This window comes from Aquila chrysaetos, chromosome 24, assembly GCF_900496995.4.
Source record: "Aquila chrysaetos chrysaetos chromosome 24, bAquChr1.4, whole genome shotgun sequence".
Classification (NCBI taxonomy): domain Eukaryota; kingdom Metazoa; phylum Chordata; class Aves; order Accipitriformes; family Accipitridae; genus Aquila; species Aquila chrysaetos.
In genome coordinates, this window is record NC_044027.1 from 9,306,670 (window position 1) to 9,424,420 (window position 117,751).

The 117,751-nt window shown below is 48.0% G+C and overlaps 9 protein-coding genes across 29 annotated transcripts; 6 read left to right on the forward strand and 3 right to left on the reverse strand.

Annotated features, from left to right (window-relative positions):
* The first annotated feature begins 10,100 nt into the window (after positions 1–10,100).
* Positions 10,101–14,539, forward strand: POLE3 (DNA polymerase epsilon 3, accessory subunit). Of its 2 annotated transcripts, XM_030000868.2 has the most exons (5): positions 10,101–10,223; positions 10,315–10,390; positions 11,167–11,252; positions 12,008–12,126; positions 12,623–14,539. In XM_030000868.2, exons 2-5 carry the CDS (start codon positions 10,325–10,327, stop codon positions 12,781–12,783), a joined length of 432 nt encoding a protein of 143 aa, XP_029856728.1. In that variant the 5' UTR covers positions 10,101–10,223; positions 10,315–10,324; the 3' UTR covers positions 12,784–14,539. The 2 variants fall into 2 exon arrangements, with proteins under 2 accessions (XP_029856728.1, XP_029856727.1); XM_030000867.2 differs by having other exon boundaries at positions 10,137–10,390.
* Positions 14,540–15,495: 956 nt separating this feature from the next.
* On the forward strand, positions 15,496–24,270 carry ALAD (aminolevulinate dehydratase). Of its 4 annotated transcripts, none has more exons than XM_041119582.1 (12): positions 15,496–15,585; positions 19,145–19,292; positions 19,469–19,519; positions 20,272–20,368; positions 20,744–20,879; positions 21,360–21,443; positions 21,709–21,797; positions 22,115–22,170; positions 22,911–22,998; positions 23,579–23,665; positions 23,811–24,012; positions 24,133–24,270. In XM_041119582.1, the coding sequence occupies exons 2-12, from the start codon at positions 19,180–19,182 to the stop codon at positions 24,213–24,215; spliced, it is 1,086 nt and encodes a 361-aa protein (XP_040975516.1). In that variant the 5' UTR covers positions 15,496–15,585; positions 19,145–19,179; the 3' UTR covers positions 24,216–24,270. The 4 variants fall into 4 exon arrangements, with proteins under 4 accessions (XP_040975516.1, XP_040975517.1, XP_040975515.1 ...); XM_041119583.1 differs by having other exon boundaries at positions 15,518–15,579; positions 19,142–19,292; XM_041119581.1 differs by lacking the exon at positions 15,496–15,585 and adding an exon at positions 15,702–15,791.
* HDHD3 (haloacid dehalogenase like hydrolase domain containing 3) lies at positions 24,261–25,786 on the forward strand. Its single transcript, XM_030000859.2, has 2 exons — positions 24,261–24,287; positions 24,884–25,786. Exon 2 carries the CDS (start codon positions 24,915–24,917, stop codon positions 25,629–25,631), a length of 717 nt encoding a protein of 238 aa, XP_029856719.1. The 5' UTR covers positions 24,261–24,287; positions 24,884–24,914; the 3' UTR covers positions 25,632–25,786.
* Positions 25,787–26,824: 1,038 nt separating this feature from the next.
* On the reverse strand, positions 26,825–36,513 carry BSPRY (B-box and SPRY domain containing). Its single transcript, XM_030000855.2, has 6 exons — positions 36,394–36,513; positions 35,725–35,823; positions 34,888–35,118; positions 33,076–33,101; positions 31,656–31,780; positions 26,825–27,504 (listed from the first exon to the last, which is right to left on the reverse strand). Exons 1-6 carry the CDS (start codon positions 36,454–36,456, stop codon positions 26,978–26,980), a joined length of 1,071 nt encoding a protein of 356 aa, XP_029856715.1. The 5' UTR covers positions 36,457–36,513; the 3' UTR covers positions 26,825–26,977.
* A 31-nt stretch (positions 36,514–36,544) lies between these two features.
* Positions 36,545–48,635, forward strand: WDR31 (WD repeat domain 31). 4 transcript variants are annotated; one of them, XM_030000856.1, is made up of 11 exons: positions 36,545–36,613; positions 37,479–37,597; positions 39,017–39,150; positions 39,921–40,050; positions 40,504–40,578; positions 41,646–41,790; positions 41,873–41,973; positions 43,180–43,247; positions 43,754–43,895; positions 44,591–44,753; positions 46,230–48,635. In XM_030000856.1, exons 3-11 carry the CDS (start codon positions 39,104–39,106, stop codon positions 46,388–46,390), a joined length of 1,032 nt encoding a protein of 343 aa, XP_029856716.1. In that variant the 5' UTR covers positions 36,545–36,613; positions 37,479–37,597; positions 39,017–39,103; the 3' UTR covers positions 46,391–48,635. The 4 variants fall into 4 exon arrangements, with proteins under 4 accessions (XP_029856716.1, XP_029856717.1, XP_029856718.1 ...); XM_030000857.1 differs by lacking the exon at positions 37,479–37,597 and having other exon boundaries at positions 36,567–36,613; XM_030000858.2 differs by lacking the exons at positions 36,545–36,613; positions 37,479–37,597 and adding an exon at positions 37,631–37,912.
* Positions 48,275–56,749, reverse strand: PRPF4 (pre-mRNA processing factor 4). Its single transcript, XM_030000853.2, has 14 exons — positions 56,603–56,749; positions 55,632–55,809; positions 55,241–55,427; positions 54,938–55,025; positions 54,073–54,152; positions 53,712–53,805; positions 52,788–52,882; positions 52,413–52,471; positions 51,653–51,776; positions 50,380–50,469; positions 49,223–49,345; positions 48,958–49,065; positions 48,751–48,869; positions 48,275–48,569 (listed from the first exon to the last, which is right to left on the reverse strand). The coding sequence occupies exons 1-14, from the start codon at positions 56,672–56,674 to the stop codon at positions 48,376–48,378; spliced, it is 1,611 nt and encodes a 536-aa protein (XP_029856713.1). The 5' UTR covers positions 56,675–56,749; the 3' UTR covers positions 48,275–48,375.
* Positions 56,750–56,845: 96 nt separating this feature from the next.
* Positions 56,846–57,520, forward strand: CDC26 (cell division cycle 26). The gene is made up of 2 exons (XM_030000870.1): positions 56,846–57,055; positions 57,143–57,520. The coding sequence occupies exons 1-2, from the start codon at positions 56,975–56,977 to the stop codon at positions 57,326–57,328; spliced, it is 267 nt and encodes an 88-aa protein (XP_029856730.1). The 5' UTR covers positions 56,846–56,974; the 3' UTR covers positions 57,329–57,520.
* A 1,983-nt stretch (positions 57,521–59,503) lies between these two features.
* On the reverse strand, positions 59,504–88,641 carry SLC31A1 (solute carrier family 31 member 1). Of its 5 annotated transcripts, none has more exons than XM_030000866.1 (6): positions 88,584–88,641; positions 72,156–72,217; positions 67,471–67,627; positions 65,090–65,163; positions 64,527–64,695; positions 59,504–63,476 (listed from the first exon to the last, which is right to left on the reverse strand). In XM_030000866.1, exons 3-6 carry the CDS (start codon positions 67,581–67,583, stop codon positions 63,275–63,277), a joined length of 558 nt encoding a protein of 185 aa, XP_029856726.1. In that variant the 5' UTR covers positions 67,584–67,627; positions 72,156–72,217; positions 88,584–88,641; the 3' UTR covers positions 59,504–63,274. The 5 variants fall into 5 exon arrangements, with proteins under 5 accessions (XP_029856726.1, XP_029856723.1, XP_029856721.1 ...); XM_030000863.2 differs by lacking the exon at positions 88,584–88,641 and adding an exon at positions 88,000–88,349; XM_030000861.2 differs by lacking the exon at positions 88,584–88,641 and adding an exon at positions 73,809–74,799 and having other exon boundaries at positions 65,090–65,162; positions 67,473–67,627.
* Positions 88,642–88,731: 90 nt separating this feature from the next.
* On the forward strand, positions 88,732–117,139 carry FKBP15 (FKBP prolyl isomerase family member 15). Of its 10 annotated transcripts, none has more exons than XM_030000272.1 (30): positions 88,732–88,919; positions 90,408–90,517; positions 90,647–90,806; positions 92,140–92,209; positions 93,441–93,515; positions 94,636–94,734; positions 95,201–95,350; positions 96,362–96,430; positions 97,802–97,945; positions 98,389–98,534; positions 99,289–99,337; positions 100,015–100,134; positions 100,396–100,495; positions 101,266–101,369; positions 102,865–102,958; positions 103,789–103,898; positions 104,298–104,408; positions 105,042–105,136; positions 105,827–105,929; positions 107,784–107,816; positions 109,469–109,640; positions 110,154–110,290; positions 110,622–110,777; positions 111,456–111,608; positions 111,965–112,057; positions 112,511–112,621; positions 113,103–113,210; positions 113,419–114,185; positions 114,669–114,759; positions 115,236–117,139. In XM_030000272.1, exons 1-30 carry the CDS (start codon positions 88,861–88,863, stop codon positions 115,308–115,310), a joined length of 3,864 nt encoding a protein of 1,287 aa, XP_029856132.1. In that variant the 5' UTR covers positions 88,732–88,860; the 3' UTR covers positions 115,311–117,139. The 10 variants fall into 10 exon arrangements, with proteins under 10 accessions (XP_029856132.1, XP_029856134.1, XP_029856135.1 ...); XM_030000274.1 differs by lacking the exon at positions 90,647–90,806 and adding an exon at positions 90,831–90,921; XM_030000276.1 differs by lacking the exon at positions 90,647–90,806 and adding an exon at positions 90,834–90,921 and having other exon boundaries at positions 88,733–88,919.
* Positions 117,140–117,751: the final 612 nt, after the last annotated feature.

A 117,751-nucleotide genomic window follows, 5' to 3' on the forward strand; every position in this document is an offset into this window, starting at 1 on the left:
ATCAGACTGGGAAAAATTACCTGGCTTCCTAAATGGTAAGAGGATTGGAACAGAAAGGGTTTGGGCTATTTCTGGGCAATCCTGAGGCCAGATTTCTGGGAATAGCAAAGTCTGCCATGCAGGACAGACACACAAACCTCAGCACTTTCCCAGCAGTGGGATTGCTGCAGACCACTCTCCCCCAGGGTCTACAGCAAGCATCGAGTACAGGGCACAGCTGGGGTGCTCCTGTTCCCGACATCACCTCTGCAGCAAGCACAGCTGAATCATTCCCTGAAAAATGTCAGTGAGGAACCCAACAGAGATGCAGACTGGCTGATTACTAAATCCTTTTCCAATCTGGGACCCAAGAAAGGTTTCCCCTGCTGCAAGGGTATCTTTAGAAACACCGCACCTTCTCTGCTCACATCTCAGAGTCTGCACATCCTGTTGAGGCCCAAATCTGTGAGCCAGCTGCAGCACCCACAGCAACACCCACACCACGCCCCAGCACGGTCTTTGCTGCTGGCCTTGCCAAACTGAGGGTCCGTCTGCTCACACTACAGGCAGGTTTTCAAGGCAGATGCACTTGAGACACCACGCTCCTGCAAAAATGCACCTTCCAGCAGAGAGCGAACGCTGCACTGGAGATTAAACTAGCATTGACCCAATGTTAACAAATGCCTCGTGAGCTGCTCCGGCCCACTGCCCAATGCGCAAAGCCGTTCATCCCCTTCTGCAGTGTCTCCCACAGCCAGCACAGGATCCCAACACAGCACTCAGCTCAGCACTGCTGCTTTGCCAAGATATCAGAGTCTCTGTGATGTCCAGTTTTACCAGAACCTTGTCTTTGCATCTTTATAGGACTTGACGTGTTTGGCATTTTTCACCCATAGCTTTGGGTAACTTTGTTAGCTGATCCCTTTTCTAAATCTCTCTCTCTGCCCCTTCCCCCCAAAATTAACAGTCTGAACATGCAAAGGGACTAACCCACAGCAATTCTTGGCGTCTGCACTGGTAAGGCATTGCCGTAAGAACTCAGGATGCCTGTGGCTTAAAACACAGCAAGTGCTTCTAGGGCAGGCAAAGGATCTGTAACAAATTCCACATGAGCAGGAGCTGTTACAAACCTTCTCAGCTACTCACAAGGAATGCAGAGCACAAAACAGCCTGTGTGCACAACTACTTGTTCCTGTGCACATCTTTTAGCAGGGCCAAGCTTGCTGAACTCTGAAAACAGTTCATCTTGTCCCTCACCCCCTTCTATTGCTAAGGCTAAACTGTGACTGAAACTGTTCAGCCTAAGGCAGCTACGACTATGCTGTGGTTTGTATTAGAGCTACTCCATAATCAGCTCCTCTCCATGAGACAGTACACAGCAGAGAAACAGATGGGAGGGTGAGAAGCTCTTACTTTTATTTTCAGTTCTCGAAGGTTTTCACCTGTCTTGAAGACTCTGAGGCTGCAGAAACTGCCTGGCTGCTTCACTTGCCTGTGCTGTGGCTCATAAGGGAGACAGGTTAATTCAGAAGGGATCCCTTTGAAGCACAGCAATGCTTCCTGATCACTCCAGAAACATCCTGTAAAAAATGTCTCCTACAGGGGCTGGCAGAGCCTCACACTGTCACCCTTTATAGTGAAGAAACAGCAGCTATAGAGGATACTGGCAATCAAGAGCAAGGGGTGGGTTATCCTCAGGAACACAGCACAGTCTAATTCACTCTCAGAAGGCTGAGTGGAGATACTGACCCCATAGCACAAATGGGCCACAATAAACTATTTTCTTTCATCTTTTTTTTGTTTTTTCCTTTTGCCATTTCTAGCCTGCAGAATAACAGTAGCCTGGGCACACACCTAATTTAGGAACATTACACAAGCACCTCACAATTTTACCACGACAAGGCTTTGTCCTTGGCTTTGCATTTCTTTAAGGCAGTGGGACTTTCACAGGCAAGGTGTTTAACACATACCTGTCTTACAGGCTTTAACCTGAATAAAAGCAGAGCTAATTACAGCACTACATAAACTCACAGCACCATTCTTCCCCATGGACTCTGAACCCTCAATTACACTAGCGAAGAGCAGCACCATGAGAAGTTCCAGGTCTCTTACAGAACGTCTGATCTGAACATCCAGTTCTCCTTCAGCAGCAGCCCTAGGGCCCATTACATCTGCCCAAGTAGGCAACATATGTCAAGCAGAAATATATGCAAAAAAATAAATACACTGGAAGTACAGCAAAAACTTCAACAGCAAGTGGTGAGGTACAGCAATCCTGGACAAGGATTGCCTAGTGCCACAGGTCACTGGAGCAGCTGCTGCCACTTGAAACTCTTGTGTGGACATTGGGGCTGCCTGATCTCTGGGTTTGTGATGCTGAGTCTCTGCTCTCAGACCCTGCTGCCTTGCACACAGAGCTGGGATCCAGCACTCTGCTGTTGGAGCAGCTGTTAACCTCTGTATGTGTTACTTACTCTGACACTGCTTCAGTTCAGGTTTTTGATATTTTTGATGTTTATTTGGGACCAACTTAACAACCAAATTTCCACTGTCTGAACAGTAACCCTGCTTAGAAGCAGCTGTCTCAGGAAAATGAAACACTCAAAGCTAGCACATGGATAGGTACAATTAGACACTTCAAGAGGTACGCTTTTCTGAGCCTGCTGCTGTGGATTACTGGATTTTGACAAATGCTAAGCATTAATCCATTGCTGACTTGTTTTAATGCAATAAAAATAATACAATAATCAAGCTGGGTCTTTAAAAATTTTAGTGACATTTCTTGTAAAAGAGATAGGTTTCAATATAGGAAAAGATCTCTTGGGAATTATGATTTTGGCCTTAGTGTGGTCACATGGATCAAAGCAATTAAGTTATAACAGCTTAAAAAGTAATTGCCTGTCACCTGAGCTGAATTGTGTGCACAGTCTGAAGCTACATGAAATAGCTGAGCTGCTCTATGAGCTAGCTGACACCATGCCCCTGGATGCAGCTTTCCAGGGCTTCACCCAGGGTCTGGCACTACTCAACCTCTCAGTGAGCCAGTTTAGCTCACTAATTTCACAGAAAATTAACTATTTCTGGCATTGGCATAGCAAGCAGAATTGGCCAGGGCATATGATGGGGCAGACAGAGATCAAATGCTGGAAATGGCACAATGGAAAGGGGTAAGTTGCCCTTTTTGTTGGCAAAGATCTCCTTCATCATCTGGTGAAGCCCCACTTCTAGTCTGCACAAAGTAAAATAAAAGGTACCAAAGTTCTCCTACACTTCTGTGTTCAGATTAAGCCAACTTAGTTGAAGGCTGCTGCTGAAAGGACAGCTGTCTTCTTTCTCTCCCTGTAACTATATGATCCTGACGTGCCCCTTTTGTCCAAGCATGGGAGTGGGCACATAGAATCATAGGATCTCTCAAGTTGGAAGGCACCCATAAGGATCATCAAGTCCAACTCCCTGCTCCTGCAGGACTACCTAAAATTAAAGCATATGACTAAGAGCATTGTCCAGATGCTCCCTGAACTCTGACAGGCTTGGTGCTGCAACCACTTCCCTGGGGAGCCTGTTCCAGTGACCAACCACCATGTCAGTGAAGGACCTTTTCCTATATAGAATTCAAGAATATTTAAGAAAATAAAAGCAGACATACTGGGTCAGACAAAGGTCTGTGTAGTTCAGTATCCTGTTTCTGAAATGGTCAGAAGGTGATGCCCAGGGGAGAACACAAGAATAGAGCAGGCACATGAGACATTTTCCAAAAATAGTTGCCCAGCCCCTAACAATTCTCAGTTCAAGGACTTTCCACTACAATAGGGTCAACTCGACTTTACTGTACATTTTGTAGCCACAGAAGGAGTTGGAGCCCATTTGGGTGGTGGCACACCATCAGTTCAGCCTTAATGTGGCCACTTTAAGCCACCTCTGTGAATTAATTTGCATTCTGAATCAATTAGCAGAGCATAGCCCGATTATTGCATATATTGTTTCACAACCATTATATTATCTGTAGTCAAAGGCGTTTCCCTCCCTCCAAGCTGAAAGCACTCACCTTCACAATGTTATTAAAGAGCATGAGGTTCATCTGTCCAGGTGAGATAATGTCTGACCCTGCTGCAGAGTTCAGGCCTGGAAAAATAGGTCTTTCTGAACCGCAATACAAATAGAAGCAAGATTCATGGTGAAACAAATTCAAATGAACAGTATGAAAGGCAAATCAGAGGTTACCCTACAGGTTTCCTTCTCAAAGCACTTTCCAAAGTGAATTAACAAAGTTAGCATTAATGTAATAGTCGGTCCGTGCAGCTGAAAATAGCTCCTTAACTGGTACACATGATTTGTCCAAATATCTTTCTTAGGTCAGATAGGAAAGTCCACTCAATCAGTAGAATTTTGGGCTGGCAATTTTTTGATAGTCACAACTGCTGAATTAGTTCATGGTAAAAAAGGATCCCAGGAAAATATCTTGAGGCTGAAACTGCTGTATTTCGAGGCCTTAGTCAGAGATGATCTAACCTTAGAAGACCTGAAGTAGGAAGAGAAGTGCATGAGTGACATCTGCATGGTAGCACGCTCCACTGGGAACTCGGTTCCTCATTGCAGTGCCCATTTTGTCTTTAGGGAAAGGAAAGACAGAATGATTCCAGACATTAGAGCTAAGTTTGAGAACAGATGCAATTGAAAATTTAGAAAATATAATGACAAAGTAAAAGCTTATTTCCTTTTAAAAAGGATACCGTAAAGTGTTTAAAATTCATTTGTCCTCTATAACCAAAAAAAAAAAAAAAAAAAAAAAAAAAAAAAAGCAGAGCAGTCATGGACAGTCTCCCAGATGCACTGAAAGTAGTAAATGCAAATCCTTGGAACAACATCCCACACCACTGAAGCCACTCCAATTTGAGTTGTGTCCCTGCCTTCAGCTTTGTGAACATTCTGTCTCTTACTGTTTTATTACAAACACTGATAGCTAACAGGGCATGCACTTAACTCTGGCCTTGAGCACTTTACTGTCTGCTCTGACTCACCTTCAGTGATAACTTGCTCTCAATAGCAGCTCAGGGTGGATCCAGTTAGCACTAATGAGGGGGAAGAGGTGTGAGGTGATTCACAGGCCTGCAGGGGTTAGGAACACAACGATTTGCAGGCTCAAGACCTCACAGAGCCTTATGCCTACATTCAATCTTGCAACCCGAGCATTCCCAGCAGTCACAACGGGATTGTTTTCAGTGCCCAGAGTGAAGGTTTTGCAGATCAGAACATCAACTTGCATGCGTACCAGCTTCTGGCATGCTTCCTTCCCCATTTTTAGAAGAGGAAGAGGTTAATCTATTGCAGTAACAGCCTCTTTATTATAGGACTTGTATCGCACCTATAATACGGCTTCAAGAATCATGGAAATAATATAGGTGTTCCACAATGACTACTCTATACAGGAATAATCTGTACTTACTATTATTTCTTTGGCCATGATGATACTGAAGTATCATTTTCACAGAAGTAAAGTGAGATTCAAACCCATCTGTACTAACAGTGCATTCTGCACAGTACAAACACCACTTGGTAAGCTCTGTGTCTACTGCAGCTGGACCATAAATGTAACATTTTTGTGAAATTCTGAGAAAAACAAGCAGGCTACCATGGGAGTGCCCACCCTTACTGCAGGCTTAAAACTCACAGATAGGCCTTCAGTGTAGTTCTCCTGACATCAGTATCTTCTTCTGAGCTTTCTTGAATCAGAGAACGTAGAAGAGAGGGTGCAGCAGAGGTGGAAGGAGTCCTGTGACACTCGGAACATCCAATCTACCTCCTTGAAGAATGGCTGGGGGACATGTTTACTATTTTCAGTGTTGGAAGTTCATGTAAAAAAAGTAAAGCAAATGCAAGATGAACACCGAGGATCTGATAATTACAAACTATAGAGTGCACTGCCACAATGGCTCCATTTAACAATAGCCAGAATTCCTAGCTAAGCAAACACGAATTTACCAACTGCAATTTTTCCTACATGCAGACCACATTCTCAGGGCCTAAGTGCCAAAAAATGCACATCCCACGCCACAGTGTTTGCTGAGCCATGCATGGGACCTGCAGAGCCTCAACCAGTCCTTCTAAGAGCATGAAGGTTACTGCAACCACAATGGCCACTTTGGTGCTCACAGTTGCCATTAAAGGGCTCTTTCCAGCTACAGAAGAGGAGGGCACATGGTCAGACTCCTGTATATCTGGAGAAATCCTAGTAAGGAAAGTATAACCATTCATTCTTCTTAATTATCTGTCCACGGTGATCCAGTTCTTGTTGGCAAGCAGCAGTAAACCCTTTAAGGATAGGACTGCGAGATCTGTCTAGTATTGATGAATCACTTGGTTAAACAGGAGATCACACACTAGAAAAAAGTGATCAGTGAATATATAAAGCAAGCTCCAGGCAGTTGATATACAAACCTCACTTACAAGGACTTAAGTAAAGCAAGTTGCTGGGGTCTACAAGTGGAATAAAACCATTAGTGAATGAGGTGATACGTATGATGCAAATATATACATGAGGAAAAAAAACATGTTGGAAATTGAGCACCTAAATTTAACAAGCCATTTCCTGCCAGAGGAAATACTTTCCAGCCAAGGAAAGTAACACCTTCTCTCTTCTTGAAGTCAGCCATCCAAGTTGAGTTACTTTACAGAAGAGAGGCTTTATTTGAACTAGCTACTGAGATAAATTCTGGTGAAGTCACCCATTATACAGGTCAGACTAAGCAACCTATTGATCACTTCCAGCTTTAAAAATCTAAGTATCTGTGAACAGTGTTCAACTTGACTAGCTACCTCATGTGAAAACCAAAAACTGCCTTAACTAACTTGGAGTCCTAGTGAAGTTATCTCAAGAGTAAGAATGCTCTTTTCCCTTCTTAAGTGAAAATCAGAATTTAACCAGCACTTTACCTTCCCTTTCCAAAAAGGCTCTAAAAATTGAATCAGGGTTTCCTAAACAGATCCAAGGATGTTCCTCCTCAGTTCTCTTTAGTGTATCCCAGCACTGTGGATGTCGACAAGTAACCATATCACAAGTAGTTTCATCCCACTGGCTCACATCTGCAGTCATCTTCTTTGCAACCACCCCAGCAGGGAGAGCAGGAAGATGGTATCATCTATTTAAATACTCTGCAAAACAGAAAAATGGTGAAAATTAACTTAGTAGGAAAAAAACCCAAAACACTGAGGATGTATATGGTGTGAAATAAAGTTAACAGAACAAAACTGCAGAGGAATCAGGTTGCCCTCAGGTATGGGGACATCCTAGGTCATGGTAGGCTGACAACCTGGCTTTATGTCCTGTCGCTCCAGAGCTTTTGTATTAAAACAGCTTTCTAGTCTCATTTAGCTGTCATGTGTAAAACACAAAACATGTTAAACGTGACTTGCAGTAGTTAAGCTTACTCCTGCAAGTCACATTTTACATGGGTACAAAAAAATTGCTATTTGTAGCACAGGTATAAATGCAGCAACACATGAGCAGTGGCTTGGCTAAGCCAGCCTGCGTGGAAAAGCAAAAAACATGAGACAATATTGCCCTTCTGTACTTCATGAAAACACAAATGAATACTTTAAGAGATGTACTTCAACCCTCCAGATATTGTAATTAAAAATAAATATATGCACACACCAGTGACCAAAGCACCCAAGAAAGAAGAGAGCCTGTCACATCAGGAAGATAGAAACAACTTGACAGTAAGGGCCCAGTCTTTGCTGGCGAGCGGGGGAGCTTTGGGCCGTACCCCTGGCTTGGGGTCAGCATCATCCCTGTTTCTGCTCCATCCTACCCCCTTCACCAGACAGGAACCCAACACTGCCTCGCTCTGTTCTCAAATCATGTACAAAACAGCCTCGCCCTCTGGCAAAACAGAAAACAAAACAAGCTGCATCGGCTTCTGACGGCTCTCCTAACCACAGAGCACGGAGCTGAGAGCCCGTCCAGAGGCCGACATTAGCACCGTCTGTTATGGTTACAGATGGACCAGTTACAATCAGTCATTGCCTTCATTAAAAAGTAATGCAACACCCGCTGCAGCATCTCACCTCCGAGAGCCATAAAGCGACCATAGTGTTATCAACAGAATACATTAAAAGGAGCTAAAAATGAGAGTCGAGAGACACGATTTGTACACACAGTGATGGTTTTTATTAATCCAATCGCTATAACTGGAAAAGTCATCAAGCTCTCACACACACAAGCCTTTCTTCAGGTCTGACCTTTGTGTACTCAAAATATAGTATAAATTTTGGTATACTAGCCCCAGCATACTATTACGTCTAATACAAACACCGTTACCTACAAACTTGGCTCACAAACGTCTGTAAACTATCCCCATTACAATAATACTGCCCTTGCTACTGGAAAATAGATGCTCTCTATGGAAAAAAGCTGTATTGTCAACCACTATTCTCAATTTCAGGTATCACCCCCAACACAGTAACAGATTAATCTACTCCCTCCTCGCACTCTGAGCTTACTTAAATTCCCTTGTCAGGTTATCAATAGGGATAAAGTCTCATGACATATACAGAAGTTTGGGCCACGCATGGGGCACGGGTCTGTGGGGCGATGGTGACAGCTGAAGGCATGAACACACACTCACACAGCGCTGCAGGGAGAAGCCAAAAAACATGGTGGGGGGCAAAGTACCTGCCCCCACGGGCACCAACCCTCTGCCCTCAGGGGTCCCCATCATCTGGCTCCCCCCAGGATCTTACCCTCTGCCCTTGCTCCTACTCCCAGCCCCTGCACCCCCTCAGGCTCCCCCTGACCCCCCGGTATACCACTGCCTACACTTGCCCCCGCCCCAACACACGCTGCAGGCTCCCATTCCCAGCCACTACACACGCACCCCCCGGTTCCCACTAACTGTCCCTGCCCTCCCACCAACAGCCCAGGGTTCCTCTCACGGACACCCACCATCCCTGCTCCCCCTCACGGACACCCACCCCCCCGCTCCCCCTCACGGACACCCACCACCGCCGCGCTCCCCCTCACTGGACACCCCACCCCCTCCCCCCTCACGGACACCCACCATCCCCGCTCCCCCTCACGGACACCCACCGCCCCCGCTCCCCCTCACGGACACCCACCGCCCCCGCTCCCCCTCACGGACACCCACCGCCCCCGCGCTCCCCCTCACGGACACCCACCATCCCCGCTCCCCCTCACGGACACCCACCATCCCCGCTCCCCCTCACGGACACCACTGCCGCGCTCCCCCTCACGGACACCCACGCCCCGCTCCCCCTCACGGACACCCACCATCCCCCGCTCCCCTCACGGACACCCACTGCCCGCGCTCCCCCTCACGGACACCCACCATCCCCGCTCCCCCTCACGGACACCCACCGCCCCCGCGCTCCCCCTCACGGACACCCACCATCCCCGCTCCCCCTCACGGACACCCACCACCGCCGCGCTCCCCCTCACGGACACCCACCATCCCCGCTCCCCCCTCACGGACACCCACCGCCGCGCTCCCCCTCACGGACCCCACAAAGACCATCCCCCCGCTCCCCCTCACGGACACCCACCGCCGCGCTCCCCCTCACGGACACCCACCCCCCCCCCCCCGCGCTCCCCTCACGGACACCCACCCCCGCCGCGCTCCCCCTCACGGACACCCACCATCCCCGCTCCCCCTCACGGACACCCACCGCCGCGCTCCCCCTCACGGACACCCACCATCCCCGCTCCCCCTCACGGACACCCACCCCCCCGCGCTCCCCCTCACGGACACCCACCATCCCCGCTCCCCCCTCACGGACACCCACCGCCGCGCTCCCCCTCACGGACACCCACCATCCCCTCCCCCTCACGGACACCCACCCCCGCGCCCCCCTCACGGACACCCACCATCCCCGCTCCCCCTCACGGACAACCCCCCCCCCCCTCACGGACACCCACCCACCCTCCCCCTCACCCCCCTCCACCCCCCGCTCCCCCTCCACACCCACGCCCCCCCTCCCCTCACGGACACCCACCATCCCGCTCCCCCTCACGGACACCCACCCCCGCGCTCCCCCTCACGGACACCCACCCCCCCCCCCCCCCCCCCCCCCGCTCCCCCTCATGGCCCCTCCCGCCCCGCCGCCCGTCCCGTCACCAGGCAACGGCGGCCGCGGTGGCGGGCGGGAAGGGCCGCGCTGCACGCCGGGACGGGTCGGAGGGGAGGGGGCAGCGGCTGAGCGCGCGCTTCGGCGTGGCCGCCCCGGGCGAGGTACGGGCGGGCCGGGCTGCCCACACGCACCCCCCCCCGCCCCCGGCCCCTATCGCCGCCCGCGCCCGGTGACGCCCCGTTTGCCTTGCAGGAGGCCCAGGATGGCGGAGAGACCGGAGGACTTGAACCTGCCCAACGCCGTCATCACCCGCATCATCAAGGAGGCGGTGGGTGCCGGTCCCGGGGGAGCGGGGCCTCCCGCCGCGGCGGGGGGCGGGAGGGCGAGCCGGCTTTCCCCGGGCAGCCCCCGCAGAGGGTTCGTGGCTCCGCGGTTTTGCTGCCCGAAACGTGCCCGGGCCCCGGGAGGAGCCGCCCTGGGGAGCGCGGCGGAGCCGGCCGCCGCCCGCGCTGTGTCCCCGAGGGCTCCTGCGGGGAGATGGGCTCTCGGTGAGGGCCCCGGGGCCCGAGGGAGGGTCCGGGCCCCAAAACCCCCCAGTCACGACACAGTAATGTCCGAAAGTAGAAGTTCAAAGGCAGGGGAGCTCTCGCAGCGGGACTCGGCGAACCAGGTCCCCAAAGGCGTCAGAGCAGAAGCGATTCGCTGTCTGTATGAAAATCTAGAATAATTCCCAGTCGTTGACTTAATGATATGTTTGGTCTTGAGCTGTGAGACGTTGCTGAATGGATCTGGATACGGCAGAGTGACTGGTCTGTGTCAGGAGGTTGGTAGTCATCGGGTGAATGGCCCCAGAGAGCGTGGCCGGACCCGCCGCTGATGCAGAAGGTATTTTGCTTCTGTGTAGCTTGTTGCATTTGAGAGAAGGCAGCCAAATTGCGGTTGGCTTTCAGCTGGCATCAAAGTTTCTGTGATAGCATCTGAGATCAACCTTTAGTGTCCAGCTGTGCTGAGCCCTCTGAATGCCTTAACAGAACTGACACGTGAATTATGCAAGTTTAAGTCATTTATAGAAGCTGCTGATAAAACTTGCATTTTTTTTTTCAGCTTCCTGATGGAGTAAATATTTCCAAAGAAGCTCGGAGTGCAATATCTCGAGCGGCAAGTGTGTTTGTGCTTTATGCAACATCATGGTAAGAATTTGTTACATCAGATAACCAGTGCAGTTGATTTATAATTCACCTCTCTGCTGGCCATCCTGGAGTATTTGTTTCGGTATTGTCTGTTTATATACATAAAATGATCTTTAGTGTAGCCCAGTCTGCCAGACTGCAGCAGTCAGGTTTGGACTGCCCTTAACACCTGTGGGGAAAGCAGCTTGGCTCTCTACACAGAGATGCTCCAACCCCACCAGGGACAAGAGAGGTCCCAAACTGCCATTAGCCTTAGAATATGGCTTCGTGGCTTTTCCTGGCAAAGGCGAGAGCCCTTTGTTCGCTTTCCAGGCTACTCACCACATAGCGGCGTTAGGGCAAGCGTGAGCCAAACTAGTCAGCCTTGGAGCTGGCCACAGAGGACACAGTAATGTCTTTGGGGTGGCTCAGAATATGCTGTGCAGGCAGTCACTTCTCTGGTGTTAAGTACTCACACGGCTTTGTGGAATTGTCACCTTACAGCTAATGTTCAGACTTTCTCCTTCCCCCTGGTTGTAGAAAAGGTCCATGCAAGCAGAAAACTAATGTTGTGGGAAAGCAGTGCGACTAGACGAAAGCACAAACAGCCAATGTAAACAAGAAGGTGTCTTAAACTATTAGTAAGTGATTTAAAAAAAACCCAAATGTTTAGGAGATGGCTTTTTTTTTTTTTTAAGTTGCTTGTGACTTTAATAAACAAGACTAAATGGATACCAATACCAATTACCTCTATTTTCCTTCTTGTTTTTGACTAGTGCAAATAACTTTGCCATGAAGGGGAAGAGGAAAACGCTGAATGCCAGCGATGTTCTCTCTGCCATGGAGGAAATGGAATTTCAGCGATTTGTAGCCCCTTTGAAAGAATCACTGGAAGGTATCGTCCTCAGTTCATGTCGAGGGAGTCTAATTACCACCAAGTCCTGTTTTCCCTCGAACACTGGACAAGCAACACTTACTTGCCTGTCTTGTTTCTCTTCTCTTTGACCAGCATCCTACATTGCAGTTTGCCTGGGGAATAAATAATGTGCACCTTAACAGGACTGGGATAACATTATTTCACAACTGATGAGGATTGGGAAAGTCTCATCTTCTATCACTCCCCTATTATGTTTATCTAAGGAAAGTCTTAGGTGCTGCCTGTAAATGTGAACTCCTGCGTCCTTTTCAGCATTTTTCTGCTGAAACTTAACCTGATTTCCTATGGAGCTGGTCAGCACAGCTCAAATAATAGGGTGAGTTGCTGCTATGAGTTCACTGCTCCCCTTGTAAGCCTGGAGAGCAAGTGGATGTTGGACTTCAGCTCCTGTACTGTTCATGCCATGGAAACACTGGCTTGCAGTTTTTCAGTGTTCTCTCTTTTTCTTTTTTAGTTTACAGGCGTGAACAGAAAGGAAAGAAAGAAGCAAGGAAGGATAAAGACAAGAAGGCAGACTCAGAGGAGCAAGATAAGAGCCGAGAGGAAGAGAATGATGACGATGATGAAAGGATGGAGGAAGAAGAGCAAAATGATGAGGAAGAGGTGGACAACTGAGCTTGCTGACGAGATGTGTGCAGGGGCTGGGTTTTTTTCAGAGGGATATAAATGCTGTAAATCAACCTTGCTGTGTCCCCTCTTGTTTCCAGTAGAGCTTTGTACTGTTCCTCTGCAGCCCGTCCCTTTTTGGCTTTAACTTGTACATAAAGGACTTCTGCAAAAGCTTTTCTCGTGGAAGGACTACTCCTCCCTGTGCACAGGGGGCTTCGCACCCTCCCCAGGTCCTGAACAGACAGTAATGGGACTGGGCTTTTTATGCTGAGTTGGCTCTGAAATAGAGGAGAAAAGAAATGTCAGATGGTCAGTACAGCAGCTGGCCAGGAGAACTTGAGAGACTGTTGAATAAGCTTGTTAAGTCAGGGGTGGAATCAAATAGATCATTAACCCTTTGGGGCTTAGAATCTACATGATGATGTCAGGAGGCTTGGAAGCTGAACATTGACGCTTTTTATCCAAGTGACTTGTGTTTTTCCTTCATTTTCTTGCATTCTGGCTGTGCCTTCTCTTCCTGCTGTAACTGTGACAGTGATACTGTGTCTTTTAACCTTCCCAGTCTTATGCAGCAATACAGTACAACTGTACAAGGACCAGTGGTCCACTTGGCTGACTCTCGCCCAAATCAACCTGAATCAAAAAAACTTCACAGCACTTAGAGTGTAAACTAAATACCAAAAGTGCTTGTTTTGTGTCTTTAAAGCCCTGGGAGACCAAGAGGAATTTTATTAAAAATCGGAAGCAAAACGAACAGCTACAGTGTGTATTGGGGATGAAAAAAGGCGGCTGTATCAAGTGGTACATTTGTTGCAGCTCAGCAATGGGCACCAGTGGATCTGATGGTCTCACCTCCTTTCCCTCCTTTGCAGAGCTGCAGTTTCCTGCAGACAGGTTGGTGACTGCAGCAAGTTTAAATGTGGTAGAACAGAGTGGTGGATCTTGTTGGGTTTTTTTCCTTTTCCCAGCTGCAATGGACTAATGACATCCAAGATCCATCTTTAGCCTTTGACAGTCATTCCAGAGATGCAGCTAGCCTCCCAGTGTGATGGGCTCCAGGAAGGCAGTGAGGACGGGATGCTCCACCTAGGAGGGCCAGCCTCAGGCCTGTGGTTTTTGAAATAGGTCCTTCAAGAAAGATGGGTTGAAACAAGCTGTTTGTATTCCTAGTACCCATATAGGTTTGCTCTTTTATACTTGAATTCTTAGCTTTGATGCCTTTCTCTTCTCTGAGAAAGTATCTGTTAGAATAAGCTCCTTTTTGGGAAAAATGCTTTTTTATTTGACCGATCTTTTTGAAGACTAAAAAACCTGATATTTGAACTTAACTGAGGTGAAGGAAACTGGAGGAAAGTTTTAGGTATGTTGAAGTAAAATCTACAAGTTTTGCTGATGAGCAGTTTCGAAATAGCACTTGTGAGGAATAGTATGTCCTTTTCACAAAAAAATTGATGCAGAGCTAGCCACCTACAAGAGCAACCCTGCCTTTATGCTTTCACGGCACAATGGCTTCTCACACACAGAAGCCTGGCTCCTGAAAAGAAATGAATCAACAAAGATTTTCTGCTCTTTAGTTTCTACTGGCATGCAGTCAGTAACAGATGAAAAGACTGAGTTGATGTCTTCCCAAGATCTCCAATAACAAAAAAGGCCTTCCTTCTAGCTCTTTTTCCTCTTTTCTTTTTTCCTTTTCTAGTACGTATCTGGGGTGTATATTCTGGAAGGGAACAATATCTAAATAAAAGCCAGATTTTTTACAGAAGTGGAGTCTCTTATTTCTGTCAGTAATAAAATGAGGTGGTTGTGATTGCATAAGCACGCATCTGAGCGTGCAGTGAAGGCAGAAGCAAACTCACTATGAAATTGTTTAGGGAGAAGCTGACAGCAAAGGGGGGATGAAGACTGCTGCAAACTCGCCTTTGAGAGGAGCAAGGGAAGCGTGGAAACTCGGAAGAGAGGAGATTTCCAGTTATCTGTGAAGTGAGGTTTGGGTGCTGGTGTTTGTATACCTGGTGGAAGGAGCCTTCAGCTCGCCCTTGCTCCCGGTGAGAGGCGCTAGGCTGGGGGGAAAGAGAGGAGAGATACTGGGTTGGTGTTTATGTACTGCAGCAGGCTAAGGAAACGATGTTATCCTGTGGGAGCTACAGGCCACCATGAGAAAGTATCTATTAGAGTAAGCCCCTTTTGGGGAAAAATGCTTTATAATTTGACTGATCTTTCTGAAGACTAATAAACATGATCCGTGCATCTCCCATGCTCTGATGAGATGGAGAAAATAGCTTGTCCTGCATGTGTGCTGCCAGGCCTGCAGTGTGGCTCCAGCCTCCCTTGGCCTGGCAAGCCCCCGCAGCACCCCGAAGCCCTGCTCTGGGCCCTGCTAATACCCCAAAACCCTGTTCTGGACGCCCCCAGCACCCCAAAACCTGGCTACAGGTCCTCCTGCAGCACCCCAAAACCCTGTTCTGGACCCCCCCAGCACCCCAAAGCCCTGCTCCAGCCCCCCCAGCACCCCAAAACCTGGCTCCAGGTCCCCCCTGCAGCACCCCAAAGCCCTGTTCCATACCCACCCAGCCCTGCTCCAGACCCCATACCCCCTCAAAACCCTGCTCCGCCCGCCCCCTCCCAGCGCACACCCCCCCACACCACACCGCCTCCAGCCTTTTCCCGCGCTCCGCCGCGCGAGACTTCCCGCCGCCATCCCTGTGTGGGTGTGCCTATGCTAATCAGAGGGGTAGGGCGGGGTTATGTAAATCGCGAGGGCTCAGGGAAGAGTCACACGGCCGGAGCGGGACGCGGCGGCGGCGGCAGGTGAGTGCGGGGGCCGGGGCCGGGGCCGGGGCCGGGGACCGGGGGGGCCGGAGCTGGGGCCGGGGCGACCGCCTCGGCTCTGGCCCCACCGGTCCCCGACCCCGGCCTCTGGTAGGGCTGGCCGGAGATGGGGACGACTCCAGGGGCTGGGCCCGGCCGGGCAAGGAGGCACCACTTGGGTGCCGGCAGGGTGCAGGCAGCCTTCGATAAGGCAGCAAGGGTAGCCCGGTTTTTGCTCGGTAACCCGCGGTTACCGTGGCAAACGTGGCGAAATCACCGAGCAGCACATGATGCTGCGGGCTGGAGTCAGTCCTGAGCTCCCGCTCATCATGCCGTGTAACTACAGCCCCCCCTGCCCCGAGCATCCCCATTTCCAGATCCCACCTAGAAGATGAAATCTTTTATAACATCTTGACCTTTGTTAGTGACTGTTAATTAACCCGCAGCTCCGTTGTCTCCCCCGGGGAGCTCCGCTGTCCTAGTATGCTCTAGTCCATCCCTGCTCACACTTGGGATTTCCAGAGCTTGTGCATCTCCAGGACTTCAGTTAAATAGCTGTGCACCGCAGGATGAGGCTGCGTGCGTTTCCATATCCCAAAATGCTGGAAAGCAACTTCCTCGTATCTCGCCAGGGAACAGGCAGCTGCTGGCTCGCAAGTGCTGTCAGCAGCTGGAGCAGACCTTTGCAGCTCACCGTTGGCATACGTTGGGTCTGGCTTCAGCCTGTCCGCTAAGTTTGTTTAATTTGTGCTAGTACAAACAGGAGGGTGGTGTGTGCGTGGTTCTCTCATTTTGCAGTCACTTCTCTCCCCTCGAATACAGCGAGGCACTCGGATCACCACGGCAGGCCCGGGCTGGGTGAAGGTGTGGGTTCAGGTGTTGCGGGTTTGGGCTGGTTCTCGAGCAGTCCTGCCATGGAGGAGCAAAGGTGAAACCACGCTGCTGTGGAGCTGTTTGCTTGGGAAGGAGCTGCAGGGCTGTTAAACTCCTCCTTACTGATGCTCTGGTGTGCATGAAACAGATATTGCTTTCGAAAGACAGATTTGGGCCCTTAATGTCAGAGAAAGAGGCCCGTGTGCTCTGCTGGGATCCCTAAGGGGATCTCGGGGGGAAACAGCCCTGTTCTAGGGCACAGCATGTGTGGTGCAACGGTCCCTTATGGCACTCTTCCAATCCTTGCTCTGCATCCCTGCCATCCTTCCCCAGCTGTTGGGAAGCTGTGGGGCGCATGGCAGCTCTGTGGCTGTAAGACCCTGGTGCCTTCATCCGATCGGGTGCCCTGCCTGGGCAAGGGGAGCCTGCAGCCCTTGGCTGGTGGCAGCTTCTCCTGCACATGGGGCTCGTAAGGAGGGCCCTGGCTCCCCTGCCCTCACAGTAGACAGGTGCTCTGCTGGGGCCCCCCTGTCCTGTTATCTCCGGGCTGTTATCTCCGCTCTGCAATTCCACTGGGTGCCCACCTCCTTGCCCGGAGAGAGCAGTTTCTGGAGCTGTGGCCTCTATCTGTCTCATACAGAGTCAGGTGCCTCTGGTCCCACCCAGTCCCCGCTCCCCTTCCTCCTGTGGGATTAACTGTTTAAAGCATTTTTTGGATTCTCGAGGTGGGTTTTGTTCACTGAGCCCTTTGTTCTCGATTGCTGCCTGCCTGGAGCCCTGCCTGGAGCCCTGCCTGAGCAGCCGAGCCACTGCGCTGGAGCTGCCAACTCCAGTTCACCCAAGGGCTGTCGCCTTCCCTGCGAGTAAGGACTGGAGCGGCAGCTTTCCAGGGCTAAAAATTACTTGCCAAGTGAGGCCGTGACACTGCCAGCATGCCCGTCAGCTGGTCTGCATCCCCCACAAGCACCATCTGATATTTTTATACATTTTTTTTTTATACATGTTAGGCTGTAAGTAACTGAGAGGTGCCTTTTCCCCCATCCCCAAGCAGAGGTGATTGCTGGGGGTATGAAAGACTCGGTTCAAGCCCTGGACTGAATTTGATGCCCCTACATTACAAGTGCCCTATGCACTGGGGTGGCCTGATACAGACTGAGAATTTGGCTCAGCATTAGAATATATGAAGGGTCTTGAGTGTGTAAAATAGGTGAACACCTCAGATTAAAGGTTTTCCAGAAGAATAGGGCCATGTCCTGCCCAGCTCTGTTGCTGGCTGGTGTAAAACTTTCTGCCCTGGACTGTGTGAGCCATGTCTGCTCTCTGGAGAGAGCTGGGGGCAGTGAGGTTTGTTGCTGGGGAATGCTTCCTGGAATGGGACTGGGACCGTGGGGCTGCTCCCTTGAGACGGGTCCCATCCTTGTGTCCTCTGCTGGCACCCCCGGACAGAGCAGGAAGCCCTGCCCTGTCCGGGGGTGCCAGCAGAGGAATCCCGCTTGCTCTTTCGGAAGCCTGTCTCCAGCTCTCCTCCTGCCTTGCCTCCCTTGGGTTTCAACTCTCAAAACAAAATCTGTCGTCTCCCTAAGGGACTTACGCTGTTTGTCTCCCAGGGAACTCCCGGCTCTTCTGCGCGGGGTATTTGTAGGATGTGTCCCTGTGTGTGCAGCCAGCAGAAGTCCTTGAAGCCACTCTGTACAAACAGTCTGTTGCTGAAGTTGTGTTTCCCAGGGCTGTAACAGCTGCTCTCTTTTGTGCTGCAGCCAAATGCCTTGTCTGGGGGCAGCTGCCTTCCCCTGGCTCCCTCCAACCACATGTTGGTGAGATTTCAGTGCTAGTGGAAATTTAAATCTTAATGGTCTAATTGCAGAATTACTAGATCTAACTGTTACAGAAAAATAAAATATTGCTACAGGAAAAGTTTCAACAATAACGTAACTAACATTTGATTTATGTATGTTGAGTAATTGCTCTTTGTTACCCCTGAAATCAGTTTTGCCCAACTCCCTTAGAAACTCCTAAGTTTTCCTTATCCAGCAGTAATCGGCCACCGGAGTTGTGTGACCACAGGGCTTAAAGCCCTGGTGTCTTCAGGATGATCCAGCACCTCTCTCCCCTCCAGCGGCCATACTCTTCTGTAACTGTACCTGTACACTGTAGCCGCAAATACTTCATGCTACGCAGAGCAGCTTTTGACTGCTCTGTATACAAAAGCTGTATCACACAATTATACAGTGTTAAGGAAAAATAAGACTAATTAAGCAATGACCGTCTCATCATTAGAAAACTGCTGGTACAGTTACACAAGCTAAAGCAGACAGAGCCTGCGGAGTGTGGTAGGGCTGAACCGTGTGAATGTGGTTCTGCTGTGGGAGGATGCTGTTGGCTGTAAATTGGTGGTTTCACACACAGAATTGGAAGGTTTTGTGGGGAGGAGTCAGCACCATCCCCGTTTATGGGAAGTGCTGTGCTGTGACTGCTGATGCGGGGTCCTGCAACACCCACCCAGTGCGGGGCAGCGCCCGGGAGAGTTGGGATGAAGCTGGCTGGGCTGCAGCTCGTGCCTGGAGCAGGACAGGGACGGTCCTGCAGTGGCTGCCTGGATCTCAGCCCCCTCCTCACATGCACCGATAGCAGTGGCTTACCAGGATGCTGCCACTAACCAGCCTGCTGGTTCCTTTTGGTGTTTCAGGCTCTCCTTCCACAACCTCCTCGCGAAGGCCCAAGATGCAGGCAGACTCCCTTCTGCACAGTGGCTACTTCCACCCGGTGCTACGCTCCTGGCAGTGTACGGCAACCACCTTCAATGCCTCCAACCTCATCTACCCCATTTTTGTCACGTGAGTGAGCTCTGTCTCTCTGGGTTAGGGATGGACCAAGCTCAGGTTGACTGGCATAGGTGCTCCCTGAGCTCTTAGGCTTGGACTTCCCAAAAGATTCCCCATGGACAAGCCTGGGGTAGGGACTTCCTTCTCACACTGAGTCTTCGCATCTCTGTCCCATCCACCTCCTGCAGTGACAGCCCTGATGCAGTGGAGCCGATTCCCAGCCTCCCTGGACAAGCCAGGTAAGAATCCAGCCCTGCCAAGCTGCATGCCAGTCGCTGCTGTGGCCCATGCCCAAGCAGGGTTGATGTATGGCCTGAGATGACCATGGGCCAGGGGTGACACTTCCAACCTTCTGTGGTCCCTGCCTTGGGGATCCCCCAGGATCAGGCAGGGCAGGAGCATTTCTCTGCCAAGGGAGTGGAAGGAATCATAGTGGGGATGCTGGGAAAGTACCAATACTGGCAGAGATAGTGCCAGGGTCTCATGATGTCCCAGAGCACTCCCACGTTGTGGGGGCTGGGCACACAGGGATGTTGGAAGCAAACAGGGTTTCCAGCGGCAGCCAGAAAACCTGTGCAAGGATGTGGCCTCCGGTTGTGCATTAGATCTTGCTGGACTGGCAGCTCCTGTCTTCATCTGCTGCCATATTAGCAGGGTTGTGGTCAGAGAGGCCCCAGGGTGGTCCTGTAGGGAGGTGGGCTGGATCTGCAACAGGGACGCTAAGATAAGGGATCCAAGGGCAGGGCATGCTCATCCTTTCAGAGCAGAGTGTGTCCCTGCCGGGTAGATAACGCTCCTGTAGGCCCAGATAACGTCCCGGATTGTTCCTCCCAATGTTCAGGCAACACCTCCCCTGTACCTCCAGCTGTTGCTTGGTGTGGATGCTTGTGGATGCTGGATCGCTCACAGACCAGTATCCAAGTCAGAAACCAGCTTGCCCAATAGAGCAGGTCTGGGTGCCTGGCAGCCCCCCTACACTTGCTCTTCTCAGGTACGGAGTCAACAAGCTGGAAGGGATGCTGCGTCCCCTTGTCGAAGACGGTCTGAAGTGTGTGCTCATCTTTGGGGTGCCCAGCAAGGTCCACAAGGTCAGTGTGTGTGGTGGGGGCAGGGGCCTTGGGGTAGCTACAGAGGTGTGGGAGCACCGTGTGGGGCTGGAGGGTCTCCTGATCAAACAGGAGCAGCTCAGCATCTCTGGGCATGCTTGCACCTTGCTCAGCAGAGCAGGACGGGGATGGGAGACTGTAGTGACACCCAAAAAGCTCCCAGAGCAGGTGGCCCCAAGACCTGCACTCACTGCTCAGAGGCATTACTCCATTGCCCTTTTCCATTGTCGGTGGTCATACTGCCCTGTGTTACAGGGCCTCACGGTTCAGCAAACATTTCCTGGGCAGAACTGCTGCCATGGAGGAGCCGGTGGGAAGCCCTTGGCTGTGTGCACTGAGGCATTTCTCTTCTCACAGGATGAGAGAGGTTCTGCAGCTGATGCAGAGGACACACCTGCCATCCAGGCAATCAAGAAGATCCGTTCCACGTTCCCAGAGTTGCTAATTGCCTGTGATGTCTGCTTGTGCCCTTACACATCCCATGGGCACTGCGGTGAGCGAACAGCCTGGGGTCCTGAGCTGCTCTTTGGGCATTTTTCTGGTACTGGGAGTCTCCGGGAGTTTGCCATTTTCTGCTGTGGAGCTCCATGTGCTGGTGAGGTCTGGCCAGCTCCTGCCCCAAGACTTGGCTCTCCAGTGCTGGTGCAGTTGAGCCTGGGAGACCTCTCCAGGGTTTTGACAGCAGGGTGGGAGGCACGGGTGGTTAAGGCACCCACTCAGGCCACCTGAATCTGTCTGAGTGCCTGTCTGTGTCCCCCATCTCTGTCTTCCCTTCCCTGGAGCACCCACATGTTGTGTCCAGTCCCTGGGGGGCTGTCTCACTGGTCTCCTGGTCCTTATCCAGCTCCCTTAACACATTCCCCGCTGTTGCTCTGAGCATCTCCATAGCTTGTCCTGAGAGCCACAGTCCCAGTCTAGGGATTGAGGCAACTGGCCATCCAGCCGCTTGCGTAACCCCAGGTTTCTCTCCTAGGCATCCTGCGTGAAGACGGCACCATCCAGAACGAGCTCAGCTGCCAGCGGCTGGCAGAAGTGGCACTGGCCTATGCCAAAGCAGGTGGGGAGTGTCCTGGCAGTGGTACCCAAGTTTGACTCTCACAGACTCATCCCCTCTCACTTTCAGCAGGCCCAAAAGCAAACTGGGCCTGGCTCCAACTGAGAGTGCTTTTGCTCTGAGCCGGAGGACACTTCCCCTGCCCTCCACACGCTGGCCCTGGCAGAGCTGCAGACACCCGGGGCCCCTCTGGCCCTGGGGTCACCTCCTCCTGCAGGCAAAGTCACAGCCTTGGGCACTTTTCGGCATCTCTGGTCTTTCCCTGCAGGCTGCCACATCGTTGCCCCCTCAGATATGATGGATGGGCGCATCGCGGCCATGAAGGTGGCGCTGATCTCCAATGACTTGGGCAACAAGGTGAGCTCAGGATCTGCATGTGCCAAAGGCAGGAGCGATGTCCACGAGGAGGCTGCACCACAACAGGACCTGGGCAAGCAGTGGGAGAAGCAAACACTACCTTGCCCAGGACATGCCACAGGCATTTCCCCGCCCCGGTGCATGCAGGAGGGGAATGTCCTTGGCTGGACATGGGGACAGCAAGGTGCCAGGCCTCTGGCAGGGGAAGGAGGTTGTGGGGCAGACTATAAAACAGCTGTGGGAGGGAATCACTACTGCCCTGGTGCCAGGATGCAGCACCGAGCTTCTGGTGCTCAGGGCTCCGCTCTCCTTTGCAGGTCTCGGTGATGAGCTACAGCGCCAAGTTTGCTTCATGCTTCTACGGTCCCTTCAGGTGGGTCTGTCCCTCAGCTGGGATTGTCCCCAGCCAGGGCTGGGCTGGCCAGGATGTGTGTCCCCAGACAGTTACTTGGGAACGGGCCTCGGACAGAGCCTGGGCCACAGCTGGGGCCATGCTGGTCGCTTTGGAGTGCTCTCCTCCTACTTCCCGGTGCAAAAGGGAGTCAAGTGTACCTTGCCCAGGAAAGGCGGGCTGGTGGGAAGATCACCTGGATGATCTTCCATCCCACCCCTTCAACTGCTCGTCCTGGGTGCTGGTGGCAAGTTGGGCAGGCAGCGAACTGCCTGCAGCTGCCAGGAGCAGTGAGGAGGGGAGTCGCAGGAGCCAGTGTTGCCGCAAAGGGTGGCTTCAGGAACAAGCCTCAGCTCAGTCAGCTGTTTGTTAGACCTCATCCCAAGAACGGCCTGAACCTGACAGGGCATCCCTGAGGAACCTGCCTCGGAAAAGAGCAAAAGGAAAATGTCTGACACGATTTTACCCCAGACTCTGGGCACGGGGAGGGCAGCAGGTGTTGAAGCATGGCTCCCAGGGACAGCCTGGACCTGTTGGACCTCCACTGGGGGTCTGCTGATCCTGGGGTGCTGATGTGGGTCAGAAGAGTCCCCCTTTTACTGGCCCTGATGGCTCAGGCACTTGTCCTAGCCTGTCCTCATGTTGCTGAAGCTGTACGAGGCAAGAGGCATGGGGAGCTGTGCTGGTCCTCATCCCCTGCCCTCTGCCTTGCCTGTCACCAGGGATGCTGCGCTATCCAAACCCGCCTTTGGAGACAGGCGATGCTACCAGCTGCCCCCGGGCGCCAGGGGCCTGGCGATGCGTGCCGTGGTGAGTGAGCCAGCGTCAGGCTGTCCAGGGCAGCGCCAAGGGTTGTGGGTTTACGGCTGTGGGGACTGAAAAACCCTCACGTGGTACCTAGGTGACAAGCCTTCACACCCAGAAGTGCAGCAGGGTTGGCGGAGAGCAAGGTCAGGGGTGATGGAGTCAAAAGGGGGTAGGAGGCACACTAGCTGAAATGGTCAAGGGTTTTCCCCCTCCACAAGCAAAACATGAGGCCCATCAGCCTGCCAGAAAGCTGGTCCACAGCATGGGCCGGAGGGCTGTGCGCTGGGAGCTGTGGGGTTGGTGACCGCATACCCTGCTGTGGCTTGGGGTGTCAGGTCCAGGGACACACGGCCACCGGCTCTCCCCAGGCGCTGTGTGTCTGTGGAGGGGAGCGTCGTCTCTTGCCCATGGCAGCCTGTCTGTGGGCTCCTGTGGCCATTAGGGGCTCACCAAACCCTCCTGTGATCCGTCCTGGGAAAACCAACCACCAGGCCAAAACTTCTGAGGAAAACCAACTGTGGATTCGCTGGAAAATGTTCTTCTAGCCCGAGCTGCCGGGGTTGCGCGCGTGTTCCCCTCACAGGACCGGGACGTGCGTGAGGGAGCGGACATGCTGATGGTGAAGCCGGGGATGCCCTACCTGGACCTTGTGAGGGATGTCAAGGCACGAGTAAGCTCCTTTGGCGTGCCAGCGAGGGCACTGGGTGTCCCTGGAGGAGGAGGGGTGGGGTGGGCAGGAGAGGCGCGCGTTTGGGATGGCCAGTTTGGATATATCCAAACCGGGGGGGCTGTGACTGTTCACGTCTTGCGGGCAGGGGCCGTGGGCCGCAGGGAGGGGTGTCCTCTCTGCCCGCCGGCTGACCTCCCTCCCCGGGTGCTCCCCTCAGCACCCCACCCACCCGCTGGCCGTCTACCACGTTTCGGGGGAGTTCGCCATGCTGTGGCACGGGGCCCAGGCCGGGGCCTTCAGCCTGGAGGCTGCCGTCAGGGAGGCGGTGACGGCCTTCAGGCGAGCAGGTGAGGCGGCCGGCCCCGAGGCCTGCTTCCCCCCCCCACGTCCCCCGACCCTGTCCCCTTGTGCCGTCCCCTTGTCCCCCCCCCGCCGCGGGGCGGCTCCAGCGTCTCGTCTCTCCGCAGGGGCCGACGCCATCATCACGTACTTCGCGCCGCAGCTCCTGCGGTGGCTGAAGGAGGAGGCGGCGGCGGCGGGACGGGCCTGAGGGCGGGGCTTCCGGGGGTTGGGGGCGGGGCTTCCGGGGCGGGGCTTCCGGGGCGGCCGGGGAGCTGCGCAGGTGGGTGCGGGGCGGGGCCGCCCCTGGGCCGAGGGACCGCGTGTACCCCCACGCTGCCGCACAGCCAGCCCCCCCCCCCCCCCCCGCCGTGCACCGGGAACCCAGCCCGGTGAGCCCCGGGTCCATCCCGCCCCTCCAGCCCCTCTGTGAGCCGCGGGGACCCCACTCGCCCGCATTCACGCGTCACGGGTGCACCCCCGCGTGCGCCCCGTACACCCACCCCCAACACCCCGGGTTCAGCACCGCGTACGCCCCGTACACCCAGCCCCCCCCCTTACCCCGTGGGTACAGCCCCACGCGCACCTGCCCCCCCGGGTCACCCAGCAGTCCCACTCAGGGCCCTGCTGCAGCACCCACGGGGGGGCTGCCCCGGCCTGGGAGACTTTGCACCCTGGGACTCAGAGCAGGGCCTTCCCTCCCCCGCCATGACTCGATGCAGACCCCAGAGGGGGCCTGAGCCCCCCACGGGGGCCACTGACACCAGTGGGTGTGATGTGGACAAAGGGCCGGTGCCCACACCCCCGCGGCGCGAGCCCCGCTCGGCACCGACTCGCTTTCAGCAGAGTGTCCGGCTCTCACCTCCCTGTTTGTTCTAGGTTTCCCTTAGTCCTGAGCTTTACCGAAGCCATGCTTAGGCTCCGCTTACTAACGTGGGACGTGAAGGACACGCTGCTGCGGCTGCGGCAGCCGGTGGGGGAGAGTTATGCGGCCGAGGCCTGGGCTCACGGGGTCCAGGTGCAGCCGGAGGCTCTCAGTCGGTCTTTCCAGGAGGCATACGGAGCCCAGAGCCGGCGCTTCCCCAACTACGGCCGAGGTCAGGGCCTCAGCTCCCAGCAGTGGTGGGTCGACGTTGTGAAGCAGACCTTCAGGCTCTCGGGCGTGCACGAAGATGGAGTCCTGACGCTGATAGCGGAAAAACTCTACTGTGACTTCTGCAGTGCCCAGAACTGGGAGGTGCTGCCAGGAGCCGGCGAGACCCTGAGCCACTGCTGCCAGCGCGGCTTCCGCATGGGGGTCGTCTCCAACTTCGATAACCGGCTGGAAAACGTCCTCTCCCAGTGCAACCTGCGGCACCACTTTGAATTTGTCCTCACCTCCGAGGATGTGGGCTTCGCCAAGCCGGACAGGAGGATCTTTGAGAAAGCGCTGCGCCTCAGCGGGGTCCTGCCGGAGCAGGCGGCTCACGTGGGGGACAGCTACACCCGGGATTACAGGGCAGCCCAAGCCGTGGGCATGCACAGCTTTCTGCTCCGGGCTGCCGGACAGGGTGAGGAGCCAGAGGTGCCCCCTGAGCATGTCCTGCCCACACTCACCCACCTCCTGGCTCTTATTGAGAAGGGGTAGCTGCGTTTCAGAGGAGGACCAGCGCTGCTGCTGAGCAGCGAACTGGTCCTGGCGCGGGATTTCTTGCTGCTGGTTGGGCAGGGAAACAAGTGAGCACTTCTGACTGCCTGCGGAGCAGGAGAGGTGTTAATGCAATAAAATGTATCTGACGCTCAGCATTGCTGCTGATGTTTTTCATAGCTTTAAAAACACTATGTAAGAGGGTCAGCGGTGGTGTCTTCCCCTAACGGAGCTGGGGACTGGGTCAGGCTGTACTCCAGAAGGCTCATTCTGGCAGAAGGGATGGAGGCAGACATTGAGGTTTATCCATTCTCAGTCACCCCCCTGTGCAAGCGCATTGGCAGAGCTGGGGTTGGTCCTGTCCCAGGGAAGGTCTGCCCATGTACAGCACCCAGGAAACCCGCACATGAGCCCTGCACACCTTGGTGTACCCCAGGTTTGCCCCCTCACCAGCATCCCCCCTTCCTGACAGCGGTGGCCAGGAGGCAGTTGCAGGTCTCCTGCTGTGGGCAAAACAGGCTGGAGTTGGGCAATTTCACTTAATTCCATATACTGCCAATTAACAAACTTTACTGATTTAGGTATTGAGAAATAAAGATGACAAATTTCAAACGGGCAGGAAAGGTGTTTCCCTTTCTTCCTGGCTGTACTTCAGTCCAACACCTCTCCTTCCTCCCTGCCTAACGTCAGCTCCCCATGTTTTTGCCACATTACGTTCAACCCCCCTCACTCCCTTTGGCAAGGTGAGGAGCAGCTCAGGTTAGGTTTCTTTCTGCTGCTCCTCACTTCTTACTCCTCTGCTCTGACATGGGCTCCAACACAGGTCACAGCCCCTCAGGGGTGCCCCTGCCCTGGCGTGGGTCTGCCACGGGTGATGGCCCCCACACTGTCCCTGTTCTAGCATAGGGTGGCTCGTCCCAAACAGTGTCTCCAGCTGTGTCCCAATGATGGCCCTTTCCATGTGCCTCCTCCCTGCCATTTCTCCAAACATCCTAAATACCTCTCCTGTTTTCTAAAGCCCACCATTAGGCTGGAAAGCTGCCCTTGGTCAGAGAGGAATTAAATGATTCACCTAAAAGCGGCTGGCAGAGCCAGGCATTACCCTGACACCTCACCATGGCACAGCAGACGCAGGGTGGGCGTAGCCTCTCGCAGGAGAGGAAAGCTGCCATAAAACACGTGAAGAACAGATATAGTCTGAAGGCAGGTCTTATCTGAACACCACTGTACAAAAGCCAGTAGCCCTGTCTGGGCTCCTTTCCCCCATAAAGGTACTGTATAGCGTATATACAGTCACTGTATATACAGCTGTATATTCACCTGCCCTAGTAAGCACAATGCTTCGCTCACTGGACAAGCGAGATGCTCTGGTGTGCCACAGCAAAGACAGGATAGAGGGGCTCTGTGAAGGTCTCCCTGTGGGAGAAGAGGATGGTGCAGGAATCGGGGTCGTAAAAGAGCACCTCCCCTCCCGCAAAGTCAACCAGCACCCCGATCTCAGCCGGAGACTTGATCAGCTCCACCGCCTGCGGGTGCCCGGCGTGCAGGAACCTGAACTCCTTGTCGTAGCGCGAGAAGACCCAGGAGACGGTGTTGAAGCCCAGGCGGGCTTCATTGCCAGACCCCTTCCGCGGCAGGGAGCTGTAGCAAACCCCCAGCTTGTAGGCACAGCTCTTCTCCACGTTGATCTTCCACGCGCAGACTCCCGAGTGGAAAGCCGCAGTAGCCAAAGCATTGGGCCAGTGGTCAAACCGCTCGGGGTAGTCCAAGTCCACCTTTGCTTTCTTGGGGCTGAAGGTCAGGGTTTTCTTGTCTTCCAACAGGCTGAGGTGGGGGCTGACAGTTTTCTCATCGATGTGAATCTCCTGTGAGCCTGCAAGAGAAGCCATGCGGTGAGTATCGACTCAGTGGCCCCCACCTGAACCACCCGAAGAAGTCATGGCCATCAGAAGCACAATCGCAACAGCCCTGTCCTCGCACATCGCTCCTGCAGACCCATCTGCTCCTCCGGGATGACACAGTGTTAGGGGCTCAGGCTCGGGCTGGGTGCCAGCACAGCAGTTCCCCCCAGCTTCCCCTCTTAAGCCAGGGCCAGAACAATGCAGGGATTCATCAAAGCCCAGACTTCACCAGACACCTCTCCACCCTCGTGCTAGAAGTCCTGCAGAGTCAGAGAAGATGCTGCTTATCTTACTCTGACCCTGGCCCGAATCCCCACAAAATAGAACTCAGCAGGTTTGGTTCATCCCACTTTTGGGAGAGACCCCAACCGCAGCCCCCATTCCTTCCCACCCCCACTGTGGGTGAGTAGGACCTGACTACTCCTCCCACAGCCGGGGTGAGTCAAGAGCCTGCAGAAGGATGGCAGGGCTGTTTGCAGAAAACCTGCAAAGCTGGTAATACAGGAATGAGAAGGAACAGAGAGGGCTAGAAAGGGGAAATCCCTTTCCTCTTATAAAGCCCAAGTCATTAATCAACCCACCAAGGTGGCACCAGGCGTTAGAGATGAACATGGCCATGACTTGATTTGGTTTTGCCACAGCACAAACCCAGTGATCTGCAGCCTGGGGTGAGAGCCAGGCGGGCCCGGAGGATGCCTGCCCCCGCAGGCTGACAGCACCCAGCACTGCTCACCCAGCCCTGGCCACACACTCCCCCCATGAGACCCCTCAGCAGGTCTGCAGACTGCGTGCGAGGGCTGAATAACTGCACAAGTGTTTCCCTCACTTGGTAAATTCACTAAGCAAAGAGATGAGGCTGATGCCCAGCTGACTTACCTGCTCCTGGGGAGAGCAAGTTTCTACCTGCAGGTGCCCCTCCTTGCCCTGCCTTCCCCCACCCTCACTTCATTCATTCTGGGTCTTAAACCACCACAGAAACAAGGCTGGAGCAGGTGAGTCATTTGCTCTCCCAGCCCTGCCACCAGCAAGAGCTCTACCATATCATGCCTGCTCCAGCCGTTTCCCAACCACCCTCTGCTCAGCATCCAGCATGTGGCAGGATGAGGCCCTTAAAGAATCAAACCATTATGCTGCAGCCTCAGTGGGGTGGTCCCAAAGCCCGACTTGCTCCAGCACCTATGCGGACCCAGGTCAGCATCCCTCCAACCAGCAAGTGGCACTGAAAAGCAGCAGCGCTGGTCGAGGGGTTTCCTAGAAGAGCAACTGCCCTGGTGCTCCCTGGCAGGAGACAAACCAAGGCTGATTTATCAGTTTAGACAATGTGGAAGTGTCACGCACACTTGCACATTAGGTGGAAGCTATTGCAGGCAACAGCGAGCAGAAAGAGGAGCTGAAGACAGCATCCCCTTGCAGCTGAAGCAGACAACCTCATTCATTTGATGATTTATTTCACTGAGCAGCAGCCAAATGCTTTGCAGCATGCCTGCCTGCCACGCTGTGCCCTCCACAGGTCTCCGCAGCTATATTTGCCCACACTGCCTATTTGTAGGTTGACTTTCCAGGAAGCCAAACACTGCTAAGAATTCACAGAAAATGGAGCAGTATGAGACTTTATCTTCCTCTGACAGAAGAAGGGCACTAAACCTCATATTGCGTAACACACATCTAACCTAGGTACGGGGTTGCATTCTGGTGTTCATGTACGGGAATCATGTGCATGAGGAAATATCACCCCAATGACACCCACGTAGCTTCGTTGTGGAATTATGATTACAGGAGAGTATCTGAGGGAGGGGAAGCGCTGGCAGAGTAACAGCAGAGTAATTCAGATCAACAAATTTTCCCACACAGACAAGTGTTTTGTCATGATTAAATCTGCCCTCCAGATATTCCCATATATTCTGATGAACAATTCCACTGGGAATTCATCTCACCCCAAAATCTATTTTCTCTGTGTACAGTGGCCCTGCCACTTTAGAGAGACAAGGGATGCCGAGTAAGTAAGCTAACATGGTTAACATCTCTGTCAAGTACGTATGTGTTAGCTGCAGCACATTTTACTACTTTTAAAAATCCAAGTTCCCATTTCCAAACCCACACATCTGAAATTAAAATCCTCGTAGCTAGATTTCTACCAAAGTTTCTAGATTTTCTACCAAAGTAGAAACCAGACCCAGCCTGGTCCCTGGTGCAGAAGGTCACCGCGGAGCAGCCCAACGTCTCAGCCAGCTGGGACAGCTTCAGTCTGTGTCATCCCCGCAGCCTCCATCAGCCAACATTACCACTCTCCTGCCCCCCAGCAGGACTAACACGGGTGGCCATGAACTGAGATCCCTCCCAGAGTGGTGCCAGGAGATTTACATCATCTCTCGGTTTAAGGAAGAAGCTGCCAACCCCAAACGTAAGTGATACAGAAGCCTGGATGCCAAGTAAAGACATCAAAGGAATCATGTTTATTTTTGAGGGTGAAATGGAGGTTCTTTTGCCTGCTGGTTTCCAAGTTTTTGAGAGGCTACAGAGCAAACCGTCAAGGTTAGGAATTTACTCTTTTCAAGCAAATAAACAAGACTGCCATCTGTTCAACTGCCTTTGGCAGGAGGGACCACCAAGTGAAACATAACATTACTGCATCTTAACAAAAGCTAGGACCACTGCAGTTAATATTAAAGCTCTAAGGCTAGGTCCTGGATGGACTATGAACTAGTGAGGTAAGCAAGGAGATGGCAGGCATCCTCAGCATGCAATAATGGCATGTTAAATGTAACAACAAAAAAAAACCTCAAAGCAGACCAGAGGGTAATAATAGCACCAACAGACCCACTGCTAGGATCGAATGCCTTAGAGTCATTACATTTGACAAGGATGCTATTGGGAAAGAAATCCAGAAAAAAACTTTGTCACAACAATTAGGGAAAGGTTTCCTGCACGACTTGACAGCTCTGAACATCTGCTGAGAACCTGCGCAACTTTGCCAATGTACAACTGCAGGAGTCTGCATGACTGCCACCACTCGAAGGCTCAAAACAGAAGGAAATTAATCACAAAGGGAAAGCAACACCAGAGTTTGCAGTAGAAGAAACAAATGACGGTGTTGTCCAGTACGCACAGATTCTCAAGCTAATACTGGAAAACACATGAGCAATAAAAGCCAGAAGTGCATACCTCGGAGAGGGACCTGGAAACAGGGAAAAACTGAACCGCTCATCAGCATCAAGAGCGAGATGAGCAAAAATCAAAGGTTAATCCAAAAGCTTTGGGAAGATGACTCCAGGGATTGTTCATGAGGTGGCACACAGGACAAATGTTTTCAAATTGTGAAGGATATTGCCACCTTTGAGGAACAAAAAATACATTTGAAATGCTCTCATGACGGCCTGGAAGCAAGAGTAAAAGCAAACATTTCACAATCAGCAATTTGAGCAGATCACAGCCGGAAGAACGCCTCTGCCTGCTCAACAGAGCCAACACCAAGCTGGTAAAACCGTACCCAGAGCACATCACTGGCCTCACGAATGCCTCTGATGCAACCTCAGCTGTACAGCAAGAGCTGAACCAGATCACAAATGTCTCTAACAAACCACCAGCTCGTGCACAGCCACAATCTCAGCTCATGATCAGAAAGCTACTGCATTTACTCACTTCTCTTTCCAGCACATCAGAGCATCTCACAGACACCACGTGGGTGAGTTTACCCTCTTTTAGAATCACCAGCAGGCCAATGCGGTAAAGAGGAATTTCTGTGAGAGATTCCTACGGCAGCATCAGCTTCACGGCTGTCACCAAGTGACCCAGGAAACAGCAAAAGAAACCAAGTGAGGTTAATCAACAGAGCCAATAAATGGCACAGTCTTTTCAAATCCCCGGTCTCCTCTTAGCCACAACCAGCTGCTTCGAGCCCCTGTCCCCCCTCCCGAACCTCCTACAGCTGCTGCTGCCCCCCTGCCCGGGGGGCTCCAAGCAACTAGCAGGGGCTGGGACAGCAGAGGAGGGCAGGATGACCCATGTCCTGGGCAGGACACAGCATCAGGATGTTTTGACACAGCATCAGGGTGTTTCTTTGGGCACAACATGAATGAGCATGCAGGAATCCCCAAAGAGCGTGAGACCTGAGCGAGGCACTGACCTGCGATGCAGCAGAGAACAGCGGAGGCCCATAGTCGATGCAGCAGTGGACTCTGAACACAGGTCTGATTAAAGTTTAACTTCGGGGACTCCTGTGGCTCTAAGATTCCTTCCGCCACCTCTGTCCTAGCAAAGGAACACAAGAGTTATTTTGAAATACAATGATTTATTGACCAATGCTGGGAGGTGTTTAAGATCATTAGGAAGTACGACAGAAATATGAGCTGGAGCAGTTGCAAGAGGGACAATTGCTACAGAGAAACTGCACCAGGGGTTTCTGGACAAATTCTCCTCCCAAGTGGTACTTTCGGTTTGTTTTGATTACAGTCCCTTCTGAAAGGACCTGTGTTTCAAAATACAATCTCAGCAGCCTGAGTCAATAGCCTCCTCACTCAGCAGACACAGATTAAATGTGTCTGAGAACGGCTGTCAAGGTACAAGAGGAGCACAATGAACAGGCTGCAGTGAGAGAATCAGATTTCCCTCTTATCGACAAAGGCTCGCTGTCAGGGGGATACAACAGGAGAGCAAGCCGGGACTCTGGGTTTCATACAGCATAGGAAGGAGATTGAGGATTTGCTGGGTTCCTGTGGCCAGCAGTACACACATGAATTCATGGTTGTAATTAAAGGCTCTGGCACTGGCTGCTGGTGATATGCTGCGGCCGATTTCTTACTCTACAGGCAGGCTCCAGGCAAAAATACCCCTGAAAGTCCTCTGGATAGCAGAGTCCAACCAGTGCTAGCTAGTACCCTTGCAGCAGCCACGGAAATAAATGCCTGTAAAAATGCAAGGGCACTTTTTTTTTTTTTCCCATTTTTGGGGGCAACCTTCTCAAGGCAGGGGCAGCCCAAAGTTACTGATGATGACTGTCAGAAATGCTGACACCTGCACTTGGTTCTCCGCTCCATGCAATCTCTTTGTCGGGGAAGGAGGCAGCGTGTGTGTGGAGCCTGGGTGTGCTGCCCCTCTGGGCGATGCTGTGCCAGCAGCCCCCCAGGCATGGAGCACGCCAGCTTTCCAGGCAGACAATCCTACCTCCTGCCATCAGGCCAGGGACAGGCTTGCTCCATCTCCCAGGGACCCCTGCGGAGTTTACTAAGGAGCTGGAGAAGGTCTCCCATAAGCAAGGGCTAGCGCGCCTGGCCATGCCTCCGGGGAGATATTGCACATGGAGCATTTCTAGGTGCCAAGACTCCTCCATCTTGAGCTGCAGCGCAGCGGCTGAAGCAGAGACAAGAGGCCATGCTGGCATCTCTGTGCTCTGTCCTTGTCCTCAACAAAAGCAGCACGAGGGAGGAAAGAGGGGGTGTCACCTGCTGCCTGAGCAATGGCACTCTGCTCACAGTGGGAGCCACGGAGGGTGCAGGCAAGCTTGGAGCAGGGGTCAGGGAAAGGACCAGGAGCAGCCAGGTACTAACCTCTCAAAGATGTCTTGTTCTGCATGCTGGGGACAAGGAGAGAAAGAGTCATCACAGCTGAAATCCCCACAGATAAAATCCCAAACACAGCCTGGGGCACAACAAACCTAGGACCCAGGGAACACTGTTCTCCTTCCTGACCCAGAGAAACTGCTCCTCTCCCCAGCGCTGGCCCTGGGGAGCAGAGGGAGTATCCAACATCCATTTCCTTCAGCTGCAGCACTTTCCACTCCCTGACTCGGAGAACAAGCGGGAATGGCTGAGGGCGATACATCTTCTACATCTAGCTAGGGGTAATGTCTGCTGTGCCAGTGGGACTGGGTGACTGGGTGACAAATAGTTCGAGAAGGGCCTGGGAGCATCCAGACAGAGCCTGCCACCACTCTGCTGTGCGTGCAAGCGGCATGACAGCAGAAGACCGCAAGTACAGCTGGATCGTCTGGCGCAAGGGAAACATGGGAGAGCTGAGGCAGGTGGAAAGTCTCGGACCCACAAAAAACCAGCTCTGACTCCATACCCTCTGGTAGAGACCAGCCTGTCTGCATCTGGGAGCTCTTACCGCTGCACCCTGCCTTACCCAGAGTGTGAAAACCCCAGCCCTGAGGTCCCCCCTCCTCCCCCACCGCGTTAGGGCACGCTGCAAGAACATCCTGTGCTTGCAGCAAACAAACCCCAAAGCTTTCAATAAAGGGTGAAGCTGCCGAGGACCTAAGCCAAGAGTCAGAAAACCTCGTCATCAGTCCCACTTGTTTCTGTACCCACTGGCAATGGTGCGTTCTCAAGGTACAGCCCAGTTCGCAAAGTGGTAGGAAAATATTTGATCTCTGCTCAAATATGAGCTGCTCTCGAAAGGGTGCTCTGCATGCCTTTCACTTTCCTGTGACACGACACGTATCGATTCCCAACAGACAGAAATACCAACACCAATGATCCAAGGTGGAGAACGTACGATCCCTATTACCCCTCCACTACGGGATAAAAGGAGAAATTGAGGGTCTCGCTGTTTTCTGCCACGGGCATCTGACGGATCTTGCCCTCCAACCTCTACTCTCTACAGTGAGGCCACAGCCCAGCCAGGTAAGATCCTGGGGCAGGACGGAAGCTGTGTTTCCCACAAAGGAACAGCCATCTACCTTCTGTCCGTAGGATCGATTCTGTTTTCCAAGCAGAGCTGCTGCCCCGCTCTTCGCAACGTTACATGTGGCAAGCAGAGGCTAAGAGCAAGGAAGAGGAGGTGCAATGCCTACCCGCTCGCATCTACAATGAGAGGAATCGCTTGGGTAAACTGAGACAATTTAATAGCCAGAAAAGGAACTGAGCAAAGGGAAGCATGGCCTGCTTTGCATGGTAGATATCCCAAACAGAAGTATGCCAGACAACAGGGCAGACTTTCAAGAAGAGCTGCAGGTGCTCCCAAGGGTCATGTTTTGATTAAAACTAGACAGAACACTAGAAAACTGGTGGCCCAATTAACTGCTGTAGAGCAGCTCTCAACCCATAGCCGTCCTGAGCTGGCAGCTTCCAGCCAAGAGCTTGGAGACCTGAGCCTGGGCGGTTCTGAACCTCACTGCAAGCAAAAGCAGCATTGGGCTGAGCAGAACCACCAAAAAACCAGGGGGGCTTGTCAGAACCAAGTGAAGGAGGTTCCTTGAACTAGACCTGCAAACGTAGGTCCTGTCCAACTCTGCCTCCTTGCTGTCAGTGCAGCAAGCTGCTAAACACCGTATTTAAGCCCCATAATATCCATGATAAAAAGTCTAGGGCACTTCTGGGCTGACTGACCTGTCCCTTGGTACAAGGAGCAATACTCACCACCAAGCCCTGGTCATCCAGGTTGGTGATCATGTCCACCAGGTAGGTTCGGAGGGCAGCCAGCTTCTGCAAAGCCTCAGTCCAATGCACCCGCTGGGTCAGGATGCTTTGGTGCGCCCGCTCCTCCTCTGCGTGCACCTTCTCCAGCAACCGCTGTTCTTCATTTTCACACGCATTCCCCACAAAGATCAGCCTCTGGATTACCAGCTCCCGCGCCGCGTTGGCTGCGTTCTGCCAGACCAAGGAGAGAGGACAAATAGCAGCCTTGCTTCAACCCCAACAAGAGCACCAACCGCTTCTGCTGGCTTTCTGTGGACTCAGCTGTTAAGATTACTCTGTTAATTGAGCCCAAGCCACAGTAATCATCACGAGGCAAGCAGAGGTAAACGGGACAACCAGTCCCAAACCTGCCTACTGCCTCCTGGCCTAACCCTGGTACCTAAGTGACAACCTGCAAAGGACCAGAGTCCCATCCCTCTGCGGATCTTCCTGGATTTGCTATTAGCAGGAAACAGAGCCACCACCAGAACTGTCTTTTGTCCTTGGTGACAGCGACGCACAATTAAAATCAGGAATCATTAAGACTGGTCCTAGCGGGATGTTCAATGGCTGTACAGTAACACCAAGAAATGTACTGTTTGTGTACATTTTTTAGGCGGATGAAGCAGGAATTGCAGGTGCATCCTGGCACTCCACTTGCACAAGCAGCTGGCTAGGAGGGGGACAACCCCCGCACACCGATGAGCCCCCTGAGAGCTCAGAATCTCTGATGGGAACGGTGAGCACGCGGGGCCAGCTCCGCTCCACGCTGTGCTGGGAGAAGGGGCAGGGACTTACCAGGACGCCCTGGTCCTTGGCAGGCAGCACCTCGTCCACATGCCGGGCGATGGCAGCGCTCTGCAGCTGGAGCTGCTCGCACCGGTCCACGATCTTGTTCTGGAACGCAGAGCGGCGGGCAGCGCGCAGGCCTCGACAGCACGATGGCGGCCCCGAGCCCCCCACTCAGCCCGCCCAGCCAGCCCCCACCCGGCCCCACGCCTCCTGGGGTCCTCGTGCACCACCCCACAGAGAGTCCCCTTCCCCACACCCCAAAAGGGCCCCCACACAGCCCCACACCCTGCTAGGCACCCCAGAGAGCCTCCCTCCCCACGGGGGGTCCCCTCACACGGCCCCACACCCCACCAGGGACCCCGCGCAGCCCCACAGCCTGCCAGGAACCCCACAGACAGCCCCCATCCCCACGGGGGACCCCTTGCATGGCTCCACACCCCATCGGGGGCCCCACAGAGAACCCACCTCCCCACGGCGACCACTCACACAGCCCCACACCCCGCCAGGGACCCCCACGGCCCAGCGGAACTCCCCAGGCGATCCCAGACCCACGCACGGTCCCTCTCCCCCCCCCGCGCCGCGCCGCGCCGACAGCCCCACACGCCCCGGGCTCCCCTCGGGGCAGGGTCCCGGTCCCGGTCCCGGTCCCCGTCCCCGCTCGCCGCCGTCGCTCACCCGCAGGTCGGCCGCCCGCTCCGCCAGCGCCCGCGGCCGCGGCCCCCCGCCCCGCTGGGCCATGCTGCGCCTCGGCACCTGCCGCGGGGGCGGCGGCGGCCCCGCCCGGGCCGCGCACACCGCTCCGCTCCGCTCCGCCCCGGCCGCCGCCGAGGAGCCGGGCGGCGGGGACGGGACGGGACGGGACGGGACGGGACTGCGGGGCCCGGGCCGGCCCCCGGTGAGTGCGCGGCGGGCGCGGCCCCGCACGGCGGGTTCCCGGGGCTGGGCTGGCCGCCCTGTGTCCCGCTGTGGGGCTGGCCCGGCTATAGGGACCCATATTGTCCCCGTATCCTTCCCAGGGGCTGCCCCATAGCCTTCCCAGGGGGTTGCCCCAGCTACAGGGACCTGTGCTGGCCCCATACCCTTCCCAGGGGCTGCCCCAGCCGTAGGGACCCGGACTGCACCCGTATTGCACCCGCCAGGCTGCCCCACGTCCTACTTGTGGGGCTTCCCCCGTCTGCGGGGACCCGGGGTGCACCCGTCTGCCACCCACGGGCCACCCCCGGCTCTAGGGACCTGCATCGTTGCCGTGGGGCCACCCCCGGCTGTAGGGACTCGGGGCTGCCCCTGCGTCCTCCCCAAAGATGGTTAAACACCCCTCTTCTACGGGGCGTTTCACACCCCATGAAAATGGGGAGAAAGCTCTGCTGTGACTTCCGTGCCTGCTGCCGTGGATATTGTCATTTCCTTTATTCCACGGTATGGACTTCACTGCAGTGCCTGATCGGGCTTAGGCAGCAGTGTGGGTTATTTTTTAAAAACAATTCAGTAAAAAGATGTTTTTGATTTCTGTTAAGCAGTATATCTGGGGGGAAGGGAGGATAGGAGATCCTCCAGCGTCAGATTCAGTCTTCTGAAGGTGTAGCTTTGTATGGATCAGGTGCTGCAGGATCCCTGTGTTATCAGTGAGCTTTGTGATGGACCAGGTTCATGATAAACACGTGCAGGGAAGCCTGGCAGATAGTAAAACCTCAGATGAACATCCTGCCCAAGCAACTACTGTTCTCATTCAGGATTCAGAAAAACCAACTCTTTTTTTGCAGTGAGCAAGAGGCAGGAGAACACAGTTAGACACAAGATAGACCTCCCGCTTTCCTTGCAGCCTCCCACGGTCACCAGTGGCTCTCTGCCTTGATCCAGCTCGGTTTGAGCTGATGTGCGGGTAGGGATGACTGCATGTGTACATTAACCACATGAGTGGGGAAACTAACTGCTGGTTGGGAAACAGAGAAATCATCGTAATTTAAAAATCAGAATTTACGTCTTAGCTTTTTCCTAGAATCTTGTTTTGCAGGAGAAACAACTTCCAGAGTTCTCCCGTTGTCAAAGAAAAATCATGGGTTTTCCTAGTGTACTAAAACAATGGGGACACTCAGTCTGATTGAAAGAAGTAAATTGCTGAATTATCACTGCCCCTCAACTGTGAGATTTATCATTCTTCACATCTTTTGAACATGCAAAGTCATGGATAGAACAGGTGGAGATTAACTGGGTATTACTAATTGCTAATCACAAAGGCTGTCAGGGTAAAATTAGAAAGGGAATGTTTTGTAGCAAGCCAACCCCTCTTGCTTATTGCTTCCAGTATTTGATTTCAAGTTTTTGTGGGCAGAGCCTTGAAGCAGGTTTTTTCTTTGCTGGAACAAGCAGGTGGGGGTTTTTTTCTGATTTTTATTAGCAAAATACTACTGACCCAGAAGATGGGAATGCTAACATACACCTAGCACAGGCTAAATCCAATTAGCGTGTCTTGAGCTAAGAAGAAGCCAATTACTGTACGTGGCAATTCACTGTCATTGAAACTGGTTTCTGCTCGGTCTGTGACCTGTGAGGATAAGAGGGAGAGATGCTGCCTCGGCCTGAGCCCTGCTCCACCAAAGGCTCCTGCACCCGGACGGATGCTCGTGCGGGGACTGGCTGTCATGATGCCGCTTGTGAGGGAAGCCCTGGGACGGGGCAGGCTGGTCTCAGCCTGGACAGCAAGTGTTTTTTTGCTGAATGCATCTGGGATATCAAGATGGTCTTGTCTAGCCTGGACCTGGGGTTGCAGTTGGGACATAGAAGCTGCTGTTCCCAAAGAGTTCCTCAGCCTATGGAAAGACCACTTCAAGCTTTACATTAAGTCAGGCTGGTCTAGTTAAGTTTGGGCTGCCTGTGACTGCAGTTATCTTGGTCTAAAGATACAGTCCCACCAGCCAGCTGTACAAACTTCAGTCTGAAGGTGTTTGCATTCACCAGTCTAGAGATTGGAATCTCTGGAAAATAGGGAAGTCAAGAGCAGAGGAGGTGTAAGGCGCTAGAAGAATTATAGGCAGTAGCTCCATCTCTATTGTGGCCTCGCCAAGCTTGGATATTTTTAAAGCTCACCTGCAAGGTCCCAGTAACCTCACCTCAGAAGCTGGCTCTGCTCTAAGCAAAAGGTTTGACAAGGGAGCTCCAGATGTCCCCTCCTCTGAGGTTTTTCCTCTTATTCTAAATTAAGTTAAGCTGTAGGTAACGTGTTATCAGCACCTTATCCCATATATGCAACAAGCAGAAACCTCTCTGGATTCCCAGTAATGCTGTGTCTCCACACCCACAGGTCGTGTCCCAGCAGCAGGTGCCCGAGATGCTGATGCAATGCTGACTGCTGCTGGCTGTAGTGGGAGCCGTGCTCGTCCGCAGGGCTATGGGGAAACTGCAGAGTAAAATCAGCTTCAGCACCTCCAAATACAGGTAAAACAACCCCAGATGATCATGTCTTAAGTTAATAAACCAGCTATGAGAGTGAATAGAGAACAGCACATGAACAGAGAATATAGCAAGCACGTGGTTTTAGTTTCATTATTGAATATATTAGTCAGATTTTCATTTTTGACCCTCGCTTCTAAAGTCTGCTCAGCTTTTTCGGGGGACTGAAATTCAAAAGGTAGCCGAGCATGTAAATGTGGCTGGTGGTCGTGCTCTGTGATGGCTAAGGCAGAGCTCTGAAGGCTCCAGGGGCGGCTGTTTGGCCCTAATATCCAAACTGCTTCATTGTCTCTTCAGAGACTGTCAGCAGCTTTCATCAGCAAGATGAAATAATTTGGTATCTGGCAGCAAGGTGGGAGATCAGCTGAGAGCAGAGGGTGGCAGCAGGGGGGACTCGACATGCTTGGCAAGGCTAGTGTCAGAGCAAAGGAGAGCAGCAGAGCCTGAAAGGTGTTAGTGGAAGCGGGGGCCGGTAAGATCAACATTTCTTTTCTTCTTTGCACCAGCGTGCGGTGAATAAACAGCTAAATATTTAGCAGCTCTAGAGGTGGAATAGGTTGACTCCGTCTCGCCTAGTCCAGGAGATGCATTTGTCCATTCACAGCTTCTCTTTGGCTTTCTAAAGGCAGATGTTGTCACTTTCCAGCCCAGCCAGTGGTGCCATCTCCCAGACCTCGGTCTCATCGGGGAACGGCACCCTGACTTTGCCTTACAGCGCCCTGCAGCTCCCGCCGCTGTCTCTCTGCCTGCTGCAGGGCCGATGGCTCCGCGGAAGGGACGGGACCTGTTCGAGCCGTTCAGCAGCACGGCCCCACGCACACCGATGCCGTCACTTCTGTGGCTGCTCTCAAACCAGACCTCTGTGTGTCAGGAGGAAGGGATAAGGTGAGGTACCCCCTGCCACGGGGCACAAAGGACAGTCACAGGCAGGAAAATGTATTGACAGGTTAGGAAAATAAGGTTTAAATGTGAGCTTTAAACATTTCTGTGATTGGTAACAACTTTGGCAGTTCCTGAATTTAGAAAGAGGAGCTTAGAGTGAGAGCACACACTGAAGCACACTGAATCAAATTTTATAACCTTCTCCAGAGCTCAGATCACATCAAATGCTCTCACCCAGGCTTGGAGTCACTGGACTGGCCCTTCTCTTATGTTACCTGGCAATGGACCTGGGGGTCTATAGACAGTCGCATATACTGTAGGAGCTCAAAACCAGAAGAACCCATTCCCTCTCCAAGCTTGGACTGTGCATGGGTCTCGGTATAACGTATGCAAGAAAGTGCGTAATCCTCCTTCAGCAGCTGCCGCTGCTGATTGCCTCTCCATGCTCCTCTGCAGAGCGTGGCTGTTTGCAGCTGGAGATCCGGGGCTGCGCTGCGGCGGTTCATCGGGCACAAGCGGGAGGTCACCAAGGTGAGCACAAACTGATTGAGTGAGGTGGGGTCTTGTGCACTGCTACCTGTCAGAAGCTGGGGAACCAGGAATGATGGAGCGATGGTTTGTCATCCACAGAGGGCTCGCTTTGCTCCATCAGAAGGAGGGACCAGAATGCCTTAGGTTTTTCCCAAGGTCCCAACTGATACTTTGCTGTCCCGGGAAGCAGCACAGAGTGGTTGCATCCAGACTAAACAGGGCTCCAGGAGGCTTGGACATGTGCTTATCTTCCCCTCCAAGAGACTGTGTAGCAAAAATTCAGGATGAATTACTAGGTTAAGTTCTTGATTCAGAGATGCCGTTCACTTTTCTTCAGGTCTCATTCCGCTAGTCTCGTCACTATTCTACAAATCAGCCATGCCTGGGAACAGCGGGGCTTTAATTTTCCTTCTGGCATCCTGATTACAGAGCCAAAACCACTATTTGGAGAGCAAACGTGCAGGGGTGTATACATGCGTGCATGGCCGGTGTACCTCTGGCGGGGGACAGCCCCAGTGGGTCCCCTGTGCTGTGGGTATTGGAGGGACAAAGGGGGCTTTGTTCATCCCGATGCTCAAAGCAACCGTGCACTGGGCTCTTTTGGGTTTTTATGGAAGTTTGTCCCATAAAATTAATGGTTTCTGAGAACAAGATCCGAGAACACCCATCCACCATCCAGCTCTGTGGTTCTGAGAGGACATGGGTCCTGCTAGCAGGTCACACACTGTAGGTGCCTGACATTCCCCACCATGACATGCACGGCAACAGTACAGGCTGCAGCAATCGCACTCAGGCTGAGCGGTTTCTCCCAGTTCCGCTGCATCGGGGTTTGCCCGTGGCCAGGATCCGGCAGAGCAGAGGTGAGCAGCAGTCACAGCGTGAGCGTCGGGCAATTCGGCATGTGCATATCCAGCACGGACAAAACAGAGTTTGAAGGTCAGGCTCTCCCCAGTCACGTTTCTGCACATCTTGGGCTTTGACACGACAGCGGGAGTGTTGTGCTCTCCCCGTGCACAGCTGGGCTGGGTGAGGAGGCTAACCGGCTTCTCCCATCTTGTCCTTGGCAGGTCACCTCTGCCCTTGACTCAAACAGAGTCTTCAGTGCATCCCGGGACAAGACGGTGATGATGTGGGAGCTTCATGGGACTTCAGGGCCAAGCCAGCACTTCCCAGGACATGACCTGGTTGTTACTGGACTGGCTGTGAGCCCAGGTGAGGGACAACGTGCTCCCATTCCCCAGGGATTTCTTGATGACTTTTCATGACTTTTTTTTATGTTAACTTGTGGTTGCAGATGGCTCCCAGCTGTGCACGGGTTCACGAGACAACACCGTGTGCAAGTGGGACACAGAGACCGGAGAGTGTCTGGGCAGAACCGCTATCTCCAGGAATCTGGTAGGAGCTGCTGGTTCCTTGCATCCTATCATGGCATCTCGCTGCCTACTTGGTTATTTTGCACATGAAGCCATGTAGAGTGAATTTGCACTGAGCTTGGTGCTACAAGAAGCCCTTGAGGCACTGCACAGGTTGCCTGTGCACCTGGGGAGACCAAAGCTTGAGGCTCGTTACTCCATCCTCCAGGTAACAACAAATCCAGGAGCACAAAGATATCAAGAGACATACGGCAATTTACTAATGCTCTAACTCAGAGCTGTTAGGAAGCACATCGTGCAGTGGGGGCTGCATTCCCTTCTGTACCAGCCCAGCAGTGGAGCTGGTACGGATACCATCTTCTGGTGCCCGTGGTACCCCTGTTCCCATGGCTCTGTGTCCTGTTGGCACCTCCTTGCCTGCAAATAACCCCCAGTAACCACGCTGGGGTTGAACCTGGTAGGGGAGCAGCACTGGTAGGAAGCAGAAAAAGCTTAATCCAGCGTTTCCTGCTCACAACCCAGCAGGAGTGTTGTCCCTCAAACAGGGTTCATCTACCCAGTATGCAAGCCAATAACACACAGAGTTGAGGTATTTTTAAACTAATTTCATTGATGCACGTGAATGGGTGCCCATCTCAAGACAGCACACCTTTGTCTCAAAAATTCCCACATTTATGTACTTAAGTAATACATATTCATTATTATTTCCCTAAATGATTGGTTCTTTCTTCTTCGTCTCTCATGTAAATTAGTGCGCAGACTCTATCTTCTTCCTTCATTGTCTTCTTTTGAGTAGGTGGTATCATTTGAGTAGGTGGTCAATGAGTCGGTGGTTGTGCTCTCGCCCTGTAGGAATTACCTTTTACCTACTTCTTCCCTCATCTTGGCAGTTCCAAGTGGTTCTTCAAGGTTTGTTGTTCAGACCACAATCCATTATCTTTTCTGACATAAACATTCTACCTATCTACAAAGCCCCATTGTCTAATAGTTTATTCCTAAACCCTAAATCATGTCTAGTTATTGTTTCCCTACTTCAAATATTAACTGATGGGGGAGGGGCTGTACACAGGACTTTAACAGCTCCCTGGTTATTTCAATCATATTATACATATTAATTGATAACACGAGGAAGGAGAGGATGGGAGCTCCGTGGCTGCGTATCTGCAGGTGAACACCAGCCTGGGCTGCACGCAGAGGTGGGCTTCTGCTCATCCTTTCCTCTCCGCAGGTCACACATCTGTGCTGGGTTCCTGGGGAGCCTTACGTCATCCAGACCTCAGAGGATAAAACAATCAGGTAAATTCTATGTGTGGCCACAGAGAAGGGAGTTACAGCTTTGGGCACGTGAGGATTATGGAAGAGGCCAGTGCACAAGGGGCTGTTCCTTTGGTTGTTTGTCATGACCGCCTGGTCTCCCGTACCCCACTGGGGTGGCTAGAAGCCACCTTCCAGCTCACCTGGGTCTGGGAGCGTGGTTTCTTGCCAGGGGAGGACAGTATGGGGACACCCATGGCTGTAAGCAGCACTGAGTGGTGGCTGCAGGTAAAAAGGATAATTTATAAAAAAGAAAGCTCAGCACAGCTGCTCTGGCTAGAGGTTGATCCAGAACAGATAAATGTAAGGATGCAGTGAGAGCTTTGAGAATTTGGCTTGCTGGTGGGAAGGAGGGGAACTGCCCCATGAGGGATGGCAGCAAGGGCGAAGCGTGAGGGTGCAGCGAGGGTGTGTGGGAGGGAATGGACGGAAGCCCATCGTGGCAATGAAGCATCAGAGTCCCCCTTCCCCATTCCTGTTCCTTCCAGGATCTGGGACAGCCGGGAGCTGCAGGTGGCACACACGTTTCCAGCCAAGCGGCACATTCAGACGTGCTGTGACGTGAGCCAGGACGGGCGGTACTGCCTCAGCAGCAGCAGCGGCTCCGCTGGGGAGGGGGGCGAGGCGACCGTGAGTTTGCTGGGCAGCAATTCCTGCTTTTTCTGGGTTTTTTTCTCCAATTTTCACAGCATGGGGTGGCAGGCAGCAGATCAGTGCTCCAAGGATCTGCTTGCTCCCACTGCGTTGGCCTTATGCTGGTGTTCACCAGCCAGGGCCAGAGCTTAGTATCTTCCTGCCTGTCCCTTTGGTAAGCCTTCTACTCAGAGAATATCTGAGCAGATATTCTTCCCAATTAAAGCACTGGGATTTTGTTTCAGTAATGGCATTGAGGAGCACAAAGTTCTTGCAGAAAGCCTGTAAAGGACCCCTTGCTCAAGGTGTTTCCAAACCAGGGATTCAGTCCTGCAGGTTCTCAGCCCTGTGTGTGAGCATCAAGAGGATGAGACCATCCCATCCCAGGGAGAGCAGGGCTGAGGACAGGAGCAGGCTGGAGCCATCATTATCTGCCCGCACAGTCTTAGCCCATCAGCTCTAATAGGTGTGGGCATGTGCTGAAATAGTCACAGATGGTGAAAATCCTTTGGCATTTGAAGTTCTCCAGGACTGCGAGCACACGCAGGGGACAAAGGTGGTAGAAATTGTACTCTGAGGATTGGTGAGGAGCTCTTTATCCAAACCCATCTTCCTTTCTTTGTAAAACAGCTCTGTGTTGGCGAGTGACAGTAACAGAGCCTGAGCTCTAAATGCTGCCTGTTGCCTTGCAGCTGTGGGACCTACGGCAGACAAGGAACCGAGTGTGCGAGTACAAAGGGCATTTCCAGACCACGACCTCTTGCGTTTTTCTTCCACGGGACCCAGCTCTCACCCCCAGGATTGCCACGTCCTCCTACGACAGCACAGTGAAGGTCTGGGACCAAGACACTAGAGGTAGGGAAGGGTCCTGCCCACTCAGTGTGCTTTACCCTAGGATAACAAAACTGCTTCCTTTGTTTCTGTCTCCCAGTGGTAATGGGCACAATGAAGCCTGAAATCTCTGGGGTTTACTTTAATCCAGCTGCACGGCAGGGTGGAGATATGCCCCAGATCAAACTCAGGGGCTTCTGCTTGCCCTCCAGCGGAGGGTGTTTGGATGCATAACTTGGAGGTGATGGGTGTCCTTCCTAAACTAAAAGGAAGTAATGACAAGATGGTTTTTAAAGATACGTCCAAGTTCAGCAATGAAAGGACAAATGATAAAAATAAAAAAGAACAGAGGAACTCCAGGGCTTTCCGCAGATGCGAGTGGAAAGTTTTAAAGAATAGAAGTTGTGCTGGAGGATAGAGGGCTGGTCAGCAGCTGCCCTCACTTTGATCATCCTCTTGAAAGGGAATCGTGGGTGTTTTGGGGTTAACCCTGCTTGGCGGAGTACTTGGTGAGGGCTGAGTCCTCGCCTAGCTGGACACAAAGGCTGTTTACCTGCCAAGCCGTGCCAGAGCAGCAGGCTTGTTAGTAACGCCTTCTGCAGAAGGCAAAGACCTCTTGGGAAGCAGTTCAGGTTCACAGATGGGCACCAAAAGCAGTAGAAGTCATCAGCATTAGACACTCCCTGCGGCTAAGCACCTCTCCAAATGCACTTATTTAATGCAGGATGCAAATAGAAACCTGATGATCTCCCACAGAAAAGCTCTCACCTTCTGTTTCACTTACCTCTTTCACCCTGGTGCCTGCGCACACCAAGATGGCTGCGGGGTTGGCAGCAGCTTTGTTTTGATCCTGTTGCCGTCACAACTGGGTAACCTCCACAGCGGTCAGCCTTAATTCAGCTGCCCTTGGAATGGTGTAAGTCACCACGAGAGGCAGTTGCCTGTACAGTTGCCAAACACAGCTCTGTTAGCAGCTCAGCATGGGGTTGGTATCTCTACACAAATATTGCTTCAGGGTACTGCTGATGTGGTGCTAGATACTGTAGATCTTCTCTTTCCCTTTTGGAGGCTTCTCAAAACTGCATGTTGTGTGTAGCACAGACCTTAGGAAAAAATTTTCTGGACCGTAAGCAATTTGGGAGAAAAAGGCATGTTGGGAATGCCTCCACGCAAGCCCTGCAGCTCTGTCCAGTGGGGTCTGTCTGTCCATCCATCCCTGCTTCCTCTCCAGGGAAGGGGCAGAGCCTGACCTCAGCCTGGATCCCTGTTAGCTGGCCACTACCTAACTGGCCAATGCAGACATCCTCCGTGGAGCTTACAGGGGTGGAGGGTCCTGATGCCTTTGGATGTGGGGATCCGGGACAGTGAGGGGTGCAGCTCACCTGCCTCAGGCGAGCAGATGGATGCACATGGGCAGAGCCAGGAGGTGGGAGGGCAGCGTGATCATGTCTCATCTCAGCAAACCAAGTGTCCCGAGTGACTTCTTTCTTCCCTCCGCAGCCTGCCTGGCCACCTTGTGCCTCGAGGGATCGGGACCGCTGGCCTCCCTGGCCGCCTGCGACAGCTCCACGCTGCTTTGTGCCAGTTTTAACTCGGGAATTCATGTACTCCAGCTGAGTGACTGTGCAGACCTGGCGCTGGCAGAGGTGGCAGTGTTTTGACCACGGTAACCTTTCCAGCAGAGACTGCCCTGCGAGGGGATGGGATTCACCGAGAGCCTCCCCGTGACTGCAAGCACCAGAAGACCTTGCACCTGTGGAGCAGTGATGTGTGATCAGTGGGGCAGGGGGATGTATTGGTTTCAGTTTGGGGGTGGGGGCAGGAAGGCACTAGAGCTGTCTAGAAGAAAAGCCAAATCATGGACACATTCAGGCCAAGTTCTCACACCTGAGCAGGCCTCATGCATTTTATTTACAAGACCTCCATGCAGGCTAGCTGCACATGATGGGGGCTAAGGGAAGAGGAGATGAGCTGAGAAGCCAAGGAACAGCACTGAAGGGTGCCAGGGCACGGGGCAGGGAATGCTTGGCCTCCTCCCCCTTGCTTCAGTTGAGTGGAGCTGAACATGGTGTGACAGAAACCCTGCACTGGGATTTAGACCCCAGGAACAACGTGAGCGTAAACACAGGAGAACATTCACTGCTGTCTAAAATTTCATCCCAAGCCAGCTAGAAAGGTGGGAGCCTGCTGGGCGACTGCTGGGACAGGATTGTCCCATGAATGGCAACCTGATAAGAAACACCCAGAGGGAGGGTTGTCCTGGCTGTGGGGCTGGGAGTCCCCTGCACCGCTGCCAGGCTCAGACAGTCCCTTTAGCTGACACTTTATGAGATGCTTAAGAACCAGCTTGAGCACACATAGCTGGGTACCTCTAGGCTTATACAAGAGGAGACTGCAATTAAATATTTTTCTGTTAGTTGCTGGCCTCTCATCCCATAGGATTTTCCCTGGGAGTAAATAAGAGCTAGCACCCAGCATGTAGCAGATGCCACCACACTACTTGGAAGGGAGGAGAAAGCCCACAACACTCTGCTAGAAGTAACTTGTGAGTGGGTTTGGTTTTTTTTTTCTCTTAAAACACTATCTCCAACTGCACTGCAAGCATTGAGAACAGAACTGTGTTCACTCCCAAGGAGCACAGACAGCTGCTCTCCAGCTGGTAACAGGGAAAGGAATGGGTCTTCTCTTTTCTCCTGAAGGTTTTTTACGATAGCAGACAGAAATCAAACTGTGTTGTGAAGTACCTGTAATTTCTCCATTCCTTAGTCAGACCCAGGGGCTAGCGTGCACATTCAAAACGTTTTGATTTTTCAGGACACAAAATTTGCAAAACCTCAATTTAAAGAATAAACAACAAATAAGAAAGCTCCCCACAGTGTAAGTTAGAACAAGACAATCCTACACTGAAATAGCCTTCTTCGTATTATCCCAGGTGACACACAGCAAAAACTCAACCAGGAGATGCCTACATGGATTTGAAACACCTGGTTCACAAGATCACAAGAGCCAGCTCAAAGAGCTAGGACATGAGAAGGTACATGGAAAAGAAAAATTTCAGTGGCCTTCAACATCTACTGTGAGTGAATACAAAGGGGATGCTGACCTCCACATTCAGAGACTACCTTTGCAGAGGCAGGGGAAGCAGGGTACTATATTCCTCTAACTCTGACGGCTAGTTTTTCTTTCTTTAAATGCAAATCAAGTTTGAAGCCACAGACTCCTGCCAAGGGATCCTGGAAAATGGAAGGTAAGAAGGGTATTGACAGAGGCTAAACACCACACCAAAGACGAGGTGTTGTGTGGCTACCTACAAGTGTTTGAAACAGACTGGAGAAAATCTGGGAGCCTAACTTGGAAGGGAAGGTGGATGCAGATGGATCATCTCCAAATTACAGCAGACAGCAGAATCTGCAGTATAAAAACAGTCCTAAGAAGTGGAAAAACATCACCCATGATTTGACTCCAGCTAAGCCCTGGAAAACTCAGGTGCTTCAAAACCACCTCAACCCAAGACCAGCCAGTGACTACAGCTGCCATAATGCATGTTGCAGTAGCCGATTCCTTTTTTTTCTTTAATATAAAAAAAGCAAGTCTTAGTTCAAAGCCATTAACGTCTCTGTTCCAGTTCATCAGCAGCACCTCTGAGCTACTCCGCTGTCCACAACTTGAAGGTTCTGTCATAGGAGCAGGTCGCTATCAGCTGGCCATCAAGGGAGATATCCAGTCCCATCACCTTTCCCTCGTGACCAGCCAGCGTTTTCAAAGGGGACCAGCCGGGGTGAGTCCAGATCTTTGCGGTGTTGTCGTAAGCGCCCGTGAGTAGGAAGTTACCATGATTGGCTGCAGTAGAGGATGAGAAAAAAGGGAGAAGTGAGATTTGCAAATAAAACCATGACAGATCTTCTACCGCTAACTAGTACAGGCCTTCTTGACCTGAAGATGTGTTTTTGAGTTGCCCCATCCCCTGCCACCTCAGCTCAGGAGAGGCAGGGACAAGGAACATTAGATAGAAGGTACTTACGTTCAAATTTCACCCCGGTCACCAGGTTCTGATGGGCCGGAATGGTGTAGATGCACTTCCTCTGGCGGAGGTCCCATACCTTGCAAGTATTGTCACCACTGCCAGTTGCAACATGGTATCTGCCCAAAGGTGGAGGAAGAACATGTTGTGGGGAGCTGGGGTTTGTACTCAGAGCTCCCACATAAAGCATGCAAGTTATTTTCTTACCCGTTTGGGGAGAAGTTAACCCCGTAGATCTCCTTCAGGTGGCCTTCTAGAAACATGATACAGCGTCCCGTGCGCAAGTCCCACACCCGGCCAAAAGCATCCAGTCCACTAGGAAGAGAGAACCCAAGCAATACCCATCAGAGGCTTCAGCAACTGCCAGAGTCTGCTCAGCCTCACCAGCAGAAATCACTGGGGCACTTGGCATCAGTCAGCAACAAAACCTTGATACCATTTCACATCCAGTCCTGACACAAAGCAAACTCACCCAGTCCCAGCGAGAGACCCATCCGTGTGAAAGGCAATGTCATAGACCCCTTTGCTGTGCCCCTCCTGATGGAGAATCTCTTCCTGAGCTTCCAAGTCCCACAAGCGCCACGAGTGATCATAGCTGTAAAAACAAAGTATTTGTCCAACTAAATGTATCTCCAAGGAGAATAACAGGATATTTCACTAACTCTGTGGGCATTTTATTTCCAGCTGGAGACCAATGGGGTCTCACATGACAGGCAGAGAAAGGAATCCCAGTGACTAGCTGTTATTTACATTGCAACAGCCCAGCTGTTGTCAAGAATCATAGAATGGTTTGGGTTGGAAGGGACCTTAAAAGATCATGTAGTTCCAACCCTCCTGCCATAGGCAGGGACACCTTCCACTAGACCAGGTTGCTCAAAGCCCCATCAACCTGGCCTTGAACACTTCCAGGTATGGGGCATCCACAACTTCTCTGGGCAATCTGTTCTGGTGCCTTACCACCTTCACAGTGAAGAATTTTTTCCTAATATCTAATTTAAATTCACCCAATCTATATCTACCCTCTTGCAGTTTAAAACTGTTACCCCTCATCCTATCACTACATTCCCTGTTAAAGAGTCCCTCCCCATCTTTCCTGTAGGCCCCTTTAGGTACTGGAAGGCTCCTATAAGGTCTCCCTGGAGCCTTCTCTTCTCCAGGCTGAACAACCCCAACTCTCTCAGCCTGTCCTCATAGGAGAGGTGTTCCAGCTCTCTGATCACTTTCATGGCCCTCCTCTGGACTCACTCCAACAGGTCCGTGTCCTTCTTATATTCGGGGCCCCAGATCTGAATGCAGTACTCTAGGTGGGGTCTCACCAGAGGGTAGTAGAGGGACAATCACCTCCCTCGACCTGCTGGTCATGCTTCTTTTGACACAGCCCAGAATGCGACTGGCCTTCTGGGCTGCGAGTGCACATTGCTGGCTCATATTCAGTTTTTCATCCACTAACACCTCCAAGTCCTTCTCCGCAGGGCTGCTCTCAACCCACTCATTGCCCAGCCTATATTTGTGCTTGGGGCCAATGCCTGCCTGCACTGGGCTCCTCTGTGGACAAGTAATGGTACCCACTGGGCTACCAGCTGGACAGCTAATGGTAATATCTTAAAGCAAATAACCACATCTCCATACCAGGTAGTACCGAGGAACCTCCCAGACGGGTGCCACATCACACGTGCCACTCTCATGCTGTGTCCTTCAATATCTGCCACCGGTTCATCACTGAAAAACAGAAACAAAAATCATCAGACACTGATCAGAGGTGGCTGGCTCTCGCCAGGCCTTTACAAACATTATGATCACAGCAAAAGATCTGCTAATTAAAGGCAAGCCAGACAGGAACATCAGAGTTTTAACTAATGACTCTGAATTCTGCCTTTTGTTCACACAAAAAGGCTAAAGCCCCAAGTGAAACCCCTTTATCCACACTTATGTTGGTTATAAAGTTCTCTTGGGATAATTATTATTATTATTCCTGAAAATTAACAAGGCCCTTGTCATTAGCACTTTGAAAGCACAGAAACAAAACTACCTGAATTGCAGGGAGTTTTACTGTGACTACACAGAACACATCCTGAACTACAGCAAATCCTGCTATTCTGAAGAACTGCAAGGAGGCAGGATAGAGGGAGTATTTATTCTCCCAGAATTACAGGCAGCAGATCAGTAGCCTTCAGCAGAAGACCTGAACAGCATTTAGTTTCTTTCCAACAGGCTAACTAAAGGATGTGGTCACATGAGACTAATAAGCAACCTGTCCCTTTGCACAGGTATGCTTCTGCAATTAGAAACAGTGACTTTCAGCTAAGGATAAACAACTGAGGATCTCAGAGCTGCCTGCCTCTTCCTGAGGTGCACTGCAGGGCTCCAGTTTTCAAACACAGCCGATGCTAGGGCTCGGTATTTACACTGTTCTCCACAGGCTTGAGATAGATGCTGTGCATCTTCCAAAACTACACTGTGCAATGATAGAGCCACTTGTTTTTATTACAGGCTGAAGCTTTTGTGCATGGTCATGTATATGGTTAGCCCCTCTCCAAATACTGGTGCTTTCCAATAACTCAAAAGTTCATTTCTTAATATCCAAGAGGGGAAATTTTCCCCTAAATGAAAGGTTAGAATAAAACAATCTCCAAATCTTCCATCCATCACCCAAAGCAGTTGCCCAGCAGCAATTCTGACTTGACTCTTTTCAGACAATTTCCCCTCACCTTGAGTCCCCTAATCAGGGTGATCTCTTTTCCTGCTGAAGAAGGTGGCACATACTGAGGCCAGGAATTGCACTGGTATAACTACAAGAAAAGGTTATATTTGCAGGAGGATGGTAAATGTCCAATGTTTAGTAACACAAAATAAATCCCAAAACAACAATGCTGCAGCTGTGCATGTCTGGTATCATTCTGACCTTTCAAGGCTCCAGAGTTTGACAGAACCATCAGCCGCACACGAGGCCAGGTTAACGTCCTTCTTGTCTAGGGAGACAGTGGCTTTGGGATGGAAGACTATTGCTCCTACATTGGTGTTATGTCCTTAAGAGAAAGAAAAATCAAAACTCATAATCTGCCACGTGATCTAGGCCAATTCTTCAGAAAAGCAGCATTTCTTTGTTACTAATTAGTCAGGTACCAGCAAACACTTTCACTGTGTCCTCCCATGTTGGGTGAAGTTGTATTGTAACTACCAGACGTATCTGTCCTGCAAACAGGTAAACTGCACTTCCAGTAGCACCCACTGAAGAGTATCAAACACCAAGGTTTGTAACCCTCAAAATGTAGTGAAAATTCAACACATGAATCAAGAGATTTGACATCACATTTGTATTTAGTCAAAGTTGTGACCACTGTTCAAAGAATCTCACTGCTGTTAAGTGACCTGGCCAAAAATGCTGATATTTGGCTCAAAATAATGCAAACCAGGTTTTGAAACAAAACAAAACACCATTCAGAAACAGCAGACTCGGGTCTTAGCTCTAAGAGAAAGACCAGGACCTCCTCTTGATTATCTGACATGCACATGCTCCACAAGCCTGACTAATGCTCTCAATAGAATAAAATCTGCCCAAAGAATACTACATTTTGAGTCACAAAGTAATTCAGATACGGGAACTCAACCCAGAGAGGAACAAAAGAACTAAGCAAAGAGTCTTGGTGAAAGTCGCTCTCTACCTCGTAAGGTGTGAACAAGGTTGCAGTCAGGCACGGACCAGAGCTTGCACAATCCGCTCCTGTTGAAGACAAGAAATAGATGTCAGCGTAGACAGGAACGTCGAAGAACAGATCAAACGCAATGCTGCAAAACCACCCTGGGGCGTTCTGCAATGGCTAAAATACCAATACACTTTGGGCAACCAGCCATAGGAACTAACGGACTCAGACTGAAATCTCTGCTAAGCTCTAAAATGAAGCAAAGAGAGAGTTCAGAGTAGGAAGAAAAAACATTTCTGAACCTTCGTGATTCACAAGCCTCTAACAACATCTCTCTCCTTCACTTCTGCTGTGCTCTCCCAGCCCCTAAAGCAACTGCTGTAAAAGAAAACTTACCAACAGGCAGTAGCAAGGAGTTTGGAATTGGGGCTGAAATGGCAGTAGGACAGTGGGCGATCGTCTCCAATCTGACTGCAGAAGTTATTCAAAGACTGTAATCAAATACAAGGAAAACAATAAATGAGTAAAGTACAAACAACCTAAAGAAAGCCCCAGCCAAAGACTGAGGTGAAGGAAGCAAATGTACACAGGAGGAGGCAGAGGCCTTTGGAAAGTCACTTTCAAAGGGAGGAGCTGCCTCAGAGCCACCCTGCTGGCCTGCTTTACAACTGTGGTTTTGACAGAGAACTTACTGTAGTTTTGGCCTCTTTCTACAACTCGTCCAATGAATGCAACCAGACAGACTAGGGCAGGCAGCGTGGTGCGCTTAGGGGAGAAACAAATCTTCTGGCAGCTAATGCCTCTGGGTGTAAACAGGATTAGAGTGGCAGCACACTGTGTGCTTGAGCCTCTCTGTTCGGTTAAGCTGGGAATTTGACTTAGCATGCTTGAACAGTGCGTCTCAGAGTCATCTAAAACATGTTTTGCATTACTGTGTTGGTTATTATTTGCCTTGATTTTATGCACTAGTGACCGTTGTACAGGAAGAGGAAAGTCAGCAGTCCCTTCCTAGCCAGCTAAACCTGTGACAAAGCCAGGAATAAATTCCTTTAGCTTCACAGGCAAGTGGCAAGGCAATGCAGGGATGTCTCTTTATCCCTCTGCCATGCAAGGCAACAACTAAAGTATGTTTCTCTGAATCACTGAAGAGTTAGAACATGCTTTATGGATACCACCAGGAAAGAGAGAAAAAGCAGAGCTTTCCAACAGATGACAGTGCAGAGAACTACATGCACCTGGACAGCACCTCCGGGCAGCTGATCTCTTTGGAGGATCAGCAAAAAGTTGTAAAAACAGCAGCTGAGCAGCTGCTCAACCTACTCGCAGGGATTTGTGTAGCTCCTGCCTCTGTGATGTCCTGGTTGCCTCTGGAATCTCTTTGAGCAGCCGGGCTTCTTCTAGCCGCTTCACTGCCCTGTGAAGAGGAAAGGTGGAGTAACAAGCCCTTACATTTTCCCTGCCCTGATGCCAGAAACAGGTCTTTCCCCCCTTTTCTCCCAAACTGGGCTAATGCTACAGTCAGTCATCGACAACTTAAGCCCTAAGCTCACTGGACTTATCTACCAGTGTATGTCCCCCATTCCTTTGATTTCAAATTTCCTACACTACCTGCAGTGGGATTAGTTGCTGGATTTTACAAAAGGTTTCATCTGCCTCCTTCATTTGTACTGTTTTGTCTCACCTGGGGAGCGAGTAGTTAGCAAGCCACAGCCTCGCTGTTTTCAGACTGCGTGGTCCTTCGTGGTACCAGGTTTGCTGATACTGTAAGAAAAAGAACAAACTGAAGTAAAAGCTACTGGGATACTACTCTTCCATTCAGTTACCTTAGATGACCTCCTCTTAGTACGTAAGTGCCACCACAGCATCTGCTCTTAAATCTTGCTGTGTTAAGGCCTCTTTTTAATGGCATTTTGCATAACTATAAGCCCTAGAAAAAGGGATTAAGAGAGACCAAACTCTCTGCCTTATAGATCAGATCCTGACATGCTACCATTTCACTTGAGAATATTCCAGTTGAACACTAACTCATTTTTACTTGATAACGTACAGCTCCCTCCTTCCCAGTAAAAAGAAAGCCCAGAGCTGCAGAAATTGTCCTTATTTCTTAAACTAACCCACAAAAATAATAAGGAAAAAACGGACTCAGAAAAAGACGGGAGAAGCAGAAAGAAAGAAGAATCAAAGGCAGAAACAGATGCAGTAGCAGGAACTTATTTTTTTCTTCCCAAGTAGGAAGACAAACAACAACAAAGGACTTACTATACTAAGTAACAGTACAAACGTCCCAGCTCCTGTTTTATATGCTGTCTGCATCATGGAATTTGGCCTGCAGTACAAGCCAGACTTAACGCTCCTGACTTAGATAATACATTGCCACAGTTTTGCTAAAACGGGCAACACAGAAGGCACATGAAGGGATGACATGAGAATCCACAGACTGACCAAAATCAGGAGTCCTGGACATAGCAGAGACCATCAAAGTAAGGTATCTTGAAGGGTATCATACATATCTCCCTCAGCCCTGAGAGAACAAGAGAGACCATTACCTCCTCTTTGGACTTTTTAGACCTGTCGTCATCTTTCCTGGTCTTTTTTAATGCATCTGTGCCAACCACCGAAAGGATATTTCTTAATCTGGAAAGAAACACATTAAGTCGTATTCACTCAGTGAATTCTCAGCTAACCTAACAAATCACTGTCAGCCATTCTTTCTTTGTTAACATTCTTGCTGCATTGTAATGAGGCACCACTGACCGCCAGCACTCGTTGCACCCCAACTACAAGGAAAATGTCAGGAATTTGATAAACTGAGGGCTCCCAGTTTGCAACACTCAGGGCAGACACAGCACCTCTCCCTCCTTTCTGCAGGACCTTCTCCAAAGAGCGTGATGGGCTCCCCAAGTGCTCGCAAACAGGCTTTCACTTCAGAGTCATCAGTGGACACGTTGATCTGCCGGGCTCTCTTCCTGCGCTCAAACTCGGCCAGCACTTCCGCCTGCCGCTCACTCATATGGTCTTCGAGATCAAAGACCTCACCTGAACAAAAAATGAAACTGTTAGATTGAAAACAACAATTGGATGAGAGATCCCTCTCAGACGGGAAGATCTAACGAAAGAGCCAACAGTCCAGGCACCAGTCTCACGTTTTTTACTTTAAATTATGCTCAAAGTTGATCAGAGACATGAAAGTGTCACATTCCAGAGCAAGACAGAAAAAAACAGGTAGTTAAACATTCTCACCGCTGCTTATGTTGATGTTGCCAGCCTCGATTGCAGCTTTCATCCCCTCTTTTCCCAGCAGCCCTGATTCTCCTTTTGCCAGACGCTCCCTTTCCTTCTCCTCCAGACTGCCATAAAAGATGGGGGCTCTTTTGGGTGGAGGAGCATCGCTCTCTTCTGCGGGCTTGCTCTTTGTGGCCTAGAAGGTAAAGGCAAAATTTTAAGTGTCTTTTGGCTACAAAGGAGACAACAAACAGCTTGGCTGCGCAAGAAAGCAGTGCTCTGCTAGAGAAAGTTTGTACATGCATCATGAAAAGATCCCGAAATTGTATGTGAGATGTTAACCTTGCACAGTAAGGCTATGCCCCAAGTGCAAAGATCAAAAGTAAAATGCCACAGTAAACAATTTGCTTAAACTAGACTGTGTTGTCTTCTGTTCCTTTCTTATCTGCTCGGACCTCATTTTTAAGGCTCTTGGTTTTTGGAGGTGGGGGGGGTGTGTGCTGGTTTTTTTTAATGTTTTTAAAAAAAAACAAAAAAAAACAACTTTAGAAGATGAAGCTTTTCCTAATCTTGTGGAACAAGCCCCAGAAAAGGCACGAGCAATGCTGCTGGCCACCTCTTGGTGCCCTTGCTGGAAAGCAGAAGGAGATGGAAGGCGAACAGCCCCTTCCTCCCAGGAGAGAAGCGTTACAACAGACCTTTCAAGAAAAATTAAAGGATTCTGGAAAAAGGCGGGGAAGCACCGTAAACCCTCCAGTCGCGGCCCTCTGAATGGCTCCGGTGTCACCGTCAGCAGGGGTTGTCTCCCCACACCGGGACCTCTCCGCCACGGCAAACCCCACACGCCCAAAAGCAAACGCGAGCCCCCGGGTCGGCCTGCGGCCTCTCCCCGCTCCTCCGGACCGGTACCGCCCCCGTCCAGGTAACGGGCCCGGAGCCCTCCCCCCTCTCACTCCGTCCCCGTCCCGTCCCCCCCACCAGACGCCCACCTCCGCAGGCGCGGGGGCCCGCACGGCGGGCCGGGCGCCGCCGCGCGCCGCCGGTGCCCGCGTGGAGGCCATGACGGCCGCGCACCGGGAGGGGAAAGGAGGCCAGCCGCCAAGCCGCCGCGCACTGCCTCCGCCGCCTCACAACCGCTTCCGGGGGACGCGGGGCACGCCGGGAGGCGCGGTGCGAGTTGGCGGCTGGACGCGCGGGGCACGCCGGGAGGTGTGGCCCGGGGAGGGGACGCGGGGCACGCCGGGAGGCGCGGTGCCCGTTAGCGACAAGACGCGCGGGGCACGCCGGGAGGCGCGGTGCCCAGGCGGGCTCGGCCCTCGCCCGGCGGCGGCGGCTGAGAGGCGGAGCGGCGGCGGGTCGCGATGCTGCGGCGGAAACCGACGCGGCTGGAGCTGAAGCTGGACGACATCGAGGAGTTCGAGAGCATCCGGAAGGACCTGGAGGTGCGAGCGGGGCCGGCCGCGGCCGCCCCCGGGGGGCCTGTCTCCCCCCGCCCGGCAGCGCCCTGACGCGGCCCTTTTGCCCCGCAGAGCCGCAAGAAGCAGCGGGAGGACGCGGAGGTGGCGGCGGCCGGCGAGGAGGCGGCGGCGGCGGCGGCCATCGCGCTGGGCGCCGACCACAAGAGCCGGGAGCAGATCATCAATGACCGCATCGGCTACAAGCCGCAGCCCAAGGCCGGCGGCCGCGCCGCCCACTTCGGCACCTTCGAGTTCTAGCGGCGGGGGCGGCCCGGCCGACCGGGAGACGGCGTCCGGGGAGCCGCCAGCTCCCCCTCGCCAGCCGGGAGAGGCCCCCAGGCCGGCGGGGACGGGCCTCTCCCTCCCTCCTTTTTGCTGTTTTCTTTGGTTGGGGTCTTTTTTTTTTTCTTTTTAAGTTTGTCTGGTTAACATGCCCGTGAATGCCCCTTGGCCAAGTGTTTTGTTTTAAATAAATATGTCTCTTTTTTAACAAAAAAAAAAAAAAAAAAAAGGTCACACGAGCTGCTTTAAATGCCTGTGGAGACCGTGCAGGCAGGGATGGAAACCCCGAGCCCACCAGTGTTTCCTTCACCTGCGTGCACCCGGATACAGCGGGGAGGTAAAACACTGCCTCTGCGGAAGGATCTTCTGGGCATCTCTTGACTTAGTAATCTTAAAAATGGAGACATAGAATGTGTTCATTTAAATCTTTAGCCCTATAAGTTGCCGACCCCACCAAGGAGAAGGCATTGGGGAGCCTCAGGTTAGTGTTTTACAGGCCTGTGTGAATAAAGGCAGTGGGTGCCCCAGGCAATGCTTCCCCAAGACGCTGCTCTGTCCTTTCCCAGGAAGGCCAGGAAAGAAGCCCCCCATGTCCGTTAAAGTCACCTAGTCCCAGCTGTTTCACAGAGATGGCTGTGCAGCTGGGACGTGGATTGGGCCCTTAGCAGGGAACGGCTGCAAACCTGGATGCAGTAGAACGTCCTGGGCACGCAGACATGGAACAATATCCCATGTTTCCTGATGGAGCAGATTTTCCTCTACACTTAGCACTTCCATGCAGCTCTGGGGAGTGTGTCACCCCAGCTGTGCCAGTTTGTCACCCCAAGATGGAGTTTCGGGTAGCTGCCAGCAACGTTTGTTGCTTGGATTAAAGGTCACCAAGTATTTCCTTATAGATGGTGTCACATAAAAATCAGGTATATTGATTTCTGACAGACTAACCAGCACATACCTGGATTTACAACAGTGATTTGTACTGCTGTCAGCTGGCTGTGCACATAATGGAAGGTGAGATAATGCAGAGCCCCAGAAAGGAGGAGTCTAGCATGCAGTGAGGTGACCTGAACGAAGCAAGTTCTGAAAACCAAAGCAGCTTGTTGGTGTTTAAGTCTGCTGCCTCCAGCCTGGGGAAAGAGGCAGAGCAGGGTGCCAGCAGCTCTGAGGCCTGCACCAGAATTCAGAGAATGGGACTGGAGGCTCTCTGCTCCTCGCTGGGACTGTTCTATACCACCTTCCAGCACAGCAACCAGTTACATTTTCCAGTGTCTCAAGCAATGCTCCAAACCAGACTTGTTACATCCATGCTTCATCTGTTGTAGGTGCATCACATTTCAGGTCAGGCTGGGGAAACGTACAGAACATAAAACGTTTCAAGCTGTCCATCAAACTGAAAAGAGCCACAGTCTGGCCTAGAGCAGAGCCACTTTTCCAGTCTTAACACCACATAAAATTATCAGGGATCACTCTGCTATTCAGGCATTCCCAGCCCTGCCCCAGGTCTGACAGGGAAACATCTTGGGACATTCCAGATGTCCTTCTGTTGCACAGGGGAAGAAAAACCAACTCGGCCCCTCATTTCTCTTGCATGGATGAGCACAATCTAGAGTAAAACTCTAAGGGGGAGACTGGTATTCCATACTGCACACAGACACCTTCCATGCGCCAAGGGGGCTCATTATTACAGCTCCCTAAAACTCTTGGCTTTTGACCCCTCCCTCTGCGGGGGAAAGCAGATCTAGGAAGCACCAATTCCTCTCTCCATCTCGGCTTTCCCCACACTCTGCAAAGCATAACTGGACTGAAACAAACAGCAATTCATGCAGCAGTGACTTCCCACATTCCCCTTCCAGCAGCTTCAGGGTTTATTGCTCACGGTGGGGGCAGGCCCAGAGGACGCTGCTCCTTGCTCCCATCCCCAGCCACCTGAAAATGGACACTCAGGCCGTCACAGCAGGCACAGAAGAGTCATGCCAGAGAAAAGGGGCTGGGGAAGGCCAGGCTGGAGTTGCCTGGCTGCAGGGCCTCTTGCTAATAAAAGCAGGCACTTACTCTTGGAGTTACTTCCTGAATGCTGCAGTAAGAGCCGCCAGCCTCCACTTCAGCTGCAGTCTCTGCATGGAGGGTTGTTTCCAAAACACACATCCACCACAGTAAAATGCAATCTATTTTATTGGTTAATTATATACAGGAGATTCTTGATATTCACAGTAATATTAGACAAGTTACCTCCACAAAGAGCAAGAGTAAAAACAAAAATTACAGTCCACTGTAAACAAAACTAAAAATCCTGCTGGATTTGGTGGGACTGGCTCCAAACTGAAAAGGCACTCAAAGGAAAACAACAAAAGCCAGCTGATGAACGGAGGCTGGATACTTTGTGCACTTCTTCCAAGATGATAATCAAGAGGCACAGCATGTGGAGACCAAACATCAGGGTACAAAGACACAGGACATCACATTCCAAGCACGCTACATGTGTGTTGACATATGAATTTAACTGACTAAAGTCTCATAATCATTAGAGCCCTCACCTCCCTCTGAGCACTACTTAATGCGAGTTCAGTGTTATCAGGACAACTTTAAATACAGCCAGCAGAAAGGCTGGGACTGTACCAAAAGCAGTCAGTAGAAGTCATCAGTAGGGAGGCCAGGTTTTTCTCTGACTCTGGCAAAGCGCACAGCAACCTGGGCCAAGAACACAGCAGCTGGTGGCCTCAGGGGGACCAGGGGAAGGCTGGGACACAGGGAGGTAGGTGGCTTCTCTGGATTGTCAATATTGAACCAGAAGAAAGCATGGCCAAAGCTGGCAGGGAGACAAGGACTGGAAACGTCCCTTTCTCAGTTGTGCCTCACTGCATCAGTGAGCTCCAAAGCAGACAGGACACAGCCCTCCATCTTCTCTCCTTAACCACCTTCCCTTCAGATCTTCCCTTGTGCTCTGCTCCCCAAAGCCCAGCCTGGGCTCCCATTTCTAAGTTGGGTACAGCCAAGCGCTCAAACCATCATTCTTACAGGCTGCTGGAAGGTAGCTGGGGCGCTTGCTAGACACTTGGGAGACTTCTGCCCAGGTTCCTGCTCCCCAAGTGACCACTGCTAAGTCAGCATCACTTCCCTCTCTGCACACTGGAGAAAGCTGTGTGCCCTCTCTCGTATAAGCATGGGCAGGAGATGACCCTTTGAAGACAGAGGTAGTCATCCTCAGGGGGAACCAGCTTCAAGGGCACAGATGCTACACACAGAATGAGGCAGAAAAGCTAACAAGAGAACCAAATTTATATTGTAAAAGCTACAGCTATTGCCTAATCTCCAAGTCATCCATCTCTGATCACTTGAATCAGAGAATTAGTCTGGTCACTTGAATACAGGACAGGTGGCTAAAAGGTGGTAACAAGAAGATCAGGCCAAGCAGAGGTTCTGTTTTAGAGAAAGACACAGCAAGAGGTATATGAAGTAACTAGTGTCATCACGCAAAGCCACTCATAACTATACCCTATAATCACACATCCCTGTAACAGCAACAACTCCCGCTGGTTCAAGAGAAGTTGATGAGAGCGGTGTTGGCAATGTCAGCTCCGAACTCCTTCAGGGATCAAGCCCCTGCAGTGTAAAGCTTTCAAAACATAAACAACCGTCTCCAGCACTTAATTGCTTCAATTTTGTCTGACAAACACTTAAGATTTCCTCACAGCTCTCTCGCAGGGATCAGAAGGGTCTGTTTTCCACTCTCACAGAGGGGCATGATTGCCTTGAGGACACAGAAGATTTTTACCTTTGTGACAGATGCAGAGAGAGGGCATCAGTATGTCCTTCTGCAGTCTGTTGCAGACTTAACTGCCTTCAAGGATCAGACTGGGGAAGATCTTTTCCTATCTCCCATCAGGAGGTGGCTAGAATTTTTCCATGAAAATAACTTTGCCTTTTTCATCCAGATGCAAATTTGCTACAGAAAAAAAGCTCTTTAGAAGCCTACGCCTGCTTTTAACTCATCTCGTTTTATTCTGTATTTGCACTGCCCAAAGAAAACAGGATGTCCAAATAAATAGCTGGCATCAACCCAGGACAGTTGACTGTACGTGGTGCAATTCAAGATGCTGGTAGCAGTAGTAACAGATTTCCTGCTGCCTTTCAAAGAGGGTGGTAGGGCGAGGGTGGGCTCTGTGCTGATGTAGTAGCACCAGCACCATGAAGAACACACATACACAGGGATGGCCCTCGCCCTGTAAGGCTTACGGGGTAAAGAAATGTAATTCCTCTTCACAAAGATCAGCTTTCCTTACACAGCTACTGCTAACAGTGTGACTAGTAGCAACTCCAGAGAAAAAACTGCTACTGCATGTGCCCAGATACTCTCATCTCAAAAGGACTCCCTGTTCTCATGGCACATCCCAGATACCAGTCCCAGTCTGAAAGCGGTGCCTGTTTTTCAGTGCCCTTCTGAAAATCCCACCATCCTCCCTTTCAGCCAGTTACAGGCACAAATTGGGCATGCTGAGTAGAATGAAGACTCCAGCTTTGCACCATACTCCGCACAAAATTCCCTAGAACAATAAGCAGTTTAATAATGAAGTGCTGAACCAAAACTGCTCCCTAGAAAGCCCAAAGCATGTTCTGGGCATCACACATGCAGGAAGCTGGTTTTGCCTGTGTCACAGCCTGTCTTGCCTGTAAAATGCATAGAGCTCAGAGCACTGAATGGGAAGTTCTTTACTGCGCTACAATACTTGTCAATCACTGGCACTGATAACGCTTGCACCTCCAAGCTAACATGGTCACAGCATGATTATTAAGACAAAGAGCAGTCATCTGGGTCAGGAATACTTTTTCATCAGCCTAAGCTGCTCCTAATTTCATCTGAGAAGAGACTGAAGGCTGCTGTAGTTCTATCTTTTCCTTCTTCTCTTGCCAAATCTCTCCTTTACAGGAACATGGTTGTTTTACTTCTCTCATCTCAATCATGGAATGCCCTCAGACATTGTAACCTTTAGTGTCATGAAATCATTATTTAGCTCTTGCCTCGTTTAGAGCTATTTTTAGTAAACTGGAAGTCTAGCTCTAGATCCATCCAGGTGCAATTCAACATGAAGTAAATGCGGGTTCAATGGTTTATTTAAAATCTTTTTTCCCTGTAAAAACGCAATTGTTGTCCTGCATCTACTCCATATATTTCCATGATTGGGAAGAGAAAGCAGCCAAACCCAAATATTATCACTTGAAGCTGAGTAAAGCTGCTGGATACATCAGAAGATTAACAACACTCATCATGCTCTGATGGGCTTGGAGGACAGACTCATCTGGAACCCTTCTGAAGCACATGGGTCACATATTTATGTCAAAGTACTCCCTTGCCAGGACACACCTGAGCATGTCTGATGTGCAGCACCAAATCTTCCTCAGAGGCTGACTCCTTCTGCATCAGAAGGTGTCACTGGCCCCAAAATCCAGGGAGATCTCCTCCCCTGGCACTATGTACATATTGAAAAAAAAGTAAAATTAAAATAGCCATTTGTGCATGTAGGCTCTATTGGCAACTTTGATCTTTACCTACTGTTCATAAAACCCTCACAGATAAGCATTTGCAATTTAAAAATAAAATGTTTTTTGTTTGTTTGTTTTAAAGAATAATTTCTACACTTCTGTCAGCCAACTGATTTCAATCACGGCATAATCTAAGAATAAAGCAAATCCTAGCCAAGAATGGCTACCACGGCACCCTCAAGAGCCAACCCTGCTGCCAGCCTGCAGCAAGGGGGAGCAGCATATCCCAACTCCTCACATCCCTACACCCCAGCTAGGAATTTGTCGTGAATTCCAGTTGATTTTCTTTATATTGTTTGTCTTTTAGCTTAGGAATGATCCAGTCCTTGTGATGGCTGCACTTCAAGAGAGCAGTGGGGAGGAGAGGCTTCTGGGCAGCATCTGGCGTTAATGGCAGTGCTCCGTGATGTCCACAACAACTGCCTTTTTCCAGCTGAAGAAGAAATAGCCCGTTCCTGCCCCTGCTGCCACAGCTATGCAGAGGTATCCATTGTATGTCATGAAGATCAACATGAGGAAGTAACTGACTACGACTTGAATGATGTGCAGTACAGTCTGCAGGAGGTGAGGGAAACTCAGCATCTGCTGCCTGAGAACACAAAACCCAAAGAATAGTCAGCATCCATGAGATACAGGCTGGAAAACGCACATCCCCAAAGAGAAAACTTAGCTCTTAGGCTGATAGGATGCCAAGGTGGGCGTGAAATGTCAGAGAAGATAACAAAGCAGGCTGGACATAGACTTCTGCATGTGGTTTTCCCCACAGAGCTGACTAATAACAAAGAAAGCATGGTACTTGCTGGGAGGACAAAACTTTTAGCTGAGAAACAGACTTCTACGAGCTTATTTTACCCCCACATTCAATAAGCAGAATGGCTTCTTTTCTGAGTAGAGGCTTTGACTACCTGTCAACAGAAGGATCCTGAGTATTTTCTGTCAGGGTTGCTGGCTATAACACCCAAATTCTGTTCCTGGGAACTCCCCAAATGTGTTCGTTACTGCTCTGGAAAAAAAATAAGCTTATCTGACTCCTTGCTGCTTTCCTCCTTTTCATAAAATCATAGAATTGTTTAGGTTGGAAAAGACCTTTAAGATCATCGAGTCCAACCGTCAACCCAACACCACCATGCCCACTAAACCATGTCCTGAAGTGCCTTGTCTACATGTTTTTTAATACCTCCAGGGATGGTGACACCACCACTTCCCTGGGCAGCCTGTTCCAATGCCTGACAACCCTTTCAGTAAAGAAATTTTTCCTAATATCCAATCTAAACCTCTGCTAGTGCAACTTGAGGCCATTTCCTCTTGACCTATCACTAGTTACTTGATAGAAGAGACTGAGCCCCACCTCGCTACAACCTCCTTTCAGGTAGAGAGCGATAAGGTCTCCCCTCAGCCTCCTTTTCTCCAGGCTAAACAAACCCAGTTCTCTCAGCCACTCCTCATAAGACTTGTGCTCCCCCATCCTAAAGGGTGGCCAAGTGACTCAAGCAGCATCCTCCAGCATCAAGCAGTGTCCCAGCTGGAGTCAACATACTTTGCAGACAGTAATACTGGCTGCATAAAGTTTTTTCTGTCACAGTTTTCGCCTTTGTCAGCTGCTGAAGAAACTTGTCTTACAATGAAGTGAAATTCTTACCCAACAGTTTTGTGCGTCTCCATCAAGATAGTGCCATTGGGACCTGGCACTGGCATGGAATTGTAGCGAATGCTGACTTGGGATTTACGGAGCAGACACTCTCGGGCAATCTTAAGGCCTTCATAAAACATGGCCAGGAAGAAGACAGCCACAAAAGCACCAGCCATTTCTGACAAAAGAGGAAACATTATTTTATCTGTGCAACAAAAGACATTTGCTTCAAAACATGTCAGAAGATGCATTGTGTAATTCAACAAGCATGTCACACTGCAGTCTATGGCTGGGCACTGTGTGCACGCATGTACAGATGGTAAACGTGAAGTTCACCCACACACTAATTGGAATTTCACCCATGAAGTGAAACCAGCAATCACACTTGCTAATAAGACCAGTCAAATTTTTGAACGATACAAAGATCTCCCTTTTTCTTTCACCCCACAGACGCCATTTAAAACAGATGCAACACAGTGTGCCTGCATATTTTTGGCATAAATAGCAAGGTAATCCTGAAACATTAATCAACTGCAAACTTTTTGTTTGGAGTGGACAACAGTTTTACTAACCTCCAGGAGTATTGATTGTAAGTCCAGAAAACAGCAATGGAACGTTCTCATAGCTGAAGTGGAAAGTCATTGCCTGCACAAAACGTAAAGAACATCAAAATGAGCCTGAATAGCTCATCCTGAGCTGGAGCTCACAACAAGATTTAGCAAAAGGTTTTTGTATTATGACAAGAACCTAGATCATTTCAGTTGGTCACCAGATAGACTCGAAGAAACTCTTCTGTAAATCTAGTGTAACACACACAAGTGAGACATGGCTAAAGATGCTCCAGGTTCCAATTCTAGTGGACAGTTCTTTTGGGCAGTGCCCCTGGGGAGAAAGCACTGTCCTTTACAGTACCTGCTACAGAAAAGTGCCTTCTCCTTGCTTTTGGAGCTCCTTTTCTCCTCAGCATCAGAAGTAGTCAGGGATTGGGGATGTCTCTGGAGCTCATCCTTGCCTCCTCATGACTACTCATGGGCTGGGGTACAGGGCACTTTCTTTTCCCCACCTTGATCTCCTGTGGGCTCATATGGATAAGGGCCCCTATAGTGAATCCTCTGGTCCCATCCTGCATCGTGCCAGCAGACTATTGTCTCCCTACAGAACCTCCTAATATCCTATGGGAAATAGAGACCTAAATACAGGTACAACAAGGAGTATTATACATAAAGCAGGACCACAGCTTCCCCTGGGTGGAAATAAGGGCTCCTGAACCTGCATAGTCAATGATGTGGAAAAGGGAGACATCAATGATCCCCCAGCCAGCTGGAGTTCATATAATCTTCCCACCGAGGTAAATACACTGCAGTTTAGCATGTCTTGACCACAGCTGCATACAATGTTTTCACATGTAAAGTGAAGCTAGAGGAACTCCTCTTTGAACTCCCCTCATTGCTTAATTAAGGTTATTTGCTGAAGATCAGAATTATGATTAATTTTAGCATCCTTAAGAATCAGCAGACATTCATTACCCCAAGAGCAAAAATTACTATAAAACATCTTTTAGAGAGTAGTTCCATTTCTTTAATGAATTTAACATTTTTACATTTAAAACAAAAACCACACAAACCAAAGAGCATTACAGCCTAGTTCCATAAACTACAGCTGAAGTAGAGCCTGTTACTTGGTGCAAGTGAGGAATGGAAATATGCATACATTAAAATGCGTTCAGTCTATTATCTAAGATGCTGTACCCATTTACTTCCTTCCCTGATGGTTTTATGTGCAATGTTAATTCAAAATCTTGTGCAATTAATCACAGTTTTCAGTCGCAGGTTAAGGCAGGGTCCTGTAACTATCCATTGAAGATAAGAGCACTTGACCTTCAGAAAGAAACGGCATTTAGACAGAAAGTAACAGATCAGAGAATGCCAATACTTAGCTGTTAGACTACGTGAAGAGCTTCACAACTGGGCTTTGTACTGGGCCACATTCACAAAGGGGAAGGCTGTTCTAGTCCCCTCTTCTGCTATGATACTGTTTGCAATATAAGTAGAAGCAGTGATTCTTGATTCCTTCTTCGGGGTACATGGCTGGCAGGCAAAGTTTAACTGAAGGCTTGCAAAATACGCTCCTGAGTATATTCTCATTTGAAATGGAAATGCATGCTCTCTCCTCTCCTTTCAAAGTTTATCCATGAAAAGTCATGTTTTAATAATCTGAAACTCACTCCAAAAGTATTTTAAAAAGGGAGAAAAAGCTGAAAAAGTCCCTAGAAATGGCTACACACAAACACAGATCCTACGGTCATCTCCATGGAAACTCTGGCCAGAATCTCCGCAAAGCTTCAGTGATGCCAGCATGTGCAAGTCTGAACTTGTTTAAATCACAGTTAGCTAGAGCAGCAGGATTCAGGACCAACACCGCCTTAACACCAACGTGGCAAAGAGCCCTGGTACCACTTTGCTCCCCAAACCAAGCGCATACTTAAAAGTTCGGGAGGAAAAGGGCACACAGAATGATCACCTGAAGGTCAGCACAATCCATCGTACTAGAGTGCGATCCCCTCAATGCCGGTTAAGGCTTTTGCTAACACTAGCAGCCTGGAGAACTCCATCTATCTCCGCTTCTTGCAGGAAAATGCTTACTTTGCACTCCTGCCTTTAGCTGGCTAGAGAGCAGACACCAGGCTGGCTGCTAGAAAGGTTTTTGCAAGAAAAGACCATTTTGCCAAAGGATCTCCAGCTCCGAAATACATTTCGTGTTGCATATCACCTCATGCCACTCCTTCATTCCAGAAGAGCCACAATGGGGTCTGTGTTTTAACTGGATTGATTCATGTCTTCCAAAGCTAAGTTTAATTTCTGATTCTCAAGAGCATAGTCTTTAAGATGACAAGCTACTCTGAACCACAGACAAGGAAAAAGTCTCTTTTTAAGAAATTATTACTTTTCCACTTACCATCATCATGTCAGATACATGACTATGTCCTGGGGCTGCTGTTGAGTGGTGATGTTCAGGAGGATGCATGGTTGGCAACATGGAGCTGTTCATGTGGTGATTGTGAGACATCTTTACAACAGAGATATTCAAAAGGCACGTAGAAAAGTGGGACCCTGAAAAACAAAACAAAACAAAGCACTTTTCTAAACAGAATATGGTTTCTCTACTGCTATTGCAAGAGAAAATACTCTAAGCCACTGAGAACTACTGCCTTTGGATAAACTTGTGGAGCATCCTCATGGTTCTGCACTCTGACTACAGAGAACACACAGCAAAGCCAGCAGGACAGTTTAAAGGAGGTGTGTCCCTCTGAGCTTTACATCATTGTATTGCTGTACCATCCTAAACATTCTTGCCAGAAAGGCAGCCTAATCTGATTGAGGTAGCACATGGGGACAAGTGCTCAGCATAAAGGAACATTTCTTATCTGTAAGAGGAAAAAACCCATCTCTTCTCAATTGCAGTCATGCAAGAGGCAAGCCCCATTTTAAATTGCATATACTAAAGGATCAGATTACAATATTTCTCTTAATTGACAGTTATGCATTTTATTGGGAACATGTTTAACAAAGAAATTACGTTAGGTGGTACAAGACCTATCACCAGGCAAAGGTCTGCAATAGCCACGGGCAATCCAGTTTCATTTCCATGAGCTTTACATTGTCACATCTACCCTCTAATCACATTACACACAATGAGAGAAACACTCAAAAGGCTGCCAGTCCAAATCCCTAATCTGGTTACTGCAAATCAGGTATGTCTGGACACACTACATTAAAAATAAAAATACACCTTGTGGTTAAATGTGGACATGGCTTCTGCACTCTGCACCCTAGCACAACTTGGCATGGAATCAGGGACAATTTCTGGCGTGAAATGAAAAGTCACCAGGTGGAAACAGCAACAGGAGAGAAAACAACCTGGGAATACCAGTCAGTCCTGAAATGACAGCATCTGTCAGCATGACAGAGCCAGGCAAAGGCAACCCTAGTATAGTCCAGGTGAGATACCACTAAAGATAGGTAAGTACCGACACTGCTGCACTAGACACTCTCTGGAATGTTGTGTACCCTCCCAGTCTAGTCCGGCACTCAAGTAAAACCAAGTGAAATAAAAAACAAAGTACAGATACTTTCTCAAATTAAAGTTTAAAAAAAAAAAAAAAAGATGAGACATACTTCCTTCCAGACAAATCATCAGGAGTGTTTACAACTGGGAAAAAAGAGCTTTTTAAGCTAAAAGACAATATGGTGTTTGAACAGTTAGGTAAGAATATATTTAGATTGGAAAGGGGAAATGAAACTCTAGAAGAGCTTTCTAAACTGAAAACAGCACTAGCAAACAAAACCCCAAATGGCAACCAGTTGGTGGTGGAGCTGGTTCAGTCTGTGACAGTGACCTTATGACACAGCTGTGCAGGAATCACTGGTGGACCAGAACACGACTGCCAGTGCAGCCTTGCAGAGCATCAGTGACAGGGGGTGATCTCAAAAGCCTTTGGAGTTAAATTAAAAAGAGCAAGGAGAGAAGTTAAAGATTTGGGGAAGATAAGGAAACTTAAGTCAGCAGTGCTGGGGAAGAACTCAAGAGAAAGAATTAATACACCCCACGAACACTGAAATTAAATAATGTAAGTAAGCACCTGTATGCACCCCAGTCAGCTGGTATAAGCTACACCAGCAATACACAGCTCAGGTATTTTCTGCATCTCTGTGCAGATGAATTTATTGCATTAGACAACTTCACAATAATTCCCCTGGAAAGTTAACCTGTGATATAATCTAATGACACTAGCTAAAACCAGAATGTATTCCCTGTCCATATTTCTGCTAATATTTTTTAGCCCACTCCGCCCCCAATTTGTGCGTGAATATTAAGACTAGAAAAACAGCTCAGAAAAATGTTCGGGGGAGGAAAAAAAGAGAGACACTAATGCAAGAAGCAGCTCACCTGACACAGAAAAGCATTACCAAAGGATACCTGCAGAACAAATGGTGTGATTTTCATATAGCGTAGCTTTGAAGATTATACTGTTCCAGACATGAAATGTTTAAGTGCTAGAACTGAAGTCCCAAAACACAAACACTTGGGAAAGGAATCCTCTGCCAAGACACACAAACTTCAAATTGCCTTTTGCAGCAGGGAGGGAAGAAGAACAGCCAAAGTGCTTTACACTACAGGATCAAAGATAAGTGTGCTGCAAGAGGAAAGAAGCAACGTAAGAACCTCCCCTGTCCCCAGCCAAAATCTCATCTCCTTCCTCTTCTTTCAGTTGACTGATACATTGCTTTTGCTTTGGATGCAATATTCTCGCTAGTGACTACTGTTCAATTTGATTACTTATTCATTTTAGGATTTCATGCTCCTGCCAAACCCTGCAGGTTCCAATACGCTCCACAGAAGACCTGGCTGTTTACAGATTAGAAACTGCCTTTGTGGTGGGGTTGTGTCCAACTTCTCACTAATTTACCATCACTGGTCTTCAGAAAAGGAGAAACAGGGGATGTGTTCTCTAGATATTTACAGTGTATTAACAAACAACAAGGTCAAGTATTCACAAGAGGCTGCATGTGGATGGGCAGGGTCTTGGTATAGGTTACAAAGAGCATGCTTGATGCTCACTTGTGTAGCTCCTTCCCACCCTGCTATACTAGCACTCCAGTGTCAAACCCAACCCCCTACTGCAGTTACCCAACACTGAAAGACATTTTAAGAGATCCTGAAAAGGATGGGATATTAAGGAGCACAAGAGGAAATAACCTAAACTGAGGCACTTCAGCTGTCTTTTGTGTTACTAAAGGTAACCAACACGTGGATAAATTTCTGTTTAAAAATAAATCACTTCCAGTGGAACACCCCAGTACAATCAGTCTCTGAGTTACAACTTAGGAGGTCTCTATGTGTGCCTTGGGGTAAAAAACAGTATCTAGGGCAGCAGCAGTAACAGGTTAATGGCTGTCTAATTTTTCACACTGCAAGTCTCTGGTTTGCTTGTGCAGACTCTTAAGAAACAAGCTGAAAGCTGACTGATATGGAGCTGTATGTATCACGAAAAGAAGGGTGCTGTTTTTAAAAAGGCTAACTCCATACCTGGAGGAAAAAGTCCAACACATAAGTTTCTATTATCGCAAATTCTTTAAATATGTTTAGTCTTGTACAAACCCAGCAGTTCAGCAGCAGGTATTTTTGTCTGAACGGGTGACTTGATCTCTTGACTGCTGCCTGCTCCACATGTTTGCACAGAAAGAGAGGCATTGGAGTGTATTACTGAGCGCGCCCTGGATAGGGAATCTGGAACAGACTGTGGCTGCAGCAGGCTCAGATATTTCAAAGCATTTGCACACCTGAAGGGCACAGACTTCATGGTGCACCTGCCCCAATGCTGCACTGTTACCAGGGATGCACGCACACAAGGAATTTTTTGTACCCTGCAGTAGCCTACCACATAAGAAAACAAACAGGGTGGGACAGGAGAGAGGAATGAGGAAATTCTCTCCAGGGCTTGTTTCTTTCCCTCTCAGTGCTGTCACCCCAGGTCAGAGGAGCCATAGCCTCCATTTCATGACACCTCAAATTCTTAAGGAAAACAGCAAGACTCAGAGCTACACACAGCACTTCTCTTACTTTAAGCCATCAACTTGGAGCAGGACTGACCTCAGCACATAGGTAGGCTCTGTTCAGATAGAGGTTTCTATCCCGCCGCTGCAATGCCACCTCAGCAGCTCAGCAAACCAAGCTGGTTCAGGGAGATGTGCAGCCAGGAGCAGGATCTGACAACAACAAACTGTTAGCTCAAGTTTAGCATTAGGACTTACTTTCACCCTCCACCAACATTTAACCAGTGCTGCCTCATCTCACACATACAAGGAAGCCATGTTCACAAGTCTAGGGCACAGAGAAGGGGAGGAAAGAGAGGTATCTTATGCCAGTGCACAACAGAAACAACAGGTAAACGAGCTGGACCTGCTGAGATGCCAAACACAAAGCAGTCTTCTCAAGCAGGTCTCAGCCATGAGATGACTGCCATTATACCTAACCTCCACCACAGTTTCCCAATCTATTGCTTTTGCCCTGTTAATCCAGAATCCTGCCACTCCAGAGTTTTTCCTGTGGCAAACAGCCTTCCAGACACCCAAGGGAGATACACCTTTTCATGCAGAAACACGGGACATGCAGAAACAGGACAGACTATGGGAAGGATCTGCCAAGCTCCCAGAAAGTATTTTACAAATCAGCTCAGTCTGACACACAGTGTGCAAACAGAGGTTCCTTAAAGCCACATTCAAAAGGAATGATGCCCCTTTCCAAATCAGAAGTCTAACAGGATTAGCAATGGAGCCTTAAATCAATGCCCATTAGAGCAGCAAACTCTTCCCTTCAAAACAGTGCCTCATCTTTCCCATGCCAGCTCTGAAAAAGCAAGAAATAAAACTAATTCCACTGCCTCTGCCCAAAAGGACCGGAGCCTTAAAAAAACACCTCTTCAGTCTCCTTTACACTAGTTACTTGTTCAACAGAGGCAGTGCTTGCTGCAGTGGCCCAGCACACAGTGGCAGCAAGCACGCCAGCCATGCCGAAAGGGCTGGCTGCTGCACAGAAGCCTCCAGACTTGTGTCTCAGCACAGCTGGAGTGATTCTTACCTAAGGTCCTTCCACCAATGCTTTTGGCAGCAAGAACAGGGTCAGGCAGTCCCTCTTTTCTCCTGAAGAAGTGAAAAAGACCTGGTAAGATTTACTAAGAATTAAAATGAAAGCTCCTGAGAGAAATCCAAGGGGAAAAGATTAAAAATAGCAAGTTGGAAAGGCAAAGATCTCTTGCTTGCACATCACATACATCTCAGTCCTGCATGACACAAAGGAATGCTACATATAAAACACATGAGTAATGGAAAAGGCAACCACCAAAAGTTATCAGTGCTCTACTTACAGCCGTCCAGCTGGCAGACTATTTGAGCTTCACAGGCTCTGAGCTTGTGGTCTCAAGCCCAATCCTTTTTTTTTTTTTTTTTTTTTTTTTTAAAGTGCTGTAAATGGAGGTGGGAGGGGAAGCAGGGAGTCTGCAGACACTACAGCACTGTTCACTGCCTCTAACTGTGGTCTCCACTGAATGGTCTGAGCTAGTCATCATGAGGCTTAAGCACTGCTTCTAGTTTATTCAATTTCCTGGCAAACTTGACAATTTTAACTGCTTCCTTTCCAAATGGGTGGATTTGCTGTAACTCCTCCAGGATCCTAGCCTTAGCTCCAGAGCTGCTTAAAGGCACAGCAGAGGGACAGACCAATTCTACCTGTTCACGCTGCAGGAGTATCCAGCAACAGCAGCCAGAGCCCTCCTGGGTCAAGCTATACAGACACACTTTAAAGATATTGGGAACAAATAGATCATTCTTCAGTAAGGTAATATAATGTGTTTTACAAGATATACACTGTCGTTCTCCAATGCCAAAATTCCCCTCAGAGCTCTCCCAAACAACTTCAGCAACACCAGGCTGGAACTCAGACACACAAGGAGGGACTGTGCTGTGCCCAGCACACCTCATAATTGCACACCTCTGTTTTTCCCTTGCACAACTCCTGAATAGGGAGCTTTTAGTGCTATATTAAGAATTTAAGGCATGTTTGCAAGGTCACAGCAAAACTGTGTGGCTTGGCCTGGTACTGCGTCACTACCTTAGAGTCCCAACCAAAAGCCTTTACCGGAAGTTTAAGGCTTCCTAAAAGCTCGACACACTAGAAGGGGTTCAGATAAAGAGCAAGAAAGAGAAGGAAGCAGCTCAGGAGAGGAGTTCTGATACATTTTGAGGGTTAGGTTGTCAGGCCGCATTAGTTTGTATTTCCTGGGTTTTGTCCATGACCAGAGAAGCTTGCAAATCGGTTCAAGCCAGATCAGTGGAGTCAAGCAGAAAAACACACTGTATGACAGAGGGCACAGTCTCCCTCTCCACCTGTAAGCAGAAGGGATACAGCTGAGCTATTTATACAGATGGGTTTCAGAAGCTTTTGAATGAAGAAGACAGGTACTCTGGAGGATGTCCAGCTTGAAATGCCAGAGGGTAGAGAGCAGGGAGTGGAGAATGATGGGCAAAAAAAGGGCTGAGCAGGGCTACGGACAACATCTTGTGTTCAGCTTCGAAAGGGGACGGTGTCTGGGCAGACTGCGACATGCAGAGGTGGAAGCAGTCAGCAGGGAGGTTAGAAGGAGACGCAGCCAAGCTGGTAGCATGTAGAGACCAGCTCTTCGGCAACTATCATGCACATTACAAGCAGAAGAATGGGCTTTTAAAAATAACCTACAGGGCTGTTAGTTTTTCATGAGAGGAGTAAGCCACACAGGAGAACTGATCCTCTGTCATCACCCCCATCAAGGATCCCCGGCTGGAGCCTTTAAGCACAGTTGTGGATGCTGAAGGTGACAGCAGAGAACACGGCATATCAAAAACACTCCATTGTTCATGACCCATGCCCACAACTGACAGTATTTGCCCACGCTGAGATAGACCCTTTCTTAAGGCAACCCTGACAAACCGTAGAGGCAGGATATGGGGAGAGAGTGGAGCAAAGCCTCATGCCACCCACGCAGGGAGGTTTAGGGGTGAAGGATTAAGCCAGAGTTCAGTTCAGGTTCTCTGTAGCACAGCCAGATCACACAGTTGGGGCCAATAATTACAGTCTGCAAGTACATGCCCCTTCCTCAGTGCCTGGGGGAACTCACGGGGGGTCTGCAGGTCTTTGCAAAGATCACAAGAGCGCCCTGCCAAGTGGAGTCATTTTGCTGTTTTCTCACACTTATGCGAGCTGCAAACCTCCATTCTTCAGAGCTCCTGGTTGCCACCGTTTGCTTCTTTTATTCTTACCAAATCCTTGTGTTTCGTTCCCACATTCCACACTTGTACCAATGCACGTTTGTCCCTGTCCTTATAGGGCTGCTCTGTCCCCAAGAGACAGGTTGCACCCTCCATATGTAACTATTGCATAGCACTTGTGGACGTAGCAAAAAAAAAAAAAAAAAAAAAAGTGGTCCAATTTCAGACTACAGATTCCAGTTGAGATGCTGGCTCACACAGGCTTCCTGGAGTTGCACAACATGATTTGGCAGGTCAGCACAGTTATATACATTAATCAACTTTTAATTAAAATGAAGATTAAAAGAAGTTGATAAAAGTATCAGCATTGGTTCAACTCGTAAGGTCCTGTCCTTTGCTTTGAACCAAAGCAAGACTCAGCTATGCAACTAAGGCAAAGCTGGTGACATTCACTTAGCACAATCTCCATTACTAGAGGAGGGGCCAGAGCTCTTCCTCTCAGCATGGCTACAATCACAGCCCTTTGATGGAGTTTATTTTCATAGCGAACTTGTCTGGTCACCTTCTGTTAGACACCCTGCTTGATCTGCTTCCCTAGAAGGGGACGGCCACTCCTAATCTTCCAGCTTCTGCAGACTCCTCAGGAAATCTCTGAATCTTTGAACAAGAGAAAAAAAAATAACTAAGGACAGACTGTTCTTTACAGGACAATGCACTGAACTTCATGAAGCGGAGCATCATGCCAGCCCATGTCATTACTAACAGGCCCAATGAAGTGAAAGGCAGCAGAAAACAAGCTTGCAGAGCAGAAAACCTAAGACTGTAAGACTGATAACACTGGAGGAGAGGCTGAGAAATGGTGGCAAGAGATGTGTACAGACAGAAAAAATAATGGTGAGTTAGGTAGGCTGAGCGACAAACAGATTCCTCTCCGGACAAGGTTTTTGCTCAGCCATACTGAAACTACAGGAGATGGAAAAGAAATAAATGAACAATACTCCTGAGAAACATGGCAAAACTGAGGAGTCCTTGCCAATGTTTTCCTGGCTATAACCTCATTTCTGCTGGAGAAGTCTGACACAGCCCAGGTTCAAGCACCTGGAACACACATAAAGCTTTGCATTGAGATCCAAGAGTGAGCCTCTACTCTCTCACAAAGGGTCGCAAACTCCATCAGGCTACAACCTGGCAGTTAGACTAGATGATTGTTATAGGTCCCTTCCAACTATTCTATTCTATTCTACTCCATCCCATCCCGACTCCTCCGCTTCTGCTGGCAACCTCTCAATCCTTGCCTCAGTAGAGCAGGTAAGATTACTTCCACAATGACCACATCGACCTTTAGCATGAGGTGACAGAACTAATGCCATCTCTCCTTGGTTTGTCTCTTTTTCTCACAAATTCTAGGTCAGCAATGCAGGGGAGACTACATCAGCACAGGAATCGGTAGAAACTCCCCTCATCTACAAGGGAATCCTGGACACATTCCCACACAGACTAGTGAACATTAATTTTTCCTTTGAAAGAAGAACTGGAATCTTAGAGACCAATCCATGCCTCCAACTGTTGGGCCAAATCTTGAGGTCACCACCTACACATGCTCTCCAGGCTGCCCCACTCTTGGCAGGGCATGAGACAATAACACCATCTCTTCAGCACAGCAGCACAAGCTGCTTCTTACCATCCCCTATACAGTGCTAAAAGTGAAAATGTTTTTGAAAGTGTGCAATAGGCTTTTGGGCTCAGAATACAGCAGTGGGTACCTCTGACTAGATCATTTTCGTGCTGTTGCAAATACAACACAGTCCTTGCCCTGACAAATACAAAACAGTAGGAAGGGCATGATACTAGGAATGACACCGGAATTGGATGTGGCAGCTCCTGTGAACACCACAGGGTACAGACTTGCAAAATGCAGCCTACTGCTCATCTGTTTTGCAGACATTGCTGAGCACACATCTGTCACAGAAGCACGGCTCAAGGGAGTTATTTTTGGGTGAGGGACAGATGCTGAAAGCTGTCATGAGGCTGAGGACAGTCGGTGAACTGTGAGTGCATGGCTCTTATCCACACAAAGGACAGTCAGGCAGGACACAGCAAACAAGTTTTGGAGAAACACATCAGAAATTACGTGAACTGAAGTATTCTACTATACCAGCAATACCCTGCTACCATCCTGATAAAACATGAGTACTTTCAACCCAAGTGAGCCCAAATTAACCTGAAGTCCCCAGTGGGACAGTTTCAAAGGATCTGAAGAGAGAAGGCCATCTTTGACAACCCTAGCCAGAGAGACTATTATAAGCTGAGCAAATCAAAAGTGCAGTTCAGGGAACAAAGCACAGCTCACCTGGCCCAGAGCCACCCACCCACTGACCAGAAGCAGAAGGCCAGGAACAGACATGTCAACTGCAAGCTGGTTTTTTTACTGCTAACAAACGCCAATAAACATTATAGTCAGTATTCAGAAAGGTGAGATGCTACATCAGCCAACAGTGAACTCAAATGGTGGCAAAGGTGGTACCAATTAAAAGGCAATTAGGTTCTCTTCAATAGTTCAAAGTTTGCCAGTTCATCTCTGAGTGTCACAAAACTTTCCCCTTTTTTTCACATTACTGCTCCAGCTCCAACAGAATAGCACCCATCTCCAGCCAGCTCTTCTCGCTGAGCACAGAAAACAAGGACAGGCAAGTGTCATATCAGGTGCCAAAGCCAGAGCAGATCAGTTCTGCAGCAGGCCTGTGACTTCTGCATTCAGGAGGAGTGACTTGCCATGCTCAAGCCCATCACAAGCACGATTTCTTCATTCTGTACATATGCAGTATTTCCCCCCCTCCCTGTTTTCATTTCTCTATTTTTTCCACCACTAGCCTTTTGGATGCTATATTTGCTCTGCACTGTTTATTGTTCTCCTTTCTGTCTAGCTGAATAAGGCAGTCAACCCCCTTTTCTGACACCCAAGAGCACAGACGTTTCTGGAGAGCAGCAGAATTAAGGCACCTCAAAACACGCAAGACCTGAGGAGCGAATGCCAGTCCCATAGCTCCCAAAGCAGAGAAGATGCCATAAAAAAGCTGACTCAAGCACTCATCTGGAGTGAAAAACATGGCATTAGAGATGCCAAAACTGACAGAGGATGCTATATTACAATTTCTTTATAAAACATCCAGGCTAAAGGGCTCCTACAAAAGCATGTCAGACACCAAAATTCCTTATAGCCAATGCCAGCGTGAATTCAGAGCTAGTACTAACAAGTTTCCATCAAAGGCAATTCCCAGGAGGCTTCCACAGAAGAACCTCTTCAGCACTCCCTGTGCACGTCAAAGACTTCTGAAGCAATTACCCCAGGACCGCAGTCTGGCAGGCCACTTTATCATAGCTTCATCTCTCTTCCTCAAATCATTAAGGGTATGAAACAGTAATACAGCAATATGTACCCATGTCACAAAATACCCAGTATCTAGCATCCAAGGGAGGAGAAACCTGAAGGCTGCCCCTTCCCCCCGAGACCATGCTGTGTTTAAGCAGAGATAATGCAGAATGGCTTAAATCCCAGTGGCTTAACAGGCCTTGTTGGGATGCCAGAATAGCTGAGTGCAGTCTGCTTACCATGCACAACATTCGGTCAGAAATCACCAGAGGACCCTCTCGCTAAAAACCGCGTAGCGCTCACTTGTCAGCTGAAGAAAGCTGCCTAGCCCTCCTGCTTACCAGTGGAGAGAAACGGGACAGCAGCAGGGAAGAGAGGAGAGAAAAGAAGTTCCACGTGACCCATATTTTCCAAGATTACATAGCTTCTTGAATAAATAGATACTTCCTTATCCTCTGTGGCAGTTTCTGCAGAGACGTTACACAACCAAGCACAGGAAAGGCAACGAGGGAGATGTGACCCATATGGCCAGAGAGCAGGAAACATCCTGCTACCTCACCGTATGCTAAGGAACAAGTGGGACAGAGTCCTGAGCCTTGCGATACTCTTCAAAAGCTTTTTAATCTAAAAAAAAATTAATATTTGGAACTGTATCCTAGATGACTTCTGCTTCCTTAGAAAACCCAGGCCTAGTAAAAAATTTATCTTCCTATTTTATATGCCCTAATCAAGAACAGCTTCTAGCATGCATTCTTCTACCTACAACAGACTTTTTTTAATTGAAGGGAAAGCTTAAATCTTAAAGTGGAAAAAAAAAACAACCCTTCTGTGCACAAGATTCGCCATCATGCTCAGTAATTCATCATCCACATTCCTGCAGGTTCACACCACCTGCACCATTGGTATATATGAAAAGGAGCCAGTCTGTCTCACAGAAAAAGGGTGTCTCTGTCCAGAGGGTAAGGAGTTGTAGTGTTGTTTGTGACCCTTCACAGGCCACATACAGAAGCATTCAAGCTATAAGGAATGCTGGATATGTCAGGATGTGAAACAAGGTACTACTTGCAAGTTAATACCTGATAAACCATTACTACATGGTTTGCTGAAGTGGGAAGGACACATACCAGGCTAAACAGTATAAACAGCTCTGACCAGATTTATTTAAAATGGTGCCTTCTAGCCTCAGGCCCAGTAAGACTGTAAAATAATCTCAAGAGACACAATATGAAACCAGGAGTCAGCAAGTGCATGCCCAAGTAAGCAAGCAAAAGTTTCCTCAGCTGCAAAAATGCAATGTGACTCACTGTGTCCTAAAAGTGCATTACCTGGCCTTTAATACAGGTGCAAGATTACAGATGCTATCTAGAAACATCATAAATACCTTTGTCTCATGTAGATAAAACTAATGATAAAAGGGTAATAAAATGGATGGCATCGGTTTATTACAGGCCTCGTAAAAGGGAGCCTAAAGTCCATGAACACAGATGATTCAGAAGACTCAGTAGAAGATTCCCAGATCTTACCCTACTTGCCCTTGTTCCACATGTCACTGCAGGAGGACTTTCAGTTAAGATTTTCAGTCACAGAACTTCTGTGGTTGAGGAGACCTCCCGACATCATCTAGTCCAACTTCTCTGCTCAAGCAGCCTCAGCTGGAGCAGGTGGCCCAGTCAGCACCCTATTACCCCCTCAGCATGACGACTGCACATGTAGCTTGATAACTTGTACATATCAAGGATTTATCAGTTTTTGCAGATATGGCAAGGAGCTGCTCTGTGCTCTGGAGAGCAAGGCTATCATTTCTCGACCCAGTTACAGATCCTGTACTTGAACTAAAAAGCTCTTCTACTTCAACATCCTGTGAATCCTTTGGTAGAGAAATCTTCCCTCTAGTGAACTCAGGCAGTGCCTGAGGCACTGCAGTGCAGTGATAACAAAGATAGTTTTAAGTTAATGGATCAGCTGATAACAACCTAGGCATTTACACAAACCTGCACATGCGGAAAATAAGTTCCTTTTTCCCCTCTGGCTGTTTTTCAACATCATAACCAGACTTAGCCCAGAAAAGCCAACATTTGTACAAGTTCTGAACTGGATTTCAGGTATGTTTTGAGGATCTGGACAAGAAGAAAACCACCCTCCAGAACTCCTTGTTAATTAAGTTTTAGGAATCCATTCCACACATATGATACGAGACCTATTGGTTTAACCAATTAATATACATTTTTCCCTGTCCAGTACTGCCACACACTCATCACAGAGAAACACCTTCATTGTGCATTAGCTTCTACCACATGTGAAAACTTCCTTGAATAACAATCCCAGGAGCGCATGTCACTCCTTTCTTTTCATATTTAAGTAGTAGTTGGTCTACAATTACTCCTTAGATGCTGTCCATGTGCAGATGCAGCATTTTAAGGTGGCCACTCAACCATTCACCTTCCCTGGAGGTGTCACGTTCCAGCCTGTGCCAGGCATTGCTGCAATAGCCATGCGTTGTTGATGTCAGCTCCTACAGGAATACGCTGGGACTTCCAATTCCTACTCCAGCATGTCAGGGTCACCTTTTAAATGTAGGCTTTTCACTAAAGACTTAATGGTTTGCAAGACTGACTTTTAGAAAAATACTTATGCTTTCCCTGCTTGCAGAAGGGAAATGAATGTGTATTCATTTCATTTTGCCTCACCATCTATGACTCTCCCTGAAAACAAAAGCTTGTTCTACCACAGCCAAGAATCAAATTCTTTTGTGCTTCAATTGTTCAAAACACCTGTTGTTTTGAGAAGCCCAAAGCTGTTTGAACAAAATGCAAGGTAGAACACAGGTCATCAGCAAAATCCATTCCCTTGTGTTTTTAATTAAGCCCAGGAAGCCGATCTCTGTTTCGACAGATGGTTAAGACCAAAATACACATCACCAGAGGCACTTTCCTACTCTTGCTCCCTGATCTCAGATAACAGCAAGAGGATGGAACATGTGACATATAAATAGCTTCCAGGTAGTAACACGAATACTTCTAAGAGTTCAGAGAACAAATTCATAGTCCTAGTCCATAGAACAGAGGACCTCTACATTTTCACTTTTGGAAATGCAAAAATACAATCCCACCTTCAGTCTTTGTCAACTCAGCAAAGTAGATGATCTCCTGAGATATCAACAAGAGGGAAAGGGCAATCAAATCAAGCCATTCTCTGGGAAGGAACTTGTCTCTGGAAAAGCCTTGGCCTCATGACACTCTTCTGACAGGATTACCTCTAGGGCATGGAAAGCTAGAACAAATAGTGATCAACAGATTTTTTATTTTAGTTATGAGTGACTATAAACCACTCTGGGAAAAAGCTTCGAACACTGCCTTTTTCATCTAGCTTTCAAACCCTTGGACTGCCACAGAGCTGCTAATCCAAAGCAGAAATGATTCAGAGCTAAAAAAAAGCTGAGTACTTACTATTCCAGAGACAGGTTTTCCATCTACTGACTCCAGGAAAGCAGTCTTCTGCAAACAGGCAACAAGTCTGAGACAGATCAAAGTTTCTAAACTTTCAGATAATGCTGACAAGCAGAACACCTATCATTATCTATATCAAAGGCTAATCATTAACTACTGCTCGGATTTAGCTATGATCACTTTTACTCCACTTTAAGCCTATTTATTGCCTGACCTGCAGCCTATTTCAAACCAGACCCGTTACTTGCAATATGGTCAGTGGGAAATATTTATATGCAGCTTCTCCAAGCTGTGCAAAACAGGGGTAAGGGCTGAAGCAGCAGAGATTTCTGCTACATTCTACTCCAGGTGAAACCATCCCTCACAAAATATTGACAATCCCTATTGTTATAGCCAAAGATTTCATATGACCCAATATAAACATTTACTGCTCGGACTATGCAGCCCACTGAAGGCATAAGCCAATCGTGTTAGGACCAGACCAAGGACTGGGATGCTCACATAAAGATCCACGTAACAGCGAAAGTAACTCCTGAGTTTTCCTCATGAGATCTTTGCAAAAATGCAGAGATTTTAGAACTCCCTGACCAGATTAAATGTGTTGCAGAGATTACTTTCAAACACACTACACAGAACATGTTTCAAACATTAATTTCTCTGTCAGAGGAATTAGCGTTCGGCTTGCTTTTGGACATGTAACAAAGCAAGCTTAGTTCCTTTTAGTATCTACCCCATAATGAAGAAATACGCGATGTTCTCAAAGCTACAGGCCAGTTTTTAGGAGCTTGGGGGAAGCGATAAAAAATAACAAGGCAGATATCGTCAAGAATTTCTGCACAATTTATGATATGTGTACAAGACAAATCCTGTCAGGGCAGCTGGCTCCCTGACCACTTTGATGGGAAAGCTGGCATCAGCAATTGCTATGGAAGAAAAAAATGTGACAAAGGAGGAAAAGTATAGCTTTTTATATACAAAGAAGTATAGCTGTACTGTGCTCTGCAACACAAGTGTCCTTATTCTAGGGGCAGTGACTTCAAGCAAGATCAAAAGCAAGAGTTATACAAAAAGGGATCAACTGGCAAGCAGAGCACACAATCCTACAATCGTGATGTACTGGAGGGTTTTACTTAAGGAATTCAGCAAATTAAGGAAAGTCATGCTGCTGGCAAAAAGTTTTTTAAACTACTATGTCTAACCAAAGAAGCAAAACATCAGAATAAAGTATATTAGGCTTTACTATCCGTATAGCAGGATATCCTATAGACACTACTCTGTTTATGTCTTGCATGAACAGAGTAGCACAAAAATGGCTTTACAAGTACAACCAAACCTGTAGCAGGAACACAAGGGCAGCTGTAAAACTGCCAACTATCTTTCCTTCAAATTGTTTAGGCTTCACTTTGACACTACTTGTAACATACTCCTCCAGCCTACTTCAGTCTCACCTGACACCACTTTAAACATTCAGGTTCAGTACATCCTTGTGAGATAATGTCTTATCCCAAGTTAATGAAGGCCACCAAAGCCAATAGTAACTTGATTTGTATAAAACTATCATGGCAGACAACCCAGAAGTCATGACTCAGTCTCTTGTCAAATCCATTACACCAGGCGCTCAGACAAACAAGGGAACTATACAAAAGGCAACTGAGAAAACTAGACCAACACTGTGGGTTGCATTTTACTTCCACAGTATTCCAAGGCTGGTTGTGTTCCTCAGATGCTTGCGCTTCTACTTCCCTTATCACTTTGATGTACGAGGGTTGACTTACCATATTGGAAACATGCATGGTATCTCGCAGCCCTCCCACGGAGTGCTATGCTGACAGCAGCCGCTGTGGTCACTTCCCAAGGGCTGAAGGAGAATGAACTGGGATTGTCTGCCTGCTGGGAGCACTGGCTTTGAGTGTGCTCCACGTTTGTTAGTGGTTTTCTTTCCCAAGGAAAGGATGCAAGCTTGAAAATGCAGTCAAGCTGTGACAATACGTTGTCAAGTCTCTTTAGTACAGCTCCTTTCAGATCAGGAAAAGTTAACCGAGGTGGCAACTGACTGATCGGATCCCTGGCTCTCAGTGCAGCCTCCATCTGGACACAATATGGAGGAACTCTGCCAGGAGCTGCTGAGCTGCACAGCGCACTGAGGCCAGGCACTCAGCTCATACCAGGACAGCACAGACCTGCTCCGATTTTCCCATACAGAGTACCTTCACCATTTGAAAGAAATCAGACAAGGAGCAGGTTGGATCACAGGGATGACCATCTCTGTCAGGAGGCTGACACCGTATACCTTTCCAATAGCTGCTCTTCCAAGCTCACAAAGCAGCAGGCTAGCCGGTTGGCTAACAAGCATTAGTTTGTAAGCTCAGGAAGTGCACTGCATCTTAGAGGTGCCCTGAAAGTACTTTTTAATCCTACAGATCCAAGTCCAATCAAATTGTCTCTAAGGTAAAAAAAAGCCTGAAAGTGTATTTACAAGACACACTCCTTCCCCCAAGAAGAGATGCATTAAGTGTTTAAAAAAGAAAAAAAGCCAAGACTGTCAGGATTTCTCTTATCCAGGTTAGTCAAAAGATCAGATAAATATACCACAAAGCTCATATTCCAAGCTCATGTACCTTCATCAGAGGAAGGAGATTTGAATCCTTGATAACTAATGAGCACATGTGGGAAAAGAAGGCTTTGTTAAAGTGAAGTAGCTCTCACGAAGTCTCAAGAGAGAACTTGGTGCACTCACTGTTAGTTTCATGGCAGAACAGCTGTATTCTTCTAGTTTTCTCCCAGCTTCTCAGGCTTGATACCAGGATGTGCCAAGCACCCGGTGAGAATAGAAGATGCTCAATCACTTACAACATTTTGGCCCATGACGCAGAGCTACCATGATCTCCTATATTAATTTAGATAAACATTAGAGTGAACAGATTATATGCATGTATGTCCTGGTTTTGGCTGAGATAGAGTTAATTTTCTTTCTAGTAGCTGGTATAGTGTTATGTTTTGGATTTAGTAGGAGAAGAATGTTGATAACACACTGATGTTTTCAGTTGTTGCTAAGTAGTGTTTATACCAAGTCAAGGATTTCTCAGCTTCTCATGCCCAGCCAGCAAGAAGGCTGGAGGGGCAGAAGTTGGGGGGACACAGCCAGGACAGGTGACCCAAACTGACCCAAGGGATACTCCATACCATGTGATGTTATGCCCAGTATATAAACTGGGGGAAGTGTGGCTGGGGGGATCACTGCTTAGGAACTAACTGGGCATTGGTCAGCGGGTTGTGAGCAATTACATTGTGCATCACTTGTTTTGTGTATTCCAATCCTTTTATTATTATTATTATTGTCACTTCATTATTGTTATTATTATCATTACTAGTTTCTTCCTTTCTGTTCTATTAAACTGTTCTTATCTCAACCCAAGAGTTTTACTTTTTTTCTTCCAATTCTCTAGCCCATCCCACTCGGGGGCAAGGGGAAGTAAGCAAGCAGCTGCGTGGTGCTTAGTTGCTGGCTGGGGTTAAACCACGACAATGTACAACTTTTTAAACAGATTATAAATGACATTCACATATGTGGTACAACGATGACTGTGGGATCTTCTAATATTAAGTATGTGCAGACTGAAAGAGCAAAAAGAAAATTTAAAAATATTTTCCACACAAGCAATTGTTATAGCTAGCAGTCACAGTTGTTCAAGTGCAAATGGAAATCAGCAGGACCCTTGCAGATATGAACTGGTGAGACAGAGGGAAGAAAAGACATTGTGAACCTACGTTGGGAAGATGACATTAAAGATCGTAGAAACAGAGAAGGAAGGACAAAAAGGAGGTATTTCATCACAGCTTCCCACTTCTAGATTGGCTTCTAAACCAGAAAAATCTAATGCCAGGACTGACAAATGAAGGGCTTTAGAAAGTTAATTTGTAGTGCAGCAAAATAGGAGTTTAATTTGTTTACAATAACTAGTCCTATTATTCTCTGCATTAGATTCCAGCTTCCAGCTGAAAAAAAAGTCAATGAAAAAAATCACTGGTCTCAGGTCCCCTAGGACTTGATTGGGAACATTTCCAGAAAATTAGATTGAAACAAAAGGCAATGGAGTAGATTAACTAAGATTGGATTTCCCAGAGAAAAGCAACATAAACTATATTAAGTCTTTTTCAGCCTTCCCTAAGAAAAAATTGCCAAGATTCCCAATGATTTCCTGGCAGACTTTTGGAGAAGTTCACGCTGGCAGTCTGCTTCAACTCAACTTCACAAAATTCTGATGCAGATTACTGCTAACTTTCAGGGTGACCTTCAGCCAAGCGTGGAGAAGACAGGTCTGCAGAGGCATGAAATTTTCCTGTTGGGTAGAGAGGTCTTTATAGCAAATACAGAAACAAAAAAGGAAAGGAGAAAATACTACATTTTAGTTCAAAGACAAAAAGTTCTGTCTTCTCTCTGACCTCATGTCTGATTGGAAAACAAGACAGCTGAAAGGAAGCTCCTTAGGGCCCTGACTCAAAACTCATTGTGTGAATACGGTAGATCGTCTCATCTATTTGTACCAGAAGACCATTAAAGATTAGTATTCTCAGCACCTTCCCTTCTCAGGCATTAAGCTTTTGTTCAGGGGTAGAATGTCTCACTATTCCAAAACTTGAAGCTACACTGTAAAGGGCTAAGAGAGAGAGGAATCCTCCCAAACCTCTTTTCTAAAAAGGAAAAAAAAAAAAAAAAACAAAAACCAAAAGGACAAATCTTCTTGTCCTTGCACCACTGCAAGTCAGAGTCAGTGGCAGAGACTATACCTTTAAAACAAAAAAGCAAACATGCAAATGTGACATGGAAAGCTTATTTAATTCCTCCTCTCTACTGGCAGAAATTCTTCTAATTCTCAGCCTAGCTAAAAAAAACTGCTCTAGATTAGAAATCTGGTATGAAATTAAAATAATTCCCTGTAACTTCCAACAAGCAGCAAAATCTCAGTAGAAAACAGCCATACAAAATTTCTCAATACAAAGTTGTGTCAGAGCCGGCAACTCCTGCTAGTTTTATTCTTTTCAATCCTTTTATTTTTTTTCAGGGAAGGGGGAGGAGTGGAAGAAGAAAAAGCCTGCTTACTGCAAAAATTTTTGTGTTCACAGCAAAAAGCATCACTTTAATTCTTTAATTTTGTATTGTGCAGCAGGGCAGTTACAGTCAGCTTCACCAACACATCCACAGTTATGAAGCCAACATGCATTTAAATAGCAGTATTTACACATTATTTCCAGTGCCCCCTTTTTAATGAAGGATGGGAAAAAAGCAATGCATAATCCAAAGCTTGATGAAAGCCTCAGGAAGTATTACATCATAAATTACATGAATTTGGACCATTAAATTGAACACTAACTTACCCTATAAGATCACATATTGTTACTCATGAAAAATACTGCAAAAGCTTTATTTACCTCCGGCTCAAGCAGAGGCAAGTTAAGATCAAACAGATTAAAAGTAAATTTAATAAATACTTGTGAAGAGAGTTTAATCCACCTTTGCACAAAATGCCATACTATTAAGCATTCTAAGCTTGGAATTTGAGCACCAAGAGGAAAAATTGGTCCATGACTGGGAACTCGCGTGGAGCCACAAGCCCACTGCAAACTCAATTGCAGAAGAGGGCTATGAACTAAGCTCAAATGAAAAAAAAAACGACAAGTGGCTAAGACAGGACTTAGATGTGATGCTTGCTGTAGGGCTGCAGTACGTATTCCTACCAGCTACCAACCCACTTCACTGACATTAAGACTTGCCAGTGCTGAATCCCAGTGTGGGAAAGCACATCGGATTCTCAGCTAAAAGGTTGTTCACAGGACGGGAATCCTTGATTGCACCAGAACTGTTAAGTTTTTCCTTCCAAGTTAAACTTTGTACTAAAAAAGAAAAAGGAAAAGTTGGGTACAGACATAACATTACCTGTACCTAAAAAAAAACTAAATTCAAGTGCGACACTACGACTTAACCACACAGATTGTTTTAAGTGGTGAAGACCAATCTTGACCGCCTACATGATAGAAATATGGAAGGAGGTAAAGCAACACACTATCTCTTCACCTAAGGCACGCAGGAACCACATCTCCTATTTGAAGTTCATGTCCACCTGCCGTATCAAGATAGGAACAATCTGCTCCCACTAGGAATTTACATCAAATTATTGCATAACTATCATGTGTGTGCATTGGGTTTATTTTTTTTATCAGAAACGAGGCTTTTGATCCTTTGCAGGTTTCATTCTAAGATAATCACACATTCTGCAATAAAAAAGCTACTTAACGCTCCCCCTAGTCTTTTCCCTTTAGAAGTGAAATCACCGATATCCCAATCATGCTGGATTCTCATTGCAATAAAACTCCCAAATTACTACAAACGCAGTGCTACAACAGACCTGGCAACTTCGTGCTCAGACTCAAACATCCTAAAAGTAACTATTATTACAAATTTCCAAACAGTGCCAGGAAACATCCAAAGCCAGGAAATTATTCAACCCTTATTGCCATTTTGCTCTCCCCTGCATTCAGTTTTGCTGCATTTCAACATCATCCGGTTCTGAAGCACTGAATTTAAAGACAAAGCTATGGGTCTCACAAAGCACCTAGAGATGCCAGCTTTTCAAGAGGGAAAAAAAAAACCCCCAAGAAGCATATTTCTCAAGCTACAAGGCAAAGGTGGAAAATTGCTTAACGAGGGCCAGCTCAGCTGTTTTTAAAACCAAGAAACTATTCTGATGCTAAGAAGAAAGCACACTACAGAGCGGTTGTCGCCCTTCGGTAACTCAGAAGCGTGAGAACCAAATCTGGAGCACAACAAGCACCCATGTGTCCCTAACCTTCCCGTACCGAGACCGTACCACAGGTTTGCAGGGTCGGTACCAAGCCGCATAAGCAGCGCAACGAAACCATCCCCCGGAGACAGGCCGGTCACCGAGCCCCGGAGGGGTTTCGGCTCCCCTCGGGTTTGGGGCAGAACGGCAGCACGCGCTCGCAGCAGCAAGGACGGCACACGACGACTCAGGGCGCCCAGCTGTCACCTTGGGAACAAACACTCTTCCGCCCGCCAAGCCAGGGCGGCAACTCCACCGGGAGCCTCCCCCTACGTCCCGGGGAGCCGGGGACCCGCTGCGGGCGCCGCTCTCCGTACGGCCGCCGGACTCCCTCCACACCTCAGCTACGTCGGCCAGCTCAGCAGGCCCCCCCCAGGCCCCCGAAAGGCCCCGCCGAGGCCGCGGGCCGGCCCGGGGCTGCCTGCCCCCCTCAGGCACCCGCGCGGTGCCCCCGCCGCTGACAGGCCGCCGCTACCGCCTCACGCCCGGCCCAAGGGCCCCAAGCGCCCAGCGCCCCGCCAAGGGCGCCGGGGGGGGGGGGGGCGACCGCGAGCCCCCTCAGGAGGCGGGCGGGGGGCGCGAGGCCACCCTCGCCCCGACACGTGACTCACCAGGCGACCGCCACGAAAACGCTCCTCCTTCCCCCCTTGCCCCGCGCTATAAGCCCCGCCCCTCCCCGGCCGATAAGCCCCTCCCCTCCTCACCCGATAAGCCCCGCCCCTCCGACGCGCCTGCTAAGTCCCGCCCCCGCACGGCTTCCGGTCCTCTTTCCTCCTTCCTCCTCCCCCTTCCCCTCCCCGCGCCGGTCCCGTCCTGCCGCGGCCGGAAAGCGCTCCGCTGCCGGGCAACGCGTTTACGACATCGCGGGACGGCGGCGGGTCCGCGACCATGTTCGGGGCGGCGGCGGCGGAGGAGGACGACGCGGACTTCCTGTCCCCTGCCAGCGGGTGAGCGGCCGGCGGGGCGCAGCCGGGCCACCCTTCCCTTCCCTTCCCCGCCGCCGTGACGGGACGGCGGCCCGGGCGGGCCGTGGGGCAGCGGCCCCGGTGAAACCCCTTTGCGGTGAGGGTCGGGTCCGCGCGGACGGGGCTGCCGTCCCCCCCCTCCGCCCGCCCTGCGCAGCCCGGGGCTGGGCCTCGCTCCTGGCCGGCCCGGTGAGCGGCGGGCGGGCCCGCGGCCTGCGGGGAGCTGTCCTCCCGTGACTGGATTTAGCCCCGGGTCTGTGCCGCTTACGGTGGGGGCGGAGGGGGAGCCCGGCGCCCCCGGGAAGGGGCTGGTTGTCGGTGCGGGCCCCTCAGTGTGCCGGCGGGGCGGGGGGCGGGCAGGCCTGTGGCAGCTTACGGGGGAGGGCGGGGGGGTTCCAGGGCCTGAGCCCGCCCGCCTGCCTGCAGACCCGGGCTGGGTGTTCTCCGTGAGCCCTTCCAGAAGGAGCGGGAGCGGCCGCTCGGGGCTTGTGATGGAGGGGACGGGCGAGAGAAATCGGGGGTTTTTGCTTAAATAAGGGTGTGAGTGGGAGGTCCTGAAAACGCCGGGTTGGGGGTGCTTAGACAGGGATGGCGGCTTCAAGCTCGTTCAGCAGTTTGCAACTTTTCTTGATACCATTTTAGTGTGTAGCACGGTCAGTTTTTCTTACCTTGTGTAACTTGTTGCCACTTGAAGATTCCTCAGCAGTTGTAACTTCAGCTCTGCTCACTCCTCACCCTCTTCAAGGAGCTTCTGTTTAACAAGTCTTGTAAACTAATCCTCTCTCTTTTTAGCAAATATGTTTGGTTTTTTTTAAGCGTCTCATGTGAAATGCTGCAGGTCCACTGACAGTGGTGGTGTCCTTTGTGCATTCTGCTTCATAGTTTGAATTATTCACTTGCCCCATGATACCAGGAGTAGGGTGAGCTTAAATAGGCTTAAAGCAGAAAAACTGCAAATAACGTATCGTGTAGGAATAACCTACTTGCCTGCAGCATTAAACCTTCTGCCCTTAGATGGGAGAGCATCTGCCATTTAAAACTTACTGGAAGAATGCGTTTCCTGGACATTTCAAGAAGAAAAATTCTAGTGCTGAATGGTGGCTTCTCTGTCATCACATAGGTGGTTTTTTTTTCAGTATTGTAATAATCAACTGTTTCATATGAGGGTAGTCCTTGTCGTTGCTTTAAAGTAACTTCTTCTCTGGTGTAGTTTCAGTCCTTGTTTGTTCTTTATAGGAACAGCTTTTGAGGAAATGAAACACAATGGTACCACTTACCCCAGCCTCTTCATCTAAAAGTTCTGCTTATTCAAAATCAAATGGCTAATTAGTATAGAGCTGCTTAACCTGCATCCCTTTATTTCTAAAGAGATGGTAGACACTTCATATTTGATATAACTTGTATTTAGTGGTGTTCATTATCTATAAAGCCCATGTTAAATAAGGTAAAATAGCTTCTTTCTCTTTCTAGTGCCAGATTGGCCTCTCTCTTTGGTCTGGATCAAACAGTCTCAAGCCATGGGAACGAATTCTTCCAGTACACTGCACCAAAGCAGCCTAAGAAGGGTCAAACAGCAGCTGGTAAGTAACTGGGATTGAGCGTGGGGAAAAAACCTAGCAGCATGTGTCTTGCTGGGAGAATGATGGCCTTTGTGAAGAACAGCAGTGCAAATAATTCACTTGGTTTTCTTGAATGATATTATCCTCTAGTACCCTCCCTACACCTGGTTACTCTAGTGGCCTTTGGTGACTTTGGAACATCACTCTTTGTTTTTTCATCTTCTTCTGGAGTTATTTTTTCTTGGGGGAAGGACTACGTTGTGGCGTTGCCGCTGGCCAGCAAATGTGGCAGTTCTGCTATCACTGACAGGTATTCCTGCTTTTTATTCTTTGGCAGGTCAGGCAGCCCAGAAGGCTCCTGTGGCCCCAGCAGCTTCAGGAGCACCATCAGTGTTCATGGCCACTGCGGTTCATGCTTATCGATAGTAAGTGCAGCAGTGGTTTCCTGCATGACCTGTTAGAGTCTGTGTCTCTGGGAGCTTAAGACCTAATCATAAAGGCAAGATGTTGGATGAGTGGAAAGAGACCATTGCTTGTAGACATGTGTCTGCATGGTAGAAATGCTACAAGTCGATGCAAGTTTCTGCTCAAAAAAAGTTACTGTGCTGCAGTTCTGGGTTACACAGTTGTCAAATAAATAGCAAGTTCTGGATTTGGCCATTACAGGCAACAGCATCCTGGGGTGCTGGCCTGACACTTGCACGGTTTCCAGGCAGCTCTGTTGGATGCTTATGTCTCATACATTCCCTTGTGGAGAGCTGAGGCATGAGCATAGAGTGACAGCAGTAAAATTCTCTGTCCATTTGACACTGCCATCATGTAAAAACGCATTTGCCCTGGATCTGTCAAAAGAACAGTTTTCAACTCAAACTCGGTAACGTATGCTCCTGTAATCTGTGGGCAAGCAATACAGTTGCAATGTCTTTAAGCTAAGAAAGGCTGTGTCGTGGTTTAACCCCAGCCAGCAACTAAGCACCACGCAGCCGCTCACTCACTCCCCCCCCACCCAGTGGGATGGGGGAGAAAATCGGGAAAAGAAGCAAATCCACGGGTTGAGATAAGAACAGTTTAATAGAACAGAAAAGAAGAAACGAATAATGATAATGATAACACTGATAAAATGACAACAGCAATAATGAAAGGATTGGAATGTACAAATGATGCGCAGTGTAATTGCTCACCACCCACCGACCGGCACCCAGCTAGTCCCCGAGCGGCGATTCCCCGCCCCCACTTCCCAGTTCCTATACTGGATGGGACGTCACATGGTATGGAATACCCTGTTGGCCAGTCTGGGTCAGGTGCCCTGGCTGTGTCCTGTGCCAACTTCCTGTGCCCCTCCAGCTTTCTCGCTGGCTGGGCATGAGAAGCTGAAAAATCCTTGACATTAGTCTAAACACTACTAGCAGCAACTGAAAACATCGGTGTTATCAACATTCTTCTCATACTGAACTCAAAACATAGCACCGTACCAGCTACTAGGAAGACAGTTAACTCTATTCCAGCTGAAACCAGGACAGGCTGCCTAACATTTTAGTCATGAGGAGAGGGACCTGAACTCTAAAGAAGAAAACCTCAGCAGCAGTAGAGGGAAGTCTGAGGCAGGGACGGTTCTACAGCTGAATATCTAACTTGTCTTCCAGTACAAATGGGCAGTACTTGAAGCAAGGCAAGTATGGAGCAGCTGTAGTGGGGAACCATGCTACTAAAGAGGTGAGAAACATTTCTTTTTCTCAGAGCTCACCAAATTGTCTTTGCTTTTGATGTTGGAGGTCTTAGTTCCACTGATTGTTACACCTTCAGCCATTTACCTTGGTGACATCTTTCTTTTCTGCAATCCACGAGTTTGTAAGATCTCTTACAACTTGTGCCTGAAATATTTTGCAATGTTTCAGGTACTGCACCTTTTCTAATGTTTCTGGAAGTGATTTTGATGTTTATTCAGAATGTCTTTGACAACTGGATCACAAATCTGCATGTGGAAATCAATATATAGCAAAAGTTTGTCCAACAGTACAGAGATGCTTTGCTTAAGTTTTGTTATTTTGGTACCAAAAATATATCTCCTTCCCAAGTACTCCTCTAAGAAAATGGCACCAAGGTGCCCAGTAAATTGGTGTGTTTAAAAGATACTTTGAATACTCTGATCTGTCCTTGATTTTGGTGTTTATGGTGTTTCCTAATGTTCAGTTCCTAATTCATGTTGCCTCACTATGTTGCTTCTGCTTTGAGAAGAACAAAAAAACCCAGTAGTTTGGTAAACTAATTCCTGAGTCACAGATCTGAGAAGTGTTCAGGTGTGGCATTCGTGGGGGAGCTGGGAAGGACAGGACTTGCCGAAGGAAGGTAATGCAGCCTTTCTCAGGCTGCCTTTGTAATATCGAAACCTGCAGAGCTGGGAACAGTTAACAGATTGCTCCCAGTTCACCACCCAGCTGTGTTGAGTGCAGGTGCATAAAAGAAAGCACTTTTCCGTAGTGGATTGTGTCTAGTACAGCCAAATACATCAATATAATGTTATATCTGCATTGTTTAGTACATGGAAGGCTCCCTCCAACTTATTATTACTCAATCTGTTACGTTGTTTTATGCCTGTATGCTATGTATTCTGAGTCTTATGTATCGAAGGGTTAGTGCACCATCTTTTCACACAGTAGCTGCAAAAAAAATGTGGAATTAGTCAAAGCATCTTGCTTATTGCAAACTAATTAGTTTGAATTGCTTGATTCCTGTAGCTAAATAAAGCTTGCATATTTTCAAGGGTTTTTAAGAGGTGTTACAAAATTGTGTGAAGTATTTTTGCTATGAAAAATGCTGCTGCAAGGTGTATTTGACAAATACTGTAGCCTTAGGCTCAGAATTTGACAAAATACGTTAGAACTTAAGACGTTATGAGTTTGTGCTTTTTGTTCTTTTTCCCTACCCAATTCGTTGTGGAATCCAGTACAGAATCCTCCTTTACATCAGTCAGCAGCAACAGATCGCGACTGCAAGGATCCATCCGGGCTTCATACTCACAGTAAGACTCTGGATTAGAAAAGCATTCAGTGATCTGTATTGTTTACAGCAAACAGAAGTTGACTCTGAAATGCTTTCTTAAGCCTTAGTTTATAGCCTTTGAGATCAAACAACTGACTGACACAGCAAGAAGTGTCACAGTGCCTGGAAGCACTGTTCTGCTCCTCCTCCTCCTGTGTATTGCACAAGACTTGCATCTGCCTTTTGCAGAGCACTTCATCAGTAGATTTCACAATGCAAGTTCGTATGCTGTAGGAGGTGTGTTATTACCTCTAGATCACAGAAGAGATGTTTTGAGTTTTGCAGTCCTACAATGGATAGAAACAGAACAAAATTCCTTTTGCTAATAATTTGTAGTTAAGTGAGTGAGAGACTAGAACTGAGCAAGCAGAAGGAAATGATAGCAAGGAAATGTTTTCTCTCAGAAATTTGACACTCAACACTTTCCTGCTGATAAGAACAATTTGGAGCATTGTAAGTCCTAAAACAGGATCTCTCAGGAAGTTCTGTTTTCTGCCAGTTTTACAGAAAACTGGTGTGTTGATTTTTTTTTTTTTAGCTTGTCATCAGGTGACATAAAATTTCTTGGTTTGACAGACAGAAATTTTACTCTGAAATAGTAGAATTTCAGTCCAAATTTCTGACCAGGATGCTAGCTTGCTCTTTAGTTTTATTAGCGCATTTTGAAAGATTGATGGGTTGTGTATTCAGCTTCTGGTGACACGGATTTTTAGAAGTGAGGAAGGAATGACTTCTCCAATTGATTCTGGATGTGTAAATATAATTAATACTTATGAAAAGAAGATTACTTACACTTAAAAATCTTAGTATGTATTATAGAACCTAGCTTCAAAGAAGCTTGTGAAAGCTGCAGCATCTATGAAGAACTTAATATTTGCTCAAGTATTTGAGTTATAGTAGTTCTTCCATGATAATGAGCACATAAATAAAAGCTAATTTGTGCATTCTGACCTTGGGTAGTAATACAGCAGGATTCTTCCTCTGCCTCTGCTTAATTTCAGTAGCTCTTATTTTAAGCTTCTTTTGGATGTGGATTTTTTTTTAATGTAGTTGAATGCATCTTTTCATGTATAACACAGGACTGATTTCCTTTCCCACAGGTTCAACCCAACAATTACAGTACGTTCTATGATGATCAGAGACAAAACTGGTCCATCATGTTTGAGTCAGAAAAGGCAGCAATGGATTTCAGTAAACAGGTAACTACTTACTCTGTGCGAGGTGTGACTTGCTGGCTTGTTTAAAACAACAGCCAAATCAAGATGTATCTCTGAGAGCACCTTAGTGCTGAAAGGTTCTAAGTCAGTTGTACTTTTTCACTGAAGTTCAGCTTTGAGTATCTGCCTGACTGTGATTGATTGAGGCAGATCTGTGATGAGCCTGAGTCTTGTTCATTAGATACAGGCCTCTGAGGCAGGGAGCCTGTTACTTCTGACGGGATTTTTGATCAAGATTCTCAAGTACTGTAAGACCAATGGTTCTGTAGAGCAGAGGGTATTTACTCAGCAAAATTCAGCACAAGGAAACATGGAATGCCTCATAAGTGCATCTATAAGCAGGGCTTGATCAGTACAGTAAGAAATGCATCAGATCTGTAATGAGTTGTAGTGGAACTTGCCGCTCTGTTTTAATGGCCAGAGACATTGACAGGCTTTCCTTCTGCAGGTATGCATTGCCAAATGCAACAGCTCCCCAGTGCTTGATTCAGTCCTCTACCAGGATCTCCTTCTTGGAGAAGGGCAAGGAGTAGAAGGAGGAGACTCTCTGGAGATTGCCTATACGGGTTGGCTGTTCCAGAACAACGGGCTTGGACAGGTAAAGACATTTCTGCAACCTCCTGTTACTAAGTGAGTGTGACAGTCCCTGGAAGGGACTTGCCGCATCTAGCATAGTATTGGTGCTGATGTTAAAGGTATTTTTTCAGTCGCTTATGGCACCATAAGTGAGGTCATGTGTGTTACCTATAGAATAATAAGGGATTCCATTACTGTTCAGGAGGAGGCAACTGAAATGCTTTTAACTTTCATAGGCACTCTCACACATAAATATTAATGGAAATGGTGAGAGGGGACAGTGAAGCTAGCTATGTTCCTTTGCAAACAGCTTGAGGAAGTGATAAGAAGGGCCTTGTCTGACACAAAGCACATCTCCAAATATTAAAAGAATGAGATTGCTTTTACAGCAATCTTCTACGTCTGTATCCAATCCAGTTTGCTAACAAGCAAAAGAAATTCTTTCATGTTTCAATACCTTTAAAATACTTCTGCTGGTTTTATTATTAGCAAAAATCATGGCAAAGGGTTTTGCATTTGCATCCATCTGCAGTTGAATCTTTTTGCTATGAAAAAGGGCTTTCTGTTTTTCATTTTTAGGGGATTTTTTGTTTGTCTTGGTCTGTCTGGCATGCTTCTCTCTATGTACCAATGGTACATAGCAGAGCTTACTTCTAATCTCCTGAAGGAGTTGTTCAGCTGCATATGTCTTAGTTTAATGTACAAAACTTCTAGACAGTTGTTTGCTGCTTGATGTAAGCCTGTTGCATAGTGTTTTACTTGGCCCAATCCTTTCCTGACCATCAAGCTCAAAGCAGTTTTAAAGTCCGAGTCTCCAGCTATCATTCACTTTAAGAAATTGTACTGTGCAATGGACTAGAAGCTGTAGCAATGCTCTGGCTTACGTCTGTTAAGAATTAGTTTTGGCAGTAGCAGAATGGGAAATAGCACATAAGAGATTGTAGGAGTTTATGGAATGTGTAAAGCAGCGTTCAGAATCTTGAAACAATTGGGAAATCCATGTATTTTGTGTTTTTGTTCTTCAACTCTCTAGGTGTTTGACTCGAATGTTAACAAAGACAAGCTGTTACGGCTAAAGCTGGGATCTGGAAAGGTCATTAAGGTAGAACTTCTGGCACTTTCATTATAATAATTGAAGTCTTAGAGCTTTGAATTACTGAAGATCTTGTTCAGGATTCATATATGCTATTTCTGTTTCATGTTTCATTTGATAGGAAACACTCTGTAACAGCGACTCACTCAAACTTTATTTTCTTCTTAATTTGCACAATATAGCCCACTCCCAGTGGCAGTGTTAGAAAGAAGTTGTCCTGTTCGGTAAAAAGGAAGCTTCCTGTTTTGAAGAGCTGGCGGGGGTTTGTCTTTGTTTTTCTGGAAGTCACTTAATCCATTAACTTGTTCTCAGGGAACTTTATTTCTAAAGGAGGATTTCAATTTGAGAAGAGCTTCAGATTCCTCCCCACTCGTGCCTCAGAAGCAGAGCATCAGACAGCTCTGATACAACACCTGGGAGAAGGGCATGGGAGGGTGAAGACAACTGACAAGTTTTAGGATGGTCTAGTAAAATATAAATACTACTGCCTAGAGTGGTTTTACCCTCTAAGTCAAATTGTGAGGGTGTTGGCCATGGAATAATTTTTCAGTCCAGGTGGTGTGATACACCCTGATGTTATTGCATAAAATCAGGCTGTGAGTCAGAGATGCTTTTGTTCAAGTCACTTCCATTACCCGAGTAATTCATATATGATCTGTTACAAATTGTCCTTTATTGAAGATGCACTGTTTTTCTACTTTATTTGTTTTAACGTGTATCTTCTTATTAATGTTGTCTGGGTATAGTAGTCATCCTGTTAAATGCTGGCATCCATTTGACAGTTTGCATTGCTCTGACTTCTAAATCTCCTTTGCTACAGCTGTTTTCTGTGGGTCATTGTAAATCTAACTGTAAGAATTCGGAAGTGATCTCTCAGTGACGTGGAGTCCTGTTCTTTCCCAGAAGGCTGAGAAAGGTCACCATTGTGTGCCCTCCAAGCCACCCGCAGCTGCAGAATTTGTGCACGCAGCACAGCATGCAGTTCTTTTCTCCAGGATATCAGTGTGATCTGTGATAGCTCCTTAAGTTAGATATTTAAAACTTGAACCAGGTTTCTGGAACCGTACGGAGACCTGGAAGACTCCAGCCTTCATGTTAGAGATTGCTGTATCTGTCTGGTTTCATTATGAACATGTTGGGAGCTGCATCTTTATTCTTAAGTTAATGTTGCAATTTATAACTGGCCATTAAGATTTGTTGTAAGATGAATGTGCTGCAGACTGAAAATAAATAGGGTATTACAAGAATCTCTCTATATGTGTTTTGGAATCTTATGTAACTGGTGCCTGAAGCTGTCTTAATCAGTGTAATTAAAAGAAACTGTAATGTCACTGATCAGACTGTTTACTTTCTCTTCTATTGTGTCTCTGAAAACCAAAGGGCTGGGAAGAAGGAATGATGGGGATGAAGAAAGGAGGGCGAAGGTATCTCATCATTCCTCCGGCATGGGCCTATGGGGCTCAGGGAGTGGCTGGCCGTGTCCCTCCAGACTCTACTTTAGTTTTTGAGGTGGAAGTTAAGCGGGTGAGTGTCTTCTGCCAAATGTTTATTTTATATCTGCTTTGTGGCTGTTGGGTGGCAGCGCCTGTCTGCAAGGTGAAAACCTGCTGTTGGCATGAGAACTACAGCTCAGAAACTGTTATAAACCAAATACCTCAGGACGATACATATCTTTAATTTTAAAAAAAAAAACAAAACCCTAAACCCAAAAAACCCCTCTAGGCTGTTTACTAAGACATGTCTATTCTAACTGTCTTGGGATCTTTTCATTGTCTTATTTGAGTCACTTGGGAAAACAAAATAGTCAGTGAGGAATGACAGGATGTAAAGACTCAGCTTCTCCAGTTATGAATCAGTTTATGCTTTTACTTGAAGTGCATGAGGAGTAGTCATCAAAAACAAACAAGTTGCTGAAAACTTTTTTGGGAACCCAGAAAACCATCTTTTTTTGTTATGTGCTTTTTAAGGTAAAGTTGGTAAAGGAATGCTCTGGTTCGGATGGACAAAGCATTAGTTCAAGGGATTCTCCTGCACCTTCCCCGGTACCAAATTCAGATGGCTTCTCTGCAGACACTGGTTTATTGCCTCCATCTACGATACCTCCAAAGCCTGGGTAAGAAGCAGCATGGTTATAACAACTTGCTGTATTAAAAGATGGCAATGCTCATAAACATCAAGCACAAAGTTGCATTAACACATCATTTGGCAAATGTGGATCCCCTGTGTGCCAGCTTAGTGCCATCAGTGTGGCAGGGGAATGCTTGTGAACAAGACTTGCAGGAAATTTTCTGCTTGAATGCTGACTTTCAGATTTAAAGAAATTTAAATGGGCATAGATGAAAAGTCATTCCTCTGCAGCATTACTGAGATCTAACATGATTAAGCTGTATGAGTACTGCTACAACAGCTTTCTCATCTCATGTGGCAGTATAGTCATAAGTTGGTCTTAGGTCATGGCTGATGGGTTTAATTGCAAATTTTACATTGTCATTTGTTTCTTAAATTAACTAAATGGGTTAGTTATCCTTTTTAGGGAGTTCAAGTTTAAGTGCTCTTTTTGTTGCCATAAGTAGTTTGTTATTGGACTTGGTTAAAATTGTTTGTACCAGAATGTGGTCATTACAGCAATCAACAAAATCAACTTTCTGTAATCAGCCATGGAACTTGCCCATAATGATGTTCTGAAATCTACAGATAGTGTTGCGAAGAATCTTCCAAAAGTAAGGTAAAAGAAATGCTCACAATGTAAGAAAAGGGTTTTCCTAGGGGGAGGTGTATTTGACAGTATTTAGAAATGCAGAATATTGGATCCTGAATTTCATTTTTGTTAATCTCCCATATCAATATACACCTGTGTGGCTTTTCAGGGAGCCAGCTGTTCGGGCCAAGTCAAACTCCATCAGTGAACAGCTAGCAGTAAGTGTTGTTGCTTTTTCCTAACTAATTTGAAGCCTTAAGTAGGGAAGCTTGGTTGGTTTCACCTCTGCATTCAGTGTTGCTGAAGATAAAGTGAACCTCATGCAAATAAGATGCTCTCAAATGTTCACCTTACTAATGGCAGATTAGGGCCTTGTTTTTGAAGGTATTAGCAGAACATGAGGAACCTCAGTCCCAGTTCCTACTCTTAAGTGCAAAGTTACCTTGACCTTGTGGATACTCGCAAGGTTAGTTGTCTTCTTGGATAAATGGACAAATTTAGAATGGATAACAGAGTAATTGGGACATTCATTATAAGTTTATATAGCTACATGAGAAGACGACTTTTTGCGTGTGCCTCAGGATAGAAAAAGCTGCTAAGCAGCTTCTTGAACACATTTTCTTCTTGTTGCTGTGTTTTGTGCAGGGGTAGATTTTCTATGTAATGACAGTGTCATCCCAGAAGGAGAGTATATAAAGCAAGCCAGATTAAGAAATCCACAGTGTTATCTTGTATGCTTGAAAATCAGTTTTTCACACAGTCGTTGAAAAATTGAAAGAACCAGAATTGTTAAGTCAGTGATTTAGAAGAGTGTAATCCTGACAGATGTCTCTGTAATGTCTGGAAAGCCTGGGCAGAGCGATGAAGGAAGAGTAACTGCAAACATTTCTTTTAGAATCCAGATGTAGCAAAGGCAAAGCTAATTTCTCGGATGGCTAAAATGGGACAGCCCATGCTGCCTTTCCTTGCCGGGACCGCAGGTAGTCAGCTTGACTCCAGTGACTCGGAAATAGAGGTACATCACCAATCACATAAATGTAATCTTTTTTTGATGTTTTTTTACGGTGTGAATTCCTTAAAGTGGAGTCTGTAGCCATAGCTCTTGCTTTGTACAGGGAAAGCGTACTCTGTTTCTGTGGCAAAAGGGTTTAATGATTCCACTGTTCCTATCTAGTTCAGTTGGGTTAACTGGATAACACCTAGTCTCAAGTGATCTTGGGTTCAAACTGTTTCCTCATTCTTTAGCATTCCTTGTAATATGCAGAAATGTTTTTAGGATCCAAGTATACTGAGAGGGACAGCACAACCAGTGGCTTCATCTTCAGTGAGGCCATCACAGCCAGCTCATGCAGTACTGCCCACAGTGTCAACACAAGGTAATATGCTGGTGAGCCTGGGATTGGTATAGAGAAGTTTTGTTTATTTGCAGGCTTCAAGTACAAGGGCTGTACAAATAGAGGATTCCTTTCAGGAACTGAAATGGGAACTGATAGATAGCTTCTAATAAGGCTTGCTGATCCAAAACGCCATAGGTAGACTAATTCATAAAGCACAAGACTAAGTCCTTGGAGTATGTCTTCATTGTGATCTTGTGCACACATGACTGCTTGAGGAAGAGTAGCCACGGCGCATGAGCTGCTCTGTCACTGTGTGTGCTGGGGTGGCACTGAGATTTCTAAGAGGACATGTGATTTGTAAATGGGACTGTTACAAATCCTTTCCCAGTGAACAGAAATTTTTTTGTTTGCAAATGATGGAAATAAGAGCGAAGGGCATCAGAGGGCTGGCAGCTCTGGAGCGGGCTCGACTTGTCTTCTCATGATGGAATAGTAATGTCAGCTGCTGGTCAGCTGAGCAGCCTTTAGAGTCAGTCTGAGTAACATCTTGTGTCAGTAAACTTCAGAGCTACCTTTGTTTGAATGAAAAGAGGTTGTCTAAATGTAGCTAGAAGTGGAATTTCTGTGAAAGATTACTTTTTTCTTGACCTTTTATCACTTGCTTGACCGGATTTAATTTTCACAAGGCTGCAGACAGGCTTGTGTTAAATTTTTGTCTATTTAGTGATTTTTTTGGCTGTTTCACACTGGGTGAGTTAAATTATTTCTAGCTACTTTATGGCATGCTGAATTTTTTTCTTCCTTTTCAGTACCTCAAGCATCTGGTTCTACACCCCCGGTATCTTCTGCTGCTTTAATACCTGCAACGATCCAGGCCCATTCAGCTCTGCCTGGAGGAGCACAGGGCTTTCAGGTACCAAAATGAAATCAAGGACAATATTGGCGCTTCTGTCCTTTCTCCTAAGTGTTACCATCTCCGTTGCTGGGAGCAAGGACTTCATAGCAGCATGTAAGAATGAGAATCCCAGGCTGTTTCCTGTGACTCTTCTGTGGCATTCTCAGGTTTCCATCACATGCCTCTTAGAATTTAATCAAAAAGGGCTAATTTTCTGTTTGCTGATGGCTTCTTAAAGTTGAACTAAGAATTAGCCAGACTTTGTTTAATATCTGCTTTTGTAGTGGATAAAATAAACTTCTAAGTATTTGTAGAGCCGGTGAAAACAAGCATTTTATTTGAAATTTTTCTTGGGCATGGTCTGTTTTTCTGTGAGAGCTCACATGCACACTTAATGTGGTTTTGGGTCATGGTTTTTCATCCAGCAAAAGAATAATCCTTTTAAAAGGCTTGTGCTGCTGCTGCTGTAAAGTGATGCAATCTGCTTGCTAACAAGGAAGCTTTGGGGGCTTAACACACAATGTGTTTTCCACATCAGATAGGGAAGACAAAGCTATTGTACAAACAATTCTATGAAGTCTAAAACCAAGCTTTTTACTGTCTGCTTTCTGTAGTTATTTTCACTTAAGCTGTTTTCTGGAACTTTTGGAAATCATAGACGCACTGTTTATTTTTAAAGGGTCCAGGCAGAGGAAGAAAACATTTGATAATGAATAAAAACAATACGAAAACAAAACACCCCAACAAAACGAAAACAACAACAACAAAAAAGAACCACAACATCCCTCCCCCCCACCTCCAAAACTGGTGTGGTATTGCATTGCTTTGGCTTTGCATTTTCCTTGAGTTGAAAATGAGGGAGGTGCGGCAATAACAAGATAAAAAAGATAGGCTTTTCTGTTTGTTGAAATAGAAACTAGTCATTAAAGTGAAGTTTTAATCTGACAGTGATTTGGGTGTATTGTTTTGAAAGTTTGACCCTGATGTCCTGAATTCTTCTAGAAACTTGGCCCGAGTTGTATTGTAATTTTTTCTTTTTTCCTTGCCTGAGAGAGTAAACTGGTAGGAGTGAGGTACTCATAGCATTTAATGCATGCTTCAGTCCGTTTAGCTCCTTCTGATGAGCACTGAGCAGTAAAGTTGCAATCAAGTTGTGTTGCACTTTGAGCCCTTCCTAGGAATAGCCTTGTGTTCAAGTTAGCATAACTTCAGAGTGAGCTGTTCACATGCTGATCTTTGCCTCTCACAAACATGCTTTTGCTTAAACTTCAGTGAAGAAGGTAACTTATTAAGCTGTGGTAACTTGAACACGTCTAAGCCTTGAAAGAAGAGTGACTGTTGTTTTCCCTTTACTATGACTGTTGTGTAATTTGACTTCCAGCTCCTTAATTCTGTTTTTCTCTTTCCAAATATCATCCTTGCTCTGGGGCTTAAAAAACATGAAAACTGCTTAAGTGTGAGGAAGGGGGGAAGTATCAAAACATATTCTAATCTATTGAACTTGCTCTGCAAGGCATATCCAGGAATGGCATTTGCTTACCCCCAAACTGCTGCATCTGCTTCTCAACTCCAGCCTGTAGGACAGATGTATCCCACACCTTACCAAGGTATGTTTAAAAAAGTACATGCTTTACAGAAGGCTGCAATACCTGCAGTAAACTGTTTATAATGATTTAGGTAGCAATGGTAGCATACCCGTACATATTCATCCTGTCTGTACTGCTGTGCTGTTTCACAGATTCTTATTTTTAATACCAAACGGGGGCGAACATTTCCCAATAAATATCCATCTTTTTCTTACATTAAGGAACTTTGTGCAGTGTGGAAGGGGATGGAGTTTCTAGGTGTAATCCCAAGGCTGTGTATTACTAAAGGTATTTTGTAGATGATGCTTCCAGTTATAAATATAACTGTAATAGTAAATAGCTATCCTGCCAGCCAGGGAAAGAATTTAAGTGTACGTGTAGAGGCCTTTACTAAGTGAGAGGACATAGCCCAGAAAAAGTCGCAACCTAAGAAGGACTAAAGGCATTTAACCAACCGTTTAGGTAATCCCTGTTGGTGAAGACTTGAGTATAGCTGAACTTTCCTTGGAGCACGTTTTTTTCAGTTCAAAGTTTCAGAAGCCATCCTTCGTTCCTATTGTTTGATTGTACCTCTTTGTGTACTACTGTTCTAGTGTGTCTGGGAGCTTTGCTCTTGTTGACCTAAGTGCTGCCACACAGCTCAAGAATTTCCTGTAGTCATAAACCTGCCTATTCATGTTATTTGGAAAATACCTGTGTCATTATTTTTCCAAATACCATGTCCATTTTATTTCTGGGAAGAATGGCTGTCCTATCTGTCAGGCTTCAAACTGCTGAGCATTGCTTTTGATATGTCTGTATTGCAGGCATTTTCCCCTTGTGACTATACATCTCTCTCCTTTCCATTCAAGCACCCGGGGATGTTACTTCCTTTTTGATGACAGAAGCTCGGCAGCATAACACTGAAATCCGAATGGCCGTTAGCAAAGTAGTAGATAAAATGGATCATCTGGCTGCCAAGGTAATGTATGGCATAGGCAGGCTTGTTAACAAAGTTACTGCTATTTGGTCTCCAAATGTCTCAGGAGTTGGCTCTATTTAAATGCCTGCCTTAAGGTTGTAAGTGATGTACTAACTTAGTGAAAATTCCAATATGATCAAACCTTGAAGTGGTGGCAATTCAGCTACTATGAAAAAGCTAAGCCTAGGCTTGGGCGAAGGTGCTGTCTCTTATTGTCTTAAATATCATATGATGCAGTGTTTGAAGAGATTCATTGCCCTTCAGGAGGTGTCACAGTTGATACAGTAGTGTATACCCTACAGCTGATCAAATGGAACACTGAAATGGATCTTTGCAGATGTCTCTTACCTACACCCATAAATTCATTTCATCTGGCTTAAGAATGGCTTATCCCTGCAGGTGGAGGAGTTGAAGAAACAAAACACTGGTAACGGTTCACTACTGCCAGGTATCTCCTCTGTTACTATGGAAGCTTCCATGATCATGAGCAATATCCAACGTATAATCCAGGTGAGCATGGCCAGCCTGTTTTGACTACTTCCATGAGGAACTGGAGCCCACTATGTTACTCCTAATGAGGAAAGCTGTACTGGCTTGGCCCAAATGTCCATCCACCCATGTGTTCTGTATACAATGATTTCTACCCCTCTGCCCCCAAAAAAAGCTGTTCTCAACAGTTTGTGGTTTGGGTACTTTCCGAGCCAGAGTTGATATATTGGTATTTAATAGGCCTTGGCAAAAGGCTCATGTGAGAGAAATTCAGCCTCTTAAACCGTTATGGACTTAACCCACAGCATCCTGCAGAACGGAGTTTCACAGCTGAAGTACCATGCTGCAAGAACCACAGCCTTCTGTTTTTCACTACTTAGTCTTAGGCTTTGTAGTTTTTCTAGGCAGCAGCCTTACAATCTTGGGTTTTGTGGGTGAAAAAGTCAACCAGACACAATATTCTCTAGAATGTGGTTTGGCAACCACTGTCCCATGCCAGGATTCTTGCTAAGTGTAGCGTGGCGCCTTCCTGTGACGTTACCACAGAAGGTGATAAGTCTCACCACTGTACTGCATCTGTACAAAACAAAGGGTTAGGTACTGCTGCAGGGAATTCTGAGTAAGATGAATATTCATGCTTGGGCTATGCTTTAGGAGAATGAGAGACTGAAGCAAGAGATATTTGAGAAGAGCAGTCGAATTGAAGAGCAGAATGAGAAGATCAGTGAGTTGATTGAGCGGAATCAGAGGTAAGGAGTGGGGAGGGTACAGCTTCTCTGCATTTGCAAAGACTTTCTAGCTTACACTTGGTTAGGCATAACTAGGAGGGGTGTTCTTTAGGGTAGAGACATGTTCTGATGTTTAATTTTTTTTTTTTTTTTTAAGGCATTAAAAGTGTGGTTTTTTCCCCCCTCTCTCTCTGCAGGGCATATCTCCAAAACTGGTTTACAGTAAATGTGAATGTGTAAAAGGGGAAAAAAACCTCATGCTATCTTCTTTGAGCACACTTGTTCTGCTTCCTGGAGTTACTTTACTTTTGCTAGCTTTTTAGTAAGGTGGAAGAAATTGTAGGGGATGCAGTATCCCTAGTTCCACTGTTGGGTGTGTGTTCTATTCAGTTTAAGAAGGGGAATAACTTGTTAAGGAAATTGCAAAGGTCAGTGGATATCAGGTTATCAAAATCCATGACTGTGTGATAGGAACATTAGACTTGTTGCAGAGAGGTAAAGCACTTATCCAAACTGATATAATCTCTGCTGTGCCCGGCACACCCATTCCACCCTTTTGAGATCAGGCTCTTCTTAGTGCAGGATATCACGCAAAATTGTCTGGGACTTGTCATGAAGAAAACTGCTTTGAAATATCACCTTTTCTCTCTGAGCCTTTTGCTCCAAGTCATGTATTTATGTAAATGCTTATGCAGTCTCCCCTGTTCACAGATACGTCGAACAAAGTAACTTGCTAATGGAGCAGAGGAACCATTCACTGCAAACAACAAATGAAAACACACAGGCAAGAGTGTTGCATGCAGAACAGGAGAAGGTAATGGTGACAATGAGCAGAGCCACAGACCTCTGGCTGCAGCCAGGAAAGGGGCTTGTTGCACTAAAATATGCTGAAGCCTTGTTAGTCAAGGCTTAAGTCAGTTCTCTCAGAAGACAACTGTAGTTCTGAACTTATGTTTTGAAAGCTGTTTTGAGGAAAAAAAATGAGTATTTTCCTGGCTTTCATGACAAAAGGAGCACAGGGGATATAAATGTAGATCTTTATGCTGTCATAGCTTTAATATTCTTATCTTGCACAAAAGTGTCTGATTTATTGTTAACTTTGTAGGTGTATGGCCAACATGTTGAGGAATTGTGTGTATCACAGGGCTTTGTGGCATTGAAAATGTACTCTGTTTATTTAGTTGCACTGGCAGTTTCAGAAAAGTTTTATTCCTTCTGTTTAACTGACATAGAGTGAATGTAGCTATAAAAAATTATTTCCTACTAGAGTTTCTTCATTGCACTTTTGCACTTCTTTATTAATACTAATCAAAAGCTGTTTGTTTCTACCAATAATATATTGTCCTTTTGTGAAAGGGCTTATTGGGAAATACCTTTTAAACCAGTTAAATGCACTTATGCATGGCTGCATATCCTCTACTGTCCACTTATGACAGCCTAGCCCAGGTAGGCTAGCTTTGAGGTCTGTAATTGCATGGTGTCTTGTATGCTTTCTCAAGCACTGGCTTCTTAAATTACACCAAGTTCAGTCTTGCACCATGCTCCCCTGCTGAGTTGTGTATCTCTCCAGTTCAAACGTGAGATGACAAATGCTTGCTCTGCATGAGAACCATAACTTGGTGCACCTAAAAATGACAGAAACTGCAGCTTTCCAAAGTATGCTAGAAGTATGCTAAAGAATAGAGCAATATATGCCTGACAGTTGTATGCTGGTGTGAGCAGACAGTAAAGGAGGACTGTATTTTTCCACTGAAAGCCCAGATTGCATAACTGTAATACGTAGGGAGTGTGAGAGCTTCTAACCAGGAATAAGTCAGATTGAAATAATAAATAAAATCCCTTTCTGTCAGTGAGCACAACATCCAGCTTGTGTGATAAGTAACTTGGGGAGGAAGCATCTTTTGGAAGTATAAGATATGATCCTCAGGAATCTTTTGGGCCTCATCTTCAATAGGACTCCACTTGATTAAGCAGTCACTGCCTAGGGGATAACACTATTACATGAATAGACTTCAGGCCATGACTTGCACTGGGAGAAGATTTCCCCTAGTTTTGTGAAGTATTGATTGTAAATATGAAGGCTGGTATTCCTTCTGCTTCCTTTTATCTAACCTAGCTTGCTCTGTGACTGCAACTGCTGAGATCACTATGGACAGACAGAATCAGAGAAGAGGATTTTAAGCTATTTTATATGTTCTTTAATTAAAAATAGGGACTTGACATTTATTTTGTGATACAAGCCAGGCATCTTTACCCAGGATCACTGAGAAGAGGTATTAGTAGCATGCCGCTTTTGGGTTATAGATCTTTGACCCTGGCAGAGCACATCACAGCTTTAGATGAAGGCTTCATGTACTGTAATAAGTAATAGCCCACACTCTCCAGTGCAGTGAAACGGTAGTCACTCATAGGACTGCTTCTACATCTGTGATGTATAATGTACCTGTAAGGATGTGTAATGTACCTTTAGCTTCTTTCTTTTTAAGCCAGGCTTCACTAGCTTTTTCTGTCTAAGGTTTTACAGTTCTTGGAATAATTTAAGGTTTCTCTGGCATGCCTTAGGCTGCTGTAATGAAGCATTTTTCTTTTCTGATGATGATTAATGCCTCTGCCTTTCAAACTGTGTTCTTAACTCTTCCTGTTTCCTGTCACTGCTTTCTCTTCCTAGCACATGCTGCCAGTGGATCGGGGCTGGGACCAGGTGAGGTAGTGTGTCTGCTGACTGTGTAGGTGATAGATAATAGTGCCCTAGATAGTGCCAGCCCAGCTTCCTCTTGAACTAGTTAGAAGCTAATTGGCATTAAAAGAAATGCCTCAGATCTTGAATTAGCACGGATCTTCAACTTGGAAAAGGGCTTTGTAACTAGCAGTGTATCCACTGCTCCTCTCTTTCTTGGGGAGCCCTTTCAAAGAACTTTGTCACATTGCTGCTCATTTCACCTCCCCCATGGGAGAAACAGGACATGATCATATAATTGTCAGAGCAGACACAGATCACATAAGACTCTTGGTACCTGAAAGCTGGAGGCTGGAGCTGAGCTAGTAGAGATATGAAGCATTCACTGCAGAAACTTAAGTCTCGTAACAGTTCCTGGCATAGGATTTCCTTTTTATTTTTCTTTATTTGCCATTAAAGACAAAGGCAAGTGTTAAAATAACCTTTCGATATGCCATGGGGTTTTGGTTTGGTTTTAGCATGCTAGGAGTTAGTATTTTGAACTGCAGTGAGACATTCATGGGAACATAAGAGGAAAGCGGATCTGGTTTTAGCCAGTCTCTGAAATGCTGCCTCCTCTTTAAAATTAATGGTGTAGTATCCTAGCCCTCAAGGTCAACACATATTCATCCTTACCATAGTTGGAACAGCTTTGCTCACAGCTCTTCTTTGCCAGAAGGTGGTGGTCCTAGTCTGAAGAGGAACACTTTAGTTCTCTTACGGGGATAAAGCAGAGAGAAACTCCAGTTCTCCTGAACTTAGCAGTTACAAGAACATGGAAGCCTGTTGGGAATCTGAATGTAGGCATAGATATAGAAGCTATTTATGTATTCCCTGCAGCAAGTGAGGTTTTCTGACGGGTGTAGTTCTGTCTTTGCAGAGCATCCTCTGAATTTTGTGTGTCATGCAAGATTGGGAACATGACTTTGCGTCTTTGTCTTGATGCCTTGAGCCTCGCCTAACATACTGTTCACAAGTTGTCTGACAAGCTGTATTAGTACCTGGTTTTACATGAGTCACTGACTTTGAGCAATACTAAATCTGAACAGGTCAACAAGTTACTGTGAGAACTATGCTCCAAAATGACAGCCTTGCCCGTGCGGGCACCTCAAGGTGACTATATGCTGTGTGCTCTGGAGGGAAGGTGCTTTTTTGGCTGGAACAAGCATATGTTTTGTGTGGCTTTTCAATGATTTGTAAGCTTATTGAAGATAATTAGATGTTGGAGCCCAGGCTTTTACTTGAATAGATGTTGTCATAGCCTGAAAACTCTGAGCAGTGCCACCAGGCACTGGTACTAGTCTTAAACATGTTTAAGCTTTTCAGAAAAACTCACTGAGTTGAACTGATGTGGTGATGAGGTTGTTGGTGGCCTTGTGCAACTTCCTAGTCAGTGTGGACAGGTTACAGCCAAAAAACTCACAGTAATGTGGCAAAAAAGTTATCATTACCTCTTCAATTTGGAGATGACTGTGAGGTGCTGTATCCCAGCACTTCCCAATAAGGTCTCCAGTACCTTATCAGCTCTTCCTCTGAGATCAGTTCTGGCACCTCCTCACACTCACATATCCCTTTCCCCCCCCCCCCCCCCCCCCCCCCCCCCCCCTCCCTTTTCCCTGCTCCATTTTGTGATACAGGCCAAAGTTGCAGAGGAGTTGGCAGCTGCCACAGCACAGGTTTCCCAGCTGCAGCTGGAGCTGACTGCCCACGAGAAGAAGGAAATGGACCTGCGGAAACAGCTGTCTGCTGCCTTGCAGGAGGCAGAGCGACATGAGACGCAGCTCAACAAACTGCAAGCACAGTTAGCAGGTAAGACTTCTTGTGCCTGTTCCATGTGAGCTCCTTTATGTCATTCTTTTTCCTCTTTTATAAGTCACAGGTTTTTCCTTTCTTCTGCGGTATCTATTCCTGCTTTCCCCAGGATCAGTCACAAGGGTATCAAAGAAGGATATTGATGCACTGAAATGTCTGAAGGGTATGTGTATCCTTGTTACTACTGAAAGGAGAGTGGGCCAAATCAATGAACAAAACCATCCTGTCACAGGGATGCCTTTTGTAGAAGCAATCTCTTGGCATTACTGTCTAACATCTTGAAGAGGAACCAGAAATGTTCCAGTGGTTGAAAAGTTAAGATAAAAGCTGAGGTATAAACATTGCCATTTCACAGAAGAAGCTCTTGATAAAGTCTAATTCCCAGTGCAGGTGTAAGCTGTGTTGTTGACTTCATTGTGCAAGAGACACTGTTCCTTCCCATCAGCCCCCAAATGCACTAACCTGAAATATATGTAGCACTAAAACCCACAGTAAAGTGTATTTTTGCAGAGCTCCAAGAAGCCTCTGAGGACACTCAGACTAGATTCAAAGCTGAGAAGCAGAGCCGCAAACAGCTGGACCTGAAGATTACAACATTGGAAGAAGAGCTAACAGACCTAAAAGTGGAAAAAGAGACTCTTGAAAGGGTATGTCCAGTGCCAGCATTATGGAGAGATGCAGGGTTTCAGTTTGCTGAAATTTAACCCGACATTCTTGCTCGTAAACATGCAAGTTAGGTAAATCTTGACTCATCTGCAGGCAGGGATCCCTGTGCTGATGGATCCTTTGTGCTTATGTGATTTATTTTTTTTTTTTTAATATCTCGGCCAGTAATATGTTAATCCTCCTATGTCTAAAATAATCTCAGCTTGATTTTAAAGTGATAAGATTCCCTGCTCAAAGAAGCTCTTTCTGCCTGAGGAGGAGAAGCTACTTTGGTGCAGTCTGGCCCATTTTGTGTCCTATTCTGTATTGCAGAATCTTGCAGAGAGGAAGAAGAAATCCCTCTCAGAGAGAGCTCAAGCAGAGGAAGAGATGGAAGAAATACGCAGATCATATCAGCAGGAACTGGACAAGCTTCGACAGTTGCTGAAAAAGGCACGGACTTCAACTGACCAGGCAGCAGCAGAGCAGGTGAGGAGTCATGGGAGCTTCTCCAACAAGTGTCTGGAAGGCTTGTAGGAACCTACAGGTAGGAAATAGTTGTGAAAATGCACAGGTGGTAGAAGAATGAAAGCATTATCTGCTTGATTTTAGGGGTTAACTTTAACACAGGGTTCACTTTGTTGTCTTTCTAAAATATCTTTGCTGGTGTTTGTTGGCCCTGCTTTTAACTTTGGGATTTACACTGATGTCTCTCTAAGGAAGTGCATGATTTGAGTAGGCAGGAAGGCTGCTAGGTCCCAGTCATTCTCTGACTCAAATCACAGGCTGCTGACATGGCTGTAGAGTTTTGGTGCAGGGTTGATGTAGGCTGGCATGCAGCATCAGATTTAGACTGTGTTAAAGAGTGTCAAACTGAGGAAAGGAGAGGTGCCAAATTAAGTTCATAGTAGAGAGAAGAATACAGGACTGCTGATGATTGGAAGACTGCTTAGAAATACTGCAAGAGATCTGAAGTCTGAGCCAGACCTTCAGGCCAGCCTGAGGGATTGTGGCCGGAATTGAACTCTGAGAGGTGTGGGCAGGAGCTGGTGAGAGCTGCAGGGCTGCTAGGGCAGGAGATGTTATCCAGTCCCAAACTTTCAGCCACTTGTGCAAATAGAGATTGGGTGTGTGTGTTCCTGATGATCTCTCTTACATGATGGGCAGCTATCACTCATCCAGGCAGAGCTGGAATCCCAGTGGGAAGCCAGATGTGAACGTACGCTGGCCTCGGCCAAGGAGCAGCATGTTAGACAATACCAGGAGGTGTGTGAGCAGAGAGATTCCCTGCAGCAGCAGGTGTCCCAGCTGGAAGAGAAGGTAATGGGCTGTTCTTTATTGCTGAAATGTAATGCCAAATAACCAGTAACTGTAACCAATGGGTCCTCTCCTCATGGTTGCTTGACTTTTTAATTTCTTGACTGTTACGGAATTTGGTCTTGTCTGCAGGATGTGTCTCTACTTGCATCTGTTGGGCTGGTGGGCTACTGAATTTACTGCTGCAGTTCTGAATGAGGGAGAGCCAAGATGATGTCGGTCTCGGACTAAAGCAACAGCTACAATATCTTCTGCTTATCTGCACTGTTCTGAGTGATTGGTTTTGAGCAGAAACTGTTTTGAAGTGGGTGACACTGAAAGGGGCTATAAGCTGATGGGCTCTAGTTCTTGTCTTTCAGCTTGCAACTCTAAAACAGTTGAAAAAAGCAGAGGAGCAAAAATTGTCTGAGTTTCAGCAACGTTTGGAGCAACTAGAGCCTATCAAAGAGAAGGTAAAGGGAATAACACAGCAGCTGAATATGAACTGGAGCGCAATAATCGCTAGACTCAGGCTACCTATGTCCAGAATAACAAGAACATGAGGTCCAGAATATGAGAGGGAAGGAATAACTTCACGTTGCTTCCAGCAAACCTGAACAGGTCCAATGATGAGACCCAGCCCTCATTTCACTTGGATCTCGGTAATGCTATGCCCATTCTTCATGTTACTTGAACTTGAAGAGCTAATGACATGATTGTGGATCTCCAAGGTTTTGGCTTGGTTGGATATCTTTATTTTGGTGCTGTGACCTTCAGCCAAGTCTTTTGCAACTCTCGATCAAAGCCCTGCTTAAAACTCCACTCAGTAATTTACCTGTCACTAAAAAACAGTTTACAGAGAACCTGTTCATTGCAAGGTGGTGGTGTCTGTGAAGCTGTTCTAACTTTCAGTTTCCCTTTGACAGTATTCAGCCTTGCAGTCTGATATTGTGGTGCTGAAGGGTCACTATGAAAAACGTATCAGAGACCTGGAGAAGGATCAGGATGCATCTTCATCTGCAGACTTCACAGAAGAAGTGAGTTTGACTATCCAATATTTCTCCTTACTAAGCAAATCTATTTACCTTGAATTATTTCTTTTTGAGCAGAGATAAGAAGGAAAAACATTATTTTCTCTGCAGAAGCACTGTGTTTCTAGTAGCAGCGTCTATAGAGGAAGAAAGGATGTGATCTTCTTGCTGCCTGCTTTAGATCTGAGGTTTAGATTTAAAAATTGAAAGAATAATAAGAAATAAGTGTCAGTCTGCCTTGGGTGTGTGCAGCCTGCCTCAGTTTTGGAGGGATGGGTTTAGTGTATATACAATGGTTCTGAATTAAGATGTCATGATGTATTCTGCTTCATTACGGGAATTTCTGATCTGAAAAGTGGGTTCTTTGAAAACCACGTGTGTTTAGTTTGGATTTATTGTTCCTTCACCTGGAGAAGTATCTGGTGTTGAGTCCAGTACTTCACATGTTAATGAACCTATCTTTGTTTCCTGTCATCTTCTTTTCCAGGTGAAGAAGATAATGAATGGTGTGTTTCAATCTCTTCGGGGTGAATTTGAGCTGGAAGAGACATACAGTGGCAGGACAGTTCTGGGTGTTGTCATGAACACTATTAAGGTACAACAGTGATAAGAGATACAAGGTGATCACTGTGAGAGAAGGACTCTTGGGCTAAAAACACAAATTTATGTTGTGAGTCTGAAATAACTGTGAAGCAGAAATTTGTTGTGGGTGGTAAAGCAGCCCAGTAGTAGAAGAAGATACAGGGATCTGTGATGGTTTATGTTTAGGGTATAACCTACATTCTCTCTGCTCAATTTTTTAGACTGTAACACTGCAGCTACTCAACAGGCAGCAGGAGAAACTAGATCATGACAGTAAAAAGGAGGAATCTAGAACAGGAGCAGCGAGACAGGAGGGATCACCTGGAGCAAAGACTGACCATGAAGAGCCTGTGCAGCATAGCCCAGCACAGTGTGTTGCATTCCCAGCTGACCCTGGTGAAGCAGCCACAGGCTCCATGGTGTCTGACCAGGAAGGCGAGTCTGCTCCTCTGCCTGCCAGGCCCAGAACTCCTGAGGAGGAGCAGGCGATACAGAGCAGTGGGATGTCAGAAGAGGAGAAGGTCCAGGGGGAGCATCTCTCTTCCACTGCTGAATCCTCTCTGGATCCTGATAAGAGGCCTGTACTTGCAGGACAGCCTGTTCCTGAGGTGGATGAGAACTTTGTCCCAGCCGAGCAAAGGCAGGAGAGCAGTCCTATCAGGGAAGCTGAGACTGAACACAGTCCCTCCAGAGTATCTTTGCAGGCTGATGTTGCAGAACCTTCTGCTCTAGAAGCCAAGCCAAGAGAAGCAGATGTGGCAGTGCTTCCAGAAAAGCCAGCTGCAGAGGAGAAGCCAGAGGAGCCTGTGGGAGGTTTGGAGCCCCCTCCCTTAAATGGTGAGGGAGGGAACTGCACAGACCCATCAGGTGGAGCTAGCTCTGAGGAGCCTGCTTCAGTATCCAACACAGCAGAGCTGAGCTCAGCTATCATGAAAGAAACCCCAGGACAGCAGAAACTGGGCTCCAGCCCAAGGCAAAAAGATTCCAGGTAAGATGTGACTCCTGGGGTAGCCACAGTCCCACTTTCCTGCTGATCAGCTCAGTCTAGTATGGCAGCACACAGAGGCTGGTACAGCTGCACTACTACTGCAGGGCAGCACACGTGGTCGGGTGAAGCACCATCACGATGCTAGCACTGGATGGCACAAGGCAGGTGCTGGCAGAGACCAGGCTGTCCAGGGCATGCTCTGCTGGGAGAGCAGTTGCAGAACAGGCTCATGTCTGAGTGGAGGCAGTGGTGCCATTATCCCTGGTGAATGGTTCCCAGCTCAGCGTGGAGGGGAGCATGCAGTTTCTCTAGGATCTGATATTGGTGGCTGCCAGGTCCCAATATCATTCTGCACTGGTGAATAGGACATGCCCTAAAAGTTTGCCTCCGTGACAAAACTTTTCCATCATTCTTTAATAGAACTTGTAAAACCAAGATCCCCATAATCTGCAAGCAAACTGTTAGTTCTTTATCTTCTTCTAGCCTCTTTGAGGATGACAACTTCTTTGAAACAGCATCTTGTAAACCACTGAAGCCTCGAGTTCCCTCTGAAGAGGAGGATGAGGAGGAAGTGGTATGTATTTGTATCTTTCCACTCCTACTAAACTGCTTCAGGCATTAACCTGTAGCTTGTCTGTAAAATCCTTCCCATGGCAATGGGGGACAGAGTGGCTCCTGCTAGCTGAGCTCAGAGCTTCCCATATGTTCTCTGTATAAATCAAGAGTATCTGGGTTGTTTATTGTTGAGCTTGGAGGAGTTGCCTGGAATGAGATAGTGATGACAAACTCCTGCTGGCATGAAGTAAGTGAGACTTGCCAGGTTAATTGAAGGATTTTAGTGTCTTGCTCCTGTCCTATCCCTTTTAGCCTGTAAGCATCTCTCCTGGAATATTAAGACATCGCATGAGAAATACAAAAATTTCAGTGATGAGAATTCTTGATATCATCTCCTTAAAGCTGATGGAGATTGCAGAGCCAGAACTCTGTAGCAATTATTAAATACTGGGAAGCTGTTAGGACTGACAAGTTTCCTTCTGGTTTGATTTCCAGAGCATGAAGGGACATCCCCCTCCAGCTCCACTCTTTGGTGATGATGATGATGATGATCTGGACTGGCTGGGATGAAGAGCCAGCTGGTGAGCCTATGAGCCCTCTCCTCTGGGCATGGCCTCTTCCTGTGTGCTTAGCACTTAATGAGCTGCATATGTGGGACAGTTGTGAACAACCAGGGACTTCCCAGGCTCTTGTACTGCAAACTGATGGGACCCATGGCTCTGACCTGACAAATGTGCGCAGAGATTGGGACGAGCTGAAGGAACCAACCAGTCTTACTGCACGTTTGTATTGCTGTCCTACTTCTGCGAACCGTTTCATTAATCTGAAAGTTTATGCAAATATGAACTTTGTAAAGTGCTTCAGAAGGACAAGTCTGGCAGGACCCTGCAGTAGGAAACTACTTTAAAAAAAACCCAAAAAAAACCCCAAAAAAAACCCCAGGCTAAAATCTTGTCGTCTTCCTCAGTGAAGATCTCTTTGGAATATTTCTCTTAGTTCCCAGGGTGGCTCACAGGGACTCTACACCATCTCATCACCATGTATGAGCAATGTGCAGTGGGAGATTCGGCTGAGAAACCCCAGGCAGGTGTTCTCCTGTGAGCCACCAGCTCTGCACAGGCAGCTTGGAAACCCCAGGGGCTGAGGCAGTTCAGGTCAGCACTGTTGTACATCTAGAGCTGTGGCGCACATGGTGCTCACTGACCCACAGCCTGCTAGGCAGGGGGACCCGTTAGCAGTACTGAAAGTCAGGGCTGTTAGACCAATGCTTCAAGCACAGATGTAGCATCTAGTAATTGCTGTTGTAAGGAGCCAACTTCCCAGCTGTGTTTTATGGAGGAGCCCAAGGCTCACAGAGGCCTCAAAAATAATTCATTTGTGCAGCCAGCTCATCTCTCTGTATCCAGAGGTGAGATTTTTTTTTTTTTTTTTTTTTTTTTGATGGGTTGTTTCACTGGCAGTGAAAGCAGCAATAGATGTGTAATGTGCTTCTTGTCCAGGGAGAGAGTTACTGTAGGCAGCCAAGCCCATCTCCTGTGCCTTTTTCTCTGCTGCTGTTTAAAGGGTGACGATCATAGCACAAGTTAAAACTTAGTGATGGTGGGACATAAGCTATAACCCAGCCTCACCTGGGCCAGGGGTTTGGGGAATAACTTTTCAGACTAAGTGGACCAGGAGGGGAAAGCAGTGAGGATAGGCAGCGGGGCAAACATGTTGGGTTTCTCATAGCACTTTTACTTCTACACTCACCGGCTCTAATGCAGCTTAAAACTATGAGCAGGTCTTTGTATCTTTAAAACAAATAACCCCCCCCTTCACTTAATAAAATGGAAGTGCTTCAAATAACTCTACTACAGTTTAGTTTGTACAACTGCCTCTTATCATCCCTGAACTGAATTTGATCTGTGTCCTAAACGCAGTTTCTTGGGAGGAAAAAAAAAAGAATGCTGGGCATTCCTGTTCTGGAGTGTAGCAGTGTGGCAGGTCCCTGCCCCTGCGTCGCACACTCAGTGTGGCAAATTGCCAAATGCAGCTCAAATTGTGGAAGAGACTAAAGCCAGTGAAATAGCCAGCCTGCTGCCATGCAAATGCTTGTCTTGCAGGGTAAACTTTGCTGGGGTTTCTGGGGGAGCCATGCCAGAAGTCAAAAGCACCAGATAGTTACTCAGTGCTGAATGTGACGATGTGTGAGACTCAGATTTTTCAGGGGGTCCCCTTCCTTGTGCTGGTCTGAGTGTAGGTACCCTGATGTGGCCTCTGGACCCCCCCATCTGTGGCAGTGTCCTAGTGGAGGTCGTTGCTAATACTAACAAATCCCACTTCTAGTTTCCTGTTACAGATAGACAACCTGAGGGATTTGCATTTCACTTTTTGGAAAATAAAGTGCAATTAAACCTGTATTTTTTGCTTGTACGGGCTTTACTTTAGTCATCTGTCTCTATGCACTTGAAAACTGATTCTGCTGTGACTCAAATCAGGAATATGATCTAGAAACTCTTCTGGGAGTATTCTTGCTGTTAAAACCCTCTCCTGGGAAAGGAGAGAAGGTCCCTTTGTGCTGTGACTGTGGCTGCTCAGGCTCTCACATTGTACTGTGTTGGTGTGAGAAGCTGAAATACAAAAGATAATGGTGATGTACACAGGGGTCACTTGCTGGTTCTCTGTCAGGCTTTAGGGGAGAGGGACCTTGGGCATCTTGCAAGGATGTGCAGCAGCCTGCAGCTGGCTCCGTGGATGCAGGAGGGTGCCTGCTCAGCAGGTGTCCTAGCTAAATTGCGGCTCTGCTGTGCCTGTCTGCTCTGGGCACAGATTGGGGTGCAGGAGTTGAAATTTGAAACTTGTCCCTCTAAAAGTGGGCACAGCAGGTAACACAACCAATTCCCCACGTTGGCATCTCCCTAGACCCAGGCCTGTAGCTCCCAGGTTTTTTTTCTGGCTCAGTCTCGGGACCTAAAATAAATTATGTTTGTCCTCTGCGCCCATGTGCACGCCTGCCTTGGGTGCCGGAAGGG

Coding starts and splice junctions, on each gene's coding strand:
- POLE3 (XM_030000868.2), top strand. CDS start 10,325: ATGGCGGAGAGACCGGAGGACTTGAACCTGCCCAACGCCGTCATCACC. Junction 11,253..12,007: donor GTGCTTTATGCAACATCATG/GTAAGAATTTGT, acceptor GTTTTTGACTAG/TGCAAATAACTTTGCCATGA. Junction 12,127..12,622: donor TTTGAAAGAATCACTGGAAG/GTATCGTCCTCA, acceptor TTTCTTTTTTAG/TTTACAGGCGTGAACAGAAA.
- ALAD (XM_041119581.1), top strand. CDS start 15,713: ATGGGGACGACTCCAGGGGCTGGGCCCGGCCGGGCAAGGAGGCACCAC. Junction 19,293..19,468: donor ATCTACCCCATTTTTGTCAC/GTGAGTGAGCTC, acceptor CACCTCCTGCAG/TGACAGCCCTGATGCAGTGG. Junction 20,880..21,359: donor CACATCCCATGGGCACTGCG/GTGAGCGAACAG, acceptor TTTCTCTCCTAG/GCATCCTGCGTGAAGACGGC.
- HDHD3 (XM_030000859.2), top strand. CDS start 24,915: ATGCTTAGGCTCCGCTTACTAACGTGGGACGTGAAGGACACGCTGCTG.
- BSPRY (XM_030000855.2), bottom strand. CDS start 36,456: ATGGCCCAGCGGGGCGGGGGGCCGCGGCCGCGGGCGCTGGCGGAGCGG. Junction 35,119..35,724: donor CCAAGGACCAGGGCGTCCTG/GTAAGTCCCTGC, acceptor TTGGTCTGGCAG/AACGCAGCCAACGCGGCGCG. Junction 33,102..34,887: donor TGGATGACCAGGGCTTGGTG/GTGAGTATTGCT, acceptor CCTTGTCCCCAG/CATGCAGAACAAGACATCTT.
- WDR31 (XM_030000856.1), top strand. CDS start 39,104: ATGGGGAAACTGCAGAGTAAAATCAGCTTCAGCACCTCCAAATACAG. Junction 40,579..41,645: donor ACAAGCGGGAGGTCACCAAG/GTGAGCACAAAC, acceptor TGTCCTTGGCAG/GTCACCTCTGCCCTTGACTC. Junction 44,754..46,229: donor CTGGGACCAAGACACTAGAG/GTAGGGAAGGGT, acceptor TTCCCTCCGCAG/CCTGCCTGGCCACCTTGTGC.
- PRPF4 (XM_030000853.2), bottom strand. CDS start 56,674: ATGGCCTCCACGCGGGCACCGGCGGCGCGCGGCGGCGCCCGGCCCGCC. Junction 55,026..55,240: donor CCTGCAGAAAGGAGGGAGAG/GTGCTGTGTCTG, acceptor GTTTCTTTCCAG/ATTAAGAAATATCCTTTCGG. Junction 49,066..49,222: donor GGGTCTCTCGCTGGGACTGG/GTGAGTTTGCTT, acceptor CTCTCTTCCTAG/TGGACTGGATGCTTTTGGCC.
- CDC26 (XM_030000870.1), top strand. CDS start 56,975: ATGCTGCGGCGGAAACCGACGCGGCTGGAGCTGAAGCTGGACGACATC. Junction 57,056..57,142: donor GCATCCGGAAGGACCTGGAG/GTGCGAGCGGGG, acceptor TTTGCCCCGCAG/AGCCGCAAGAAGCAGCGGGA.
- SLC31A1 (XM_030000861.2), bottom strand. CDS start 73,975: ATGGGTCATGAACAATGGAGTGTTTTTGATATGCCGTGTTCTCTGCTG. Junction 65,163..67,472: donor ATGTATCTGACATGATGATG/GTAAGTGGAAAA, acceptor CGTTTTGTGCAG/GCAATGACTTTCCACTTCAG. Junction 63,477..64,526: donor GAGACGCACAAAACTGTTGG/GTAAGAATTTCA, acceptor TTGTGTTCTCAG/GCAGCAGATGCTGAGTTTCC.
- FKBP15 (XM_030000272.1), top strand. CDS start 88,861: ATGTTCGGGGCGGCGGCGGCGGAGGAGGACGACGCGGACTTCCTGTCC. Junction 90,807..92,139: donor AGTTCTGCTATCACTGACAG/GTATTCCTGCTT, acceptor CTTGTCTTCCAG/TACAAATGGGCAGTACTTGA. Junction 109,641..110,153: donor ACTGCAAGCACAGTTAGCAG/GTAAGACTTCTT, acceptor GTATTTTTGCAG/AGCTCCAAGAAGCCTCTGAG.